Raw genomic sequence first — 117,403 nt, 5'->3', positions numbered from 1 at the left:
TGGGAAAAAAAATGCTGAGTGAGAAAGAACGAGCAAAAATACATTAATTTTCCCATGTTATTCAGGAATTACATTTTTAATTCATTCCGTAACCCTTTTATTAGGGAAGAAGACCAGAAATCTCTCACTCTTTCTTGCTCAGAGCCTGTTCCTCAGCCGGCTCCCAGAACAGGGACCAGGGGTCTCACACCGCTGAGTTCCCCTGCAGAGCAGGAGTTTGGAATGAGCTGTCTTTGGCCTTTGGGCTGCCTTTGGCCTTTTCACAGCCCTGGCACGCCAAGAGCCGGTGCTTGCCCCCTCCCAGGGGGTTCCCAGCCAGCCCCATCCCTGGGCATGGCAAGAAAACTGCAAACTCTGTCTCAATAGATGTGCCACTGCCCCAGCCCAGCTCATGGAATGCTCTCTGCTTCCGAAAATTAACTTCTGGATGGCCAAAACGGGGTGCAAGTGACCCCCTCCAAGGCTGGTGCCAAGGTGCTTACGCCAGGAGGGGCCGGGGATATTCCCAGGGGTACTCCGTGGGAATATCTCAGATATTCCCCAGACTCCCAACTCTCAGGGTGCTGTTTTAACTATGAAACATTCCTCCAGGAGGGGGAAGCTAAAAAGCCTCTGTTGGAATTCTGAGCCCACACACTGGACATACTAAATCCAGCTCTCCCATTGTGTATCTCCCTCATTCCCTCTCCCTTCAGAGAAGAGTCTCCCAGAAGCTTCACCAAAGCTTTTTTTCATGTCATTCTCTGCCTGAAACAAGAATTTTCTCCACCATGGGTGACAAAGCCTGGTGTCTCTCTTTTCCTGGCTGTTACTTAAGGTATAAGATCCATATCCCCAACACAAGCCACGCTGGGACTTCTAATTGGGTTTTCCTCCCACTGTAACTCCCTCTACCATCTGCTCCTCGCTTTCTCTCCGATGATGCATCCCTCAGTCACTGAGCAGTGCCGTGGCAAGCCAAGCCAGCCCTGGAGCCTCTGCCAGAGCAGCACCTTCCCTCCCCTGTGCCCCAGCCCGGCCTGGGAGGTGGGATTGGGGCATCCCCTGGGACAGGGAGGGGACGGTGTGCTGGGGGCTCACTGCAGTCCACCCCCCATTCCTGCCTGGGGTTTGCCTCCGGGTTTGCCACAGGGTTTCTTTGAAAAGGAGGCAGAAACCCCAGTGCCTCTGAAGTCCAGAGCAAACCTGGTTTTAAGCATAAAATGGCTGCAGAGCTATTTAACCTCTGACACAACCAATTTTTCTGCTCAGCCGAAAGAGCCTGGCCCCAGCACTAACGAAGGGCTCTGGAGCCTCTCTGCTGAGATAATTGGTAGCCCCAGGCTTCAATAGGATCCAGGAACTGCTCTGCTGCTTTGTCTGAGGAGACAGTAATCTCCTGGAAACACGGCTACTTCTTCTGGCCTCTTTCCAGACCTCCAGTCATGTTGGAGTTGAGCTACAGCAAATGAAAACACATTAGAATTTTTAAATGGTACACGAGTGATTCTTGCTCATTGGGAAACCTGGAGCTAATGTTGCCTGCAGCTATTACTAGTGTTTTCAGAAATAATTCATTAGCTGCAAAAAATCTCCTCTTATTTCTTGGGAAATGAAACAAAAAAAATTAGCTGTTTTACTCTCCTTGTGGGTTCCTTCCTTTTCACCTCCTTCAGCACTCTGCAGGCTGCAAAGTTGATTCAGGAGGTCTTGGGGGCCGTGGAGACACAGGTGAGCTCTCGGCCAGGTCCCTTAGGGTGGTCCTTTCCCCACTTGTCACACTTCACTCGTGGTGTTCTGGGCAGCTGCCTGGCCCTCCTGGCCGAGGAGCAGCAGGAGGCGTCAGCGGTGGCCTCTGGCTGCCAGGGCAGCATCACCAGAGCTCAGGGTGGGACACAAAAGGACTGGTGGGACCAGCCAGTGTCTCCCAGCAGAGACCACGGCTGGCACTAAGCCAGGGGGCCCAGGGAGAGGAGCTGCTTTCCCCCCCAGTGACTCTCACACCTCCACTTTTCTTGGGGAAAGGAAGACCCAGAAAGGTTTGGTGTTTTTTTTCTCTGCATTTCGGTCCTTTTTCTTTTGGCCCCAGAGGAAAAGCAAGACATGCAACTGAATGAGAGCGCAAGAGAGGAGAGTTTTGCAGATTTTCCTCTCAAAGAAAATACCACCAGGGTTGGAAGTCAAGCTTCATGTGCCAAATATTTTGGCCAACCTCATAATGTCTGAGAAACACAGAATGAAATTTCTTGTAATTTCTGCAAGGCTCTGAAGAATTGAAGGTGTTTCTGGAAGCTGAAGAGCACCAAAAGCTCTGAAGTAACTGCACCTCCCCTGTCTGCTCCGTGCAGCCCTGGATGAACATCCCTGCTCTGCACAGAGGGGACCTGGCTGCCCAGGGCAGCCCTGGGGAGAGGGAAGAGTCCCCAGAGGGTGGGATTCTGTGTAACTCTGTGATTCCTGCCCAGCTGGCTCCCTCAAACACACCCCAGCTTTGCTGACACGTTTAAGGAACGTTTTTCCTTATAGCTTCTAGAAAATCAGTCTGGAAAGCTGTGCAAAGGTTCAGAGTTGTCCAGCTGCAGCCCTGACACAACCACAAACCGTGTGTTAAACAGTTCCCATCACAAACCCCAGAGTGGGGCCCGGGTGTGCAAGCCCAGATGTGCAAGCTCCTCCCCACACCCTGTCCTTGGGGGAGCCTCTCCAGGCAGCAGCAGGATCCAGGGTTTGCCTTTACCTGGCTATGAATCACTGTTGTCTGATGGGAGATGATCTTCCCAGTACTTCCCTGACTAAATCGTGCTGTTTTGACACACCAGTTTAAGATCTGTCACTTTAATTATAAGAATGAGTGGTGATGCAGAAAACCAGCAGCAGCAGCAACAACAACAGCAAAAAAAATTTACAAATCCCCAACTGCTGAAAGCAGAGCTCTAATGAGCTCAGTGGAGGGGCTGGAGGAGCTGCTCACCGCACGGAGACACGGGGCAGGATCAGCACCCAGAGCATCCTCCGGAGGGGCCCCGAGCCCTTCACAGCAATGCTGAAACAGAGAGGAGCTGCAGCCCTGGGGGTTTGTGAGGGGCTGAACACAGCAGGCTCCAGCCTTGCCACCCCTCTGCTTGTGAGGCACCAAAGTGCTGAGCCTGAAACCAATTTATTGACATTTTCACATAGGGCCAGGTAGCAATAATTAACATTTGCTGCTAAAACGGGATGAGAGTTCTTTTCAAAAAAAAAGAAAAAAAAAAGGGGGGGTGGGGGGGAGAGAGAGAGTCAGTGATCTTAATATTTAAAGACTCAAAATACTCAAGAATAAAAGACAAAAAGCGTTTGGAAAGGTAGAGGTAACAGAATAGTGTCCATTATGGAGAAGTGTTGCTAACTCCTACCATTCCAGCAGAACATGCTCAACTGTCAAAAGGAATAGTCTGTCCTTAGAGCAAGACAGCTATTTCAGAAAATTACATTTTTGTTGTTCTTTTTCTTTACCTTTGGCTCCCTTTCTGGGCATATTTTGTCTCTTGTTTCTACATGCTCAGGGGCTCTTTCCCTATGGAAGGAAGCAGATCCTCATACCTTCAGGTGAATGCAATCCCACATTCTCAGGGAGCTGACGGGCCCATGAGGATACCCTGTAAAAAGTGGTCTTTTAACAGCTTCTGTTCCAAGGGCTTAATCCCAGGCTGGACATTACAGGGTTGGGGTGAGAAAAAGCACAATTCCCTCATGGCCTCTCTCTCTCCATCCCAGGTCAATGAAAGATTCTCTACAAAGGAAAATCCCATGGGCTCTTCAGCAGGTCGTTAAAAGATCTGGATTTTTTTTTGCTTGACTTTTCATCATTAAAAATTGAGATTCTCAGCTGGAGAGCAGGAGGGAGCGTAGGAACATCAGCTGAGCCTGATTTTGCTTTTGCATAAATGGGCCTCAGTGGCTCTTTGGCTCTGTTTGCTGTTCCCCCGTGTGGAGCCTGGCAGGAGGAGCTGCCCGTGCTGCGTTAGGGGAGCCCAGCAGGAAGATTTCTGGAGGGTGGGACAGCCCCTGGCTCTGCCTGTGTGCTGCGGGAGATGTTCTCCTGCTGATAACCAGCGGTGAAAGGTTCTCAGGTTGTCATGGGAACGGTTCATCCTCGGGGAACAGCCTCTCTCTCCTCCATGCCAGGCTGCCTGCCTGTTTACAGCACAGAGACATTCATCAGGAGGATTTTGCCTTGGATTTCCAACAGTTCCGCTTTTCCCAAAAGCCAGGTAGTAGAAATTATGGAGATCATAATGATGGATGGCGATAAATCTCCTAAAGGGGAGCAGGCAGGACCCAGTACGTGTCAACGAAGAGCTAATTTTCATTTGTAGGGAGAGTGATCTGACAACTTCATTACCTTCTGCTCGAAAGGCTCACTCCTGCTCTCTCACACACACACTGCCCCCAGGAATTTACCCGCAGGATGTGTTTGTACAGCCCCACAAGGTGTGGAGGTGAAGCCAGCACACTGCACAGCCCTTTTCAGGATGTGCTGATGCAGAGATATTTGCAATGTCTTGTGTCATCGAGTGACAGCCTGCGCAGAAACACAGCCGCTGTGAGGGTCCCCTGGGGACGAAACCTTTCATACTCCTGCATCTCCAGGCTCCAGAGACAGAAGGAAAGGCCTGGCAGTCCCACCACGCCACCAGCAGCAGCTCTTGACAAGACCTCGTGTTATCAGCTCTCAGCGATGAGGCAGCAGCAAAGGAAACCCTTGTGGAGGACTTTGGTTTTTTAAAAACTACTACAAAAAACCTGCATCCTTTATAGCTTCAGTCCTCAATTCTGAAAGAACGTGGTAAAAGCAGGGTTTCCCATGATCAACAGTTTGGGTAGCTTTGAAAATGAAAAACTTTCCCAACAGCTGCTTCCATTCTGCTCCTGAAATAACCAGCTGCCCCTTCAGGAGCTGGTGGCTCCATAAGGACAGAGAAAAGCTTCCAGTGACAAAATGCTACTCTCAATACAGACCACCACGAAATGAAAGTGGTCTTCAGCCTGACAGAGATCCTCCCTGCAGAAACCAAAATTACGTGCTCCAGTGATTTATTCCCAACCCGTCTCTGGGGATCTCACCCCTCCACTCACAGACCAGCAACTGCTCCTGAGCAGGCCACGAGTTAGTGACAAGTTCTGTTACACAGGGAAGTACAAACCCCTTTGGTTTTTTCCTTAAAGATTAATCAGAGAGACAGACATTGGGAGAATATCTCCCGTCTCCTTTATTGTCATTTATGGAAAAGTATGAATATAAATGAGCAGAATATGAGGAAAATGTTGCAAGTATTTCCCAGTCAAAACCACAAGGCTATAGTCAGCTCTCCTGGCACAGCTGAGTCAGAGATGTCCCTTGAAGCTGAAGTCCAAGGGCCAGTTTGTCCCTATTCTCACAGATCTGAGCCACAAAAAGAAAGCACTTGGATTAATTTGTTCTGAATTGTTGATTCTTCATTGAGGCTTTAAAAAAAGAATAATTAAACCTGGCTTCTTATGGCTTTTTTCGTTTGATTTGTTATCTGGTAAATTCTCATTCCTTTCAGGAAAGGAGGAATTGCAAGAAGTCATCAAGGTCAGAGAAGATTCTCTCAGGGAAAAGGGAGATGGGCACTTCCCAGCCAGGCTGATGTCCATGGAAATCGAGGAGCACACACAGAGTTCCAGGTGCCCCAGGAAGGGCGGTGACAGGGAGGAGTCCTTGCTTTGCCTGGGGCTCCTGCAGCTTGCTGGGGCTGCCAGGAGAGGTCAGATGAAGAGGAAGCTGTGATCAGAAGGGCAGGAACAAGAGTCCAGCTGGCGAATTCTCCTCCAGGTCCCCCTGCATCGATGGTTCCCCACCGCCTCCCAGTGCAGCAGCTGGTTCCTGAAACAGTCATTGCAGGGAGAAGGTGAGAGAAAGGGAGCTGCGCCTCCACTGCAGGGCAGTCACCACAGCTACAACAGGGCTTCAGCCACCCACTCAGTCCCATCTAGTCTGGAAACATCCATTTTTACCCCTCGGGCCCCATTCTGCCTCTCTAGCACCGTACAGCAGCGGCAGCCACAGCGGGGCCCACCGGCTGTGCTGGTGTGAGGTGAAACCCGACAGTGACAGAACACTGTTCCGTAGCACTGTGCCCCTTCCCAGAGGTTACCACTCGGCGGTTCAAGGGAACTCCTCACACCAGCACCTCCCAGCCCTGAGCTCTGCAGAAGCACAGCTGCCGCAGGCGGGCCAGCTCTTGTCCTGTGCAGAGAGCTGCCCACAGAGAGCCCAAAGACGCCCGGCGTCCCCAGAGAGCCGCATGCAGTGCACGGTGGCCCCGCAACAAGCGGCTCAGGGGGAGAACACCGAATGTGACACGAAGAGAAGACTGAAGCTCTCACGGGTGGCTGCCGGAGCCGTCGCCGCGGCAGTGCCGGCCCGCGGGCAGCAGGGCCGGGGGCTGGCACTCCACACACACCATGTGGCCCCCCCGGAGGCGCCGCGTCCAGCGGGCGTGCTGGGAGTGCTGGCTGTGCAGGCAGCCCGGCGTCAGGGCCACCAGCTGGAACTGCACACAGAACCTGCAACACAGCGACAACACGCGGGTCAGCCCAGAACCAGGGCAGGCTGCCACAGCCACGCTCACCTGCAAAACCACAGGTCACTAATCAGGAAAAACCAAACCAAACCCAAAATCCCCCCATCCAAGGTCATTGAGAGCAGAACGTGCGGTGTATCTGCCTTTGGACAAGGTTGAATAGGGAATAAAACGACTCTGCTGATGCCTTCAGCTACCACATAAAAAATACCAGGTATGACTGGCACCTGTTTTTACCAACAGGGACACGGACTGGTCAAGCATCTGACTAATCTAATTCTGAGTCTGGTATCCACTTGCTGGCCACACTTCCTCTATCGTCCCCTCCCAGTTACTGAGAATGGATTTTGCCGAGCAGGTTGTGACAGGAGCTAAGATCTGGTCTGTAAAGGTTTTCCTTGGGACGATCTCCCTCCTGCAACAAGGGAGACTCTGCGGGCGGAGTGTGGCTGAGCCCCTGAGCTGAGCCTCCAACTTACCCGGCCCTTTCACTGCCATCAGCTGCAGCTCTTTTCTTCCTGGCTGTTCCAAACCCTCCCGTGGTTATTAAAGCTGGGACTGTGTGTGGCAAAGAGAAAGGGGACAGAGTGTCAGTGGCAGTGCTGCTCTAAGGCGCGTTAGGTCTGCAAAACACAAAAGATGGGCTTTTAATGTCATAGGGCTTTATCTCTGGCAGGACACAAAACCAATTCTAGTATTTGTATCTTCATATTATCAACCGCCGTCAACCATTCCACTGGGAAGAGAATCTGTGTAGCTGCCAGATTTTTGCCTGAGCAGAGTAAGCCTACTTACAGGAACACCCCAGGACAGAGGGAGGCAATATGCACTTAATGCCAGCTCTCAACAGGTTTGAAGAAGTCACTTGCAGCTGACATCCAGGCTGGATGGATTTTGACCCCAAAAGATCAGCCAAAATGACAAGCAATTCTTCTAAAATAATGAGGACAGGCGTTCCATGAAAACCTGATTTGAACAAACTAAACCCAGGCTTTTTCTCCAGAAACTATCTGGAGCCTCCTTGCCTGCCCTCTGCTCCAGCACAGAGAAGGCACGTCTCAGCGTGAAGAGATATCACTCCTTTGCCACCCTTTGCAAATAAGTCATAAAATAAAAAAAATACATATATGTAAATGAAAAAAGAAAAGTGTTCGATACCCACTTGCAGAAGTTTAAAACAGCCAAAAATCTGCCAGTCTCACCAAAATTTCCAGAGATTTGCACTTGTGTAAGTGAGAGCACAGACCCATAACATCTCGCTCTCGAGGCACAGTGGATCACAGGGAATGAGGCAGCCCTCCCAGCACTGTCCTGGGAAGGATGTGTCCAAGCTCCCGTGTGAAGAGCTCAGCTCTCACTCAGCCCAGGCAGGCCCACGGCAAACACTCCAGTGTCTAAAGGCAATTCTTCAAAGCAAGGCACAAACAGCTCTGCTGACCCAGACCGGAGCCCTCCCCACGGCCACCCAGACACATTCCACGCACTCACTCAGGGCCTGCTGGCACTCCGCTCCCTGCCGAGTCCAGTACTCCACGCAGCCGGCCCTCTGCTGCAGGGCAGGGCACGGCTGCCCGCCGTTCCTGGGCTCCTGCAGGACGCGCCTGCTCCGCACTCGGTAGGTTCTCTTACACGGCTCTGCACAGCCGCTCCAGGCGCTCCACGGAGACACCACGCAGGGGATCACTGCAGCGGGAGCACCAAACGGGGCCGTGCGAGGTTCCAGCAACGACGCCAGAGAAACGCCTGCTCCAGCAATGGCACCTTCTGACACAGCCCCGCACAGCCTTCCTCACTCCAGAGCTGCCCCTTCCTCATTTCAGAGCTGCCCCCTCCTCATTTCAGAGCTGTCCCTTCCTCATTTCAGAGCTGCCCCTTCCTCATTTCAGAGCTGTCCCTTCCTCACTTCAGAGCTGCCCCTTCCTCACTTCAGAGCTGCCCCCTCCTCATTTCAGAGCTGCCCCCTCCTCATTTCAGAGCTGCCCCCTCCTCATTTCAGAGCTGCCCCTTCCTCATTTCAGAGCTGCCCCCTCCTCATTTCAGAGCTGCCCCTTCCTCATTTCAGAGCTGCCCCCTCCTCATTTCAGAGCTGCCCCTTCCTCATTTCAGAGCTGCCCGGGGCAGTTCCCAGCAGTTCTCCCCCAGGCTCTCCGCTGCGGCCGGCGGTGCCCGAGGGCGAGCAGGGCAGCGCGGCGGGGCCGGGAGCGGTGCGGCCGCGGTGGCTCACCTGGGCAGGTGTGGGCGTAGTCGTGGCAGCAGTCGAGGGCGCGGGCGCAGGCCTGGTCGCACCAGCAGGGCCCGCTGGAGCCGTCGGGCCGGCGGCCGGCGCTCAGGCAGGCGGGGCGGCGGCCGGGGCAGCAGAGCCCGCGGGCCGCGCAGCCCGGGCCGTGGCGGGCCACGACGGGCGGCAGCAGCAGCGGCAGCAGCAGCGCCGGGAGCCAGCGGGCACCGCCGGCCATGGCCCCGGGGCGCCGCCACCCGCGCTGCCGGGCGGAGCAGCCGGCCCGGCCCCGGACCGGGCAGGGGGCAGGGGGCAGGGGGCAGGGGGGCAGGGGGGCAGGGGGGCAGGGGGCAGGGGGGCAGGGGGCAGGGGGGCAGGGGGGCAGGGGGCAGGGGGGCAGGGGGCAGGGGGCAGGGGGCAGGGGGGCAGGGGGGCAGGGGGCAGGGGGGCAGGGGGGCAGGGGGCAGGGGGCAGGGGGGCAGGGGGCAGGGGGGCAGGGGGGCAGGGGGCAGGGGGGCAGGGGGGCAGGGGGGCAGGGGGGCAGGGGGCAGGGGGGCAGGGGGCAGGGGGGCAGGGGGGCAGGGGGGCAGGGGGGCAGGGGGCAGGGGGCAGGGGGGCAGGGGGCAGGGGGGCAGGGGGGCAGGGGGGCAGGGGGCAGGGGGGCAGGGGGGCAGGGGGGCAGGGGGGCAGGGGGGCAGGGGGCAGGGGGGCAGGGGGCAGGGGGCAGGGGGGCAGGGGGCAGGGGGGCAGGGGGGCAGGGGGGGCAGGGGGCAGGGGGGCAGGGGGGCAGGGGGCAGGGGGGCAGGGGGCAGGGGGGCAGGGGGCAGGGGGCGGCCGCGCCGGGCCGGGCCGGGCCGAGCCGAGCCCTGCGGGGGCCGCTGCCCCGGGACCGCGGTGCCCCCGGCCCGGGCAGAGCCCGCCCTGCTGGGGCTGTACCTGCTGTACTGGGCTGTGCCTGCTGTTCCGGGGCTGTTCCGGGGCTGTACTGGAGCTATGCCCGCTGTGCCGGGCTGTACCCGCTGTACTGGGCTGTACTCGGGCTGTACTGGGGCCGTGCCCGCTGTATTCGGGCTGTGCCTGCTGTACCGGGGCTGTACTGGAGCTGTGCCTGCTGTTCCGGGCTGTACTGGTGCTGTACTGGTGCTGTACTGGTGCTGTACTGGGGCCATACTGGAGCCGTACTGGGGCCGTATCGGGGCCGTACTGGGGCTGTACCGGGGCCGTACTGGGGCCGCACCGAGCTGTACTGGAGCCGTACCGGGGCCGTACCGGGGCCGTACTGGGGCCGCACCGAGCTGTACTGGAGCCGTACCGGGGCCGTACCGGGGCCGTACTGGGGCCACACCGAGCTGTACTGGAGCCGTACCGGGGCCGTACCGGGGCTGTACTGGGGCCGCACGGGCCCGAGCCGCCGCCCGGTGCCGGCCGGTGCTGCCCACCCCGGTGCTCTCATCTCCTGCCGCACTACCCGCGGCGCCTCGCCCTGGCCGCGCACCCCACGGGCCCTTTCTGCGGACTCATCACACCAAAATCTCTTCAGCCCCGACTGCTGGCATTTACCCACCAGATTAGAGAAAGGTTATCATCAAAAACAGATGATAAAGGAGACCTCTTTTTTCGCCGGATTTGACTCCAGCATACCTGAGGAGCCATTAACATTGGAAAGCTCTTCATTGCCAGTACAGCAGCTCCTAAGGCGAATGGTCCAGCTGGCTATGCTACCTCTCTACAGAATTACCCTGAATTTTCTTCTTAATTCGAAATGCAAGGAGCTTAGAGAGATTACAGCCACTCCTGTGAATTATTTAGCTATTCAGTACAAAGCAATGGGCTTTACTGTAACTTTTTAATCAAAGAGGCTTGCCCTAAAATATTGATCACAACAGATGTTATACCTTGCTGAGCATTGAACTGGGATTTATAAAACCCACCCACTGATGATGTTTCTTTTCCAAGAGATTATGCTATTGCACTAAGACTGGGTATGGACAGAGCGTTCCTATTTCAGGGGAACTGCAGCAAAGATGTTTCTAGAAAAACGGAAAATAACATTAGAAGGCAGGTTAACACCTTCACCATGTACGGTTTTGGAGGATGGGCACAGAGGACACCTGGCACTGCATCAGTGCCAGGGCATAACATGGTAAAATGTTCCAAAAATGTAAGAAATAGAAAGAACTTTAGCTGCTTTGTGTATCACTAGGTGTCTGCAGCAAAGAACAGGCACCTCATTTTCTTGGCAGTGGTCAGATATGGTCACCTTGGAAATGGCACGTGTGGCAAATCCTTCAGTGAGCAAGAGGCGTAAAGGCCGGGAGAGGAAAGAGCACTAGGAATCAGAAGCTATGGGGTCCAGGAAGCTGGAATTTAAAGATACCGTGTGGATTCCTGCCTCTGCCAACGCCTCACTTACTGTGTGACCTCAGGTAAGCCGTTTAACCAATACATGCCTCGTTCTTCGATCTAGAGCAGGAAGGACATTCAAAAGGAGATTGCATCACTCAGCTAATTAGTTCACACAAACCAGAGGCGGGCGCGGCTCTTGTGCAATTCCCCGAGGGGCAGGAACAGAGCACATTTCCCAGGTCCAGCACTCATTGCTGCCCTGCTCCACATCCCCCTGCCCACAGCTCAGGTAGGAGGAACGCCTTCACTTTATTCTGAGATACAGATTGAATGAAAATTAGCATCAGAAAGCTCTGGGTCTGCATGAAGACTGCAATTTTGACTGACCCTGTGTGGTTAGAAAATTGGATCTGGGTCCAGGCATCTCAGAAGGGTTTGTATTCAATCCCTCCAGCAAGCTCCTGGGAGCAAACTTTGTTTCTTATCTTACATTCCCAGAGTGAAGGCAGTTCTCCCTTGTTCTGGTTTGACATAGCCCTGGGGATTTTTTAGGGTTTTGTTTTTTTTTTTTCCCCTGGCACACTCTAACAAGCTGCACAACCCAGTGCAGCTCTCTGGGATTTCTGGTAGGATCACCCTTTGTTCTGCTGCCTGCAGAACTCAGGCAGTGTGGGGATCTCCAGCAATTCCTGACAAGTCAGATGACTTGTGCTCTGGGTGATAAAGGAAGGCCTTTGGCTGAATGACCAGAGCTGCCTACAGACCTCACAGAGATTGTTCAGTAGCTGGAGCAGGATTTTATCCTAACACATCACAGGGAAACAAGTTAAGAGCTTTCTTTGGTTGTTTTCCCAAAACTGGATGACATCTTTCCCATCTGAACTATGAAAGAGGTCACATCTAGACCACATTGACAGAAAACCACAGGCACTGACCTGGGTAACATCCCCACCACTGCAAGGGATCTGCCAGGGAGAGTGGGAAAGTCTGTAGTGTAGCAGTTACAGCTGCAGAACACCGGTTTAAACAGTGGATGCTGTAGGAGACAGAAATGCTCTGCTTCAAAACAAAGTCTCCTTACCGCCTGGAGCAGTCTCAGGGCTCCAAAGTCTGGATGTTTCTTGGGTAGTCACAAACTCAAGTTGTGCTTCACTGGATGTCCATGGTAACATCCAGCCTGTCAACACAGCTGATGTGTCAGAAAATTTTATCACTGAACAGGAAGGAAAGGAGAGGAAATAACACAGCAAGTAGAAGCAGCAATGAGCAATGGACTGTGCTTTGCTGTAAGCTAATGCAGCAGCTAACACATGGGTCTAAAAAGAATATAATAATCACCATGCAGTCAAAATACGCCTGGGTCTTTGGGAATACAAATGTTAAAACTCTCCCTCGGTATGAAAATTTGTATTAAAAGCAACATCAGACAGAGAAATAATCTGTGCCATTTTTCTCTCAAATGCTCATGGCACCAAAAAACACAGACCTGTTTGAGAGAAGTAAATATTTGCTTAAACATACCAGCCCTGTGAGTGACTCCAGGCTTCAGTTTAGGACGTTCACAAGTACCATCAGCAAGGTTTGTTTCTGCTGTAAGTGATGGAACTGAGAACTCTGCCCGTCACTGCAGGGCCCCCAAAGCTCGGTCCCGAGCACAGACACGCTGTGGCAATGCTGCAGGGAGCTCCCCGTGCACTGCAACAGCGCACCTCTGACCTCCATCCCCATATTCAAATCCCCCAGCAGACACACCCGGGAGCTGACCAGGGCCAGCAAAACTCAGGCTGCTTGAAATTCAGACTTGAATCTCCTCATCCCACCTCTTACCAAAGCGCTGCAGTAAGAGATTTCTAACGGGGTTGTCGGCCCCCCATGGCCACTAGAGCCCAAGCAGCGTGTGCAGCCGAGCCCCGGGGGTTCTGTCACGGCTGCTCTGGGGACACCGCACGGGTCTGGGGGCTCTGGGGACGCTGCAGCCGGTTCAGGGGGCCCGGGGGACACCGCGGGGACTCTGCGGGCACAGCGCCCCCTGCGGGCTGCGGGTGCGCCGCTCCCCGAACCGGCCCCGGGGCCCCGAACGGCCCCAGGTACCCACACCTGCCCCCAGGTACCCCGGACCCGGCCCCAGGTACCCACACCTGCCCCCAGGTACCCACACCTGCCCCCAGGTACCCCGGACCCGGCCCCAGGTACCCACACCTGCCCCCAGGTACCCCGGACCCGGCCCCAGGTACCCAAACCTGCCCCCAGGTACCCACACCTGCCCCCAGGTATCCCGGACCCGGCCCCAGGTACCCAAACCTGCCCCCAGGTACCCACACCTGCCCCCAGGTACCCACACCTGCCCCCAGGTACCCAAACCTGCCCCCAGGTACCCACACCTGCCCCCAGGTACCCCGGACCCGGCCCCAGGTACCCAAACCTGCCCCCAGGTACCCACACCTGCCCGGGGACCCCGGACCCGGCCCCAGGTACCCAAACCTGCCCCCAGGTACCCACACCTGCCCCCAGGTACCCCGGACCCGGCCCCAGGTACCCAAACCTGCCCCCAGGTACCCCGGACCCGGCCCCAGGTCCCCACACCATCCCTCCGGCATTCAGGGGTTGCCTGGCATTAGAAACCTACCAACCAGGGTACTCAGTAACCTACCAACAGTTTCAAATTTCATCCTGATGATGAAACCTGACCTGAACTGTTCTTGCAGAGGTAATAAAACATGCCAAGAACATGTTTCAGCTGCACCTGTGCCTCCAGCTCCCACTGGACAAGCACTCTCCTCCCTACAGAACGTTTACTGGTAGGTCTGCTCGTTACCTTAATGAAAGTAATTGTATTAGCAGCAGCTCTGGTCCCTCACCAATAGTTTCAAGAGATCATGCTGCTTACATTAATGAGAAAAATCTCTACTCAATTTAATTGAAGACTGCTTTGAATGTTGAATAGTAGCAGATTCTCCATCCTTGCTGTTTCCTACTACGCATCTGTGCCAAAGGCCAAATCAGCTCAGACACCCCAAGTCCCATCCCAGAACCAGTGTAATGGATTTATTCTGCTGAGGAGCCCTTGCCCAGAGGCTGAGCACAGCAGCAGCCACAGGGCTCAGCCAAGCACTCCTCTCCAGGCAATGTGGAGCTGTTGCCATGAGATCATTCCTCTGCTCCTGGCTTGAGGCAGCTCCAGCATCACCCACAGCAGCACTGGTGCTGCGCTCTCCAACTGCCCAAACGACTGGGAGATCCAGAAGTGACATGTTTAACGTGGGACAAAAGAATGTCAGTCACCAAACTCACCCACCGTTGGTCAGATTTTATTAAAAGCAGGCTTACAACAGTACAGAAACAGCGTGCCGCAGCATCCCAGACAGCCCCTGGCACTCCACAGGCTGCCAGGGACACAGCACTGAAGGTTTCTGGATGGCAGGGAGAGCCAAGCCCTGATTCCACTCCTCACACCAGGAGTTCCATCCTCCCACACCTGACAGCTGCTCCCAGGAGAGGCTTCCTTGCCTTCCACGGCAGAACAACATGAGCTGCCGGGCAGGGAATGCAGCCCCTGCAGACAAAAGCACCCAACAACTGCATTGAACACGCAGCAAGTTCCAGAACCCATGCCAGTTACGTGCCTTGTGCCCAGGGGACAAAAAAATCTAACACCCTCCCTTTAGGCTGGCAGGACACAACTTCATCACTCCTGACAGCTGTGAGAGGTCAGAGCTGCTGCAGGGTGATGGGAATGCTGTGCCTTGGATGAGACTGCCAGGCAGCAGCACCATCCATCTTCTTGGACAGAACACTGCAACTCCAGCAGGGCCCAGGACAACTTCTTAGGAATGTCAACCTGCCAAGAGAACAGCCAGCATTCTGTCAAACAGCAAATACACAGCTTTCATATGCACCCCAGCCCCCATAAACACCATCAGACAAGGGCTGCTCTGCAAAGAGCAGAAGTTTTCTCCCTGCCAGGCACTCTGAACAGGATGAACCCAAACTGCACCGTGGGAGCTTTTAGAGCAGGACCTGTCATCAGCCTGGAGGAACTAAAGAGCAGAGTGCCAGAGAAACATTGAGCTCAACCAGCTCCACCACCTGAACTGAGCACTTGTGTCCTTTGGCACACAGAGAGGGCACAGTCACAGCAACATGAGGCTGCAGCTGGAGCCAGTGGCAAGAGCTTTTTACCTGTTTAAGTTCTGTTAAGCACGTTTTCTAACTTACCATTCTCCCCAGCAAAGGGGCACACACGGTGGAGCAAACCAGGCACTGTCATTATCACACACCTCACTATCAGCTGCAGCCAAAACTTCAGGTGTCCCCAAGGCTCAATCCCCCACTTCTGCCTTCACAGTGCCCTGGGGATGATAAAGCCAAAGGGAAACATCAGCACCAGACCCTGCCAGGGTGTGGGACACAGCAGCACTTCCCTGCCGGTGCATCAGACACGATCTGGCTTGAATAGCAAGAAATCAACACTGTCGCTCTGATGGGGAAAAAATTCAGTCATCACTTACACCAGCAAGTCCCAGGGAGCTGTGGCATTTCTTCCCCTCCCTTCTCCTTTTTAAATTTAATTAAACATGTGATTCACACTTACTTTAAGGACTTACCACTATTTGCTAGAGGTTCAGGCATGGTGGAGCAAACCAGACAACTGCCCACATCACTCATTTCTTCGTTGTCAGCTACAGTCTCAACTTCAGGTCTACCCAAGACTCAACCTCCCCCGTCTGCCTTCACAGTGCCCTAGGGATAAAGCCAAAGGGAAATATCAGCATCAGGCCCCTGATTCCAATATTTTGGGCATTTTTTAACACCAGGGTGTGGGACACAGCAGCACTTCCCTGCTGGTGCATCAGACACGATCTGGCTTGATTAGCAAGAAATCAACACTGTCGCTCTGATGGGGAAAAAATTCAGTCATCACTTACACCAGCAAGTCCCCGGGAGCTGTGGCTGCACACCCACGGCAGCTGAGCCACACACCCACGTCCCCTGGCAGAACTATGGGCAAGGAGGGAGTTCATGTAAACCCTCCCCCCTAAACGTGGCTGGTTGGCTCTACAGGTACACAGGACAGGGAAATATTCCCCCAAAAAATGGAGAACACCGATGGATGGGGGTTCCAGAGCAGAGCTCAAGACAGCCAAGTCACTTATCAGAAGAAGAGGCACCAGGGAGAGATGAACAGGCTAGTATTGCCTTTTGCAGCCGCACGGTGTCCACGCGAGGCTCCCGCTGCCGGCGGCAGGCGCCGTGCTGCCCGAGGCCACGAGCACCGGGGCAGGACAGAACCCCGGAGAGCCCCGGGGCCGCCCGTGCCGGGCCCTGCAGCCCCTGCCCTGCCCGAGGCCACGAGCACCGGGCCCGGGGTGCCGGGGCAGGACAGAACCCCGGAGAGCCCCGGGGCCGCCCGTGCCGGGCCCTGCAGCCCCTGCCCTGCCCGAGGCCACGAGCACCGGGCCCGGGGTGCCGGGGCAGGACAGAACCCCGGGGCTCACCGCCCGTGCCGGGCCCTGCCCGAGGGACCCACACCTGGGACCCCTCCAGGGGCACCACCCTGCCAATGCGCGGCCCAAGTAATTCAGTAACTCCTTTGAAACAGCAAAAATATAAATACGTGCGCTTTGAGCTCGGTACGGAACGTTTAACTTGCAGACTTACCGCCGGGCTCTGGCAGAGGCTCGGGCCCGCCGGGGAAGCGCCCTCACGGCCGGCCTGGCTCCGGGGCTCCGCCGCGCCCTGCGGGGAAACAAAGGACACTGAGCACCGGCAGCAGCAGCGGACGGCCAGCACCGGCCCGCGGCCGCTCCGCTGGCGCATCAGACACGACCTGGCTTGAACAGCGGTAATCAACACTGTCGCTCTGACGGGGAAAGAGTCATCACCGCTACCAGCGAACGCCCGGACGCGCCCGGGGAGCTCCGTGAGACCTTGCCGGGAAGAGCGGCCGGAGCCCGGGAGGCGGCCTTGGGGACAGGCCCCGGGCCCAGCGGGAGCGCGGCGGTCACACGGAGCGGCGGATGGCTCAGCGGGCAGAGACGTCTGCGGCCGCCCGCAGAGCCCCGGCCGCCGCCGCGGGAAGGGCAGGGGGGAATCCCGGACCCTGCCGGACCGTCCCGCACCGCCCCGGACCGCCCCGGACCCTCCCAGCCCCGCTAGCACGGCACCCACCTCGCCGATCCGGGGAAAGAGGCCGAGCACCCCGCGCGGGGTAATTTATGGGCTCCGCAGGCCCCGCCCCGGGCCCGCCCCCGGCCCGCCCCCGGCCCGCGCTGAGGGGCCGCCGTGGCCGCCATGCCGGGTGTGGCCGGGGCCTGCGGGGCCGCCCCCGCTCTGTCCGAGCCGGGCCGGGCCGGGCTCACGGGGAGGAGCCGGGCCGGGTTCACGGGGTGGGGCCGGGCTCACGGGGAGGAGCCGAGCTCACCGAAAGGGCCGGGCTCACGGAGAGGGGCCGCGCCGGGTTCACGGGGAGGGGCCGGGCCGGGTTCACGGGGAGGGGCCGGGCTCACGGAAAGGGCCGGGCTCACGGAGAGGGGCTGAGCCGAGCCGCGCCGCCCTCCCGCCGCTGTGGCGCGCTCGGAGCCGGGGAAGGTGGCGGGAAGGAGCCGCCGCCATTTCGCGCTGCCGGCGCCGCGGGGCCCGGCCCGGCTGCGCTGCGGGCGGGGAAGGGCGGCCGGCGGCGAGCAGCGGAGCCCGGGGGATCGGTACGTTCGGTGTCCTTTACCGGGCTGGGCGAGCGTGGCTTCGGACACTTAGTTTTCTTTTACAAAATAAAATACAGCAGTTAAGAGATGCTCAGTGACTTGTTGCCGCTGCAGCGCCACATCCATGGCGGCCGTGCTCCGCCGTGAGCCCGGAGCAGCCGCAGCCCGGTTCGGTGTGCAGGGTTCGGTGTGCAGGGTTCGGTGTGCCCGGCCCGGTGTGCAAAGTCCGGTGTGCCCGGTTCCGTGTGCCCGATTCCGTGTGCCCGGTCCCGTGTGCCCGCTCAGCCCGGCTCGGCTCAGGGCTGTGTCTCGGGGGCACCCTGCCCTGTCTGCCCTACACAGCGCCGTGCTTGGCTTTCAGGTGCTTTAGACACCTAAACTTTCAGGTAAATTATGTGGCGTTCAATCGTTTGCCACTGAGGAACGCGAGGGACGGGCGCAAAGGGCGTGTGTGCAATGAAAACAGCCCAGGCGGTGACCCCGCACTGCCGTGAGTGGAGATTTTCACGGCTGGAAAGGCCCCTTGCGGCCGGGTGAGTGCCGTCCTGCGGAGCCCTGGCACACGCCGTCCCTGAACGCCCTTCCCCGGCCCCGCACCGTCCGCAGCCGTGCCCGCCCGGCGAAGGCGGGACCTTGTGTCTCTGCAAGAACAGCAGCCGAGGAGATGCGGCTGAAATGGAGCCGCGCAGGGAGAGGAACGAAGCCAGGAGCCTTCACAGCAGCTGGCACTAAACACGGGAGAGGAACGGCTGTGTCCTGCGGGAAGAAGCTCTGGTCCAGACTGGCTCAGAATCATGTCGTGGCTCCGCGCTTTGTTTTTTTTCTGTTTGTAAAATACAGACTGCTTAATTCAGCTCCTGTTAAAATGCTTTTTCCAAATTAAGTGTGTTTGTAGGCAACTAATTTTTGAAAGCAGCTTATCAAACAGGACTTGTGGAATAAATCTCAGTGCTGTTAATCCAAGTTCCAGAACACCAAAAGATGAAAAGACAATCAAAGGAAGGACATTTTAAGAGGATTACAGGGAAAACTAATCTTGTTACACTGCAAACCCCTGTCACATGCACAACACAAAAGGAACTGTAAACGTGATTCGTGTTGCCTGGCTTGGCAAGGAAGGGAACGTGGGGAGGTCTGGGATAGTCAACAGCTGCAGCAGAACTTGGTATTAAATTTATTTGATTTTATGTTTGGGTTTTATTCTCCTTGGCCAAACCAGGTGGAAAATGTCTTTAGCTAAGTGAGTTCTTCACTCAGTCAGGCTCGTTGTACTCAGAAGTTCCTCCAGAGGCAGCGAAAGTCTCCAGCCCCCGTTCTCCTCCTCGTGTCCGGGCAGTGCAGCCTCGGGGAGCTCTGGTGCCCCAGAGCCCATGCCGGGACATCAGGGGACACTCCCGTGCCCCGCCAGCGCCCAGGGTTAAAGGGCTCGAAGTCACAGTTGTTTCTCTTTTGAGTAGCACAGCCCCGAAGGATGTATTTGTATCGTCTGTCAGCCCGCACAGGGACTCTGACAGCATCTCCCTGAGCCAGCACGGAATCATTCTTTCCTCTGGGCAGGGGAGATGGGAAAAGATGAAACGTTCCTCAATTGCTAAACAAGGCCGCGTTAGAGCACACATTTCATGTGCCATTCTCTTAACTGCTACATTGGTATGGTCAGGGTTCTTTTAAAATCAGAACTGACTACGAAGAAATCCAAACTTTAGCTGGGATACAACCTCTGCTTTCCCAACATAATAACCTAGAAAATCAGCACCAGATACCTACAATATTCGTGATATCTCTAACACAGATTGTGATTTTCCAGCAAATAGACTTTATTTAAAAAAAAGAAAAGCATCAAGAAAGTCATGAAAATATCTCCCTGAACTGTTGGGTCAGCAGCTTCACTGTGATAGTCAAAATAAAACAGTCAGCACACTGATGGGAGTTGGGAAAAAGCTTCATGAGCTTCTGCCAAATCACACACAGTTCTTTTAGAACAGGAAAAATCCCAAACACAAAATTCACAGGAGGGATTACTGCCGTGGCTTCCAGGCTGCTTCCCATTCCCATTTGACTCTCCTACAGAGCCTTTTACAAGACCTACAACACACCCTTTACCTATCTTGCAGGTCAACGCTCCCAAAAAATCGGCACAAATTCTTTGAGATCTTAATCCTGAAACCAAGACTGATGGATCACAAAGTCCTGTTTCTTCCCTGTGGAGTCAGGCCTTGAGGCACAGAAAGCAGGAGAGGTGAGCCCAGCCCTCCCCGGGGGCAGAACGGCTGCAGGGTGGAAGGGCTGGGGCAACAACGGGGGCAGCTCCGAGCAGAAACAAGAGCAGTCTCCCAGCTGTGTCTCCTGCCTTCGCTGCATCAGGCACAGAGGAGACAACAGCAAAAGCAAAGGACGGAAGTTCTCAGGCAAAGCCCCATTTTATCCGGAGCTGATGTCAGCTTACCCGGAACCCAGAGTGTCCCAGCAGGAGGCTGTGGTTGCAGCAGGTCTGCGAGAGGGGACACTTCTCTTGCACCGGGTGTTTAACAGCAAAGTGCCCTGACCCAGGCTCCTGTAAAACACAGCATGAGCCACAAGTGACTGCTGCAGAACAGGCCCAAGAGCAGGCTCTAGTCCCACCCGGGGAGAAAGCTCTGCAGCAGATGAAGGCAGGGAGAACCTGGGCCCACTGCTGCCTGTGTGCTCCTTGCTTTCCAATAGGAATTGTTTAGTCAGGAGTTTCTGAGTTGGAAAAACTTGCAATCAAAGCCTCAGCCTAGCAAGTTCCTTTTAATTTTTAAATGTACAGCATTTCAGTTCTACAAATGTAAAAAAAAAAAAAAATTAAAACCATAAAACCTTTACAATGTTTGGGGGTTTTTAGCTTATAATGATCACACCCAACGTGATTCAATGCAATGTGGTCTGCAGTTCCTGTGGCCCGATTGCTTTGGATGATGCAAAATAAGATGTCCAAGACATTCAGCTCTGGGACAGCACCTGCAGGAACTGCTCTCCGTGGCAGGAGTTCCCGCGGGTGCTGCACACAGGTGCAGAACTGCTCCTGCAGGTCACAGGTAAGGAAACACTGACCACGGCTCACACGGGACGAGACACCCACACCAGCCTGCGGGGCCACTGCTGGGGCCAGCGCTGCTGCGGGAGCCGAGCCCCGATCCGGGAACTGAGCCCTGATCCAGGAGCCGAGCCCTGATCCAGGGGCCGAGCCCTGATCCAGGAGCCGAGCCACGATCCAGGGGCCGAGCCCTGATCCAGGGGCCGAGCCCTGATCCAGGAGCCGAGCCACGATCCAGGGGCCGAGCCCTGATCCAGGGGCCGAGCCCTGATCCAGGAGCCGAGCCACGATCCAGGGGCCGAGCCCTGATCCAGGGGCCGAGCCCTGATCCAGGAGCCGAGCCACGATCCAGGGGCCGAGCCCTGATCCAGGGGCCGAGCCCTGATCCAGGAGCTGAGCCCTGATCCAGGGGCCGAGCCCTGATCCAGAAGCCGAGCCCTGATCCAGGAGCCGAGCCACGATCCAGGGGCCAAGCCCTGATCTGGGAACTGAGCCCTGATCCAGGAGCCGAGCCCTGATCCAGGAGCTGAGCCCTGATCCAGGGGCCGAGCCCCGATCCAGGAGCTGAGCCACGATCCAGGGGCCGAGCCCTGATCTGGGAACTAAGCCCTGATCCAGGGGCCAAGCCCTGCTCCGGGAACTGAGCCCTGCTCCGGGAACTGAGCCCCGATCCAGGAGCCAAGCCCTGATCCGGGAACTGAGCCCCGATCCGGGAACTGAGCCCCGATCCAGGAGCTGAGTCCCGATCCAGGGGCCGAGCCCTGATCCGGGAACTGAGCCCCGATCCGAGAACTGAGCCCTGATCCAGGGGCCGAGCCCCAATCCAGGAACTGAGCCCTGATCCAGGAGCCGAGCCCTGATCCAGGAGCTGAGCCCTGATCCAGGAGCCGAGCCACGATCCAGGGGCCGAGCCCTGATCTGGGAACTGAGCCCCGATCCAGGAGCCGAGCCCCGATCCAGGGGCCTAGCCCTGATCCGGGAACTGAGCCCTGATCCGGGAACTGAGCCCTGATCCAGGGGCTGAGCCCTGATCCGGGAACTGAGCCCCGATCTGGGAACTGAGCCCTGATCCAGGAGCCGAGCCCTGATCCAGGAGCTGAGCCCTGATCCAGGGGCCGAGCCCTGATCCAGGAGCCGAGCCACGATCCAGGGGCCGAGCCCTGATCTGGGAACTGAGCCCTGATCCAGGAGCCGAGCCCTGATCCAGGGGCTGAGCCCTGATCCGGGAACTGAGCCCTGATCCAGGAGCCGAGCCCTGATCCAGGGGCTGAGCCCTGATCCGGGAACTGAGCCCCGATCTGGGAACTGAGCCCTGATCCAGGAGCCGAGCCCAGCTCCGCAGCACTGCCCCGGCACCGCTCAGCCAAGGCACGGCTCTGGGTCAAGTTAAAACCAAACAAGAGTTCAAGTCTCTGCTCCGACGAAGTCCCATGCACTGGCTGTGCCAGGTTCCTCGTTCAAGTGAACCTTTAAGTTCCACTTTGACGTCCAGTCTGAGCTGCCATGAACACAGCCGCACTAACACCGTGGCACAAATAACGAACTGTACCCACGTTACTTTGCATTCGCTCGCCCTGGCAGGCCTGCACAGCACAGAACATAGAACACTCTCTATGCACTCGAGAACCACTGCAAGTCACTCCACAGCTTAACACACTGCCCGCACTAGAGCACAAGCGTTACGGATCTATGAAAAACAGCAGCCCCTGTGGTGGTGTGCAGGAATAAACTAACCCAAAAAAAAAAATTTAGTATTACCATTTATTGGTGACAAACACTACGTTTTACTTACATTCCATGGGGAGAAAAAATTCCAGCGTAAACAATGAACGGAAGCAGTACTGAACTCGCGCAGCTATCGTGCTGTACCTGGACCAATGCAAACCTCAGCGCGCACCCACCGTGCGCAGGAACACAACATCAAAAGCAACACAGTTATATATAAACATAGGTAATTTTTTTCAGCCCTACATGGAGATGTAATTAAACAGTATAAAGCACTCAAGGAAAATCAATCTGCGGTTTTATATGCACTACATTGAGATCATATCCTGTACTGTAGTGAGCTGTGAGCCACCGGCACGCAGTCCCTAAAACACAGCTCGGAGATCACTGAAAGCCACGTTGCATTCGAGTTCCCCTACCCCACACTCAAGAAAACTAGAAATTAACCAAAAAATGATCAAACCGAGTTTAAAATTCCTAAAGTGTTTAAATTCATTCAACCATTGGATAATTAGGGTTGCTTTGCGAAAATATGGGGCTTTTTTAAAACGGTGGGACACAGCCTGTTTCCAGTGAAACGCTGCTATTCCAATAAAACCAAAATAACCACATACATGGATATGATCTTCCCAAGTTAGTTCACAGGTAACATGTCAGTCTCAGAAGACAAAGTTTCTAAACTGTGCTATGGTTCTAGATACAATTAAGAAACTTTTAAATGAAAAATTTATAGTGTCCTTTCAATCAAAACAACATAATGAAACTAAAAATGTATCACTGTTTGAAGAAAAAGCAACAGTTATGATTTAGACACTACAGTAGGTTGTAGAGACTGTAGCACTCCAACAGTTAGGTTACATTAAGAGGAAGCATTTGATTTTCTCTGGTGCTTTCAGGTTTGGGTTCAGTCAAGAGCCTGTTTCAGGCAGTGCTGTCCAGTGTTTGTCCCAAAGGGTTTGCGCTCGCCGGTTTGAGGAGAGGGTCACTTTCCATTTCTTGTTTCACACATCTGAAGTCAGAAAACACCTGTTACTTAGGAGACAAAACACTATTTCCACCAATACGATGCTTTAAATTGGATACAAATAATTAGATGTGCATTTAACGATCTGTTACCATGTAACTGCCCCAATTTTTAATCAATCAGCATTTTGTTAATTTGCCCCACCACTGTCGATTTGAAACCTTATTATCTCAATGAGAGGGTCAGCTTCCTCTCCTTCCAAACCCAGCCAGGGGAATAATTTGGGCCCTCTCCATGTTTCTGCTGAAAATGAGCTTTGACCCCTGCACACCCCTTTCCCTGTGGCACACCAGGTTGCAAGAGAGAGGAGCTGGCAGCCCAAGCCCACTGCAGAGCCCCATCCTTACAGAGAAATGGGAAGGGGCAGCTGAGCTCAGGGAGGCCAGAGCTGGCACGCTGGGCTGGGGTCACACCACAGCCACCACACCTCACCCACTCATCCTGCTCACTGCTTCGCCTTCAACACATGAAAGCCACAGCTGCATCATCCAACCCTCCCCCTGGTGCTGCTGGAGGGCAAAGAGCCCCTGGCATTTCAACCCTTCTCCCAAATCAACCCCCTCTCATGTTATTTGTCTAAAAACTCTCATAATTCGCATCAGTGCGAGGGAAGTTGGTGGGAACCACTCACACAGACATTGGTCCATTTCCTGTCCTTGGCATCTCTGTGGTTTGTTGGTCCAACTCAGACAGCAACTTTAAAATATTCAGTGCAGCCTGGAGAGAAGAGAGAGCACTCAGCAATGCAGCCCCTGGCCAGTTCAGTAACTCAGTGAAAACACTCACTTAACCCAAACAAACGTTCTTATTTTGGCAATATTTTTAAAGAATTTTTTAAGTTCCACAGTTATGGGGGAAAATGCAAAGGTGTAGAATTTCATCTTGCTCCATTAAACAGCTGGATGGCGCTGTGACTGGGGACTCCCACTGCGCCTGTTCCAGCACTGGGGAAAACTAACACACCAGGACTAGCAACAGCAAGGAAAGAGACACTAAATCAGCAACAGCTCAAACTGTGCAGAGCTTAAGACACAGGACAGAAAAATGCACAGACCCAGGGTCCTTTTCCAAAAAGGAAAACAAGTGACACAGGAATCAAAAATACATCACAGGTGGAGCCCAGATGACTGCAGCAGGGTCAGTGTGACACGGCTCAGGCCAAGCTCAGTCCCCTCCCTTGAGAACTGGCTTTTCTCTCCACTTCATTCAGACCAACTTCAGGTGCAGCTTTCCTGCAGATCCCTGATCCTGGCACGTGCCTCAGCTGAACCCTGAACTGAGGAGGGGCTCACAGGGACCCCAGTCAGTGTTCAAGCTCCAAACCAGCTGCTCTTTCCCCTTCTCCCCCCTGCCCTGACCCCTGTGCTCGGTGTGACAGGAGCTCTGCACAGCAGAATGTAGAGATGGGCACGAAAATGTCCAAAGAACAACGAAATCTGCATCCAGTTGTGTCCATTAGGAAAGTACTGCAATAGCTTTTAGTACAAAAATCAGGTTTTCTGAAGTGTTTTCACATATTGCAAATGATTCCTTCAGGCTGCTGCACTCAGCTAACCTCTTGAGCCAAAAAGGAGAAGAATAATTCCCCTGAAGGGGAGCAGGCAGGGAACATCCTACCAGCTCCACCTAAAGTCTTTTACAGCTGAAGTCCCCTGCAGGTTTCACTATAGCAGGCTCATTCTTTCAAAAAGAAATATTTCAGCCACTGGTAATAAAAAGCCTTTATTAAAAAGGGAGCTGAACAGATTTAGAGTGTCTCTTACTATCCAGTGCTGAACTGCATTTCCTCCATGGGGGATTCCACCCCCACAGCAAGAGTGGGGACGTGAGCCCCAGTGTCACAGCTCCCAGTGAAACACCAGCCCATTCTGGCAGAATAAGGAAATGAGCTGAGATTTCAGAGTGGGGACAGGAGCCCCAGTGTCACAGCTCCCAGTGAAACACCAGCCCATTCTGGCAGAATAAGGAAATGAGCTGAGATTTCAGAGTGGGGACGTGAGCCCCAGTGTCACAGATCCCAGTGAAACACCAGCCCATTCTGGCACAATAAGGAAATGAGCTGAGATTTCAGAGTGGGGACAGGAGCCCCAGTGTCACAGCTCCCAGTGAAACACCAGCCCATTCTGGCAGAACAAGGAAATCAGCTGAGAGGCTGTTAGGTTTGCACGTTCCTTTCTGTGCACGTTCTGTCACGGGCTCGTGCAAATACTGTCAAGATGAAGCAAATGTGCTTTTTGTCAACCAAAACTGTGACTGTATGCTCAGCATATTTAGCGTTATTTAGATTAGATTCTGATAGTATTAATCATTATTTCTGCAACCAGTGAAATATTAGACAAAAATTAGCCAGGGAACTGTAGAACATCTAATTGCTCCCAGCAGTGACACAAAACCTCGGTCTCCCCTCACAAAGCCCCCGGAGCAGCATTTCAGCAATGTCCCTCATACCATGTCGTGGCAAGACTCCACATCCTTTCCAATCCCATGGCTGATCAGCGGTGGCTGAGAGGAACAGTTTATAAGAGATACAAACTCGTTCTTGTTATTTTTTGGAAAGTCTTTATATTCAACCTGAAGAAAAGAGAAGGATTTGTTTCTTCTCAGTTAACCAAGTACAGCAAGTGTATCACAACTGCTACAGATTATTTGCCCATATATGAAGCTGAGCCCTTCTTCTCATCATTCTCTCAGTCACCAGAGCCACTCTGAAGTTCAACCTCACTTACAATGCTGTTTAGTACTCACGAGAGCTTGGCAAGGCTCCTGAATGCAAGAGGCTGCCTAATAATGATTGTTACTGGAACCTTCATTCTGATCACTGCTGCCTGCTTTTCAAATTTCTATACTGTGATTTTTGATCCACTGGGCTCATCTGTCACATGAATGTAAGAACTTAATGCAATTCTCATTAGAGGGAGCAAACGTAAGAAAATGCAGAGCCTACAGTAAATGTTAATGTATGACAGATGAGTGAAAAAACCTGATTTCCCATCAGCCAAGTTCAAGTCCACACTGTCTTCCTACATCAGGACAATTTTCAGAAAATGCTTCTTTAATTTTGTTTTTCCAAGGCCTCAGAGCAGCACTGAATTGGGGCTGAGAATCGTACAGAAATGCGCGTTTAAAAATTAAATTTACAAAGGTGTAACATTTGGTAGGTGTCACGGGTGAAGTGAAACTGTTACAGGAGTTTCAGCGGGCTCGGGACTCACGTCTCGCCAGCAGGACTACAAAGCTTTTGAACGAACCAAAGGTCAGAGCAGCTTTGAAGACGCCTTGCCAAGCTGCACACTCACCTGGATTCCTTGCACGTTGGAAAGGTAGTCCAGCTGCTCGGAGGGCCTGGTGAGGGGCCCGTGGGGGACGTGTCCTGAGGAGTTGCTGCTCTTCAGGATGGTCTCAGCCGTGGGAGAGGTGCCCCCGTAGAGCAGCTCGCGGGCGATCATCGCCGTCACCGTGGCCTTGGCGGGGTTGGGGGCTGCCCGGCTGAACTCTTTGGTGTGGTGTCCTTGGTTGGCCCCCACAGCCTGTGCAACCTCGGGGACCATGGGGAGGATTCCAGCAGGGAGCTGCTGATGGCTGAGATAAGGCATCCTAAACTCATCTTCTTTATTACCTGGGAGGAGAGAGGTGCACACTGAAGAGCTGCTGTTTGAGAGTCCTCCTGCAGGCACACACAGGCACAAAAAGTCACTTTGGAAAATAGCAATTCGTTTCAAATTACTTCTGAAATACTAACAAACTCGGTAAGCTCAACCAGCCTTTGGAGGGTCAGAGCTCCAGCATCACTGAGACAGAGTTTTCTGACTCAATTACTGACTCAGTGCAACACCTGCTTCTGCCAAAGGGAGCACCTTTACCTCCAGGAGGGGCTGCTCCAGGTCAGTCAAGCTGCAATTGTATTCTAGATCTATCTTTGGCTTTCAGAATTTTTTATTCCATCATTTAAAGCGTAGGAGAGCCAATAAGGAAACCACAGAATGGCCAGAGCCACCAGTGAATGATGTAAAGAGAGTGACAGTCCACAAAGTTTAAAATGGACATTGTGAGAACAAGCAGGTAGGAAAGGTAAGATGGAAGGTTAGCACCAAGAGGCAAGGCTATTTACAGCAAACATCCAGCCACAGTCAGTTGACAGCAGTTTGCTGACACTGGGGTGTAAATTAGATTAAAGAGGGATAAGAACGGCTTTTTAAGGGGAACTCACACAGAGCTACAGGTGAAACTTGCACAGGTGTGCTCGAGAGAGGAGGGGAAGACAGTGCCACCAAAATAAACCAAGGAGTCATTTTTATGGCAGAACAGATTAATGAATTTCTGCAGGGTTGAACTGTTCCAAGTCTAAGGATGAAAACCACAATTTGCAGATGGAAGAAAGCAGGGACAGCAAAATCTGAATAGGAAGTCAGGAAGTTTACCTAAGATCTTACGGATGCAGTACTAATGTCCAAGTCAATTCCAACTTACTGCAACTCAAACAGCAGAGTTACATTAAACGCAGCAAGTACCTGGAACGTGCTCCCTGGAGAGCAATCTGTGATGGACAAACTTTCGGGATGACACTCCAGAGAGCAATGTCCGTGCAAGGTCTGGGGCCTTCTGGATCCAGCCTGCCACGCTGGGAGTGAGCACCACAACCATTCGGTGCCTGAGACAAGGGCAGGCACAGCTCCTGCCCTCAGCACCAGACAGCAGGCACAGACTGAGCTGGCTCTGGACAAGGCCATCCCTTCCCTCTCCACCTCTGCCTGAGCTTGAGCACTGAGTACTGACACCTTCCTCATCCTCATGCCAGGAACAGGGGCCTCGGGGGCAACGGGCTCTCTGGGGTTTGAACCAAACCTTTCCAAGGGCTCCATCTGCACAGCCCTGCTCACCCCGGAGCGCTGCGTGGCACTGCTGAGGGGATGGGAACAGAGCTGGCACCCCAGCAGGGCCCTGCTGCTTTCACCAGGGTACTCACTAGCTGAAGTCTCTTCAGAGCCCGGCTCAAAGAAGGTTACTTTTCTTCCATCACCTGGTTTCTTCACTGGGGTCTTAAAAATAAAAGGGAAAGAACTCAGACACACAATATCCCTTTAGAAATTTTTCTCCCTAAAATTTTAAAGTTTTCAAGATGCGGGTGATCCGACCACCCAAAATTTTACTGAACAAGTTACTATTCATAAAGATCAATATTTACACTGCTATCAAGAAAAGAGAAGTTCAGTGATTCTTATTCATTGAAGGCCTAAAACTACCACACCCCAGAGAAGTGGTCTCGGGAACACAGCTACTCACAAGTAGGGCCCAGAATAAAGGCAGGTGAACTGCCTCTAGCCCCTGGGACTGCTGAGGGAGCACACCAGACACACACGAGCACGTGCATGAAGAGGAGAAAACCAACCCTGGATTGGCTGGGTTTGTGAACTCCCTGAGTCACAGAACACAGGGCTCCTTCCCTAAGGGACCCAGAGACACCCCACGGACTCTGCACTGCAGCTGTGACAAGGCTGTGCAGAACCATTGCTGACAGAGAACTGTAGCCCACAGGTCTGCCAGGACCAGCACATCCATTATCACAGGTTCTGGGACGTTTCGTAAAGCAGGAATACATTCATTTATCCTTCTGATGAGACTCTGATTTACTTGAACACTCAAACACTTCATGGATCCAGAACACGGGATATTTAGTATTTTTTCAGAGAGTACTTCCCTCAACACGATTGTTTCCTGGCTAGGGCAGAGGGAATGAACTTCCTACCCTGTCACTGCCTTGCAAAGCTGCTTCTGTCCAGCTTAGCCTTTGCTGCAGCATTAACCAGCTGCTGCTTCAAGACTCACCTTCTCTTCTGTCTTTAATGCTGGTTTTGGAGGCTGAGGTTGAGGGACTTTGAAACCTAAAATTTCCAACATATTTTCAGCTGCATTGCGTTTAGCAACTTTTTTGTTCGTGCCCATTCCTTCAGCTGTGTGTACGCCAACTTTCACCTGGACAGAAGAGGAAGAAAATTTAATTCTTAAGCAGTAGTATGGAGATTCCCTTATTAATCATCTGTGTCTCCAGCACGCCCTGACACACAAAACAGCTCAAGTGATTATTGTTCTAAGCAAGTTGTCATTTATCATCAATAATCATTGGCCTTCAACCACAAAAAAGCCAAGCAGAAGTCACACAAAGTTTTGTATTTCATCACCTCAGCTGGAGTACCCAGGGTTGTTGTGTATTGTGTATTAACACTAACCCAGGGTAGTGTTCATAAATCCTACATTACAAAATATAAGCAGGTATCTCCTAGCAGAATATTAATACTCCTGATAACTAAAACATTAGGCAGTTACAACAGACTACTGGTGCTGCGTGCAGTTTTTTTTTTTTTAAATGACTAAGATCATTTTTCTTGAACCTTTATCCTCTGTGAATGGGGCCCATTAGGTATTTTGTTAAGTCATGTCATGGAAGTCTCTTAACTCTGTATATCACAATGACAACCTGATTGCCATAAGGAAAAAAAAAAAGAGATGCCAGACAAACCCGCAGGTGTGTGCAATGGTCACAGCCCCAGGTGTGCAATGCCCACAGCCCCAGCCCCAGGTGTGTGCAATGGTCACAGCCCCAGGTGTGCAATGCCCACAGCCCCAGCCCCAGGTGTGTGCAATGGTCACAGCCCCAGGTGTGCAATGCCCACAGCCCCAGCCCCAGGTGTGCGCAATGGTCACAGCCCCAGGTGTGCAATGCTCATCCCCCAGGTGTACAATGCCCCCAGCCCCAGTCCCAGGTGTGCAATGCTCACCCCCCAGGTGTGCAATGTCCCCAGCCCCAGGTGTGCAATGCTCACCCCCCAGGTGTGCAATGTCCCCAGCCCCAGGTGTGCAATGGTCACCCCCCAGGTGTGCAGTGCTCAGCCCCCAGGTGTGCACTCCCACCCACCTGCATGACGAACTCCCTGCGCCGGGGCAGCCCACGCTCTGTGATCAGCATGTACTCGGGTTCCTTCTCCTTCTTGGCCTGCTGTATCTGGGCAAGTCTGCTAATGGGATTCATTCCTTGACCATATTCTGGACTTGTTTGCAGCTACGCAGAACAGTGTTTAGGAAATAAGCCAAACTTCGTGAGTATTTGGTTGAATAGACAAAATGCAGCATGCCACTGAATTAATTAATCTCTACATTTTAAAAACACTGAAATAAAAGCTGCTTAATCAAACACTGTCAGAGCCAAAGAGAAATAATGAATTTATTTGGCTCCACTGCCACACTTGACCACATGTAACCTACCCTGCTAATAGCTTTACAAATTCTAATCCTGCTATATTAGGAGGGACAAGCTCGCAGGAGAATTTGTACAAGTAAAATCAAGCAAAACCCAAAGCTGTAAAGTCTGAGGCTTGAAAGTCAGAGCTTGATCTTTATGTGCTGCTCTTTCCTTTCTAAGGCTTCTCTTTCCTCCTGAATTTACTGATAACTGCAGCAGAAGTGGTGTCAGACCCCACTGGCGTGGGGACAAAGTTCCAGCTCATTTGTGGCACCACAGGGCTGCTAAAGGCTGAGCAGCTGAAGGGTGTGTGTAGCTGACTCAGAAAGGTCTCTCTGATGATTATTTGCACAGTCAAATTTCCAACCCTTTCCCCCTTACCTTCACTATTGATTTTGTTTTCTTTTTGATTCGTGGCTTCATTTTCTCAACCGTAGGAAGGGGAGGCAATTTTTTCAGTTCTTCTAGGACTGCTATTGCAGCGTTTTTCTTTGAGATCTTCTTGCTCTTTCCTTCACCTTCACCCATGAATTCTCCAACTGATACCTTGGTTACAAAACTCTTCATATGGGGGGGACCACTTTCCTTGGTCACCTGTTTCAGAGGGAAAAACTGAGTGAAAGCGTGATAAACACTTATTAAAAATGGCAGGGCACATTGTTTATAGCAAACTTCTCTCAAGAACTAAGGACAAAGAGATCTGAGACTCTCATACAATCCAAAAAGCAAATCATACTCACTCTAATGACATATTCCCACCCAACTAAGCATACACTTTTAAAAGATCAGATGCAGTAAACAATATTTACACGAGTCATTAACCCATCTTATTGAATTTACTGATTTACTGTTTCAGTATAAAAATAGGACTCTTCTATTTCACCAGCGTGTACTTCCCCACAGCTAACAGCATATCATTAAATACACCATGGTACAGTAATAAAACATTACAGAGAAAGCAGCTCTTTGGGATCCAGCACTTCAGTCCAGAAATTCTGATTTCTGAACTCTGAAGTTCTGAAGAATTCTGGAGACATCTAAGAGATAGCTGCCTGCTACAGATTTAGGCTTTTAACTCCATTCACAACACATCATACTCCAAAATATCCACATAGTCAAAAAGTAAGAGTTAATTAAGAGCTTCCACCCACAACTGGCTTGTGTGACAGTGTATTTTTACCAGTGATGCTCAGGCTAATCTGCAATAATTGAAAGTTTCATGTAAAATTTCACAGAACAGATTCAGAAGCAATTTAGTTACACACAATTGCATTTTCTTACAATAATAATTCAGATAGTTGGCTTAAATGTTACTCTGCCAGCTCAGGAAAGCAGCACGATAAATTAGTATTTTAGTGAAGAAGAGATGCTCCTGTGGAAGCTCCTGATTTGAGATAACTGAAATGACCAAGGAGGGGTAAAGAGGCAGCAAGCAGCCAGGCCAAAGGGAAAGGAAAGTCAGAGGCACATGAGGTCACCTCATGGCAAGAAAAGAAACCTACTGGTGAGATTCTGCACTCGTGGGTAGTCCAGATCAGTGCTTAATTAAGCAAATACTTCCATATGTGTCTTTCAGAGTGAGCTCTACTCTTTTGCCTCGACTCTGCACTTCCCTGGTCTAGCCATTAATGCAGGGTTGTGTTTTGGCTCTTCACTGTAATAAGTTTGGTGGTTTTTTTTCAAAAAGCTCAGGGAAAAAAGATTGCACAGACAACCAGAGCGTAGATGTTCACTCCATGTGATCATTTTAGGGCATGAATTTGTGAACAGGTGGATTTTTCTTTTTTCTTCCCTTTACCATATAAACTCCCAGACTATCAGGGTGACCATCAAAGGTGAAAGAGTATTCACAACTAACAAGACATGTTAAAAGTCAGTTGTTTGGGTTATCTAGGAGAGACTCAACTCAACGTGTACCCTTAATAGTCTAACGAAAACAAATCTAGAGCTTGTAAAGTAAACATACCTCAAAATTCACAGGCAAGTTCCTTTTAAGTGCAATCTCAAAAACTTGGCTTATTTCAGATTTATTGAGATTTTCATCATCTGGTTCTTTTCCGTTAACCTAAAAGAAGCATACTCTATTTAAAATAAAGATCCTATTAAATTGAATTTTATCCATTCAACCACTTTACTGAACTCTCCAAATTCTAAGTACTCTAACCTTTACTGCCATGTTACATGAATGTGGAGAAATGCAGCCCACATCCTACAGAACTGAACCTTAAGCAGCTCATTAAGGTGTGTGTGTAAAAAGCTTTCCAACCTTCATATTTTCATGTGCTCATTACAAGAAAGAACAAATGGAATAAGGGCCAATAGGCTTAAAAGTGTGTTTACAGAAAACAAAATCGAAGTGCGGCATGCACTGATTTCCAAATGGAAGTACCTTTATGAAATACAACTTTCATATACTGATTGGACATTTGCACCAAAAGCACTAAGACAGGATCAGGTAAGAGAAAGGGCAGGAAAAATAAAGATTCTGAGAGTGGGACCAATGTGAATGAGGGATGGCTGACGAGCCCCTGGCACAGGCCTGGCTCTCCACACACTCCCCCGTAAGTGCTTCACCTGCAGCTTCGTTTCCTCTTGTCAGGAACATCCCATGAGGAGCTTGCCCTAAACCAAAGGCTGACCATCTCTGAGAACTCAAACCTGCTGGGACAACAGTGCCAGGGAAGCTTTCCTGCAGGCACATCAGTGTATCTCCAGGTCGAACTCCGACTGGAATCCCAAACTGCTGCCATCAGCGTGAGCTAAGGCATGTCAACAGCAGCAGAGAAATTTTAGGACTAGGCAGTGATATTGGAAGGATTATGATAAAGATGAACAACAGCAATATCACTGATCGTATCATGCCACAATACTAGTCATGCAACCAGGTAATAGAAATGATTTCAGTATCTTACTGGAGCAGCAGCAGGGGAGCTGAGCTAGAGAGTTTTCACAGACTAACACTTGTTGGATGGCAGGGAGCATCCCCCGTGTCTGCTGCTAACAGGTCAGTGTAAAACAGGAAGAATTTTTTTCCTCCCAGCAGTTAAGCCAGGCTGGAACCCCGAGGAGGTGCTGCCCAGAGCTGCACTGGGGAACCACAGCCTGAGCCCGGCCCTCCACACTGAGGGCACAAAGAGCACCTCATGCTCACCAAGGGAGCTGGCAACAAACACAGGAGCAAATTCGGAGGCGAAATTACAATTCTTGCCTAAGAACAATGCCAGGAAGCCCAGCTGTCCATGTTTCCTAAGCTTGAAGTCAATGCTTTATCACCTCCCTCTGAGTATCCCACGTAACCCTGTCCTGCTCCTTCACCAGCCACACTGCAGGTCCCTGGGAGCTCTCCCACCACAGCCAAGCTCCAACACTCAGCCCAGCTCCTCAGGCAGGGCTTGGTCCAGCCGAGAGCCAGCATTATTACACCTTTTTGCCAGTATTATTACATGGCTTTTGCCAGTATTATTACACCTTTTTTCCTGCCACTTGCCCCGAGATCTGCAGCCCGAAAAGGTGTGGGAAATGGTCACTCCTTCCCTTAAAGACTTATCATTTTACTCAATGATTTCTTTTTTGAATCGCAGGATCATTTACATTGGAAAAGATCTCTAAGATCATTGATCACACACACACAAACGGGATACACCAAAACAACTACATTTAAAAGGAAAATTACTGGCAGCATCAAATGGCTGTTAGGAGTATCAGGATTATGTCTGCTGCCGAGATCTTCACTTGCCTCTTGCACAGAGGCATTTCAACAGCATCTCTCCTGAGCTGGCACTCCCGTACCCTCCCAGGCCCTTGCCCCACTGGATGCAGGAATGAGCAGGGTTCACTCAGCACCACAACCTCCCTCGCTCCACCTTCACCTTGGCTACGGTGAAACGCTGCGACAGAAACAATTCCCTCCGACATTCCTAAAACTACAACAGTTCAAAGTCAAAAATACCAATGAATTTAAGTACCAAACTTTAAATGAAACCTTGATTACCCAAGCACTTGTTGTAAACCAGCACTCCCCGTTCCCACTCTCCTCCCCCTAAGCTGCATCTCCTACTCTTCCTTCTACAGACAAGTCAAATATAAATTGAAAAATGAAATGACAAATGCAGTTTTCTCAGGGCTAAGACACCATTCAGATCCTGGTTTATTAATAAAATAATTCTCACAGTCTCTTGCATCATTACTTCCTCGACCTCTGGCTTTACACCCCTCACAGAGAATGAGACGTCCTACAACCGCAGTTTGTCCTGAAGACCTCACATTACCCAACTCCAAAACACAACTGTCGACATTTTCAGAAAGCGGCCTGTACTGCAGCATCTCTAAAACAGTGAACAGAGGATAATCCAGTGACATGTGAGCCCCGCAGAGCTGGCCCCGCAGAGCAGGGCCCCCGGGAGCAGCTCACCTGTCAGCAGGGTGGTGCAAAGAGGGGATGCTCTGCACCACTGGCACAGAACCGTATTCCAGGATTTGGGGCTCCCAGCACTGAAGGGGAACGTCCTCCTCTGCTTTGGCCTCTCCTGCATGAAGAGCGGCCGGCCCCTGGCCACGCTCGGGCAGTCACCAGTTCAGGTTTCAGTGCAGGGCTCAGCCCCAGCCCCAGCATCACTCTTTTCCCAACAGCACCTGTAATCCCCGGCAGCCTCTATCTTCCAGCCTGCATTCCTCCAGGAGAGCCTTCCCTTACCTGGAGCACCTTCATCAGCGCCTCCCAGGCCTGTTCCCTGAACTCAGACCCCGAGCTTCTGCCCCAGTGCCTGGGCAATGCCCACTCCCACACACACCAAGGCTGAACTCAGCGTCCCTTGGCTTCCCGTCTCCTCAGGCCTCCTGCTCTGCCCCTCCCGGGAGTCCCCAGACACCTTTCTCTCAGTCTGGGCCCCCTTGTTACCTTCTTGTCCAATTCCTCATCCTCCTTCTTTCCCAGCACAGGGCCAGAGTGCACACCCAGCAGGTTTCCCCACCGCCCAGGCCCAAGTCCCAGCCCTGTCCTTGCCCCAGGCAGACAACACACAGCAGGGGCTGCAGGCTCCCCCCAGCCCGGCACAAAACAGCCCCTGTGCCCACTGCCAGACCTCCTGCCCACAGCCACCCCACGAAAAAGCACGACAAACAGCAACAGTACTGCAACCGAAAGTGCTGGGCAGCCAGAAATATACGAAGGGATAAAATCTGACTTCTTATATTCCTGTCAAAACGTGTGCAGAATCAACTGCCTCCGTGCATTTCCTGCCCTTCTAGAACCTCCATGGTTCTTTCCAAAATCATGTAGGAGTTTGTCCCAGGAAGGAAATCTGTGCCTGAGTTTCATGTTGCCCATTCAAGCACTTCTTCAGAGGTGTGTGTGTGTGATCTGTACCTGGCAAGATATTAATTCCTATCTATGCTTCCAGTGCTCATCCCTGACAGAGATCTACAGCATTGCTGTGGGAAAATATGACAGTAAGAAATTAACATAACTTCATCTGGGAAAACTCCAGTTCCACAGAAATTTATGCTTTTAAATCCAAGTGTATCTATTGGCACAAGTAAGTCACCACTGCTACACAGAAATAAATTTCCCAACTGTCCTCTTCCTCAAGGTAAAAATCTACAGGAATATCCCAGTTTATCCTGGAAATTTATGCTTACAACAGTGGATTAATTCCCACCTCTGGTTTCTCAGGCAAGGGCTCATTCTGCAGAACTTTCAGAGCTTTAGCAGCTGCATCATGCTTAGCAGCTTGTCTTGTTCTTCCCTTCCCATGAAACTGCTGCCCTCCAATCGAAAGCTCCACTTGATAAAGTAAAGGCCCAACAGGAAATGGGTAAAAGTACCTGCAAAGAGAGAGGAAAATAAGCAAACGATTTGGCCCACAAAGCAAACAGACACCTAAGTCAGGTGTAGGCCAATCTCCTGGCTATCAGTACCCACACCAGCACTAGTTTTAAAAAGCCAAATTTTGATTTAGAGCCTAAAAGAATTTCGTGAGCTACCTTTGAAACAAATAGTGACATTCCTCGCTTTACACTAGGAACACATTTCTGACCAAGTGTTACACAAGGACAACATAACCATGATTCTATGGACTTGGCAGGCCAGGAAGTTTGGAGTTTTAAATTCCTATGCCTATACAAAATTCCTTAAATTGCAACTTTCATTTAAATAGTTTCAGAAGAAGCATCAAACTGTTTCTTCACTTCTGCTTTTACAGAAAGGAAATGCAAGAAACATTTCCCTAAGATTTAGTTATTTGCTTAATGAAGCTGGCCATACCTGAACGCTCTCAAAAACACTCCAGCTTTCTGTCCAGCTCCCTTCGCCCCACCCCAAAGAAATCAAGAGCTGGGAGGAAGGCAAGTTCCAGATATTGGCATACTACAGGAATTGGAGATATTGGTGCCTGTAATACGCCAGTATCTGTAATTGGCATGTTACAGATATCGGCACCTGTAACGTTACAGGCAAGACACAGACATGGCACAGATATTATTAACAGACAGAGCACAGACAGAGCACAGACAGAGCACAGACAGAGCACAGACAGAGCACAGGTACTGGTGAGTCCACTTGTCCCCAGCCCTGCTCGCAGCCGCGTGTCTCTGGCGGGGGCTCAGGGGCAGCCCAGACGTACCGTGGGGGGTAGGTGCCCCCTCGCATGGTGTAGTTGTAGGTGGATCTCATCCCCGTGTAGGGGTCGATGGGTTTGTACATGGGCTTCTTCCCCAGCTTCATGCAAAGGGCATTCAGCTCCACCGTGGGGGTCACACTGTCTGCAGAGAAAGGAACACAGAGCCTTGTCCAGCTGTCACGAGCAACTGAGGCAATTTCAACTCTCACTGCTGGCTCCCAGCAAGCAAAAATGAGCCCGGCTTTTGCCACATGCAGCATCTTAAACGACTGAGTTCCAAACAGAACTGCTAACGAACAAAAGAGAGGAGAAGTCTACATGATGCACATTAGAGCAGCCTAGTACAGTTGTGACAAATCCTGTTACAAAAAAAGTGAATTTGCTGGGAGATCTTTCTGGATTTGTTTGGGGGGGGTTATCATTTTGCTTTTCATTTCCGAAGCTGCTCATTTACCTACATTTAAAGAGTATCTAACAAAGTGCAGACAAAGAATTTTCTGCAGGAAAGAAATTTCTCCAAATATACTTTTAAGCTGCCAGACATGCTACCTCCCTTCTGTGTCTCTTGCTTACTGAGAATGACCAGACGTTTCTCTGTCCTCAGTGACCTAAGAAGGGTTTCTGTGACTCTTCACTCTCAAATTGCAACTGGCCTTGTCAAAAGGCAGCAAATTGCTACTGAGGGCTAAAACACTTCTCTCAGTGTTGTGGGCATGAAGAACTGACTCCCAGTCCATCCTCACTGCAGAAAGAACAGCCAGTAAGAGTCATTTTTTCTCCCACAGGTCTCACTGGCTCAGAAATCAGCCGTACTCCAGTACAGGAGCTCTGGCGTAATTGCCAAAAGAAAATGACCCATGGAACAGATGCACGGACAAAATAAGGACTTGCTAGCTGACAACTGCCATTGTTCAACAGGCAGAATCACAGTTTTTATTCATCCTATGCAACTTCAATACATACCAAAAGCAGAAGGTGCATTCTGTCTGTGCATTATTACTTTAAACCAGCTTGTTGTGGCATATACCTGGATTCTTGCCTTCACTACGAGATGGGCGAGCCGTAGGCTTAGGGAACTTTGTCCCTTCCAAAGCTTTGGCAGCTGCTGCATGTTGAGCTTTTTTAATACTTGTTCCTTCAGCTTCCCAGTGCTGGTCCCCGAGAGTCAGCTGCACTGTAAACACCTCAAAACCACAAACAGGCGTTTTGTAAGAAGCTGCTACAGAATTGATGTAGTTTATTAGTCCCTCTCACACTCAACAATGAGTCTTTCAGTGATGCACAAGCTGAGAATATGGTCACCCAAGCTCTCCTCAACTCCCATGTCATCTCCAGATTTCCATCACTTTGGACACCAACAGGATTTTCCCATTTACTGAACTAAGAATTTCACAGCAATTGCAGCTGGCTGGTAGCCTGCCAGAGATCTGACAGGCTAAAAACTCAGAGCAGCGTGGGGAGAGGGGGGAGCCCCAGGAGAGCTGCTGTGCCCGTGGCACTGAACAGCAGACTGGGAACTCACCCTTCTCTGTGACACAACTCCCCTCCTGCTTCAACCCTCTGAAAGGGTCATTAGAGGTATTTTTAGCAGTTTGGAGAAAGTCAGGTTCACACTGTACCACAAAAGCTTCCACATGCCCACAGGTGAATGAAACACAATTGAAGAGATGGTTCTGAATGTCACTCCAAGAGTTTTTGTAAATGTCAACCCCTTCACACCTTGAAGCTGCTGTGACATTTCGGGAACACAACTTTTTATTTCCTAGGTACCAGCTTCACGCTTCCCTGCCACTGGTGCTACGGGGGGCTCCCCTTTCCTCCCCACAACTCTGGATTGTCTTGCACCAAAACCACACACACCCCTTCCCACTCCTGCAGGGGAAGCAGCAGCAGCAGCAGCAGCAAGGAACTGGTATGAACATTTACCTTGGAATGAGCTGGACCTTGCTCACTCAGAAGCTTATACTCAGGCTGAATCTTGTTGAAACGGGCTAATTCATTCACAAGACACATGGGGGTTTTCTCTTTGGGGTTTGCCATGTTTGAGGGAGCTGAAAGGTCACATGAGATCAGATAAACGAACTGATAACTGTGAACTCTACCACAAATTTTAATTGAAAAAAAAAAATCTCAGTGGCTTAGCATCTGGTTGTCTGCAATGCCGGAACAGAGAGCTTTGCTCACTGGCCAAACTGAAAACAATCTACTGAACTTTGGGATTTCCAAGCAATGGTCATGCCTACAAAGCACCGTTACATTTAAGGTTCTGATGCAAGCCAGAAGACTCCTGCATACAGCTCACTTCTTATCTAGAACCTGTCGATGACAAATCTCCCAATTATTCCTCATTATCACCTGCACTGAACAATTTCAAAAATTCACGTTATTTCATTTCCCTCCTCCTGTTTCCCCCTATTAGCTATATTTTATTACCCTCTACTTGTTCTATCCCATTTTTAGCATAATATATTCAAATAATAAATTAGTATAATCTATTTCATTAATAAATTAATTAAAATAATTAATACAGTTAATTAAACTGGTCATAAAAGAACTAAAGATACCAGAACTAAAACAAACTACTCCAGACAACACTTTTTCATATTTAAAACAAACTACCGGTAGAAAAGATTGATAGTAATGTTTCAAAAATTTAACATCATACAATTAAAAATATTCTTTACTATTACAAACACATCAATTAATTTGCTGGAACTTTATGTCAAAGTATGCTTCTACCTGTCTCCAACAGATTTCATTCCACAGTTGGCTAAATATTACTTTTAAACTACGTGTAGGTGCAAGACATCAGGAATATATCATGGCAAGCTATAAGGATTAAAAATATAAACAGTTCCTGACCCTCTGTCTTACCTGCAGCTGCATTGGTGGATGTAACTGAAGCAGAGGGCAAAGCAGAGTTCTGGATGGGTCTGCCTGCATTTTCAGAGGGCAAAGAACTGGTGGTGGAAGGAATACTCAAAGGCTGTGAGAGAGATGGGTTTTTATTCAGTATTTGGCTCCCTGCAAGGGCAGCAGAAGGATTCTGAATCTGAACTTGAGACATGTTCACTTCCAACCAGAGCAGATTACTGGAGGCAAACAGCTTTGAACGCAGGCAAACTCCAATTTTGGAAACCAAATTGCTGACCTAAAATGCAAAGATGAAAAATAGATTATACGAAATATTTAGCATTCTCCAACAACCTACTGAAATTATTCCTCCATCAGCAAAAAGGGAAACAGTGTTCAACCAAGCCCCCATTGTTCCCCTTTAGGCCAGGGAGCCCCCCACACAGCCAGTCTGCGGAGCACAGCTCCGTGCCCCAGCGTGTTTGACGCTTCTTTCAGGCACAGAACTTTAGTTCTGCTTGTTCTTTACTGTCCACCTCTTTCCTCCACAACTGAATCCACTTAGGAAGCAAATCCTGCTACTTACACCCAGAGCCACTGGTTATGCACTGAGCAAAGAGCAACTTCCACGGGCAAATGACATTTCATGCGTTCCACCATTTGAGGTTCAATTTGTTCACTTGGAGGCCATGAAATAAATGCAGTCTTCACCAAAAAACCCCAACCATTTAGAGAATCCATCCTTTATTATTACCACAGAGTTTTCCCCCAGGATCACCAAGGCACTCATGAGGGGAAAAAGCTGGAGGCCAGCAGGAAATGCTGAAGTAGCTCTGGCTGGGAAGAGCAAAGGTGTAAGAGTCCACAAACTCGATCAGCTACAAGCATTCTGAGGGTTACTTCCATTTAAAAGTCAGGACATGTCTCAGGCACAGCTCAAGCATCAGTTTGGAGTCACTTGGCTCTGCAGCCCCACAAACAGGTGCAGGAAGTGTCCTGGGCACCTGTGGCCATTTCACAGCCCTGGGGCAGGGCTGGGACGGATCCTCCCTCTGCTGACAAACCAGGATTGCATTTCTCTTACACATGGAGGCAAAATTATCTCCATGTTCAGCCAGGGGAACCTAAATAGACACCAACAGGTCAGCTGTCCATATCCACTTACAAGCCACTTGTCTATTTATTTATTAAAAATACATTTTACAGCCAAGCAAACCCGTTTCACACACAAAGGCGCTCACACACGCACACCTGTCACCTGCAGACCTGATTAGGGCAGCAAACAAAGGTTTCTTCTTTCCTAACTCGTAGGCGAAAAGGAGAAATCACTGCCCCAGCCACCACAGGGGCTGTTAGCAGCAACACAGCCCCACCAGTGCCCTGTGAGCTCCAAATTCTGGACCTGGGAATGCATCTCCAAATGTGAGAGCAGCAGCAATGAGTCACAGGGAAGTTTTTAGCCAGTTACTGACAAAACAAGCCCGAGAGGAGAACCTAAATTAATACATTCATGGACAGAAAGATTCCATTATTTATTAAATAAGAGGTAAGAACCTACTGCGAAACAACAGACACACCACCAAATTTACCATCTGGAGTATTTTCACTTTGGAAAAAAAATCAAAAACACGTCAGACTTATCATACCACCACCCGGATAACTTTGTTTTTACGAGAGGGCAAAACCAGTCCAGGTCTCTTTAGTCCAGAGGACACGTATGCAGATTATACTCAAAACAAATCCCGTATTTGACTTCTAAATTTGCAGCAGTTACACGCTGGGTGCACTGTAACCGTGAGAGTGCCACCACAATGTCTGCAGGACCCCTGAGAAACTGTGAGACAAAGAGGGAAACATTGAGAGGAAGCCTCCAGGGTAATACCCTTACAACCACCAAGTTCCATTCCCAAGAGCATCGCTAGAATCACCGCAGATTTTCAGAGACAACACAGCAACAGTGACTGCCTGGCAAGGACTAGAGCAAAGTGCTGCAGCTGAAGAAAGGCAGAGGAGAGCCCAGCTGGCCCCAGCAGAGCTCCTGTGCCCCCAACAGCTCTGGGGACCCCAGGGCACGTCCCACCGCTGCAGACAAGTGGCTCCAGAGAACACTGACCAAACAAACCGGGGTGCGTGTCTGCACACACAGCCCCCGTGCAGTGACACTCCCTGGGGCGCGCTTCGCCCCCAGAAATTCTGAACACACTGAAATGCAAAGCTCAGGAGTCACTGAGCTAACCAAAGAAATAAAAAAGACACGAGCGTGGCCACTCCACTCAGCCAAAAAGGAATTAAGATCGTCATTTATGAAAGAATGTAAAAGTTTTAGATAGAAGTTTTCCTGGGGGTTTTTTGCGTTATACTCCACACAGGAGTTGCAGACAGAAGCCAGAAGACCAAACAAAAATCAAATACTTCCTGTGGATAGTCACGTTTTACCACAGCTTGTCATTTTTGGAATGCAACGCAAATAGAAAGGTAAGAAACTTCAAGGTTTTAAGTAAGTTTCCAGTACCTTTGGGAGATCCAGAGAGTGAAGATTTGTATTTAGTTCTAAATAGGATATTTATGATGGAGAATGCCTAAAAGAAAAAACAGAGAGTTAGCATTTTGCCTCCTAAAGACACAAAAAAATCTTGTGTAGAGAATGTGTCACCCTGCACTGAGTCTGCCCCACCTGTGTGACCACGAGGACTTGTATGAGCCCTCCACTAGCACTGACAAACTGCTCAACACAGCTGCTTCTCCGAGCAGAATTCCAGCCCAATCCAAGGATTTCCCTGCTCCTTCCCCAGCCCCAAGGGATGTTTCTCCCCCAAGCAGCAGAATCTCACAACAGTGCTCACTGCAGAGCTGCAGGAGTCTCTTGCCAATTCTCCTTCCTCCGGAGAGCCCCAGAGACCAGCTCCCAAAATCAGACCCAACCTTCCTTCACAAGCCACGAGCTGAGAAACTCTGGTGGCTCTTGTCTCAAAAACCGATACAAATTCTACCTTTCGGCTGCACTTCCAATCTAGTGATTTCACTTACAAATAGGCTAAAACCATTTCGGAATAAAACCATCTCAGGGCTGCGTATGAAACCTGTCACTGCACGGACTGCTCTAAATGGAAATCAAAACCTATTTTATTCTGCTTACAAATATAGCGCAAAGTGTTTAATCCTGCTTTTCCATGCCTAAGCCAACTGCGTGCAGATGCCAGCAACATCACTCCCGGCCACAAAACGGGGGAGAGCTCAGCCTTGGTGAGGGTGAGCGGAGGACAGAGCATCTCCTTCAGACAGGCACTTCCAGCCCGCAGGCTGAGCCCCAGGACTGCGGTGGCAGCTCTCCTGTGGCACAGAGGAGGACGCAGGGCCCCGGCCAGGCTCCACACCTGCTGCTCACCAGCAGGAGCATTACAGCCAGCTCAACTTCTCTTCCCGAGGGTTTTCTGGAGGCTGAACTAAGCACCCGAGACACAAGGAAACGGATCACATCTGCAGGCAGGGTCAAGGCCAAGCTGCGCAAAGACAAGAGAACTTTCTGCCCCCGCCGGTCCCGGCTGCCCGGCCAAGAACGAGCCCCCTGCGCCGGGCAGGAGCAGCGGCAGGGGCTGGGCAGGCACCGCAGGCACACAGCGCCGATGGCAGCGGCAGCGAGCAGCCGCAGCAGCCCCGGCGCCCAGCACAGGCTGCTGCTGCCAGCCTGCGAAGGAAAAGGGCTGCCCGTGCCGGGCTGCAGCCACAGCAACCTGGGCACGGGCTCCACGGCCCTGCCCTGCCCTGCCCGAGCCCCCAGCTGCAGCCCTGCACTGACCCCGAGCCCTCAGCTGCAGCCCTGCACTGACCCCGAGCCCCCAGCTGCAGCCCTGCCCTGCCCTGCCCGAGCCCCCAGCTGCAGCCCTGCACTGACCCCGAGCCCTCAGCTGCAGCCCTGCACTGACCCGAGCCCCCAGCTGCAGCCCTGCACTGACCCCGAGCCCCCAGCTGCAGCCCTGCCCTGACCCCGAGCCCTCAGCTGCAGCCCTGCACTGACCCGAGCCCCCAGCTGCAGCCCTGCACTGACCCCGAGCCCTCAGCTGCAGCCCTGCACTGACCCGAGCCCTCAGCTGCAGCCCTGCACTGACCCCGAGCCCTCAGCTGCAGCCCTGCACTGACCCGAGCCCCCAGCTGCAGCCCTGCACTGACCCGAGCCCCCAGCTGCAGCCCTGCACTGACCCCGAGCCCTCAGCTGCAGCCCTGCACTGACCCGAGCCCTCAGCTGCAGCCCTGCCCTGCCCGAGCCCCCAGCTGCAGCCCTGCACTGACCCGAGCCCTCAGCTGCAGCCCTGCACTGACCCGAGCCCCCAGCTGCAGCCCTGCACTGACCCGAGCCCTCAGCTGCAGCCCTGCACTGACCCCGAGCCCCCAGCTGCAGCCCTGCACACATCTGCACTCCCTGCAAAGCAGCAAGAGCCCAGGACACTCGGCCTCAGAGAAACAGAACCTAGGGGAAAACGGATCTGAGCTTGTGTGCTCTGGAGAGGGGAGGGATGGCTGGGGCCTGAGAAGCAGCAGCTCAGGTACTTGAAAGGATGCTTGAGTGGAAAAGAACAATCTGTTCTCTATGGTCAAGGTGACAGGACGAGAGGCGAAGGGCTCAAAACGCATCAGGAAGACCATCCCTGACAGCCAGACTGCAGTGGCCGCTCGGAGACGGAGGGTTCCCTGGCTGCGGACAGGCTGCAGGTCCTTGCAGACGCGCAGGAGGATGAGGATGAGGAGGGCACCGCGGAGGGAGGATGGAGCCCTTCCCTCCGCGCTCTGGGGCTGCCCTCCCAGCACTGCCCACGCTCCTGGGCACCTGGAGCAGCACTTTCCACCTGTCCAGCCAAGGGCCACCAGCGGCTGGCGGTGTGACAGCAGCTCTGGTCACCTGTCCAGCCAAGGGCCACCAGCGGCTGGCGGTGTGACACCAGCTCTGGTCACCTCTCCAGCCAAGGGCCACCAGGGGCTGGCGGTGTGACACCAGCTCTGGTCACCTCTCCAGCCAAGGGCCACCAGCGGCTGGCGGTGTGACAGCAGCTCTGGTCACCTCTCTGCCCGAGGGCCACCAGCGGCTGGCGGTGTGACAGCAGCTCTGGTCACCTCTCTGCCCGAGGGCCACCAGCGGCTGGCGGTGTGACAGCAGCTCTGGTCACCTCTCTGCCCGAGGGCCACCAGGGGCTGGCGGTGTGACAGCAGCTCTGGTCACCTCTCCAGCCAAGGGCCACCAGCGGCTGGCGGTGTGACAACAGCTCTGGTCACCTCTCCAGCCAAGGGCCACCAGGGGCTGGCGGTGTGACAGCAGCTCTGGTCACCTCTCCAGCCAAGGGCCACCAGGGGCTGGCGGTGTGACAGCAGCTCTGGTCACCTCTCCAGCCAAGGGCCACCAGGGGCTGGCGGTGTGACAGCAGCTCTGGTCACCTCTCCAGCCGAGGGCCACCAGCGGCTGGCGGTGTGACAGCAGCTCTGGTCACCTCTCCAGCCAAGGGCCACCAGCGGCTGGCGGTGTGACAACAGCTCTGGTCACCTGTCCAGCCAAGGGCCACCAGCGGCTGGCGGTGTGACAGCAGCTCTGGTCACCTCTCCAGCCAAGGGCCACCAGCGGCTGGCGGTGTGACAGCAGCTCTGGTCACCTCTCCAGCCAAGGGCCACCAGCGGCTGGCGGTGTGACAACAGCTCTGGTCACCTGTCCAGCCAAGGGCCACCAGCGGCTGGCGGTGTGACAGCAGCTCTGGTCACCTCTCCAGCCAAGGGCCACCAGCGGCTGGCGGTGTGACAGCAGCTCTGGTCACCTCTCCAGCCAAGGGCCACCAGGGGCTGGCGGTGTGACAACAGCTCTGGTCACCTCTCCAGCCAAGGGCCACCAGCGGCTGGCGGTGTGACAACAGCTCTGGTCACCTCTCCAGCCAAGGGCCACCAGGGGCTGGCGGTGTGACAGCAGCTCTGGTCACCTCTCCAGCCAAGGGCCACCAGGGGCTGGCGGTGTGACAACAGCTCTGGTCACCTCTCCAGCCAAGGGCCACCAGGGGCTGGCCGTGTGACAACAGCTCTGGTCACCTCTCCTCCCGAGGGCCACCAGCGGCTGGCGGTGTGACAACAGCTCTGGTCACCTCTCCAGCCAAGGGCCACCAGCGGCTGGCGGTGTGACAGCAGCTCTGGTCACCTCTCCAGCCGAGGGCCACCAGCGGCTGGCGGTGTGACAGCAGCTCTGGTCACCTCTCTGCCCGAGGGCCACCAGCGGCTGGCGGTGTGACAGCAGCTCTGGTCACCTCTCCAGCCGAGGGCCACCAGCGGCTGGCGGTGTGACAGCAGCTCTGGTCACCTCTCCAGCCAAGGGCCACCAGCGGCTGGCGGTGTGACAGCAGCTCGCAGCACAGCCCCTGGCCCGGGCTGGCCCGGGCGGGCTCTGCGCTCTGCCAAGCCCGGCCAGCACCGCAGACCGAGCCCTGCCGGGGCAGCCCCAGTGAAAGCACCGCCAGCACGGCGCACAGGGAGCTGTCCTGCTCCTCGGGGCCAGGTCGTGCCCTGCTGTGCCCCGTCCCCACCCCGGGCATGCCGCCAGCACAGCACCCGCCAGGGGAGCAGGACACGGGCCACACACCACCAGGGTCATTTTACAGGGGCTCCTGACAGCCCCAAACAACCGCCACGGGACAACACCCCAGAAGGAGGGTCGGGTCAGCACTGACCCTCCCCGGCCCCACGGGCTCTGGGGCATCAGCCGCCCCGGCAGCCGGAGCAGGGCACGGTGCCCCTTCCCCACCAACACCAGACTGCTCGCAGGCAGGCGAGTTCACTTCCCCTCAGCTCCCGACACCAGCCCCAGGCCCATCCGTGCCAAGGCCAGGGCACCAGGGCGGTCAGCTCCCACAGCCCCGAGCCCAGCCCTGCCCGAGCCCACGGGGCTGGGACAGGGACACGGCTCACGCCGCCAGGGAACGGCACAGGAACGCACCGGTGTTCACTCCTCAACACAACAGTGATCGCGACGACTCCCTCTCTCCGCCCGTTCTTAAAGAGTTTTAAATAACTCCAGTGTGGTGGCTGAGTCTCTTGTCCCACACTCAACTATTCGGAGGCACAAAAAATAAATATCGGCAAACTCCAGGGGATTTGCTGAGATGCTCAGTTACCTAAAATGCCTTTGAAAAACCCCCATGAGGGGTAGTTTGTAACGGACAGCAGAAAATCCTCAAGCTGCTGCAACAGTGTTTAAGAGCATCTATTCACAACTGCAAAGTCTAACCAAATGCCCACTATCCATCGAGAAACAAGGACTAAACTTTACAGGCTTAAGGCTATTTGCACAACATGTAAAACACTGGCTGAACAATGTTTTCTTCTTGGATAAATCTCCTGCAACACTTTCACAAGACAGGGTCCACCCCTAAAGTGACACTGTAGAAAAAGATGCTGCTCCTTTTGGTAAGGACACAAACTAAATACTGAACTAAACGCTAAGCAAAGCGGTCTGGGAGCCAAGATATGGCTCATTAATAAGAGAAGCTAAAATTTGAAAGTAAAAGCTGAAGGAAAAGAGGGAACTACCAACCACACGTACGAACCAGACAGCTCCAAACAGTGCAAAGTGATAAACTAGGAAATGATTTAATGGATAAACACCTGACTGTGTCCTTCCAGCCCAGTGCTGTGACAGAACAGTTCATGGATCTGGGCTTTTCCCTGCAGTAACCGGGTCACAGAGCCCAGAGAGCCCAGACACTGCCGAGAGCCCAGAGCCCTGCACTGCCCTGGGGCACCTCTGGTGAAATTGCCAACCCAGCAGAGGTCCTGCCAAAGGAACCGGGAAAAGCCTCTTGGAACGTTCACCTGTCTCCAAAACAAAGCTGCTGCTCCTCAGGAAGGTCTGAAAGGCACAAAGCAATTCCTGCTTTTGCTCTCACTTCGTACAGTCACACCACTTCAAATTTATTTCAACCTATGAATAATTCTGTCACACATTCTGACTGACTTGTACTGACAGTGAAAACATGACCCATGATGTCATGAAAAACTCTGAACAGAGTGGCGGCTTAAAATAACAATATAAAAAGGAATTGCTTCTGGCATGCATCCTTTCAGAAGAGTTTTGAAATAAGTTAGTGATCCAACTTCAGAAAACAGAAAATACAGTAAAAAATTCAGCCCCTGGGCTCCTTCTATTGTCATCAAGATGTGACAGACTTTCAGTGAACCTCTGCAAAAGTCAGAACAAAGACATTTGTTGCATGTATGAGATAATCAACAGCCAAACCAGAAATCACTTCATTACACTGCAGCCAGAGCTGTATCACCGGAACTCAAGTTCTCATGTCCAGTAGTACTGAAACAACCAACCCCAGAGCACGGCCTCCAGTCTGAGCAAGGGAACACCTGCACATTCCAGTTGGCAGAAACGACATTTTACAAATACACCATTCCAAAAGCAGACGACAGACTTCATTCGGGTATTTTATTTCACTGATATATGTGTGTGTATATATTCACCTAGCCTTCACTGACATTCCAAAGGATGTTCCTCCCGGGTCTGCCCCAAACCCGCCAGAAGAGCAACGACAAAACCACCCGGCAGGTGAAATAATGATAAAAACGCCCCTGGCATCGCCAGGGACAGCAGCCCCGGCCAGACAGCCCGGAGCTGCGGGGACAGACAGAGCCGGGGACAGCTCCACACGGAACTTGTTGCTTTCCACGCGGAAAACTCGTGTTGTGCTCAGGAGCCGGGACAGGCGGTGCCGGAGCCGGCGGGAACGAGGGGGAGCCGGGGCTGCCGTGCCGGGAGGGGCCGGGGCTGTCCCGGGGCTGTCCCCACGGCCCGGCCGGCCCGCAGGGGCTGCTGCTCGGCTCGGGCGCTCCGCGGGCACGGCCCGACCCGGCCCCGCCGCCCCCGGAGCCGGCGCGGGGATGGCGGGCAGGGGGAACGCGCCCCCCGCCCGCGGCCCCGCAGCGCCGCTGTCACGGCCCGGCCCGAGCCCTCCCCGCGCCGGGGGCGCCGGAGCCGGCCCGGCGCGGTCCGCTCCCCGCTCCCCGCTCCCCGCTCCCCGCCGGGCGCTCTCCCGGCCCCGCCGCCGCCGCAGCGGGCGGGGCCCGGCCGTGCGCGGGGTGAGCCCCGGGCCGGGAACGGGCGCCGGGCGAGCCCCGGACGGGCGGGGGGCTCCGGGCCGCCCCCTCCCCACGGCCCCGGCCCCGGCCCCGGCCCGGCGCGGGCCCGCCAGGCCCCGCCACCCCTCGCCCGCGGCCCCGCCGGCCCGGGCCGCCCGCGCCCCCTCACCTGCGCTGGGCTCGGCTCCGGGCCGGGGCGGGCGGGGGGCGCTCAGTCCATGGGCCGGGCGGGACCGGCGGGGCGGCACAGGGCAAACACCAAAGAGAATGAGCGGGGCGGCGCGGCCCGCCGGAACTGACGGCACCGCGCCGGGGGCGGGGCCTGCGCGCAGCCAATCGGCCGCGGGCGAGCCCCCGGCCGCACCGCCCCCCGCCGGGGCCCTGACCAATGGACGCGCGGCCCTGCCGGGAGCGCCGCCTCCTCCGCCGCGACTACGAGTTCCGGTGTGCTCCGCGCGAGGCGCAGAGCGGAAAACCACAGCTCCCGGCGTGCCCCGCGCGGGGCCGGGGCCGGGCGGGGCAGCTGCGGCCGCCGTCGCTTCCGGCCCCGCCCCTCCCGCCCCGGCCCCGCCCGTTCCCCGGCCCCGCCCCGGCCCCGCCCGTTCCCCCGGTGCCCGCGCGGCCTTTCCCCGCCCGGAGAGCGGCCACGCCAAACACAGAATACAGCTTTTCTCCCCGCTTCTCTGCGTCCCGGGAGAAGAACCGTGAGACGAGCGGGCACAGCCGTGCCGGGGGCGGTCACCAGCGGGGCCGGCGCAGGGCCGGGGCGGGATTTTCCTTTTTAACAGAGGAAAGTCCCACATCTCAAAACACGGGTGGGAAGGAAAAGTGGGTCCAGCTGTAGGAAGACCCACAGGGAGTCCCGGTAACGTCGGACCTGCAGGAGCCTTGGGACAGACACGGCCCGGCACAAGGCCGCAGCCCTGGCGTGCGCAGCTGCACACAGCTGGCAGGAACACCCACAGCTGGCAGGAACGAGCCCACAGCTGGCAGGAACCCACCCACAGATGTAAGTGTAAAACATCATTTTTTAAAACAACCATATTCTTCTAAAACAGTAAGTGCACAGTGACAGGCATTTTAAACAAGTATTTCTTATTTATTCACAATTTAGATAAAGTTTAAGGAAAGACAAAAGAAATACAAAGGACAACATTAAAATGAAAAGGAATTTTAGTGACTGAAGTGAGTTTCTACAGCCAGTGCTCTCCACACGTTTCCAGGTATGATCCAAACGCTGCAGATGCAGATTTAAAATCGATCCATAACAAACTGCTATCACTATTCCCTCTGAAATTAAACTGGGAATGGAAGTTAGCCACCTTTATCTATGAGTACACAAACCACCAAACTCCTCAGGTTCAGCCGAAAGCCACACTTGTAACAAGATGGAATCTGCAACACAATTTCAAGCAGCTTTTCCGTTTTGTCTGAGCTCTGCCATAAAAAAGTCAGTGTCAACCTCCTGCGTAACAAACCAGCCTTTGATCCTGCCGGTGGAGTGTCTGCGGTTCAGAGCAGACTGACACTGGCAGCCTGGAGGTATCCTTGGAGATACTGCAATGCCTCTGCGTTCAGGCTGGTGCTCAGCATGGACAGAACCTGCAAGCACAGACAGAGAGGTGTCAGTGGGTGAGGCAGGAACCCCCCGCTGCAGTTACCCCAGGGAAAACAGCTCGTCTCTCAGGCAATCTTCACTTCCCAAAGCTATGGGCCAAAAGGGTTAATGTACACTCACCTTGCCTAACTCTGTGTGAGCTGCCTGAATTCCCCAAGCACGTGCAACCCCCTGACCTTCGGACACGTATTTGTTATACACCGTCAAGTGTGTAAATATTCCTCTTAAAAATGGCACATTTGAGCTTATTGCACAATTAAGTGCTGTGAAAATAAGGCCTTTCTAAGGCTCCTGAGGAAAAACCTTACGGAAGCTCTATCCCAATAAAGAACAGAACACAGCACCACCCTGCGTTCTGCTTATGACCCAGCTCATTTCGCTGATCATCAAGTATTAGCCAAGAGACCCGTTCTCACAAAGGCATTTCTCTCTGCAGAGTGCAGCATCAGCAAGTGTACGAGTCACCTACCCTGCCTGGGCAGGCTGTGGACAGTTTGTGGAGAGACTGTGCCAGGTGGATCCTGGGATTGTTCACCATTTGACCCACAGGATCGTGTTCTTTCTTCCCAGCAAAGGCCAGCTGGGAGAAGGCAGTCTGATAGCCTGGAGTATCCTCTATGTCAATGAAGTGCTCCTCATCAGGGATCGTGTCATCCTCAGGCAGCTCAAAGAGGCCAATGAGGGCCTGCAGCAAAGGAATCCTGGGAGCAAACAGGGGAGGGCAAAATTGGAGGGCTTAAAATACGTTAGGACAGGGTGTATGGCACAAGGAAGCTCAAATTGTTTGGAACCCCTTATGATTTAGCCTTTGCAGGTACTGGCTTGGCTACTGAAATTCTAAGTGCCCAAGGTACACTGGACCAGAAAGCTGTGGGTCTGAATATTTTACAGGCACAGTGTGGGCACTCCTACCAACAGCATGAGCGATGTATGCATTTTCAGGTGAAACTTCATGAAACATACCTAAAAAGAGCAATGGTTTTCCAGAGCACAACGTTGCTCTAAGTACATTAAAAAAAAAAATTCTACTTTGGGGATCTAGTCTGGGATCCAGTGATTGTCATCAAATTCAAACTACCTGCCATGCCAGGCTGCTGGACTGGTTGACAATCCAACTTCCCTGGTAGCTTCCCCCAAAATTCCCCTCTCAAGCTAAGATATTACAGTTTCTCTGTCAGGTCATGAATATGCTCAGGTCTCCTGGCTAGACTGAAGCCAAAACTGTGCCTAGCTTTTCAGAAAGAGTACACTGCTGGAGGACAGCAGTGTATTTCCCTAAATGCAGTTCCAGCTAGCCAAATCCAGGCCAACTCCATCGAAACCATCTCCGACCAGAGCTGCCATCCCCTTTGAAAATACAGTTTCGTTTGTTGAGAAACAGAAGCAGTAGGAGAGGCCTACAGCAGCAGTGTGAGCCTGAGGAGATCACAACGGAGTCTGAGCTCACACCTTCAGTAACTCACACAGCCTCGCCAGCACAACCTGACCGAGTGTGGTACCTACCACAGCTTGGTGTACTCTGTGTCCATCATGGGAGGACATTCTGTTAATATTTTTGTAATGCCAACAGCACAGATTTTCTTTTCAACTTGTCCAGACACTTTCTGGATTTCAGGAATTATAATTTTCTCCAACACCATTCCAAACATCCTGTGGTGGCATTGAGAGAAAACATGTTAGAAAGCCTTATCAGCCTTGTGGTGACAAAAACCAGAAACAGTATGAATCACTAGGAAATAGAGACGACCAGATCATTTGTTAATGATGCCTGTTCCAATAGACATTTGCACGTACAAACTTTTCACAAAGGGTAACAACTAAAACCAGCAATCTTTCCTTTTTATAATCTTCTCACTGTCAGTGAGGAACTGTGGTCAGAAATTCAGAAAAGTAAGACTTTCTAGATAAATCAATGAACCACATTAAGAGAAACATTTGGTGAGTCAGATTAGTGATAAATGTAGTCTGACAGTCTAGCTAGAGACAACTCTGTCTTACTTCAAAAGATAAAAATAACAGCAGTATTAAATATAACCCAAACAAACAAAACATACTCACTTTGGCTGTATGCTGTCAAATATTTCTTGCAGAGCTAATGCCCCGTATCTTACACAATACAAGTTAATGAAGACAAGGAAACCTGTAACAAGTAGAAAGTCAAAGTAAGACTCAACATGAAAACAAACGAATAGCTTTAGAGTCAGCAGCAAAATACATTCCAGCAAGTTTTTCCAGAGGACAGAAATGGCAGTCTTTATACACGTTCAGTTTAAGTGAAGTACATGAACTTGCTGCCTTGAAATTTGCCTAAAACCTCATCTTTTCACATCCCACAACACAAAAACAAGGTGGTACAACAAGACAAGAGTCATTCCTTTTCCCCTTATAGCAGTTGTAAAAAGGCATTAGAAAAGCCATTTGCATTTTTTTTAGATCAAGAACCAAAGAAACTCTTTCAAAAACTCTACTTTTAGCAGAAAACTTCACACAGTGCAGACTCTGAGGTATGAGCCCCTTTGCAGAGGTGCAGTGTATTAAAAGCACCACTTCAACTTTTTTTGTGGAAGTCCATTATAAGCAACTCTATAATTCTTGTTCCTATCAGGTGACATTAACCAGATTGTACGGGGTTAAGTAATGGACACTGCAGAGTTTGAGCAGTGACTGTCACCACCATCCCTCCATCCACGTATCCAGGGGACACAACAGGACACTTGTCCTGTGCAGCTGCACCTCTGAACTGCTGCAGTCACCAGAGCTTTCCACAGAGCAAGGAACTTACTTTTGATAAATTTTGTTGTTTTGGAATTCTGAAGTCTTTGGAATAGCAGAATGAAGATCTGTTTCCTGTACTGGTCAACAGATTCACTGGAAATTTAAAGGGATAGTTATTCAACTCACACTAGGATTTTACTGATGCCACTTCACAGAAAACACGTATAGAATTCTTCAAATCTGTTTGACTGAAAAATGTGATGTTTTCAGTTGTTAAAAATGAACATTTGGCATGTTCGTACACTTCATAATGAAAGTCTACAGAAGTTAGCTTTCAGTGTAATTTCAGCCCGTACTCACGGAGGCATGTGCTCGATGATACTGTTTAGAAGGTAGAACCCTTGATGATCATTAGCTTTGGAGGCAATCAACTTCTGGAACACACCTAACAATCCAGGCTGCAAGAAAAGCAGATATAAAACCCTAGACAACAATTCTTCACCTGTGACTTACCAGAAAATTGACCATGACCATTTAAGGCATAAAGCCAAGGCAAAAGCCTTCACAACCTAAGCCAGGATTTAGTTTCTGTGGTTCAGGCCATGGAAGACACATTTTGGCTTCTCACTCACTCTTCTCAAGACTGTTCTGAACAGAACCTGAGAGTTCTTACTATCCACGTGTTTAACATGAGGCAAACAAGACAGGAAAACTGTGGAAACTTATCTGCCTGCAAGAACTAAGAGCAGGAATTTTCCATCTCAGCCGGCCACAGCACGACAGCCTGGAATTCATCCTATCCGCGTATCGGAAAAGCAGCGGAAAAGCCACATTCCGAGTATTAGTTTGCGCGGCAGCGCCCAGCGGAGCACCAGTGCGGCTGGTTTGGTGGAGCCGTCCCAGGCCGTAAGCCCAGGGGCTGCCCGGGCTGACCCTGGCCCAGACTCACGATCTTGTCGGCGGCGGCGCTGGCGATGGTGCTGGCGCCGCGCTCCAGGTACGCCTGCAGGAGCCTGACCAGAGGGGGAATGTTCCCTGTCCTCTCCCACAGAACTGGCTGCAGCAGGTGGGGGAACAGCGCCATGTACGACGTCGGGATTTCGTTCTTATGCATTTCGAGAAGTAGGGACATCACTTGAAACACATAGGGAATGAACTCTGGAAGAGAAACGATACAACCTGGTCACTGTCAGGTCCCAGAAACCGCCTGTCAATGGACTGAACCCACAGTTCTATGGTATTGCCACAAAGATTTCAGTAAACCGCTGAAGAAACATATCTTCCCAAACGGAATTATTCCAAAAATTAGCAAGCACTGCACTTATACACTTTCTATTTCCTCCACCCGTTGATGTCTCAGAACATAAAAAACAAACTAGCAGAAACAAGGCAATAGGATTAAGAATAGTATTAAGAGGCTTTGGAGTAGTGGCTGCTAGGTGTTTTCAGAAATGCTATTTGAAATAACTGGATGTTGTTGGCATACCCTATGGAGCAATCCAAACCCTTTCAGACGGCGAAAATGCTGTTTCTCCCCTTGAATTTCCCATGCCATAGGGTAAATCCTAGCAGCCAGCCCCAGTGAGAGAGCACAGGCAGTGAGTGACTGTCCTCACCCTGCACATCGTTCTGCAGGATCTCTGTGAACACCAGGAACAAAGCCTCCTCAAAGCTCCCCACGGCCTCTGGGTTGGCCTTGCACGTTATCCTGATGGACAGGCAGATGGACTCAAACATGTAATGGTTGAAGTGGGGTTTGCTGGGATTCTGGAAACAAGTTACAAACAGGTGAATCAATCCAAACCTGCAGACAAGTCACTTATTTTGCTACATGTGTTTTTTTTTCAACTGAAGAATAAAGCAGCGATTCAGACTAAGGATACTTGTAACTTATGTATTGATATGCTTTCAAAGTTAATTCCACAGATAGAAGCAAACATAAAAACCTCTAAAGCATAAAGGGGAGGAGTTTTCTTGTAGCAAGTGTTTTTCAGAAGCTCTATACAAACGAGCAAACAGTTAAAATATCACAGAACAAAAACCAGAAAAAGGTTATTTTTCAATCTTCTAAGTGTCCAGTCAATTCTCTATTGAATACTCCTTATAAGCTGCAGTTGAGTTTCAACTGTACAGAGAAGTAGTTTTCTGGACAGTTGATGAAGGTATTCTAAATCATTCCCTGTTGTCAATGGTTAAGACTTTGGCAAGTCTAAATAAAAAACTAAGAGAATTTTACCCACCAAAAGCAGAAGGTAATTTATTTAATTCAATCCCACATTTGAATGCCAATTATTATTAGCTTCAGAAGTTTCATGGGCAAAGAAAACAGGAGTTGTGATAAAACCAGATTATGGTACTGGTGGCCTTTGCACAAGCAAGCACTGTACTACAACAAACTAGCAGCACAGCAAGAGTTCAAATGCTGCTTCTAAATTCCAGACGAAAGCAGGGAGAATGATCTGGGAATATGTTCTAAAAGGAAGGCAGCACCTCACTAGAGTGCTGTTTCCAATTAGCTGTGTCAGAAAATATTGAACTGCTTAGACTATTCTAACTGAACACCACCACCAAGGTACACCTAGGTCCTCTGCAAGACTGCTCTAAAAGGTGGAAAGTAAAAGGTTAAAGGTGATCCTTCTCTCTGTTTCTTTACCTTACTGACAGCCAGCAGTTTCTGTGTGAGCTGTGTGATGACAGAAGGGATGTATGGGATTATGGACTCCTGTAGCAGAGAAAAACTCCTCATGATGGCTGCAAATAAATGGAAAATTTTAGCTTCTGAAGACAAAATACACTTCTGCCGCTCAACATATGCCTAAATCCTTCATCTTTTACTGTTAAAATAGGATCCCAAGGAATTAGGTACAGAATGAAAGAGCACCTGCTGCAAGAACATTCAGTCTACAATCGTGACAAAGCACAAAACAAAGCTTTCCCATTCTGCAGATGAACACAGGAGATTAAACAACTTCACCAAGGCCATCACGTGTCCTGGGCAAGCCTCAGACCTCGGCACCATCCTAGCCGCGATCGGATCTCTCCTCTCACTAGCCACGGGCACATCTCCTCCCCAGGACCAGGCAGCTGGCCTGACTGCAGGACTGCCACGTGAGAAATTACTGCCCACAGCACCATTATGTCTGCTGTCTCTCTTTGGTACCTTCAGTTTAGTCAAGGATGACTTGATACCGCCTGACAAGTAACTGCAGGCTCTTCAACACATCTGCATAAAATGGGTTTGGCAGGTAAAAATATCAGGAACCTGCAACTGTAAGCCTTTACCTCAGGTTAACCAAGTCATTCTTATATTGCAGGACTCATCAGGCATTTACCTTTCATAATGTACTCGTTTTCAGATGAGCCAGGAAGCGTCAGAGCTTTGAAGAGGTTTGTTAGCAGCACTTCTACAAAGGGTGCCATTTCTGCAGCTGTAATGCTGTGAAGTGAAACACAGCTCTTTAATGATGAAACAGAGTCACAAACTTCAAGCCTTACACAATCCAGAATATATCGCACAAAGGATTCCCTACAGGTATTTCTCACCCCTAACACACAAAGTCTGCGTAGCAATGGATTTATTTCTGCTTGAACACTTACAGGGTAGCATTATTTGTCCCTCTCATGGTAAACAGTCTCTCAAGAGCATGGGCTGCATAGGTATGGACCACAATGCTTTCTGCTTGGAGATGATTGATTAGGAGAGGAATAGACACCAGCAGTTGTTCTTTTGGTACCTACAAAAGTGTAACAACAAATCAGAAGTACATTCAAAAACACAGATGGTTCAACCCTAGAGCACAAGCAAGCTCATCAGTGGCAGGCAGAGCTTGGCACAGGGAAGGATTTTGGGAGGCTCCTCCTGCTGCCACTTCACATCTTGACAACCAGGAGGCAGCTGCTCCTGTCACTGCTCCTGTTCTTCCCCTGAACACCAGTGGTACAATGGATTAGCACTAAGTGCAGATAATCCTAATGGGTATTTCCCTTTACATTTTACTTTGGCTTAACAGGTAATGAAAAATATCAAGGCTTAAAAACCCCAAATCACAGATATTTCATAGGAATTGAATAAAGGTGATGTATTTTCTCACCCCATCTCACGAATCAGAAAAGGTAAAGGACAAAACTGCTGTACTCAGTAACAACTACTGCAATGACACAAGCCATCAGGGGTATTTGGACTAACACTGACTTGGAAATGTCTGAGTGTGTCACAGAATTAAGCAGCTAAGATATTCAGTGTTCCCACAGCATATGGACAGCATACAGACTACATGTTAATTGGATATTTATAACAATATAATTTACTTTCTAAGCTAAAGATTCAGCATGAAGTGTTGTATATGACTATCAAACACCTGTTGAGTTAGCATATGGCCAAGTGCAATAAATTAGGCTTGGCAAGTATAAAGTAACAACCTACAATATGTTTTCCCATAAGAGTGAAATAAAAACTTACTTGGTTCCTAAAAATCATGATATACTTGATACCATCTGCTTTTAGCACAGGGAATTCATTCACTGAAATAGAAAAATATGCAAACTTCGTTGATCCTTCTCATACAACTGTGATGACTGAACATGTACTATGTATACAGGTGACACCTGACACTAAGTAATAATTTTCCCCTGTGGAAGATAATACAGAAAATGTTTTTCTGCATTTCTTGGTTCCTGCACTTTGGTATGGGCACTGCTGGAATATCAGTTTTAGGTACAAATCACATCCCAGTACCATCACAAGTACAGTCCAGCTCAGATGACATTTCAGATTCTGGTTTCATTTTTAGCAGCTTTCAACTACACATTTCGAGACAACCCACTGTGCTTCAGATACAGTAAGATAATTGTTGAAGTACAAAATAAACGATGTGGTTTAAATCTAGACATTCACAGCCTCATCAAAAAGGGCTGTACAGGTCACAGCCTGGCCTCAGTATTTTAACTTCTCAGGGTTTTGTAGAGCATAGAAGCTGACCATAAGGTCTCAAATACAGAAATAAAATTACTTTGATTCAACAAGTGTAAGCACGAAGCTGATAGCAACCGCGTGCATCCATGCCCTGACCTTGCAGAGAGCAGGTGGTAAGGTGCCAATCCACCTTGCTGTAACAGCTCCTGCCCTGCTGGCCAAACAAAAATGAATTACTCTGTGCCAGGTGTGAACAGCCTGTCTCAGAGATCGTGCTGGTAAAGGAGTGCTTGAGACTTCGCAAGCAATGGTTGCTGTCAAGGTTATGATATATCACAAAAATACCATTTTAAAGTTAGTATTAACTTACCAGTAGCAGACTTTAAGTCAGGTTGAATGTGATTCACAAAGAATTCTGTCAGATTAACGAGTTCATTGGCCTGTGTTATTCCATGCTGGAAGAAGCAAAAAAACAATTCTTATTTTTATATGCTGACATATAAACTGCTTGTTTTTTTACTCATTTTAAAAAAAAATACTATAAGTTTTTTCTTACAAAAAACACAACCTCTTTTTAAACCAGGACTCTTGGATGGAGATTTTTCAATGAAGTGTTCTAAATTAGTCCATATTTGCCATTAAATAGCACAGAAAAAGACACAAACTTTGCAGTTTCCCAAATGCCACCAGGCTGGTTCCCATTACACATCACTAACAACTGCTGGGCAGCACATACACCTGGCCTCAGGAAAAGACTGAGAACCTTCAGCAAAATTGCATAAAATGATGTACACGTTTTACTCTGTTTGCCTCAAGTGTAAAGACACTGAGTTTTGAACTGTAACAGCGGCTGAAGTATCCAGAAGTATCATTTGATGCAGTGCTTGTTTGCAGGTACAGGTTAGCCCAGCTGTGCCTTTTCAAGGTCTCCAGCCTGTTAGTTGCTTTCTCCCCAGCCATCATCAGCATTCACGTGTCATTCACAAACCAAACATTCGAGCAGCAGGAAACGCTGGGAAATACCATGACAAGAACTCCAAGAGTCATTTGAATTCCTTTGAGTCTGCTGAACTTCTGATCATCTTTGTAAAGCTCTATTTGCCCTCCATGGCTCCCAGACCAGCTCAGGAGCACTCAGAGGCTGCAGAGCTGAGGCAGTTTGGTTTTGTCTGGCCAGTCAGGCCTCCCCACACTGTGCCCCTCGACCTGCAGGTCACACACCACCAGCTGTGACAGGACTATACAAGGGGCAGCTTTTCCCTTCATCAGCAGGAACCACTGCACGCACAGTTACTCCCTTCCCAAAGGAGCTTAAACAAACAGCAGCAGCATCTGCACTGTAACATCTGAACACGAAGAATACAATGGACAAGTACCTTCTGTGTTTGAGCTTTGGATGCCAAAGACGTTACAAGGTAAATGGCTGCATCTTTGTGCTTCCAGTTAACAGATGGATTCTTTGCATATTCTTGCAGCATAGAATTAACATATCCAGAAAAAATCCCTGTCACAGGTCCTTCAAAAAATTTGCACAAGCCTCTGACCAGATCACAAGCTGCTCTGCGCCTGGTGTCAATATCTGCACGAGAACCAAAGTTTTTTAGGATATGAGAAAGCAGACAGCTTTTCATATTAACAAACATAAACATAAACCAATAACAGCTTCTCAAGTCACAGCCACACCCCGTACGAATTACTGCAACCCTGCACACTGCTGTGTAAGAACAGGTGCAAGCCCTTTATTTCCCGTCACAGCTGGGCTGCCTGTACACCAGGGAGAAGGGCCAGCTGCCCTGAGCAGAGGCAGCAGCCAGGCAGGGCTGGCACCGGCCTCCTGCACCAAACGTACAGGCTCTGGCCGCGGGGAGCTCGTTTTCCCCCCAGAGGCGCACGGGGGCCGCGTTTGGTACCCATGACTGAAGCTGCTGGGAATACCCAGGTGTGGCTGCTGCTGAAGGGCACTGTCACAGGGTCAGGCCTTCCTTCCTCTTCCTCCTGCCTGGCCTTCCCAGCCTGGGGCAGGCAAGGAGCTGCGAGGGAACAACCTGGGCATCTCCAAACTGACCAGCAGGACCTTCCACGCCGTGTGACGTGCTCAGAAATAAAAACTGGGGAAGTAGCCATTGCTCAGGGACAGGCTGGGCAAGTGTCTGCCTGTGGGCAGTGGCGAGTCAGTAACTTCTCTCCCCCCTCCTTACTCTTCTCTCACCTAAACTGTCTTTATCCATGAGTCTTCTACTTTCACCCCTCCCACTCTCTCCCCCAGCAGACTGCAGCAGGCTGGAGCACAAGGCCCGCCACACCTGACAGGACGTGTTTGTAAAAAACTTCACAAATACCTAAAATGCAGCCAATCCTGGATAAGAATGATGTTTTCTTGAAAAAAGTTCAAAATTGTTTCCTCCAATTGTGTCCTCCACTGCAAGCGCAGAGTAATTTCTTCAAGCTACTAGGAAATGCCATCACTCCAGAAGTGTCAGTGAAGTGCTGTGGGCAGACTGTCCCACAGGGCCAGGTCTGGCTGCTCTGAACACAGGCCACGTCCCAGCCTGGCTGCTGGCCAGCTGGCCTGAGCACAGCCTGCAGGCAACCCCAGGCACAAGTTCACTTGAAACATCAGGAGTCTCTCCCTGTTATTTAAAACTCCACACACAGGAACTAAATACACAACTGGCTACTACTCCGGATTGACTTACAGGCTGTGTTTGCTGAAATGAGAATGTGGGCAGTGCAGAAGACATACCAATCCAATTAAGGCAAAGGCCCAATACAAACATTGCTCAAACCAGCAAGGCACTGTGAGGAGCATATCGTGACAGCAGCCTTGATCACGGACTGGATAAAACCCAGCTGGGGGTGCTGTGTGGAAACCTTCTCAATTTCAAAATGAAGTTATAAAAGCTTCAGTAAATTGCTTCAGCTCTTTAGAGCTGTATTTAAAGACCAAGTATTCTTAGTATAAATCTGTGGATTACCAGATCCTTCCAAATCCCTTCTTATATACTCTTCAGAATTATCTTCAAATGCTTCTTCATCAGCCGCTGAAAATACAAAATACATGGAAGGTGAAGTACTGAAGTCTCTGGTTTTTATGGTAAAAGGGTGTATCATTATCAACTTGCTATTTTTTCCCAAGGACCTTTCTATAACATTAATATTAATTAGCAGACTAGTCTTGTTTAGCTCCTGTCCCACAAATTGGTCTTTCATACCCATGGGCCGATGTATTGATTCAAAGAAAAACCTCTAACACATACTCAACAGCAGGTGTATTTGAGGAGGCTTTCAGAGTCATAGACTTAAGAGAGAGAAGCGTCACTGCAGTGCATTGTCACTGCATTTAAAATATAGGATCAATATGAGCCATCCAAACCTGGAGAACTAAACACTACAATTCAGTAGGTGTGATATCCCTGCCTATTTCGGCTCCTTGAATTATTCAGATACTCACTTCAATTGTAGAAATTTATTGGTGGCACATGACCTAGACTTCCTCCACTGGGATTTCAACATGAAAAGTTAGGTATATTCATACAATTCTACAAAGCCCAGGGGACAGCAATCTGCTGCAGAAACTTGGGTTTGAATCTAGCACTAAGGTACACAAGAGGGAATCCTCAATTCTTAGCTCTGCAAAGCAACACGTCACGATAATTAGTTAGATTTCTGAAGTTTTTTCAAAATTTAAGGCTCAGAAAGTTACCTCTGAATTCCATGTTGGGAACAATAACTTTTTCACAGATGCTTGTCAGCGTATTCTGGTCTTCAAACAGATGCTTGTAATGTGGTCTCTCACAAACTGAGGCCAGAAACTGGATTGCATTACTGACCAGCTACAGCACCACAAACAGAACACAAAACTTCAGCATGACTCATCCATTTCTAATTTATTATCAAACTTGACAAGATGGGATTTTAGCAACTCACCAAGTCATACTTCACTTCCTGGCCTGTGGTGACTAACAGATTCCAGATTGCTGTTACAAAACGAGGCAGGTAGGGCTGGAATTCTTCATCGTATTTTTGAGCATATAAAGCAGCATTATCACAAATCTGTGATTTCAAGAGCTCCAGTAATCCAGCTTCCTCTTCATCCTCACATAAGAGAAAACTAAGAACTTAAACATCCAAACTTCAACACTCCTTAAACATTACAAGTATCAATGCATTTAAGTGAAATATCTACACACCCTTTTACCATGTCCTAAACAGGTGAAAGAAATCCCCCCATGTCCCTAGAACTGCTGTATTTTGCTGATCTGTACCCAAACTGCTCTTCAAGTTAGATACCATACCTGCATTTCAGATCAAGGTACTGTGCACTTGAAAGCAGACACAATAGTTCACACAAAATTAATTTACAAATGTAATACAAAAATGACAACACAGGGCATTGAAAACATGCTTAGAAGGCACCAAATCATGATTCCTTAATTGGAGTAGTTGTAGCTCCCTCCCCTTCCCCAGATGAGCAGAGATGTTTGTGGAACCACAGTGTGAACTGGGAGATTGAGCTGGAAATAAAAACAGCAACCAAACGGCACCCCAGTTCTGTCTGCCCCTCTTCCCTCCACCTTTCAGCTTTCCTGCCTGTCCCAGTTCAGCTGCACCCCTGCTTGTGCTGGGAGCAGCCCACAGACACAAGACAAAAGAGCAGCAAAGCTTCTTTTAGCTGCAGGGTAAATAGAGCTCAACGTACACTTAATAAGCCTCTCCATATGTTGTCAAGAAATTTATTGTTCTTTTGGCTCCATCAAGTGGCAAACTATTGTGCTGTATCTGGAAGACATCAGCACTTAAAATGCAGAAAACGTGCACAAAAATAACTGGAGCTTTGCTGCCCTGCTATCAGCTTTCACCAGAGAAATTACTGATTCTTTAAGCAGACCGGGACAGCAAATGCTGAAGTACTTAAGAGATGTCCTGCCCTCTGTGTTCAGTTGTTTCAAGTCCTTTAAGACACCCTGTTTTCTAGAACATGGTGCAAGAACCAGCTGCAAGGTGCAGAAAACCTGAGCCCTGTGATGCCAATGGCCAGGTTACTTCAGCAGCTGTTCTTGAAAGAATCAACTCAGCGGTGAGTATGGGTAGTTTGATTTCTGTGCACAGCTGGGTATACCTGTAACTGTCACACAACTTGAAGAACTGAACCTCAAATTCCTTAGACAGCAAAGAACCTTCTCTCAAATTCCATTTTCTTACAGTCATTCTACTCCTTTGTTTGCCCCCAAGAAACCACTGCATTGTTCAGAATTAGACCTATGTTGTCAGCCCACCCTCTCCCCTACAGATGCAAACCAGGGGGTTTATGCAGTACTTACATCAGTCTGCAAGAGTTTATTATCTAAAGTTAAAAGGCTATGAAAGTTTGTCATCCACGTTTCCATGTTATCTTCAAAAAACTCAGGAAGATCCTGTGAAGGGAAAGCACAAATCTTCATTTTAATTTCTGACTGTACTGCTCAAATAACGTACCTACACTGGAAGTAGTGCATTCACCTTATCATCTACTGACGGACAATAACCTGTGGAAAACAATCTTCAAATTGAAACAGTGCCCCTTCCTCTTCCCAAACAATTGTTCTGGCAGAGCCCAAATGAACTAGCTGCTTAGACTCTAAACAGCTCACACTGTTATAATCAATGAGCCTTATCACCTCTCACTCTCAGAACAAGAGAGCACAAGCCTTTTTAACTCCAGCTTGTTCTTTTGCCCTCTGTGGAAGAACAGCCCAAGGAACCCAGGCACAATCACACTCCACAGACTCACATCCACGTTGAGACACTAAATAAACGTCACCTCAGCAAGGGAGCTTTTTACCATTTTCCACAGAGCACACTTAGTCATGTCCAGGATGTAGATCTGATTGCAAACCCAGACAAGTCCCACTGCTCCAGAATTACTGTGCTCCAGTGCCACAGAGCTACAGGTAAGGGACGCAGTTCCTGCCAGTACAGACACGTTCATAAAGGGGAACACAAACTCCGGCACTGGACTCCTGCCTTTCCCAGCTCCTACTCAGAGGCCCCATACAACACCCCCCGGGGCAATGCCAGCTCAGACTCTCCTGAACTGGTTCACATAGGGCCAAGGCAATGGCTTAAATGACCCTTCCTTACTGTGCTTTTCTCCAGCAGATGCACCAGTGATTTCTCCCTTTGCCACAAAGCATGGCCTTACAGGCTGCCTCAAATGAATTCTATAGTAACAGCTTCTTCAGAACAAAGAAAACTATCCCAAGAAGAAGGAGATTCACCTGAAAATTTAAACTGTAGAACAGCTTCGCAATTAGAATGAGGGAAGAAAAGAGAACCTTCAGGGCACTGGCATCATTTGCATGTGTGCTGCAAAGTTCAATAGTTGCCTAGAAGAAGATAAAAGATCATCAAGTATAAAACCCACACCAACAAAAAATATTGAAAAGTGTCACAGAATGCTTTTTTTTTTTTAAACAGAAAATACAGTTACTTTTCATCCTCTTATCAATCTTGTTAGGTCCCACTTCATTACTTTAATCTGAAGCCCTTAAACAGTTTCAAACAACAGTTCCTGAGTTTTAATTTTACAGGTATCCACAGCAAGCAATTCAGAACACTAAACTTGTTTTAGAAATGACTCAACAAGAAATACCTTAAAGAGATTTGTCAAGGGTAAAGCAAAGGCATCAAGAACGAGTTTGATCTCTGTCCATAATTCATTTGACTTAAATTCATGGCGGTACCTGACAAGAGAGAAACACATGAACAACAGAATACTCTTCACACTTACTACCAAATTAATTCACTCAGAATTTTGTCTTGTGCTGAACCTTGAAACAAATACTGTCAAGTAAACAAGAATTAAACAACATGGATCAAATCCATGCGGGGGGTACGATTTGATAACTATTTAAAAGGTGTATGCAGAAGTCACAATGACAGGCTTTGTGAATGTCCAAAATGAAGCCTAGCATAAAACACACCAGCTGAGGAGCGCTCTGACAGCCCCCACACAGCCCTGGCCCCAGTACCGTTTGAACAAGGAGTGGGCGGTGCGCAGGACGCCGTTGATGACGTGGAAATCCCCGCTCTGGAAGCGATTCACCATCTCTGTCAGCAGGTCTGGCCACTTCTGGGGGAAGTCTTCCCGCCCAATGATACTGATGGCATCACTCAGCTGCAGAGGGAACAGAACCATCACGGGGGAACAGCACACGGCACTCGTGCCACACGCCGCACGCACCCCAGAAAACCTGGGGTATTCTTGTCCGAGGCAAAAATCACTGGGTTAAATATCTACGGCTTTCCACACAAACATCTCACCTGAAGTTCACACAGTCTCACTTTCTAGAACTGCTGCTTAACTGCCCAATGTTAGAACTTAGCTACAAGATTTTACAGTAATTATCTCTAAAAATGTTGAAGTAGGTAGAAATACCTGTAACAATATCCTCGAAGTTATTTGGATCAGGATGAGCTCACTGGTAAGAGAACTGAGCTCTGCCAATAACCATAGCCGCTAGACACACTTAGAATATTCCCAAAGTTTCATGGATACCACCAGGAATGACATATTACCTGCTTCTGGATTTGTTCTGGGCTGCTAAGCATCAAGGGCACTATGTTGGCTTTAATGGCTATTCTGTCCGATTCACAGATTTTGTTTGGTTCATCCTCAACCTGAAATGAAAACAATAAGTTATGGGTATAACAGCATTCTCTAGGTAATGAGAGATGATCAGCATCTCAGAAACCAACTGTTTTTACTGATTTATGTAAGCATTACAATGCTGAAGAACCTAAGAAGCAGACCTGCTAGTGACACTGCCTTCAATGAATCTGGAACAGCGGTATCTGAAAAAAGCTGAAAGAAATAATCTCCTTCTGTAAAATTTTGAAGAAGTTCTTTTCTCCTTCCCTAAGAGTAACTTTTCAGACCAGCAACTGAGCAGCTGAGGGAGGGTGCACATGGCAATAAAATCCCCACATTTAACCAAGTCTCTCCCACCACACCAGCACCTCTGCCAACCCCAGAAAATGATTTTGTGTGAGCTGTCTCAAGCCATCCCTTCCAGAGACTGTACATGAAGGTGCAGGTCACACAGTCAAAACCTTAACAGTGACTCGAAGAATTATCTAAGCAGTTCAAAACACCAATCAGCTCCAAGCCCAGTCAGTCTGCAGTGCCATGCAGTACAAAAGTGCAAAGCTTCTACTAAAATAAAATAATGAGGGGGCTTGTCCCAACCAGTGGCAGCAGTGACAGTCACATTACCTGTGATGACAGCACTGAAGTTCAGAGACCTAGAAATCACCCAGCAATTAAAAGAGAAAAGCACCTCCAGAGAGACACTCAGTGCTGAGTACCTTAAACCTGCTGGTACCACTTCCCTCCTCATACCCCTTTTGCCATCTTTGCACACACTTCAATCAAAGCTAGCAATTTCAGAAGCTCAAGGTATGGTTATCCACGCCACCAGTCACTACTGGGGCTCCCCAGGGCCCAGCACTGATTAGAACACATTTACTGATGATCTGGACCAAGGGTCCCTCAGGAGGTTCACAGATGAAACTGAGCTGGGTGGGACGTGGATCTGCCCGTTGTACCTCAAAAGGATGAGCAGTTCTCAGCACAATTCCTCGCTAGGATACCTACAATTCTCCAGTTCCTCTTAATGTAATTCTTGAACGTTACAGAAGCACAGACTTTGATGACATTTTCCTGTGATTTCTCCAGCAGTGTCAGGAGTAAGAGTGGATAGTTCTGGCTTCCCTCCACAGACTCCAGGAACTTCTCCGCTGGAAGAGAACACACTGGGGGTCAGCCAAAGCTGAGCTGCTCTCTCTAGTGGAGTCCTGCCATTTCCCAGGTGCCTGTTTGAAACACCCAACACTAACACTTCCCAGAGCTCCACAGGAACGTGTCTGACAAAAGCTCTCACAGCTCCTCAGTGTCAACAACAGCTCTCAGACAGACCCCCAGCAGGGTGGGGAAATACTCCCTCCTCACCCCTGGGAAAGCCATAACCCAAGAGAAGTAAACCCTGGCTTGTTGTGAGTAGCACTACAGTACTATTACTGAACAACAGTGCAAAGAGCAAGAATACAGAAAAACAAAATCACGAAAAGCAGATACAATTACTTATATCCATCCTTCATTAGTTTTTCTGAGGCGTTTCATTTTAAAAGGATATGGAGAGCTTCTGTAATGAGGTCATTGCACAAATATCCACTGAAGTTTGTTACGGAGACAGAAGAGCCAAAAAGAAACAGAACTTTTTTGTTCTCCATCATGAGAATCACTTACCAGGACGCCTTATAGCAGGATCTGGGTCTAGTGTTTTCTTTAGATATTCAGTTAAAGTTTGTAAATTGGCATCACTGAGCTCCATTTTGGCAGAACCTAAAACCCACAAATAGTTTTGTTACAACCAGAGATGAGAAAATCTATCCTAAAGCCACCCATGTAACAGCAGATCCCACAGAAGCAGCATCAGCTCTTTCTGACAATGCCTCACAAGCACCAACCGGGGCGCACCAGGCACTGCAAACATCCCACCTCCCAAGCCACAGGTAACGGCCAGTGCCTGCTCTGTGGAGCCCAGACTCCAGAAAAGGCTCACACACCCAGCCCCAGCCAAAGGAGGATCTCCTGCCCCTTCAGGACAACAGGGATTTGCTTCTGCTTTGTTCTGCTGCCAGCCCCAGAAACTGCTCCTGACTGAAACAGCTGAACAGTCCTGCCCTACATAATTGTAAATAAAACAATTCAAAGTGTGTTGAAGAGCCAAGGTTTTTTCAAAAAACCAAATACTCCTTATTAAAGAAACATCTCAGAAGAAAATACTTTTTTAAAAGACAAACGACTGTGCAAAGCCAGACAGTTTGTCCTCCCTGCCAAATTAGTTCAGACTAGGGTGGGAGATAATCTAAATGCAGTATCTTTGACAGAATGACTCTGTGCAGTAAGTCCATATTGCTCCTCTCTACTAATCCTGCCACACATATTCTTATCTGTACCAGTTACATATTCACTTCACCGCTTGCACTGGAATAATTAAAATTACAACAATGCTATGACAATAAGATGTGCTTTAATGGAGACGTTCCTCTGGACATCATCATCGATCCTGCCATCCTTGCCACCACCAGCAGCACAGTTCATTCCCTACAAAGGTTATGAGGAAGCAAAAGTTTCCATTTTTCCTCTGGAGATCCTGTTTAGTAAAACTGACTGACAATTACCTGTCCTGCTTTGGAGTTGTTCCATGCTGCTCACCAGTACAATAAACAGAGTTTTGTATAAGCATGCTTGCACAGACAGCGAGCTTCAATGACACAATTTTTATGCCAGCTATGGCATCTATATCATTTTAAAAGACAGCAGCGGTATCCTCTTGAATTGAATGCATGTTAATAAGAAAATCAGATCCTAACACACTTCGCAAGAAGTAAAAATCTACCTGAAGAGTCCTGCCTCCCATGTATCCCTTTGCTTTTGGGGTTTACTCGTCTGTAGTCCTGTTCACCAACTCACGTCCACCAACATATTTTGACCTGTTACCTACATACGCTTATTTCCTTCTCTTCCTCTAGCTCTTCATGTTTGCTTTCCAGCACAAAAACCACTGGTGGTATTTTAGCTGGAGTGACATGACGCTTTGTGTTGTGTTGCGGCATGTGCCTGCAGAAAAGGCCTCAGTAAACCCGTGAAGTGTGTTTAGTACATCCCTGACTTCAGTCACCGCAGACCGCTCACGGAGAGAAACCCAGCCGGGGCTGGAGCCGGGAACAGCTCCACACCAGCGCATCCCTCCGCCAGCGCCGACCGAACCCCCCCGGCCGGGGAGCGCCCAGGACACCGCTCCGCCGGGAGCGATGCTGACAGCGCCCCGAGGGTCCGGGGCAGCTCCGCTTCCCCAGAGCGCGGCCCTGCACCCCGGCCGCTCCCGCGGCTCCCCGGGCCGTGCCGTGCCGGGCAGCCCGCGGCTCCCCGGGCCGTGCCGTGCCGGGCAGCCCGCGGCTCTCCGCCGGGGACCGGCCCCGCACCCTCGCACGGCCCGCCAGGCCGTTCACCCGCGGCAGGGTCGGGTCCCGGCGGCGGCCCACGCCTGCTCGGGCCGTGCTCGTCCTGCGCCGGGCCTGCGGGGCCGGGCCGGGCCGGGCCGGGCCGTGAGGGGGCGGCGGGGCCGGGGCCCGGGCCGGGGCCGGGCGGGATCCCCAGCGGCCCCAGACCCCTCAGAGTAACTCGGCCCCCCCGCCGACAGCCTGGATTGGCAGCGGCCGCGGCCAATGAGGAGCGCGGGCCGTGCGGGCCCGGCGGCCCCGGACCAATGGCGGCCCGCGGGGGGCGGGCGGAAGGGCCCAGCGCGGTGCGCTGCGCCTGTGGCCGCGCCGCGGGCCCAGCGCCCGGCGCAGCGCGGACTTCCCGCGCGGGCGGACGCGGGGACACGGGGCCGCCCCGGGCCCATCGTCGTGCGGGGCAGCGCGGCCCGGCCTCACCTGGCGGCTCCCCCCCGGCGGCAGCAGCGGCGGCGGCGGCGGCGGCGGCTCCGAACGCTCCGGCTGCGCTTCACATTCAAACCGCCGGGCGAGGGCGCGGCGGCGGCTCCGTGACCGCATCGCGCGGGGCGGTGACATCGCGCTCCCGCCCGGCCAATCAGCGGCCCCGCCTGCCCCGGGCGCGCCGCCGGCAGCCAATCCGCGCCGCGCTCCCTGGGCGGCGGCCAATGGCCGGGCCCTTCCCACAGCGCCCCGCGGCGCCTCTCGGAGCGCGGCGGCCTCGGCCCGCCCCGGAACCCGCGGGGCGGCGGGGCCCGGCCGGAGCCCCGGAACGAGCGGGGGCGGCGGGGCCCGGCCGGAGCCCCGGAACGAGCGGGGGCGGCGGGGCCCGGCCGGAGCCCCGCAACGAGCGGGGGCGGCGGGGCCCGGCCGGAGCCCCGGAACGAGCGGGGGCGGCGGGGCCCGGCCGGAGCCCCGGAACGAGCGGGGGCGGCGGGGCCCGGCCGGAGCCCCGGAACGAGCGGGGGCGGCGGGGCCCGGCCGGAGCCCCGGAACGAGCGGGGGCGGCGGGGCCCGGCCGGAGCCCCGCAACGAGCGGGGGCGGCGGGGCCCGGCCGGAGCCCCGGAACGAGCGGGGGCGGCGGGGCCCGGCCGGAGCCCCGCAACGAGCGGGGGCGGCGGGGCCCGGCCGGAGCCCCGGAACGAGCGGGGGCGGCGGGGCCCGGCCGGAGCCCCGGAACGAGCGGGGGCGGCGGGGCCCGGCCGGAGCCCCTGCATTGTCACGGGAACGGCCCCGGCCCCGGGCGGAGCAGGACGAGCACGGAGCCTGCCCGCGGTATAAAACACCGAGCGGATCCCCCCAGCCCCGCAGAGGAGCCCGAGTGGCGCCGAAGCCTCGGAGCCGCTTAAGGAACCTCCTGAGCAAAAAAAGCAACACTTCGTAAAACTTTTATTGATTTATCACTTGATTAAAGCATGGAATAGTATAACTATTATACATCGTATTTTCATGTAGAAAACTTTACACAGTTTTTTTCATATTATATAATTTTGGTATTATCTCAGAACTCTATACATCCATTGGCAAGGAATGGTCTTTAAATTATTGATAGTAAATGCACTTAATACAGAGATATTAAAACTCAGGCATTTTAAATATGTGAAAACATACATTTTAAACAAAGGTGCTGAACAAACTGAAGTTACAGGTTAAAGGGAGATGCACTTTTGACAAAGTCACTATTTTTAATCATTCTCTTGAATAGTAAGACTGAGCTAAAATCTGGGAGGTGTGGGTTGTAGTAGCAGATACGGGTTTCGATTGTTCTGTTTACAGTTCAGAATGCGAGGTACCAGACACGGGGAACAAACTGCCGTACAAACAACCTTTTCCTGGACGGTGAGACACAAGAGAAGCAAGACGAAGGGAGTTTTCAGCCAGCGCAGAAGGGGGGGTTCGGGTTCTCCTGGCTGGATCCCTCCCTCCCCCGGGAGGCTGCCGCGGCCCGGAGAAGGCGCCGCCGCAGGCGGCAGCGCTCAGCGGTCGGTGCTTGCGCCTGCCAGGGTCAGCCGCAGCTCCCCGCGGGCACGGGCTCCGGAGGTGACTCTGGCCCTGCACAGCCCGGGGGGGCTCAGCCGCTCTGTCACGGCCTGAGCAAAAGCCCCGCGTGCCGAGGAACACCCTGAACACACCCGGTTACTGCTGTCGTGGGACGGGGCCGGCGGGGACAGGACAGGGCTGCCCTCCGCAGACCCTGGGGTTGGGTATCACATACCCAACTACAGCAGTTTGCAGCTGGTATAAACACAGCAAAAGCTTTTCTGAAGGAAAAGAACAGTCTGAGACCAAAGGCTGGAGGGAAGCATGGCCTAAACAGCCTGATCCTATGTGCAGAGAGAGTACAAACGCTGCCCCTTACAGTAAAGAAAGCCCATGAAGCAAGTGAAGTCATTGAAGACCTCAGAACTGAGACTTGTCTCAAGACACGACTGTAGGGCTTTCAAACCTGTGACACACAGACAACATGCAGCTGGCCACGTGTGTCTGATGGGACATGAGGGAACACATTCCATGAGGCAGTGACACATGCCAAATCTGAAAAATAATGGTTCAAATGTTTTCCTTAGCACTACCTACGACCAGAAGAAAAGGAATAGCGTATTATTACAGATTGAAATAGAATTAAAATAAATACTCCATTTCCTGCAGTGCCCGATGCAGTGACATTCCCAGGGAATGAGCAGCTGCCTGAGATGCAACACGAAAGGATATTTCAGATGCACCAAGGTAAATACCAGCATTGCTTATTTCTCAGTCTTCTCCTATTGTCACAGCCATTCACTCCCTTCACCTAAACAGCAGGGTATAGATTTAACCTAATGGGCATTTAAAAGTCAAAGAGCCACAACTACCACTTACTTTTCTTTGGTTAAAAATAAAAAGTAAAAATAAATTGTGAAAGCTTTGTTACTACTACTGACTGTAAAACCTTTCCCAAACAATGCTTACGCAGGACAAACAGATGTATTGAGGAGCACCATGAAAACCCTTTGGAAAAAGATCACAAAAAGCAAATCAAACAAATAAACAAAAAACAACAACCAAAAAAAAGACCCAAAGAGAGCACATTCCCAGCAGCTCAGAGCAGCATCTCCCAAGACAACCTCACCTGAGGCCATCCTGCCAGGAAACTCAACTCAAAACCCAAAATAATGTTATACACTTCGTTCCATTCAAGTAGGTAGGTTGTTGTTGCTGTTTCTTGGTTTGTTTTTTTTCTTTAAATACTGTTAATATTTTAAGTTTGTTACTCTTTAACTCAAGCCTAATAAGCTAAAGGAGTGGATGGTATTGTTGCTCCTGATGTAAAATCTTCCATAAAGCTAAGACTCAGAAGATGCAGTACTGATATTAAAAAAAAAAATTAAGTCATTTGCTAAACAGGAGGAAACCCATCTCCAAACATGCTCCAGGCTGTCCACTTCGGCAGCCCAGTGCCCTGCCTGGTCCTGGACACAAAGGAAAAGCCAGAGGGATCTCGGGTGGTCACTGGCCACCGCAGCAGTTTATTGTGAACACGTGCCAACATCACAAGCCTACACAAACACAGTCACTGGTTCCAAGGGGCAGAACTTCCCCGGAGAGATCCGGCTGATTTCTCAGCTCTAGCTGGCATGAGAGGCTGAGCAGTGGATAAAAGACTAGAGGAGACATAGTGGATCATACAAATGACTAGCGTGAAACAAAGAGACTGCACACCTACTGCATTGACTCTGTAAGCAATAATTCAAACGGAACTGCCGACACTTGTGTAGGATGGACAGAACAGGAAAATTCCCCTCGTTCCCAAACGCCGCTGCGGTAAGGATAACCTGCTCCTGCGGCAGCACCAGGGTCCCGTTTCCCATCGCTCCAGCTGTGGGTGCAGCGGGCTCAGGCAGAGCTGGCGGGCAGGCAGGGGCAGCCCAGCCGTGGGCCCTGCCCCTCGGGGCTGCAGATGTTGAAGACCAGCCCGATGCGCAGGAAGAAGCGGCGCAGCACGGCGCGCAGCTCGGGGATCAGGTCGAACTGCATCATCTCACACAGGAACGGGTAATAGGTGCAGGCGTGGGCCCTGAACTGCCCAAACACACAAACACAGCGTCACCCCCCACGGCTGCAGCCAAACACAGGGTGCTGACGCATTCACACAACACCAGGGCTCACCCAAGCCCTCCCCGTGGCCCCGCAGCTCCGCGGTGTTCGTGGCAGCAGCACGCACAGGGCCTGCTTTGGGGTCACTCCCTAAACAGAGCCAGGGTGTTGGGACTTGCCAGCCTAGAGGTAGTAGCAGAGTCTATTTGTAGCAACATGAATATTTGCATTCCCTTTCCCTCAAAAAGAAAATTATTCTTGCCATCCCTGTCAAGGAAACTGGAATTCCAATTTCACAGGGGGGAACATCACCCGTACCATTGCTGTGCAGCTGTAACACAGCACCAGCCCCTCCCTTACTGCACACTCGTTGTGCTTTGACATGAAAGCTGTTCAGTAATCCCATCCACGTTCCCACACAACTGGGAATTGCATGGATGCAGCCCCATTCCCACAATGCAGAACGGCTGCAGACAGTGGAGCTGCCGCTGCTGTGTGCCAAGGAGAGCACATCCAGACCTCCAGTCCAGATGGAAATAAAGACTGCACTCAGGCTGAAGCAAGAATGAAAAACACCCCCAAATGCAGACAGGACTTCCAGCCCCTTCTTACCTTATCATCACTGATTTTTAGTGTTTTTGTCAGAAGCAACAGCAGGAGATTGGTCCAGGCTTCTCGGTGGCTTTCTGAGTTGACAGTAATGAAATAGGCCAGGGCTTCCGTGCACACACTGCAGAGATGGCACAGTTCACACAAACCGTAAGGGAAACCCTTATGAAGTTTCTGATCACATGCTCTGTTTGTCCTCTCTGTACTTTGTTTTCAAGCAAGATGTACTTCCATGGGAAAGTTTTCAATCGCATGCAACTTGAACTACACAGGTTTGCTTTTTCTGATACAGGAATTGCTCCAGATAACTGAACTAAAATACTTTTCATGTTGGTGACAGAGAAGGAAAAGGAAAATTAATCTGCCCAATAAACATTTTGTAACTGAAGCGCTGTCACTTTCAACCTGCAAACATTATTTCCTGACCCTGACGTTGGCAACAGCACCAAATTTGGACTGGTTTAATGAAGATCTGCTCAGTTCAGCATCACACATTAAGGAAGAATTATTATTGCATTAATAAATTTTTGGTCCGTGCTGCAGATTGCCAACACAAGGTACAAACTGTACCACGTACTACGGCTATTTTTAGGACACTCCTTTAATTAAAGAAGGACTAAGCAGATTAACATGTCCACACATGCTGGTAGATCAGAATCCACTGTGTAAGTACAAGGGCAAACTGGGAAATCTTCACATTTGATAAGAGACTAGTACTCGCAAGTTTTATGTACCCACTCACCCAAATACCTTTCTATATTAATTTAGAACGATTTTCCACATGTGTTTAAATTCCAGCTGTACAGCAGCTTATACTGCACTCTTTTTCAATCAATGCATCCTACTCTGCCCCTACTGCCTTGTGCTCAGATGGGAGAACTCTTCGGGCACCACCACTTGCATAAAGAAAAGCCTGTGTCAGGCAGAAGGTGCTCCATCTATTCCAGGCACATTGCTCCCTCCCTGCTCAGTGAGCTCTGAGTGCAGAGTGTCCCCAGCGGGGCTGTGCTGTCCTACCTGGGCAGGCAGTGTCCCCAGCCCCCGTCCCTGTCCCCAGCCCCTCTCCCCTGTCCCCAGCCCCTGTCCCAGCCCCACCTGAGCAGGCACTGCCACACGGCACCCCAGCCCCCTGTCCCTGTCCCCAGCCCCTTGTGCTGTCCCCAGCCCGTCTCCAGCCCCATCTCTGTCCCCAGCCCTGTCCCAGCCCACCTGAGCAGGCGCTGCTGTACGGCAGCCCAGGCCCCAGTCCCTGTCCCTGTCCCCAGCCCTTGTCCCTGTCCCCTGTCCCCAGTCCCTGTCCCCGTCCCCAGCTGTGTGTCCCCGTCCCCAGCTGTGTGTCCCTGTCCCCAGCCCTGTCCCCAGCTGTGTGTCCCTGTCCCCAGCCCTGTCCCCAGCCCTGTCCCCCTGTCTCCAGCCCTGTCCCAGCCCACCTGAGCAGGCGCTGCTGTACGGCAGCCCAGGCCCCAGTCCCTGTCCCTGTCCCCAGCCCTGTCCCCAGCCCTGTCCCCCTGTCCCCAGCCCCCTGTCCCTGTCCCCAGCCCTGTCCCCAGCCCTGTCCCAGCCCACCTGAGCAGGCGCTGCTGTACGGCAGCCCAGGCCTCGCGCCGGCTCTCGTCCACGTACATGCGGAACAGGATCCTCAGGCAGCACGCCAGGCTGCTGGTCTCTTGTTTCAGGAGATTGGGCTTTGATTTACCCTTGAACCCTAGAAATCAGTCCCACACAGCACAAGAGGGAACGTCCAAAGCTGGTGTTACTAGCCAAAAAATAAATGCTATCAACAATATCTGACCACTAATGATTTCTTGTCCAGACAGTATTTCCTCCTCCTGGATTTTGACCGAGTTCTGATTTATTTACAAAGATACTTAACTACAGCAGTACCTAGCTGCGTAGCTCTGCTTTAATTGAAAAAAACCCCAGATAATTTAGCAAACAGAATTATTCAAGTCATCAGGAAGGAGACAAGCAATAAAAGCATGTGACTGTCCAATAAACTCTAGGGGTGACTGCAATAGCACACTGTTGTGTCACGATACTTAAAGCTAGAAGTGTAGTTCAGCATGTTTATCAAATAAAAATAAAAGCCTCACCTGCTCTCCATAACACAGTTCGCTGCTCGTAATTTGAATTAAAGGCTTTTGAAAATGAGTGAGATTCTTGCAGACAATCCAGTAACTTAAAAAGGTGATGTGAAGACATGTATTTATACATTCCTTGGTCTTCTGTGTCAATGTGGATGTCTGCATCCAGTGTGTCTCGCTGAAGAACAGGGGGAGAGGGACAGAGAGAGAGCACATGCCATAAACTCCAGTTCCTAATTCCATTTGTAGGTGCGGTGCAGTGTTAGTGCAGTCCAGCACAGCAGAGTGGTCCTGTCAGAGACCAGAGCTGCACTCTTCTCACTAGGGCACTCAGGAAGAGAGAAGTTATGATCTATCCTAGTTACTGGTAAGAAAATAAGACTCAAGAGCAAGGGAAGGACTCCCCTATGGAGACATTGCAGTCACAGCAATACAGTACAGAACATTTCCTCTTCTCTAGAAGCTGACTGGGTAGTCAAAGAACATCAAAATGAACAACAAAAACAGTGTGGGTTTAGATGTTGCCTAGTGTAGAAATTCCCCATCCTCGGCTCATGTCAAATTTAATTAAATGGGTCAATATTTTTAGCTAATTGCACTAGGATTTTAACTACACCCTCCCCAAAACACAACCTGAATGCACTAGCCAGAACTTCCAGCTCAGGGCTTTGTTACCAGCCAAGCCAGAGCTACTGTGCACTTCTGCCCAGAGTCAGAACTTTCGGGGACAGGGACGTGTCTGAGGTCAGCAACGGGCAAAATCTTGACCATTGACCTTGCTGAAGTTCAACTTCTGCAACACCTCCTGTGCAAACATCCAGACTGAGCAGAGCCTCAGCTGTGGCTAGGTGACACTCAGTCTAACGAGCAGAAAAGAATGCCTGCCCCCAAACAAACAAGAACCGGTTTTGATGAGTATGTATTCACGACAAAAACAACTATAATCTATTATAATGATAATAAAAATTGAAGTAATGTAATACTACAACATGCAGGCTGCCAGGCAGCACTCGAGGCAGACAAAAAAAATCACAGCTTAAGAGTGGTTTACACACATCCAGGGTAATGCTGAGAGTCAGAAAAAGACTCTGTTTAGTGACCACATCAGAGCATTCCACAGTTTGTACCTTACTCTCACAACAAGGTTACAGGTAAGTCTGAGGGTACCTGAGCTGCAGCCATGTGCTCAGCATCTTCCTTCTTGCTTGTGGCTGGATAGAACACTATGTTATCAATGGTCTGTATCAACTCCAGCTGTACCACACACTTGATCAGGAGGCCAGCAAATAGTTTTTGGTCTAATGAAATGGAGCAACACAAGTTTCAGAAGCAATTCATGACGGTTCACTTACTAAAGGCTAGCAAAATATGACATTCCCCTTAACAATTTGATATTTAGTAATGCTGTGAATTATCTTCTCACTGCAAAGAGAGAAGAAGAAAATCTCACTGCAAGGCATAAACACAAATTGAAAAGACTTATCCCAAGTTTAACTGCCCCAAAACTTTCTGCAGAGAACTACAGAAGTGAACTAGGACCGGTCGAAAAGGTGCACTGAAAAAGCTTGTATGTTTTCCTTACTTGCATAAGGACCACCTTTCCAGCTCTCATCTGTTGGGTTTGAGTACTGGCTTTGTCCTCTTTCAGAGGCATTTTTATCCATGCTGCTTAAAGACTGGTGATCTAGGTCCAAATCCTACAAGAGAGTGCAGAGCCATTCCAGCAAGCTGAAGCGCTAACTCCCCACCAGCTATCACCTTCCAGATGACCCCTGTAATCCCAGCTTCAAAGGCTTCCTGCATCCATTCTTTACATCCTGTTTTACAGTGACACCAAATGCAATCTACTGTCGATTCCTTGACAAGTGTATTGACTACAACAGAGTATTTCACAAGCTGACCTAACACAAAACCCTTCAAGTCAGTTTATCACCCCGAGCTGGCTCTCACCAAGTGTTTTTCAGATGAATCCTCCTCCATTCCTACAGGCTTCCATGTCAGCAAGCTCCAGAGTTAAAGAAACAAAACAAGGACAAAAAATAATAAACGGACAAAACATCAAACAAAACAGAACAAAACAAAAAAGGTAAATATTGTTGCTTTGGAATTGGGTATCAATATAAGAATTAAACTTATGGACTTACACATGAGGAATAGTTGTTTTGAAGATTTCCAGCATACAATTGCACGTCTGGCCCCAGACTTCAGGGCTGAATTTCTGTCCGTTGAGTATGACCAGGTTTTCCAGGCAGTTTGTACCTGATCGTGCCAACTGCTCATTATCTGTCAAAGAAATCTTCCATGTTTATCAACTTCCACAATATCAATGAAAAATTAACCCTTCCCTATTACTGCTCCATTAAAATTTTTACCAATACTGCGAAATGCACAATCTCTTGGCTCAAAGCCTACCTATACAATATGTTACAACAATATGAACCTCAAGAACCTACTGAATAGAAAAAAAAGTCTCAAAACAGCCTTCACGAGATGGAAATCCAACCAGGGAAGACAAAGGACAGAGCAGAAGAAGAAGGGAAGCACACAGTGAGAAAAAGGAAGGAAAAGCAGCAATTGGCAAATGATGATTTCCTGCAAGATCATGCCCTGACATGTAACATGCAGGATTCCAGGTGTACGACTTGGAGCCACAAAGAAAAGATGCTCTTTCCAAAGGTGTGTTCAGAAGTACTCGTTGGCTGGGAGAAGGGTGAAGGGGCGCCAGAACGCAGGCACACATCTGGTTGTGTCAACAAAGGACGCAATGTGTCCCCGCAGTCACGCCAGGAAGGGCTCTCGGCAGACGGCTCACAAGAGTGACACCATTCTCCAAAGGTTCTGCTGTGTCACAGAAGCACCATGAGCCCACCACGAACACAGAAACAAAAAAAAAGAAGTTGCCTGACTCAATAAAAAGATTAGGGCTCGGATATTCAAGGTACTGCATCAACCTACTGCAACACGTATTGTCCTAATGGGAACTTTTATTCTTCCAAAATTCAGCTCACCCCTTCTTAAGTAACGAACATCTGAAACCACATTTGATGAAAAGATCCAGGTAAATGAGGTACCTTGTTTTACACACCAGTGCAGCTGTGCCAGTATGTCAGGAAGAAGGATCTCGTGCAAAGCCTCATAGAACTGTGTGAACACGTCACAGATGGCGTACAGGGCGTGGTTGCATGTCGTGGTCATCCACTCTGATTTCTGGGACAGAAAATGGAAGTCTTTGGTTTCGTGGGGATCCTCCCATGAGGACAACACCTGGATTACATGTGGCTGCTCAACAAGAGGCACAGCTCTGAGGAGGGCTCAGAGCTAAAGCCTCACGACTGCAGATGTCTTGTCAGAAGTGTTTGGTTGGCCACAAGAACACTGCTCAGGAAACTGTGCGTGTTCACAACAGGAGAACATTCTCCTTGGAAATAATCAGGCAGGCACACAGGCCACTGGGCACTGTGGCAAGTTGCATCCAGGGCACGGAATTCGGCAGAACGTGCTTAGTTAAGTCTGGGGCAGTACGGGGGGGCAACAACTGATGTCAATAGAAACTGCTGCCTCAGATGTGCGAGTTCCTAAAAACACAACTCTAGGGAATGCTTGCTTTTGGGGTTCTCTTGGTTTTACCTCCGTTTGTTGTTCAGGGAGTTTCATATTATCAAAAATTCGAAACACAATTCTAAACAGGTCCTGCCACCAGTGCTTTTCAAAGGTATGCCCGTAACTCTTCATGATTTCAAACATCACTGTTAAGCCTCTGTAAACAAACCCAAACAAGTAGGTGTTAAAATGTGTTCCTGTGATACCTTCCCTAAATGAATTAAAAGGAAAAAGAGAAAAGCTTTATTACCTTGTACGAACATCTAACTTGCAACGATTGATGATACAAGAAAGTTCAAACAAAATAGGAAACCATCCTCTGACCCACACTCTGTCCCCAGGAGCCACATTCATGTCATCACTTGTGTATTCCCTTAATACCTTGAAGATCAGCAGGGAAAAAAAGATTTAAAGAAAACAAATTATCTTAAAAATGTTTATTAGTGACAAATGTTATGACAATTATTAATGTTACTTAACTAGCCCGAGTTTACTGCTTACATAACACCAAAATTTCTCCTAAATCCAAATAAGCTTTGAATACAAACACTTGCAATTTCAGTTTGAGTATGGAAGCCCCTTCTTAGTAGATGAATCTCCATTTAACAGTAGAAGAGAGCATGCAAATGCAGCAGGGAAAAAATTCCAGCATACCTGTGGTCTCTCAGAGACGTACTTTGCACAGTAGCGAATAAGCCTGATGGCTTCCATGCTGGTGTCTGGGAAGGCAACGTTACAGGCAAACTCAGAGAGGCATTTTACTGCGTCCTGAAACGAGTCAATTGCTGCTGGAAAATGCTGCTGAAAAATATTTGCTGCGAAGAACAAAAAAATACGCTTTTTAAAATTTACCGGCATTAAAATCCACAGATAAACTGCATCAATCTAGGCACATCACCCATGGGATGCTGCTACGGAACAGGCAAACACAAAAGGACCAGATGTCCTGCATTAAAGATGGTTCTTTACCCTCTCTTGCACTCTCCCCTGTCCCACCCCACCACCTGCACTCCACAGTTCTACAGCAGAGCATCTCTATCTAGTTTGTCCTGCCCATGGCACTCAGGAGACTTAAAGGGTACGACCCGGGTGCAGAGTTAAACAGTCTGGCTGCAAGGTTGTGTGTCTATTTGCCTGGAAACACAAAAGCCTTGTCCAGGTGAGCCTTTTGAAGCAGACTCACAGCAGGCAGGCTGATCTGGGGGCATGCAGCTGTCCAGCATCACTTACTAACTATGTGCGCCGTGGTCTGAAAGGCCAGCTCCACGATATTCCCATCGTGGTCTGACGCTGCTTGATGGAAGACTGCAAAGATGTTTTTCCAGCCTGAACGGATGTTGCCAGCCTGAGAGTTCACCATCTGAGCAACGCAGCGGATCACCATGTCGCGAATAGTCGGAGACCTCAGGAGAAAAAGCGGATAAAGGACAGCAAGACTACTTTGCACTGGCACAAAGTAACTGCCCCACTTCCCTGCGCGTGACCGTCCGACCCACACCAAGTGACATCCCTAACTGGGACTAAAGCAAGCTAAAGCAGAAATTGCAGCGCCTCACACCTGTTTTTCTTCATAATATGCTCAAAAGGCCTCAGGAAGTCTTTCTGGAAGCGGAAGTTGGCTAACTCTCCCTTCTCAAGGAATTTCATTGACAGCTGCCTTAACGAGTCTACAGCAAAGATGGCAACATCTTCGTTAGGGTTACAGCCAACCTAGAAGGAGAGCATATTGTCAGACACTCACGGGTTAATGTGCATCGAAGGGAATTGTTTTCAGAATCAGAGTTGAAGGCACTGACACGGAAGGGAGAAGCCGACTAAAGAAGTCCCACTGTTCATGCAGGCTGTGTAAGTGGGTTTGGAGGAGCACCTTATTGAAGTGGTCCCCGATGACGTGCCAGATCCTGGACCACTGCAGGCGGATGCGGTTCATGTTGTAGTAGGAGATCTCCACGATCTTCTGCAGGCTGAACATGCGCGGGTGGTGCGGGGACGCCAGCTCGTCCATGGACACGGCGCACAGCCAGCGCACAAAGTCCACTGCAGGGGAGGAGGCGGCTCTGAGCCCCGCTGGGAGCCGGGAGCTGGGAGCCGGGGGCCCCGGGACCCCCCGCACCTACCTATGGCGTTCCCGTCCAGCCTGGTGGAGCCCGTGAAGATCCTGCAACACAGCAAGGAGTTGCAGCTTCAGCTGCGCGTCCGCAGGGGTCGGCTACAGCCCAGGGCCGCAGCAGGAGGCCAGCACAGCTGGAGGTGCTCCACAGTCCTCCGCGCAGGGACTCTGCGCCCCGTGTGCTCCTGCTCCCTGGCAGCAGTTCATGCACCTTCCCCCAGCTCTTTCCTGCACCAAGTCACAGCCTGCTGTGGGCCTGCCCCACTGCAGGAACAGGCACAAGTTTACCCAGGCCCAGCTATGCTGAACACTCATTTGGGTGAAGGCACGTTAAATTTCATGGGGACAATAAACAGACAGTAGGAAAGCTTTGCTGAGGACTTTACTGGCTACCAGCCACTTTTGATCTTTATACCCTCTGAAAATAAGGTTGGCTGCGGCTGTCAAAACTGACAGCAGAAAGATTATGGATGCCCTGCTGTCCCTTCTTCCCCTTCAGCTGTTCAGTCCTGAGAGGAGCTCAGACCACTGACGGTGGTCCATACAGAACACTGATAAAGCAGAGGACATTCCCAGGTGCTCTGGACTCTGATGTGGTAACAGACACACTTATGGTTAGAATAAACACTGCAAGTCTGAATATATGATTGTGCAGACTTGCACAATTGCATCCGTAGTCACCAAGAACTCCCATTCCAAGGGCAGGTGACAACGATGAAGGGCAGAGTGCAGGGGTGATGCTGTCAGTACCTGTCCACTGCCACCACCACGCTCTGGGAGCTGGTCTCCCCCACGGACTCCTGGATGCTCGCCATGTGCCGTCTGTCAGCCCCGCTCCCAACCAGGGTCCCTGCAACAAATCCATCAAAAACAGGATTTGCCACCAGGAAAAAATGACTTTATATTAACTCCAACACCAAACAGGCAGACAAAGAGAAGTGACTACTGCTTCTAGTCACCATGTAATTTATGTGGAGCAGATGGTGCCTTTGCCAGATCAGCGTCGGATTTTTACACAGCTAAACATCATATTGATTAGGTTAAGGCGATATGATATTGTTAATAAGATTGGAACAGATAAAATACTCCTTTAAAATATGAACTCTAAGTCAGCTACAAATAGTTAATGCTGCACACTTGTTTGTGCATCTTAGTGAAGTTCAGGATTAATGACCTTACCTAATCCCAGGCTCATAAACTCCTCTCCTGCAGAGGCATAGCCCTTAACGCTGCCTTCCCTCTCACGCCCAGAGCCAGACAAATACCGCGTTTTCACACCAGTTCCTATCAGCTGTGCCAGCTCCAGCTGGCTAATACACTTCAAGATCTAAAACCAAAAGAAATTAAACACTGTGTTTATGCACACCACCACCTTGTTATTCTCAATATAAATTTGCATTTAATGTTTATGACCTTCCCAGGTTCTCCAGCCATTCAAACAGCTTTGGCCACGATAACAGCTTTGATGGAGCTAAAATATTACTAACAAAACTGAAAATGAGGTTGAGTGGTTCATTCAGTATCATCAGCCACCATGAGCCATTCCAATACAAGTACAAAACAAACAGTGCTCCAAAATCTAACCTGGATCTCTAACTACTAAACTATACCTTTTTATTACTTGTTACAGCATCAACTTTCAAGACTATAATCAAGTTGGAGCTGATCTCCTAGAGCCTGCGTTGTCCTGGAGAGATGGAAAGACTGGAAGACTGCAGCTACCAGCACCGGAGTGCCAATGTCCCACCCCAAACAGCTCAAATGGCAACGCTGTGCTTGCCATGGCACAAAACTGACTCTCCTCCTCCTTCCTGCCCCACGGCCACATCCCCCGGCTGCCACAAGCACCCAGCGCAGCGTGCTGTGAGCCAGGCCTGAGCATCTGTCAGCTCTAGAACATTTTGGCTCCTATCATTTAGCCCAGACTGGAGCCAGAGAACTCTGGCAGAAATAATAATAATGATGCAGCAGAAATGCTCCCTTCAGCAACAGCACAGATTTAGAGCCGAGAAAATTGCTCCTGGAAAAGAGGCTTTAAGAAAATGCAAATAAACCTGATAGCTCATCTTTACCAATCATCCACCAGAGTATTCTAGTCCTAATTTTTCATGTGCTCAAGGGGTAAATGTCGCCGAACACTGCACAGACAAGTCTGGACCAGTGAGCTGGGATATTCTTGTTTCCATGAATAAGAATACAATAGTTGATATGCAGAATTTTCTGAAGTCAAATGAGACTTCTTACATCATTTAAATTCCATATCAAATGCAGCCACAAAAATTACAGTATTGTCACACAGTTTCCACAGGGACTTCAAAAGAATGCTGTGCATTATTTATATTAATAGTAAAAAGAAACAAAATCTTAACGATATAATGCACTTCCTTCACATTTTTAAGAGGGTTCTGGGAGCTGACAGTAGAAGAAACAATATGACACCACGTTGAGTATTTAAACTAATAAAGATTTACCTCGTGCCATGAATTGCCAAGATAGTTGCCATCTGTGTGAGCAACTGTAATGAGTGTCTTGATGGTATCAATGTTCTTCTGTTTCATTTCTGTAATGCTGGAACTGGCAGTCAACAAGGAAAAACGAGCAAGGGCCTGCACATAGGCATCTCGTTCAAGCTACAGGGCAGAGAAACAAGCATCAAAACCCCCAAAGAACCAGAGAAAGCAACTCGCCTACGAATTTTTCTTCTATGGACAGCTGGCACACTTAGAGCACTTTCCAGCTAAAGGAGAGGAGGATGCCAGCTAGCAAACGCTCTTAATAGAAGATTCAGCAAGAAAAAGAAGAGCTGAAGAAGTTTGGCACCAACCTGCATTCCAAAGATGCAGGCTATCCTAATGGCACAGCGTATTCCCTCCAAGCACAGGGATGCAACTTCTGTGTCATCACAGTTCTGCAAGCCAACGCTGTAGGCTGCCAGCAGAGGAGTCCAGACAAGCTAACCACAGGAAGAAACCAAATTCAGAGGTCTCTCACAACCTTAGCCCAAAGCACTGGGTTACTGAGGCCAAACATATCCAAATCAGCAAACTCTTCGGAGTAATTTTCCACTTTTCTCCCCACGCTTGCCACTGTTGATAACAGATAACAGCGAGAAGCCGACACTCACTTTGAACATGGGCCTGACGTGGTCCAGGTGGGTGGCGCTGGTGAAAGGAGCCTTCGCGTGGCTCACTGCCTCCATGAGGGCCTTGGCCGTCTTTGCCATTTGCTCCATCTCCAGGTTGTACAACAACCTCCGCTGCTTCTCGCTGGCCACACCTGCGGGGAGCACCACACACAGGCACTGCTCGGCTTTTCCCACAGGAGCACACGCCATCCCTCCACACTCCGCGTCACACAACGGCAAACAAAGGAATTGCGGATGAAATCTAAAGGTAGGAATCCTACAAAATCTGACAAGTCAGGAGGCTGCCCCAGGCTGCAAGCTAGGAAGTCCAGCACTAAAAACCACACCGAAACTTCAGACTTCATTCTGTACAAAACAACTAACTCAGCTCTACGCCAGATAACCCAGGCCACTACCTAACTGTTCCCAGTCAGAGGTGCACACTCTAGCAAGTCATTCTGCCTCTAAAAGTGGATGGAAAATCCTGCACCTCCTGAGGCTCACATCCCCAGAACAAAGCAAGCCCCCATCAACATGATAAATAAATTAATAACTTAGTGTTTCTTTATCCTTATGCCACAGGGTGCAACTTCAGTTTTTAAGCAAATTAATTTTGTTCCTGTTTTGATTGAGAAAACCTGCAAACAGCATGAAAACACTGGAAAAGCCACTATGCTGAAGATTCAGAATTCACTAATTTGAATTAAATTAGCACCAGCCATCCTGAGTAAAAGCAGGGTACAGCTGGGGATGCTGGTTTCTACTGCATGCTACACACAGAAACCCTCCCTTGGTGTGGATGAGGAGAGGTGATCACAGATTATGACAAACTCTAATCTCCCTGGTTTGCAAACACCATCACAGGCACTGAACTACGGAGGGAGACACCAAACCAGCCCAAATCAAGCCCTCACTCACTGTCCAGCACCTAAAAACAGGCTCATTGCCAAGCTCCCCCTCGAGCTACCCCTCACACCGGTGTTTAAGAACCCCAAGGGCTCTGGTTCCTAGCAGCGCTCTGCAGAGGTGCCAGAGGCACCCACAGGCTGCTCCCCCCCGGCAGGCAGTGAGAGCTGAAACGGAGCCAGTTTCCCTCCATGCAGCTCCAAATGCAATTTCCACAGGGACTCTGCACACCACGGTGCCACCCCCAAGCTCCTGCCACAGCTCAGGAGCCCCGTGGTCTTCCCAGGTTCCAGTTCCTTCTTACTTGGTTTGCTACACTTGGTTGCGATTGCGTATTCTTTCGTCTCTTTCATTGCAATTTTCTTTCCTTCTATTTCTTCATAGATTGTGGATAAATACTCTTCCGGCAGGTCTTTGCTGTCATTGATTCCTCGATTCATTTTAATGTACTGCTCCTTTGTCATTTTATTTTTTACCTGTAAGAGGGAGTAAGTTGGATATCAGATTTTCAATGCAAGTCCCAGGGAAATCTGAATTTCTGTAAGCTTGGATTTTTTTAACTTTTACCTGTGGACTGTGCAAGTCTGTAGTCAGCATTATAATGGAGTATGCCAAAACATAGGCAGTGTCTGCACTAGCAAATAGTGTTTGCCTGAGGGAGGGAAAAACAAAACAGGCTCATAGACGCCCAGTTCCTCAGCCCATTAGCTCCCTTCATAGGCACAAAAAATACCCAGAAGTGCTGTGGATTCAACCAAAGAGCCAACAAAGGCTGAAGCTAGCATTAGAAATGCATCAAACCTCAAGCAGTGTAAAACACAGATAAAAAGGGGGGAAAGCACATCATCTTTGCAATACTGAAAACCAGAGGTGGCTGAGATTTTCAAGCACACTCCCTACTGATTACCCAAAGAACAATAATGTACAATCTTAAAAAGGTTAGAGGACAGCTTATTTTTCACTCAGAGTTTCATAAAGATTGGTACAAAGCCAACCCACTGACACACCAACTGGACTAAGGAAAGCCAACTAACTAAGCCTGACTAAACTTCAGCGCTTTTTGCATTAGGAACAATAGCAACTTTGCCTATTTGGTATCAAATATATACATACACACATTTTGTTCCACATCTAACAGGCAAGCAAAAGCATTGTAACATCCTCTTAGCTGTTTACATCATGAATTTTTAATTCTAGCCACTTCTTAATATTGTTCTTTATGCTTGACTGATGTACATTTCTCTAAAATTGTCTCTGTATTAGCTGCTGCATTTTAACACACTTAGGGCTTTCCTTTTCCAGTGATTCCTTCTAGCAAGCACTTGGGGTTTGAGGAAACGCCAGCATCAGCATCCTTCCTACCCAGTACCAGCAGCAAGATCTCGTCCTCACGCAGGCCTGCACGAGCCCCTGGCCCCAAGGGCCACACAACGGGGAACATCCAGGCAGGGAGTGACACAGGGGGTTGAATTACCGTTGGTTGCACTCGATGTATCTGGCAGCAAACTTCTCCATCAACCTGTCGATCTTCTGGGCCTCGCCCGGCAGCCGGAAACCTTCCAGAAATATGCGCAGAGCAGAGACAAAGTCCTTGCCACAGAAATCCAGCTGATCCACGTAGGCGTACATCACCTCCTTGTTAAACCTGCTGCTTTCCCCAAGGAATTCCCCCACCTGAGTCTAAAAGAACACAAGAGGCAGTTATTGCTGTGCAGTCCGAGTGCCAGCTCTGCAAGACCTGCACGGCTCAGCTCTCAAGGCTGACGCCGCACTGGGCACAGAGCGGGCGGCGGAGGGGTGCAGAGGGACGGGGCTACCAGATATTCCCCTCGGCCTGCATCTGCCTGCTTTCCTCCCCGCCACAGGCAAGGCCCGCATTGGCGCGGAGGCAGGGAGAGCCGCACGGTGCCCAGCCGCACACGCGGCTCCGCCGCTGCAGCCCGCGATCGTGCTTCGCCGGCAAGCGACCCCGCCGAGCCTCCCTGCAGCCCCGGGGACAGACGAAACGCGCGGCCCGCCGACACGGCGCGCCCCAGCACCTCGCTGAGAGGCCTGGGGCAGCGAGCAAACGGCAGGCAGCCTCGGCGGCAGGGCCGCCCATGAGGAGCCCTGCACCTTCGCTTCTCCGAGGTGTGAACTCGGAGCCGGGGCGCAGCGGCACCGGGCTGGAGGTATGGGGCAGGTGATCCCGTGTGATCTTACGGAGCACAGGCGTTCCTCCTGGTGCAAGAACTGGGCCAGCTCCTCTGCTGTACTGCCAAGCATCCCCTGCTCCTGCAGATACTGTATCCCTCTCTTTGGCTTTTTATTAAACCTGTTCGGGCAAAAAACATGGGAAAATTGACATACAATTAAAATATACCACGGCCTATAAAATTTGAGCTTTACAGAGTCCTCATAAATCAAAGATTCTGTGCTCTAGGTCCATGCCTTTTCTTTCCAGTTAGGAAAAACGTTAAAGAATGTGTAATAAATCTATTACCTACATCACACCATAGGCTCCATCTCATAAGTACATTGAGTTGCTGATAACCTTAGAAATTATTGCTGGAAAACTCCAAAACTCACCTTTTTGAACGTTAAAAATTAGAGGCTTTACATGAAATGTTAAAAATGTTGCTGTTCAAGGCCTTTTTCTAGCATTTACAGACATGAACACCTTCAAATTAATGAAAAAGAAGTAAAGCATAGCTGCACGGGGATTTAATTCTACAAACTCTATTTCAATAAAGGACAACAAATCATGTAAGAGCTGCAAGACAGCTGCGTCCCTCAAATCAATTTCTCTCTAGATGCACACACTCTCGTGGAGCTGAGCCAGCAAAAAGGAAAGCTGTGAAAACTCCACCCAGGATTTTATGGAATTCCCTTTAACTATAACAGCTCCAGCACTGGTTTTTGACAACAGCAGGTGAGAGTCTCCAGCATTAATGTAAATTTGTAAGTGTCCCTCCAGGTGTGACTGTGAGACCATGACAACACATTTCATTACTAGTGAACTTGAGTTCTCCTGTCATACTGGGCTTACAGCTCTATCCCATGTTCAATTATTTCCTTTTGTTGCTTGATGACTTCAAATTGCTCTGGGTCATCTGGGACAGCAGTCTGGGTACCAACACTTCCAACTCCTGCGGACAGAGTGGAGTCCAGGGAACTGACACTGCTCCGTCTCCCTCCAGGGTCCAGGCATTTGCCTTCAGCCATTTCCTGCTCAGATGGTTTATATGAACCTATTCACAAACAAGGTGACACTTCATTTATCCTGGTTCAGTCAAGAGCTTTGAAGCAGCAATCTACGAGTCAATACTCCTGTTTTACTATGTGTACTTCTTGGCAGTCTGCACTACACTACATGAAGATGCTCTACTGATGCAATTCTAAAATAATCCAACAAAAGGCAGAAAAGCAGCAACATCTCTGGAGAAATTCCAGCACTTCAACTTGGTAACCCCAAGACTGCTCACGTGTCTTGTTCCACACGAGCTTTTACAGTAGACAAGGACGTGGCTAAAGCTCATCAACAGAACACAGTTATTCAGACCAGACACTTGCAGAATCAGTTACTGCAACAGCACCAACAACTGTTTGTAAAATACCTCCCTCGTGTAAACAAACTGTTAGGTACAAACCTGGCATCCACACTTCTGAATAGCTTCTAAACACTGGACAAACACAAGAATGAACTGATTAAATAAGTCAGCCTCTCCATACAGAAACAATCTTACCCAAGCCAGTCTGATGATTGGGGTTCACATAAAGGTCTTTGCTCCATTCTACCATGCATTTTAAAATAGAAACCAAACATTCAAGTCCTTTTTTCCTCAGGCTTAGTTCCTAAAACACAAAGAAGAAGAAGACTAAAATAGAAAAAGAAAAACCAAACCAACAAACCCTGCTGTAAACAGTCTCCACAACAGTCTCCCTCTAAGGACTGGAAAAGTATAATCTTAAAAATAAAATGCTTGTGGTGGAGATATGGCACAAAGCCTGTGCAAAGCAAACCCACAGACAGTACCACTGGTTCATGAGCTCCAGAAAGGAAGTCATGTAACTGAGGCAGAGGAAGGCCTGTTTGGTTCTCTCTCCCTTGGCAGCGCAGCTAAAGAGACCAGAACCAGCCTGGTCTCACAGTGCAAAGGCACAGGCAGTCAAGTCACCAAGAAATTAATGGCACCGCTTCAGCGTCCAATTAAACCATCAAACTGATAAAGTTGTCAGTAGGTTACAGACAGCATGAACCTCTGGAAGTATCAGTAACAATGCAAAGAGAGCACAGTTTATGAAACAATAGCACCTTGTCCTCAAAGCTGTCTTCCTTACCTGTAAAGGTGTCATTCCCAACTCGTGCCCACTTCGTCCCTGGGCAATTTTGGACAAATCGTTTACAAGACGTTCAAATATGTTAGCAGCATTTAAATCACAATCATAGTTTACATAAATATCCACTACACACTGGGCATCTGGAAAACAAAAGGAAATGGAAGCATTAGGATTCGGTGCAAAAGAATTTCTAAAAGGAATCAACCGGTTGGAGCAGGCAGTGCAGATGAATCCAGACATCCAACCCAGGCACTCTAGGATCAAATTCAAATTTTCACACTTAAACATTATATGAGGCATTTTTTCTCAAAATAAATTTCATCTGCTGCCAGAAGAAGTGATTCTGTTACACAGTGGAAATACCTGCACAAATTCTAGTTAAAGTCTGAATCACCATCCATTTGTGTTCGAAGGAACTTGACGAAGTCTCTAGAATATTCAGGAAGATCTCTTTGAAGAACACCTGCAAAATACATAAGGTTAAGGACTTGATGATGTGAAACTTATTAGAACCACATCAAATGTACAGATTCATTTCTGTTCAGTAATTTCTCTTGAAGAGAAACATTTCATGCACAGCAGAATTTGGATACAGTAGTAATGTATTAGTTTAGTAAGCAAACCAAACTAAGACATTTAAATGCAAGTTCCAGCTGTCTTTTTACCATTACAGTATTTTGAGAACTAGAGCATAGGCAATTAATAGATTGAAAGTCTCTCACCTCAATCTGCATTTTTAAATGGGTCTTAAAATTTGAAAGCAGCGTGAGGAAGATGGCAAGAGAGAGCTCAAACACATCAGGAACAGAAGAGACTCCATTTTTAGATAATGCTACACAAAGATATTGCTTGATTGCATTGATGAACATTTCATGCGTCCTGAAAACCAGACCAGCATTCTGCAGCACTGAGAGAAGCAGCTGGAGAGACACAACCTTGGAACGCAATTCATGGGATCTAAAAAAAAATCCAACATTCAATGTATTTCTATATTTTCTTAGTATGTACTTGCAGCCGACATTAGCACTCCAGATTTCTTCCACATCAGGAAGAAATTACTGCTACTTTGATTCATTGAAATGCAGGGGGCAAGAGGGGTGGAAATCGGCCAGGTGAATTTTGAACTTCTACCATCCAAATTTGAGCTTTTTTTCAGTAATATTAACATCTCAGACTAGCGCAATAAATGCAGCTCAGAGCTTCTCAAGCACTTTCCCACAGTCCCATCAAAAGCTTCCCAAACGCTATAGTCAAGGCCACTCCAACTGGTAAGGTTAATAAGCCTATTATGCAAAACCCAACAATCTCAAGCACTGAATTTTTCATAATTTGAAGCTATTTTTAATCCAAGCTACCTAAACCAAGGGCCCGACAAGTGGATTTTGAACACCTGCATAACTATACAGCAGCTAGTTAACCATGTCCAAAAGCTACCAGGAGAGGAGAGAACAATAAATCCAGTCTCATTACTTGGGATCTGGCGGTCCTTCCCCCAGAGGCTTCATGGAGAGCTTGCACAGAGACCTGAACACAAGGAAGGCATCCTTCTGTAGAACATGGGAAAACCTGGCCGCACCTTGATGTCCAGACACATCTGTCTCCTTGGGAGTAAGAAACACAACACACACCCTCAGTGAGACACAGCAAGGGAGCAGTTAGGAGACTCCACAGCTCCTCTGAGAATCAGCTACAGTTTCAACTAAACCTGAACAGGATTACAAGGGATCGGGATCTTTTCACACATGCGGACTGACCCTTTATCTCGGCCCCCACTCTGTACTAAAATACACCCAATACCATCAATTTCAGGACAGGTATGTTCAATACATGCTTAAACTGCAGCTGCTGCTTCCTTTTTGAACCTCAGCAGGTCACACACATTAGAGTTTCTGTCCCTTTCTTCCACCAAATCCCCCTCTATTAGTTGTCACAATAAAACCATTTCCCCTTTTGTAGATGTATGTTGGCAACCAGTGCAGTCATTTACCAGATTATCAGTGGAGGAAACAGACTGCCCATCATCTGGAATCCCGTTTGTCTGTACATTTTCATTGCCAGAGCCAGAAAGAAGAGTATCTGCAGTCTCTAACGCAGGCGGAGCCTTGGCAGGTTCCGTTACCTGCTTTTCTTCAGCCACTAAAGGGGAAAAAGGAAAAACAATTAAATCACGCAGGAAGAGTTTTCTATCCCATGACTTTGTGAAGCTCTGAGCAGCACAGAAGCAGCGCTGGTAAAGGACAAAGTTCCTCAGCTACCAGCAAAAGAGTATTGTGATACAATCAAAACCTGCTCTGGCTTGACAAGATACTGAGTTCCTGTCAAGACACTTAGTAACAAAAATTTTACTTCCATGCTTCTAGAATCAATACCTATGCAACTATTTTACTTTAGAAGACTTCACTACCTTTCACAGCTGACTCCACCACATCTTCCAAAATGCCTTGAACCATCTCCTTTCCTCCACCAACTGTTTCCTCTAATGAAACACAGAGAGAATTTTTAATTTAGGAGTTTTGTTTAGGAAGAGGATTAAAAGGAAAAACATGACAGAGGCAAAAGTATAAAAAATTTATCAGTTTTCTTCAGCAGCTCTCACTGAAAGTCATTTCTGAGAAGTCATTCAAGAACACCCATCGATGCTATTTATGTCGTTTGAATTAAGGCACTGATATTTTCAATGCAGTTACTTTGTCATTTTTATTTATCAAATGTTACAAACATTCCTAATTTGGATGCAGTATGTGCTGAGTACATGGTCTTCAAAATATGCACCGTTTTTACCACAGAACTTCAATTACCTGAGGGCGGTTCTGTTGCTTCCTACACACCATGACAATTCCCTTCCTTCCCTTACCCTTTATCAACCCATTCAAGTCAAATTCCATTATAATTCTCTGTAGATAAAGCACTCGTGATTTTACTGGAATTCTCCAGTCCAATTCCATTATAGTTCTCTACAGATAAAGCACTCATGGTTTTACTGGAATTCTCCAGTCCAATTCCATTATAATTCTCTATAGGTAAAGCACTCGTGGTTTTACTGGAATTCTCCAGTCCAATTCCGTTATAACTCTCTATAGGTAAAGCACTCGTGGTTTAACTGGAATTCCAGGGAGAACAGGAACCTTTCCGCAGCAGTCACAGCACAGACACAAGCGGAGGACGGCAGCACACTCTGAGTCTAAGGAGAGCCACGGGAGCCCCACCGGTGCCCCTCAAAGCGGCCTCCAGAGCGCCTTTCACCAGGCGGCGGTGAGCCAAACACGGACCCCGCGGGTGCTCACCTGGCGCTGCCAGCGCGGGGCCCCGCGGCAGCTGCTCCCCGCGGCTGACATCTCCAGGGCCGGGTTCTCCGTGGCCGGGCTGTTCCCTGTGGCTGACATCTCCAGGGCCGGGTTCTCCGTGGCCGGGCTGCTCCCCGCGGCTGACATCTCCAGGGCCGGGTTCTCCGTGGCCGGGCTGTTCCCTGTGGCTGACATCTCCAGGGCCGGGTTCTCCGTGGCCGGGCTGCTCCCCGCGGCTGACATCTCCAGGGCCGGGTTCTCCGTGGCCGGGCTGTTCCCTGTGGCTGACATCTCCAGGGCCGGGTTCTCCGCGGCCGGGCTGCTCCCTGCGGCTGACATCTCCCGTGCCGGGCTCCCCGGTGCCGGGCTCTCCGGCGCCGGGCTCTCCGCGATCAGGCTCCCCGCGGCCGGGTTCTGTGCCGGTGCCGGGCTCGCCGTTGGCCAGCCCGGTGCCCGCGGCGCCGGCTCTCCCGCCCCAGGAGCCGTGATGCCGCTGTCCCGGCCGTGGGGAGCGCGGCCCGGCCACCGCGGGGGACTGCGCCTTCTGCGCCCGCTCTGCTTCCCGCGACTCCTGCAGCTGGAAAAACGCACAGGGAAAGGTTCGTCCGAGGAAATGCACCCAGGGAAATCCTGCCTGCGATGACTGACGATCCTTAGTGAATTCACGTCTTAGCAGGAAAGAGGGATACTACAATCACGTGGCCAATAGGATTAAAAAGATACACTTCACGTTTATTTGGAAACCATCATTTCCTAATCCAATGCCATTTGGCAGAAGCTACGGTGTGAAACCTTGCTACCAGCAGTGCACGTCACCTTTTATTTCCAAATCAGTCAGTATGCCTCACTGCAGGATCTGACAGGTTTTCTAACGTGACAAATCAACAGATATGCAACTACAATGACAGATGCAATAGAAACAACAATAATAAAAAAGTTTTCAGTCATTTGCAAGCCTAAACATTCGAGATGAGAAAAAGCAATAGCTACTTACAGCTTGGTTTTCCATCCGTGTAAAAATGACATTTAACATCTGTGTCAGGGTAGCTTTGGCAGTTGTCTGGTTAATAAGATTTTTACTGGCCAGATAAATGTTGTAGCAGGTTCTAACAGTTTGAAGAATTGTTCCTTCATGGATTTCTATATATGGAGATGTTACTGCAGTGAGAAGAGCCTGGAAAAGTCCACAATACAGTAAAAATGAAATGGTAAAAAGTAAAAAAATGTAAAAGTAAAAAGTAAAAGTAAAAAAAAAAAAAAAAAGCAATGGCCTTCATGCTCTTCCTCATGCATGTCTTCCAGAATACTCACTGGGTTTGCTACAAAACACAGATATCTTTTTTTAAGACTTTACAAGCTACAACATTTCAACTCAAAGAAGTCGGAAAGGACGTCCACATGTCTGTTCTCTCCTGAGCTGTTCTTAGAGGGTCTAACCAAAACTAATTTCCCACCAAGGGAGATACAGTAACTTCCGTTTCGGGCTGGAGTATTTCACAGCTCATTTGCACACAGGAGCCAAGTGGCCAACACTAACATCAGGCTGGATTACTGGGAGGTGCACCAGCCCCCAGCCTCAGCTGCAGTAGGTTCCAGAGCCACAACACACACCACTGACAGACACTACCATGCCTTGCTGACAACGTGCACTGGCAGCAGTCTGCAAAAATGGCCAGGGGAGGGAGCAGAGAGGCTTGAGCAGCTTCCCATGGGATCGCATCCCAGTGCCAGGGCCTGCTGTCAGGGCTGAAAGCAATTCCTCGGCCTGATGGAGGGCACCGTGAGCCTCTCAGAGGAGCACCAAGCTGGCTTATCTCAGAAAGGACAAACATCCATAAAATATTCCCTTACATTCTGCCTTCCCAACAGGAAGTACATTTCCCTCAGCAGTTCTGCCCTGGTGACAGCCTCCCCGAATGCAGTGACACAGGGGACAATGTAAGAACTGGAGCAATGGGCCCTCAGTAATATTTCACCTTTTTTGTTTTTTTCCCCAGTTACAGAATGAAAGAGAGAGAAAGCAAATGAATGATGCACCAAAATAAGTCGAATAAAACACCTTAATTATCTGCAGCTGCACTCCTTCATCTGTCTGAGGGCCCTGGAAGCAGTTGCAGATGGTCTCCACGATGCGGTCGATGAGGCGCTTCCCAGGAGCTCCGCTGTCCGGGGCGTTGCCAGTGATGTGCCCATATGCAATGAGTTTCTAGCCAGAGAGAATGCAGATTAGCTGACCATACACTGGGAAGGAAAACACAGCCTGGCACAGCGAAAAGAGGCAGGTTGAGATGGCATGTCTCACTTTAACCCAAAAATTTAACGCCATCGACAGTCTGGCCAAATGCCTGTTCGCATAAAACAGATTTCAGTATGACACAGAAGCAATTTTCCCCAGGCCATTTCTCCATACCATAACCAGAGACAATATTTTCAACACCAGTCTTTTCCAGAGTGTGTCCTGCTGTGTCACAGCAGCACCACCAGGAGCCCCACGGTAACACTCCCGGCAGGGCAGCGCAGACAAAGCACCTCCCGCGGCTGCTGTAAGGACCCCCAGCCCGGCAAAGGGGCTACAGCAGGGCAGCCACACTCCTCCTGTGCCCAGGGCCGAGTGCCCAGCTGGCTGTGCCCACTGCCCGGTGCCCCCAGTGCCCGGTGCCCCCGGTGCCCAGTGCCCCCAGTGCCCCCAGTGTTCCCAGTGTCCAGGGCCCCCAGTGCCCAGGGCCCAGTGCCCAGCTGGCTGTGCCCACTGCCCGGTGCCCCCAGTGCCCGGTGCCCCCGGTGCCCAGTGCCCCCAGTGCCCCCAGTGTCCAGGGCCCCCAGTGCCCAGCTGGCTGTGCCCACTGCCCGGTGCCCCCAGTGCCCGGTGCCCCCAGTGCCCAGCTGGCTGTGCCCACTGCCCGGTGCCCCCAGTGCCCGGTGCCCCCAGTGCCCAGCTGGCTGTGCCCACTGCCCGGTGCCCCCAGTGCCCAGTGCCCCCAGTGCCCAGTGCCCCCAGTGCCCAGTGCCCCCAGTGTCCGGTGCCCCCAGTGCCCCCAGTGCCCCCAGTGTCCAGGGCCCCCAGTGCCCAGCTGGCTGTGCCCAGTGCCCAGTGCCCCCAGTGCCCAGGGCCCCCAGGGCCCAGGGCCCAGTGCCCAGCTGGCTGTGCCCACTGCCTGGTGCCCCCAGTGCCCGGTGCCCCCGGTGCCCCCAGTGCCCAGCCCAGTGTGCCCAGTGCCCCCAGTGCTCAGTGCCCAGCCCAGTGTGCCCAGTGCTCCCAGTGCCCCAGTGCCCAGTGCCCCCAGTGCCCAGTGCCCCCAGTGCTCAGTGCCCAGCCCAGTGTGCCCAGTGCTCCCAGGCCCAGTGCCCCCAGTGCTCAGTGCCCAGCCCAGTGTGCCCAGTGCTCCCAGTGCCCCAGTGCCCAGTGCCCCCAGTGCCCAGTGCCCCCAGTGCTCAGTGCCCAGCCCAGTGTGCCCAGTGCTCCCAGGCCCAGTGCCCCCAGTGCCCAGGGCCCACCGTGCTCAGTGCCCAGCCCAGTGTGCCCAGTGCTCCCAGTGCCCAGGGCCCAGTGCCCCCAGTGCTCAGTGCCCAGCCCAGTGTGCCCAGTGCTCCCAGTGCCCAGTGCCCCAGTGCCCAGTGCCCCCAGTGCTCAGTGCCCAGCCCAGTGTGCCCAGTGCTCCCAGTGCCCAGTGCCCAGTGCCCCCAGTGCTCAGTGCCCAGCCCAGTGTGCCCAGTGCTCCCAGTGCCCAGGGCCCCAGTGCCCAGCGCCCACCGTGCTCAGTGCCCAGCCCAGTGCCACCCCAGGCACAGCCACTGCTCAGGGCAGGAGCTGCCCACCAGAGCTGGGCACTGCAGCTTTCCCCAGCTCCCTCTGGCCAAGCCCAGCCACAGCACACACCTGTAAACAGTCCAGGGAAGTGCTGACGATGCGTGGGGACTTTGACTGGCAGGCCAGCTCAAAGGGAAGGAAATATTTATCTGCTTCAATGAAGTTTGCTTTAGGTGGAGCAGCAGTGCCTTCTCTAGGTCAGATAAGAAGAGTTATTAATTTTTCTAAACACGTACATCACAGCAAAACACACTTTCTCCTTTTTGTAAATTTAAAGCTAAATAATGCACAGCAGCATACAAACGTACTGCAGCTTTCTTGCATAAACTTTCTCACAGAAAGATCAATTTTCTTTTAAAATCACACAAAACCCACTTTACATTTATTTATATTCTATCTGATTTTCTTTGTATCTTCTTTAGCTTAGCTCTTCCCTCACTGTACTCCAACACTGTCCCACTATCCGAAATACTGGGAAACTCCTACACAACTGATATATCTATCCATGTTATTCAAAATGGATTAAGCAGTGCCCATAAGCAGAACACTAAGCAAACAGAAACACATTTGGAGACCCACTTGCTCATTTTCCATCACAGCACAGTGCTGGAAAACTTTTAAAAGATTTTATTTAAGTAACATTTAAATTGGTGTTCTTGATCTAGGCAATAAAGAGCACATGCTGCAAACAGAGGGCATGTACTGCTCCCCATGATTTCCTATCAGGCCATTGAGTCCAATAAAAGGAAGCACAGAAACGGCACCTTTGAGAAATTCTGCAATTTTTTCCTGGTGAAATTCACAGGCAGTTATGGCTTGAGCCCCCACAGCCACAAAGATTGTGTAAGTGAAGCACACAGGCCAGGCCACACGTTCCTGGCAGAAAGGTGGGCAACTGGGTATTCGCAAACTCACTGCTGTAATGATATACACTCTCACACTCCCACAGAATTACTCCATTTGTTCTTCTCACACAATGTTCAGAGTAATTAATAACCTACCTTTGCTTCTCCAGCTCACTTTTTATTTCATCTGGAAGAGAGAAGAAAATTCAAGCCTTAGTTATCAGTACCACAGTACTAAAGCAAAGTTGTTCAAATCCAGTTTTGCACTTCTGTATCTGCTATCCCATTCCTGTAACACCTCAGCTTCAAAGACCACGGTTTCACCAGTTATTGAAAGGTGTATCTCTCCAATTTCACGTTTTAAAAGCTGCTTTTCCCAAACATTCCCAACAAAAGGTATCTTTAGAGCACTCAGGCGTAGCATGCGACTTTTATTCAGGTGTAAGTCCACACCACAGAGCACTCAGGTGTGCAGAGGCCTTTAAGCCCCTGCATAAACCAGGAGTCCAATGCATCCAACCTTCCCACTGCCTGCAGCGCCAGCCGGCCTGCTTGTCCTGGGCCTCACAACAGCACGGAGCTGGACACGCTCCCGGGAGACAGCAAATCTCAGACGCACTCTGTCCTTCTGCCAGCAGATTTTTTTTTTTTAAATTACACTTTTAAAGAGCTTTTCATACAACTAAATATTGGGGGAAAGAAAGTTCCTTTCTCATTTCTCCTGTGTACAGCAGCAGATCCCAAAGATCCCATAAGGCTTTTGGGGGATTTCTGTGGCATCACCGCGATGCACAATGCAGACCAGCATAAGCAGCCACAGCGAACACCGGCAGCTCCACATCCAAACCAGCACCCACAGCAAGGCTGCACAGCTGCACCAGCTGTGACACCAGCGGAGCCCTCCATCCCACCCTACAGCCCATGCCGCAAACTGCCCTGACTCTGCAAACTACCCCGCTTACAAATCCTGTTCCAACTGCAGCTATGGGAAAACGATCGTCCACTCAGCACTTGCTCTCCACGACTCTGGAGAGGCACCACTGTTCGTGATCAATGATTTCAGTGCTGTCTGCGACCCTCAGGAGCTCCCTCTGTCCCAGGAGAATCAACTCACGACTCACGCCAAGGAACAAGGACTGCAGCAAACAAGATTACAGCGTTTGAACAGGCCTGCTTCTCAGGGAATGGCACGGGAACTAATCCTCACGGCGTGTGCTGGTCTTGCAAAATAATTTTACCCACACTGCACAGAGAAAATGGAAGCCGGAAATCGTGAAAACCTGTGTAACTGTAAGCTGTGAGTGACAAGCCCCATGCAGGACTGCAGCTCTCTCTGCCATGTGCCCATCAGCGAGCAGCAGCCTGGGATCCCTCAGTTCCCGGGCACGCAGTCGAGCTGCGGCACTGAGGCAGCGCAATCCCGCCCAGAGCCAGCGCCGGGCAGCGGGGAACGGGAGAGCCCAGGGTGCTCCAGCTCTCCAACCGGCAGGGCCAGCAGCCTAGGAGCAGCTGTCCCCTGCCCGCCCTGCCGAAGGCAGGCCCGGCGCCCAGCGCCCAGCGCCGGGGGCTCCAGGTGAGCGGGACCTTGGCAGCGCTGCGGCAGCACCAGCCCAGCACCACCACCACCACCACCAGCCCCGGGGCCTTAGGCTGCCGCCGCAGGGCCGGCAGCACAGCCGGGGCCGTCGGTACGGAGTGACCAAGGCTTCCTGCGCCGAACGGACGTCGTCAATCTAGCGCCACTTCTTCAACCACGGTGCTTTTCCTTCCAGGACCCCGCTGGCCTACCAACAGGGCGACTGGTCAGAAACTCGGTTCAGCACCGTTTCAGTTCAGGCCTTTTGATTTAATTACTTTCCCATCTTCAACAGCATATCACGATCAAAGAGCTACTGAGGACAACGTGTGTGACCCGCCAGTGCATTGTCCCTGTTCTGATCCGCCTCGTCCTCAGCACATTCCCACAGCATGCAGGAACTGCCTGCTCGAAACACACAGTCTGCTGGGCAGCTTTACACTTCGGAACGCTTGGTCCTGCCTCCAGGTCTCGGCGGAGAAAGGCGTATCTTACCTACAGCCGGAATCCCAAGTACAGCAGGGTGCCAGGGCCAGCAAAAACACAGTTAATGCTGTATTTCAGAAAGAAAATTGTCTAATGCGAAACCTCCACCACGTTTCTCTTTCTTTCAAGGAGATCATTTGCCCCCCACACTGATTGCTTTGCAGAGTAAAAAGATGCTAAATTGACCCTTCACAAAGGTTACAGCCTTAGGGAGACATGAGCATGCCCACCTTTACTGACACTTGTCCAAGACCTTGCACTGGAAGAATATTGCAAGAATAAACACCCCATGTTGGAGCAACAACAGTTAAACTCTCAGAAGTAGAGTTAAACTACATAAACAACAACAGAAAACTCTAACCAAGGCCTGACCGAGTTCCCCACAATTTTATTATGACACAAGCTTTTCTAAAGCCATATAAAAACATCTTCACCGCAACAGTATTATACTAGACAATGCTGGCAGAAAAGAATAAATGAAAGGACAAGAGGAAGCTACAGGCACACTTGTGCTGCTGATTGCATCACAAGTTTGAAAACCTCCACGCGTGAGGCACGCGTTGGTGGTCTGACCATCAGCAGAGGGTGAAACAGGAGTTGCCTAACCGAAGTCTGCTGCCAGCAGCAGCTTGGCAGGGCGCAGGCAGACCCCGGCAGGTGCCAGAAACCACCTGCCACGGGAGCTGTGTCTGTGCAGCCGCAGGAGAGAACGACTGGAGCTGCCCGGCTGTCTGTCAGGGCCAGGTGCAGGGAGGCCGCACCGTGTGTCACCACCAACAGCCCAGGTGTGCCCTGGAGCTGCCCGGCTGTCTGTCAGGGCCAGGTGCAGGGAGGCCGCACCGTGTGTCCTCACCAACAGCCCGGGCAGCTCCAGTGCACACCTGGGCTGCTGGTGAGGACACACGGTGCCCAGCAGGGCAGCAGGAACGGTTTCTGGGAGTCGCCCAGGGGCACAGTCAGCGTTAGTCTAACAGGGACTGCTGTGGGACACCCTGTCAGCATCTCACCGCCAATCTTCAGGACAATTTCAGCAGATTTACTAAGCATCACGGGTACCCGGAGCTTCCTGTAAATGCTCATTAACAACTGTTTTTATACAGCACAATGCTCTGTTGAAAACAAATTTTCTTGAAAACACAGTTTGCTAAAGCATAGCGAAAGAGCTTCTCTGTCTAAACCCCCCACCTCTCCCAGTCTCTCCTGGGGTTTTCTGGCACTACGGCTACAGGGGAGAACCGTTACACCTCCTGATGAGGCAAGAGACTGACTGGAGGAATCCATTCAAGCCCTGCTTACTCAACATTAACGCTGTCTGTTTCAAAGGACAGGGTGGAAAGAGGCAAAAAAACCCAAAACCTCAAGAAAACACCACTGCCAAATGCTTCTGTTCCTTTTCCTCCGCACTTCTTGTGTTTCTGCCCCACTAGCACTTATGTTGCTCCTGATTTCTACAAGGTCATGCGTATTTTGCAGCCCAAAACTGATCAGCATTAGCCCAGTGCAAGGACTGAACAGGAAAAGAAGGGTAAGAAGAGTTTAAATTTAGAACAATTTAAGCAGATGAAAATTAGAATTTAAAAGTATCTATATTTTCTACACAAGAGAAACAGCAATATTCAGCAGTAATTTACTTAAATTCTCAGGAGTTACATGTACAAATCAATACAGAACTCATGTAAGAAAACAAGAGCATCGTTCCCACAGTTAGAAACCTCTTTCTCTCTCACTATTCTCTCTCACTATTTTCTCTCACTTGGAGAAAAGTGCGGCAGGCAACAGTTGACACAACGACTGCATTTCTTTCCAACTGAATTGTTTTTCTTCAGTGTTGACTGGACTTTTTATTACTATTCACAACACTGAGGCTTCCTTCATCCACGACAGTTTGTGTGGGTTACAAAGTTTGGCCTGAGCTCTTCAGACTGCCAGGAACGTTCTTCCCACACTTCCTCACATATCTACTACTGCACAGAGCTTGAAAATTAAGCTGACACTTTTGGAACTATCATAGTCTTAGTAAACACACAAAAAAAAAAAAAAGGTTTACTCAAAATAGAGTAAAGTTGGGGGGAAAAAACCACATGTAAATAAAAGAAGCCCCATTCCTGCTGGCAATCCAAAATGATCAGATAATATCCCGCAGATGTAACAGAGATCCTCCCACACAGTCACCCAGGCCCCTGAGAGCTGGCCAACACAAGGTTATCTCCTGTGCTGACCCCGGCTTCAGCCCAGGAAAGGCCGCGGCCTGTTTGGCACAGCAAGTTCCGGGAAGAAAAGCCCACCAGCACAAGCGTTAGGGGCCCCAACACGGCGCACCCCAGAACGGGCAGGCGTGCCAAGGCAGAGCCGGGGCAGGCGTGCCAAGGCAGAGCCGGGGCAGAGCCGGGGGCCCAAACCCGCACTGCAGGGCCGCAGACACACAGACCGTCCCCAGGCACCGAGCAGGAAGTGCCCTTGCTAACCTCCCCACGTCTTTACACAGCAGCTGAACCGGTTCTCAGCCCTGTACACGGGTTCAGGGACTCGGGGAAGGGATCAGGAAAAGGAATTCACCAGGAAAGGCAGTCTCCAGCTGCTGGGGCTCTCTGCTGTGTTACTGTCTTGCTCACAACGCCGGCTTTAAAGAACACTTAAAACACCTTCTATCCGTCTGCGGATACACTGCCAGCACAGGTAGCTCCTACAGATCTCCTGGCAGTAAAGACTGCAGGGAGGAGGACAAAAATGACAGCATTTCTTTAAGCTCACTCTCACTCTGCCTGGGACAGAACCAGCACCTGCCCAGGCTCCTTACCTGCCCAACCTGTCTTTTCCTCTGCCTTGGATACACTGAATGCTCCCAGTTCAAAGGAAAATATTGATGGGAAGCAACCCAAACTGCGAGAGAGATGTCACTTTGGCGGATTCGGAAAGGGCCGCAGACAACTCCAGCTGCAGAGCTCTGCTATTTCCTCGGCTGATCTTTTCCCCCCTCGGTGACCACCGCACGTTGTCAGAACTCCCAACACAGAGACCTCGACCAAAGCTTCTACCGGCAGGTCCCAGGCCCAGTGCACCAACTTCACAACAAGCGCTTTCAGCTCCGGAAACACCACAGACACTACACGCACTTGGCCACGGCGCCCACAGCCCTCAGCCAGCCCGAACCCGACCTGCAGATTAGAGGTCGCACGGAACACACCGGGAAGCTCCGGGACTCCGTGAATTGAGGGCCTTAAAACCTCTTGTTTCCTGCTCTAAAAGCTACAATTAATCTCCTCAAACCCGAAGTGATAAGAGCAAGTCCCTGCGGCTTCACCCCGAGACCAGAACTCAGTAAAACAGGCATCTGGGGGCTTTCCGCTCCGATCCGCACGCCCTGCCCTGGCGAGAGGGCTCCCCCTGCGCCCCGGGGTCCCGAGAGGATCCCGCACCCCGCCGGGCCGCGAGGCCGAGGGGCGTGCGCCGGGCCGGGCCGGGCCGGGCCGGGCCGACTCACCCAGCGCCACCTGGCAGGCTGTCCGCAGCTGCCCGTGCGGGGGCCGCTTCGCCTCCTTCTCGGCCAGGATCTTCTCCAGCGCCCGCGACACGAACATGCTCTTGGTGCGGGCGTCCTGCTCGCGGGCCGGCGGCTGCATGGCGGGGCCGGGAGCGGGGCCGGGGCCGGGCGGGCACCCGGGGCCCGCGGAACCACCGGAACGGCCGCGCCTCCCTCAGCGCCCGCGCCGCCACGGCGCCGCCATGTTGGCACCGTCACGTGATCCACCGGGGCAGGGGGCGGGCTGAGGGCGGGGCAAGGGGTGGGGCGGGGGCGGGGAAGAGGGAGGAGCAGAGGGCGGGGCTGAGGGCGGAGCAGAGGGAGGAGCAGAGGGTGGAGCTGAGGGCGGGGCTGAGGGCGGAGCAGCGGGTGGGGCTGAGGGCGGAGCAGAGGGTGGAGCTGAGGGCGGGTCTGAGGGCGGGTCTGAGGGCGGAGCAGCGGGTGGGGCTGAGGGCGGGGTGGATGCTGAGGGCGGGGTCGATGCTGAGGGCGGGGTCGATGCTGAGGGCGGGCCGGGGCTGAGGGCGGGGTCGATGCTGAGGGCGGGCCGGGGCTGAGGGCGGGGTCGATGCTGAGGGCGGGCCGGGGCTGAGGGCGGGGTCGATGCTGAGGGCGGGCCGGGGCTGAGGGCGGGGTCGATGCTGAGGGCGGGCCGGGGCTGAGGGCGGGGTCGATGCTGAGGGCGGGCCGGGGCTGAGGGCCGGCCGGCGCTGAGGGAGTGCGGCCGTCGGTTCCTGACTGGAATATTCGGTTTTATAACGCTCGTAAGTATCTCGCCTTTCGCATTATTCCTGTTAACTCTCACGCCGTTCTGTAACGAGGCATGGAGAGTGAGCGCATGTGAAAAAGCCTAAGTTGTACATTAATGAGGACTCAGTAAAATTTAAATTTCCAGTCACAGAAATTAACCCTCCGTTGATAACCGTATACCAAATCCTATCTTGTCCTTTCACCCTTTGGCCAGGCGGTAAAGCACCTCACAGCCAAATGCAGTTCCGGGCTCCAAAGGCAGCACGCTCTGTGGCAATAATCCCAATTTACTCCCACACCCTCCTCGCTCTGTTAACCACCACTGCACGCGGCGTCTCTTCCGTGGGGTTCCACAAGAGTCTCCTTCAAATTCAGATGGCCACATCTAATGGAGAGTACAGGAGCACATTTGGCTCTCTAGATTGCAGTTTTGCTTCCTTTTTTTCAAACAGCAGGACTCCTGACTCTTTAAAATGTCATTAATGAACCTTTAGTGTCGATTTGTCAAGAACCGCAATTTTTGTCCCCCAAACCCCTAACAAAGGCTCCAAACACCTGTGCAAAGCATTAGTTTAGTATTGATTCCCAGGGAAAATTGACCAGTGCTTGTACTTTTAGACACCTATTTTCTAAATATATTTTCCCAAGCAGAAATGTGGCTGCAAACCCAGCCCCAGGGTACGAGTGTGACACGTGATTCTCCTTTCACTTACGCTGCTGCACATCAAGGGTAATTGTGCTGTTATCACTGAAATTACAGCGATGCAGAAGTGACATAACTAAAGGACAAATAAGGCCCTAAATCTTTTTTTGAGAGTTGCTGACTTAGTTATTGACACAAAAGGAGGCTGTAATTACTGTCAGCAGCATTGCAGAACTAATTAAGCAGCAGAGCTCTTCACATATTGTCAGCCAAATTATCAGTTCTGATTTTAGGGTTTTATTGTGGGGCAGGATTAGTTCTCAGGAGAGAAGCAAATGGATACAGCTTTTTTTCTAGCTTTTAGAAAGTAGATTGAACAGATGGTTTGACGGAGATTTAGAAAAAAAAATTCTATTAGGCAAACCCTCTGTTTTTGGAACGACCGAGTGGCGTCTGAATTCCTCGGTGTAGACTGAGGTTCTGGTTTGGATTCCAAAGAGCCCAGAGGCAGCACCAGGCCTGGGTTACAGTGGGCTCTGTCTGCCTGCGGCACAGGGAGAACACAGAGCTGGTGGAGGGCACGCTCTCCTGGGTGAACTTCGGTTACAGCCAAGGCTCCTCCACCTGAGCTCCAGGTGCACCTGGGCTCTCCAGCACGCGGCACGATGCCTCGGTGTGTCCCCGGCCACAGGACGCCCCAGCCACCGGAGACCAACAGTTGTGATGTCTGGTTCAGCCCTCCGGGCTCTCCCTGCACTGACGTCACTGTGTGCCTAAGGCAGTGAGAGGATAACGGGGCTGAGATCACTCACGTTTTCAAATACTCTTTTCCTCAAAATGCGTTAAGATCACAGCAGCTAGTTTCCTGAGGGAAGAACGTGGATTATTTAGCTAACTCAGAGCAACGTGGCCCAGCCCAATGCTACCACCGAGCACACACGGTGCTGCGGGGCGTGGCTGCGTGTGTGTGTCGCTGGCTGCAGGCAAACAAAGACTGAAAGCCTTTCCAGTGGCGAGAAGGCAGACCGAGGGGGAAGGAATACGTGTATCTGCACGCCTGTGTTTGCCAGTGGAATCAGTGCCAATTACCAGAATTACTATTAAACTGCTATAAATAGCTCCTTGTGGCCAATACGTCTGTAAGCGCGAGACATAAATCCTGAGCGAACAATGCCTAGCAGGTGGACGGAGTTCACGGTTTGTACAAGCCACTTCCTTGGCAAGAAGCATCTCTGGATTCGTGCCCAGAGGCCAGGTGCTCCGTGCTGACTGACAGGACTAACCTGGCAGCGCTTCCCCACTGGTGTATTGCTACACAGTTTGCTTTAGGAAGGAAACCGCACTCTAAAAATAGATCCACAATGAACAGGAAAATTCTTGGAAAGCCAGCACCGGTCTGTACAGTAGCTTAGTTCCCAGTCGAGCACCAGCAGAGAACTCCTTTTCCCTTCTTCTGCCCATTTTTAATCATTTCCTTCAGGACTGATTCTATTTATCCTGCCTGGCTTCCAGCCACTTTTCCTGCTGTCCACAAATGTACTGACTAGTGGATTTCCCAGGGGGGTCCTCATTTGATTCACTGTCTCAGCTCTCTATTTTTTTCCAGTTCAGCACTGCACGCCCTAAAATCAATAATTCCACATAGTGAAGCGTTCTCCTACTGCTAGCAGTATAACTGAGGCAACTGTTAAGTAATTATACAAGTTTTCATGTGGCATTAGCAAGACATTTCACCACCATGTTTATAGACAATGCTCTCCCTTTCGTTCCCACTATTTCCTTCACATCCCAGACTCGGACCTTCTGTGTCTTTGGCCCATCTTACTGCCGGCAGCCTGGCACAGAGCCTGCACTCCTGCCCAGAGCAGCTCTGTAACGTGAAGAGGACAGACAGTGCGCCCAAACAGCGGCGTGCAATGTCAGGAGATGAAAAATCACTTGGCAGGAGAGGCACCGGGGCAGTTTGTCCCCTGAGCTGGGCCAGGTCACACAGGAGCTGCTGCAGCCAGCCCTGCACCGCTGCCATCCCTGCACCGCTGCCAGCCCTGCACCTCTGCCAGCCCTGCACCTCTGCCATCCCTGCACTGCTGCCATCCCTGCACCGCTGCCATCCCTGCACCGCTGCCAGCCCTGCACCTCTGCCAGCCCTGCACCTCTGCCATCCCTGCACTGCTGCCATCCCTGCACCGCTGCCATCCCTGCACCGCTGCCAGCCCTGCACCTCTGCCAGCCCTGCACCTCTGCCATCCCTGCACCGCTGCCATCCCTGCACTGTTGCCAGCCCTGCACCGCTGCCAGCCCTGCACCTCTGCCAGCCCTGCACCGCTGCCATCCCTGCACTGTTGCCATCCCTGCACCGCTGCCATCCCTGCACTGTTGCCAGCTCTGCACTGCAGCCAACCCCTGCCCGGCTCTCACACCTGACTGCAGCTCTTCTGCTCGCTGCTGGGATTTACCTTTTAGCCCAGTATTTTACCTTGGAGTAAGCTACAAATGATAAAAGCAGTATTTTGACCATGTGAGATTTTTACAATTTTAAGTAAATACAAATTAAATTCTTCTTTCCTTATGAAGCCATCAGGGCAGATCAGATTCGCAATTCTCTCTCACAAGAGAACATGAACTTTCCTATCAAATAGCTGAAATACATACTTTGGCTGTACCCCAAATCTGCAGTTTTCATATTTATCATGTTTCAAAGGACTGGCAGCCTGTCCAAAGAGAGCAGGCACTTATCCCACAGAATAATTTTGTTAAAATCCCACCTTTCAATCAAAACCAAGTTAGAGGTTTTTTGGTTTTTTTTTCACTTGTCCCAGCAGAAGGAGCCAATGCTGAGCTCAGCTGTGGTACCAGACTCACATGAAGGCATTGCAATAAATCACATGTGCTGGACAGAAGCAGACACGGGCCCTTCAGCCTCTATTCCTTGCCATGATAACAAATAGTATGTAACCATGAGAGGATGTGTTAGGACTGTAGCAGTGTTCAGACAGCCAGGGATGCAGCAGAACCTGAAGATCAGACCTTAAATCAGTCTTCACACATTCAAATGTGATTGCCTTCATGGCCCGCGTTACTGAACAACCACTGCTCTCACTGACAGCAGTGTGTGTTTCTCATGAGCAGCAGCCCTAAACACAGTCATTTTAAGAGTTTAACATACTCAGGCTTGAAAATTTCAATCTGTTTTCCTTTTACAGTGTTTAGAACCATATTTAGGCCAGGAAAGCCTGCAATTATCTAAATACAGAGAAACATTAGAAACAACATGTTTTGAAAACAACAAAAAGTGTATTTATTTTTAAAGGATAGCAGTCAGAGTGAGGGAACAGTTGGGAAAAATATTTTTGCCAACTCCTGCTTCTGCCTGCAGAGCGAGAAGTGTAATTGTCTGGAAAGATGCAAATGCAGTCGAGGAGTTCCCACACCCTGAGGTGCTGGAGAGGTGGAGGACCCGGGGCTGGATAATCACTCACTTCCAAATTTCCTGTCTGAGAGGTGATAATGAGACTTGACTTGCCACACCAGCAAGTGCCAGTTAGCGTTGTGTGTACCTGAATGGCACAGAAGTGGCTGTTCCACGTTGTGTCTGTGCACAGTGCAGCCTGGTCTGCACAGCACTCTGCTCTTCGCCAAGGTACGGCAATAATGAGGCAGATTTTATTGACAGGATCCTCAAAGTCAGTAAAAACAAAGGGGACACAACACCGAGCTACTGAAGATCCTGGTGTTCAGTTGTGGTGGGTTTCTATCCAGATAACTTCAGTCAGAAGATATGAGTAGCTCTGTGAGGAATTAAAATGATAAATGACCTTCTCTCTGACCTTTGATCTGTTCTTTATGTCTCATCACTTCTTGTAAGAAACCCAGAGTGTCGTCAAGAAATGTCCATCGCTTTACCACGCAGCGCAGACCCTATTCATGTATGTGCAGAATTCTTGATGTCGTTCACAAAGCCACTTCCTTGGCTCCTTGGTTCAGATTTAAGGAGGCTTGTTTCCTTTCCTTTCCTCTCAGCAGGAAAGCCTTCCTCTCTCTGCTCATTACTGAGCTCATTTTTTCTTGAGCTGCGCTTCGGTATTCTTTAGAGGAATCTTCATTGAGACAAAGGAGCTTTGTTTTGGCTTTGCTTATTGTATCTTCCTCCTATTGAACTAGAATTAACGTGCATAACCCAGCTGGTCCAGCGAGCTATCCAGTCACTCTTACTTTATTTAAGCTTCACTTTCTTTGACCTTACAGTATTTCCCAAATGCTTTACGAGACTAAATGTTCCTGGGTCAGAAGAAACATATTGACAAAACTGAAGAGTGTGTGTAGGAATCGGGGCCATGGAGCATACCCTCTCTCCCTCCAGACTGGTTCAGTTTGTAAAGTGCAAAATTGTTTTTCTGTGCTGTTGTCAATGGAAACTTTCCCACAATCTCCTTGAACATCTCTGTCTTATCTTTATATTATATCTTTTGACTTTCTTTCCAAAACCACTGTTTTAGTGCTCTAGTTTCCCCTTGTCTCTGTACTTCATCACTTAAGTCCCAGCCACCATTTTAAGGAAAGCTACAAAAAGCAAAGGTACAAAACCTGAGTTGCAATATGTTGAACTGACACAGAGAGAGAACCTGTTAACTGTCCTGCTCTGGTGTTCTAAGGCAGCACATTCAGTTTGAAACTGAAATGGTTCTGTAATTTGTTCGGCCAGTGGAATGGAAAAATAGTGTCCATGTAATCACCCCGATGAAATGTGCAGACTCAAACTTACCAACCCACGCCCTGCACCCTGCAGTGAGTGGGCGTTAGTGACCTCGGCTGCCCTGGTGGTGTGAGCACTCACAGAGCGTGCTGCGCTGCCTGGTGGGCACCAAACAGAAACCCAGCCCGCATGTCACACACACAGCTCTGCTCCCGGCCTCGGGAGGAGCACAGCACACGGGGTTTGGTGCTGGGAATCCAGAAACCCAGCACACATTTCACACACACACACAGCTCTGCTCCCGGCCTCGGGAGGAGCACAGCACACGGGGTTTGGTGCTGGGAATCCAGAAACCCAGCACACATTTCACACACACACACAGCTCTGCTCCCGGCCTTGGGAGGAGCACAGCACACGGGGTTTGGTGCTGGGAATCCAGAAACCCAGCACACATTTCACACACACACACAGCTCTGCTCCCGGCCTTGGGAGGAGCACAGCACACGGGGTTTGGTGCTGGGAATCCAGAAACCCAGCACACATTTCACACACACACACAGCTCTGCTCCCGGCCTTGGGAGGAGCACAGCACACGGGGTTTGGTGCTGGAGTGGTGACAACACAGGTCTAGTGCAAGCCGTGTCCAGAGCATCAGCCACTCCAAGAGAAGCCTTGGCACACCTCTGAAGAGCTGTTCTCTCTCCTTGTGCTTGGGAGAGAGCAAGCATAAAAGACATTTTGCCACCTTCCCAGGCACTGACAGAGCTCTGGGCTGCTGCCAGAAGTCTCCAAGGACTCCCCGAAAGGTCTGAATTGCGGAGGTCTGTTTGAGCACTTGGGACTATGAATTAAGGAAACATCACGGAGGTCAGCAGTGGATGTAAAGCTGTAAACCTGACTGCACAATCCAGCTCAAAGCATGTTGAGAATGGGGAAGAACATTCTGCTTTACCCTGCACACTCTATGCTCACCTCACACTAGGGTGTTCCTATGAGCTATAAAAGCCAAACATCAGAGCAGGGACAGATACCCATGACTTTGGCAAGTTTTTGTTTAAACAAAGCATGCTCTATCAAATTATTTTTTCTTTTTCCCCTGAAAAGCAACCTCAGCATAGCACTGAGCCCACAGTTCTATCTTCCATGGCAAAGCACGAGCCTCCTCCTAACTCTGTTACCGGTGTCTTCCTGTTAAGACTTGTACCGCATTTACACTGTAATTCAAATGAAAGCGTTCTGTGATTTCACGAGTCACACTGTCAGTTTAATGGCATTCTTATTGTGCTTACTTGTAATGTTTCTGCACAAGATCCACCAGAGAAAAAGAAAAAACCTGTAGTGAAAATATCAATAATACAAACAGTCTGATTCCCCTTCCCTGGTGGGACTGCTGTAGTTGATTAGTATTCTGTTAGAGCTGGTGATGATTTCCCGGAACGTCTTTCTCCTCCTGCACTGGGACATCAAAGCACGGTCCTTATACAAGTGGTCATAATTCCGAAGAGTGCATCAAGTGCTGATGCAGGCAGGTGTGCAAGGCTGTAGTTTCACAAATGGCTTTAAACAGATCTGCAGGGGAGTTACTGCCAACAGAGGAATCCCATCCTTCTCCCAGCCCTGCCCTGACCACGAGACTGAACCCCTCCTCTGATGCCAGCAGTAGCCCTTGGGGAGTGCACACTGAGCCTGTCAGGGAGCAAATCTGACTAAAAAAGGACCTTTTGTTTGTTTGCCTTCCAGTTAATTTGAGCTGGATCAGCTGATCAGTTCCTGATCCTGTTCACCACAGTATCACAAAGGAAGTGGCGAAAACACGCAGCAATGTCGAAAGGGAAAAAAGGGTAACTCACACTTCAGTTTACTCAAGTTCAACAATAACAACACAGTCCAAGCTACACAGAGGACTAAATGTTTCCCAGTTACATGAATTAGGCATTATAGACACACAATATGTGCACTACATTAACCATGGAGAGAGTTTTGTACCAGAGACAAGATGCCCCGGGAGCCTATAAATGGCAAAATTCTGTATGATGACCAAGCTCTCTATTTTGTGCTGATGTGATACCAAACTGGCTCAGCCCATCCTTGGAAAAGATCTTTAGTTTATCCAATGCAGACCTCCATCACTCTATTTAGCGGAGAGAATTCATGTATCATCTCACAAATGCGTGCCAGTTTACTCCTATACTCCAGTATTAAAAACAAATCTGACCAGGATTGCAGGTGCAGACGATAAGGGCCAGAAGTCAGATCTCTGCACAGCTGCCCTGGGAGCACTGGTGTCACAGACACAGGAGATGCAGCAGCAGCAGCAGGTCCTGTGCTGTTGCTCCTTTGCTCCCGCAGCACAGGGAAGCCCCCAGCCCGGCCAGCCCCTCAGAGCTCTGCTCTGGGGCGAGCACAATTCCCCAGAGCCCTCGCTCAGTTACAGCTGAGAGGCCCAGGACACACACCGAGCTACCGCCAGCCCCTTGCCCCAGCACCTTCTACACCTTCAACACCTCTGAGCTGAAAAGCACCGAGAAAAGCAGGGAACAGGACTGCAGGAAAGGAAAGGAGAGCAGCTGGATGGATGCCATGTGTTCTACGTGGATTTATCTGCCATCAAACAGTTTTTTCTCTGATCTTCAACTCTCTGTTCCGCACGGAAGATTCTTTCCAGCTTCAGTTGTGAGAACACCGCGAGTTTTGAGCCAGCTCCAGAATTCCACCTCGTCGTTACAAATTCTGTACGTTGCTGGTGCTGACACAGAGGTAGGTGGCTTCTCCTGTCCGATGTACTGGCAGAGGAAATAAGCAATTTATAACAAAAACAAACATTATTGCTCATGTTACTTTTAGTGTACTTACAGAAACAAAATACAGATAGTGAACCCATGCCTGATTGTGTTAGCTCAGGGCAAATACTTACTTGTCTACAATCTGCAAAGCTTCCAGCAGCCTCTTTTAGTACTTCCCCAAAAGAAAACATTCTGTAAGAATGTTAATTTGTCAGAAAAGAAAATGTAAGGAGTTGCAAACTTTTAAATGGTCTCGTATGGGAAAAAAAATCACTTGGAACAACCCAAGTTAAATTGACTATTTAATAAAAATCTGACAAACTTCCAGTTTGCAAAAAAACAAAAGAATTTGCAAACTTAAAAAAATCATCCTACTTCAAGCATATTGAAGCTTGATGCACCTTCTTTTCTTCAGATGAATATACCTGAGCCTGCTGTCAGGCGATGCTTCTCCATTGTTGGCTTCAGAGGGTAAAGATCAGCTCATGTAGCATTATGTCAGGAATAATAGAAACACTTTCTGCACCTGACTTAAAAACAAAACTGCTTAAAAATACCCTGAATTGAGAAGGACCATTTGATTAATTAAACCAAAAATCTTCTCCCAGTTCAAGAGCTCAGTGAGAACCCTTAATTACATAATCAAAAATTATGTCAGGAAAGAACATAATGAAAATCTAATTATGCACTTTTTAGTACGTGATTAGTTTTAAGTAGGTGGGTATAATTGAGGAAGAGCAAAAGAGGGGAAATATGATAAAAGAAGTGAATCAGACAGTGGAAAGAAAAGAGGTATCAGAGGAGTGAGTAATAGCAAATCGCCTTCTCCCAGAGTGTCTTCCAAAACTGAATGTTTTGACTTGACTACAGAATGTATGAAATAACACATGCTTCTTCCCCAGTTATACGTGTTTAGGATTTGACACAAATCTGAAGCCTATGGAAAGGAAATAAGCTGCATTTCCAGTTAATTAGCGAGTTCAATACCAGGAATCCTTTTTAAAGTTTTGTCCATCTCCCCTGACCTCATGGGAGGGCTGCAACTCTCCATTCTCTTGTGTTGCCCCTCTGCCAAGCGAGACATTGATGTAACGTTTTGCAAAAGCTTCTGTGCAGGTGCCATGACACAGTTTATAGTATCTCCCTCTTTCTTCTCAAACCTTTTTTTGCCATGCGGTGGTGTTAACCTCCAGTTTTCTCTAGGTTACTAGAGTTCTCAAATCAGCAGGGAGGCCAAGGAGAAGCACAAGCCTCGGGCACTGCTCACAGATTGGTAAAGCCCCTCAGGTAAAATCTGCATTGCTGACTGGAAACTCCTCTGACATCACGGGAGCCCCTTTGGCCTGGGTCTGTTTTACACACATTCTCAGTGTTCTTGGGTGGCCAGTTCAGATGTTTGCACCTCAGCTCCCTGTTTTCAAATGGACGTAATTCTTACGTCCTTCTACCACACACCCAGTGTCTAATTAAATGCTTTCAGAGCTTAACTAAATGTGTGTATGATACTATCGTCTAATCACAGAGAATTCCATCCAACCCTTCCTAGCAATTCTTTTCCTTTGTTCACCATATTCACTCTAAGCCTCTGTTTGTTCCAAGTCACTTTGCTGTCAAGTTACCTGAGCATCTTTATCTTAAACCTATTTTTAGGCTGATGTTAAAAAGAGAAATGCAAATGCTTCACTGGCAGTCTAGGTTCCTGAAGAGTGGGAAGCTAAGAAATTATTTCTGCAAAGCTCACTGCAAACTGCCTCCATATATCTTGTTTGAAGATTAATCATTTGTAGAAATCAAAGGGATTATTTCTTAGCTAGAATAAATCAGCAGTGGCTTTAGCAAAATCAGTTATCTGCAATGAATTATATAGAGGCAGGTGAAAAGTGATTCATGTCCTCTGCACAGAGGCCAGAACCTGATTTTACCCAGGCACATGGAAATCTCTATTAACTACATCATTTTGACTGAAGTTTCCAGAATTGCTCTGTATATCTACAGATGCAATGTTGGAATTTCAATTATTCATTCAAAAGTAAGGATTATGTGTGTGTCTGCAATCATTTGGACTTGGCCAAAATGCATTTTTCTACAGCCAAAAGAAAACACTTTCTAAAAAAGAGTGAAAAACCTGACTTTCATTTTAATGGAAGCCTTTTTCCTTATCATTTTAATCTTTCCAGTCGCAAGTAACATCCTTTTTAACTCCTCAGACAGTAATGCTTTCAACAGTGCGGCTAAAGCCAGAGGAGTGTTTCGAAGCCCCGTAGCTGGTACACCGCGGTGACAAAAAGGCACTCGCCCTCCACGGGGGCATCGCTCCGCTGTTCCCACTCAGGCCGTGGAGGGCTGCTGTCTCAGCGCCTGCTGCGGAAATGAAATTATCATAGGATTTTTGAGGAACACACAGCAGGCAGACATAGCGAACAACTTTAACAACTTGCTCACTCAGCCACAGGGTGGGGGCGTAGCTTTAGTGATGGTGATTTCTCCTTACGCGGTGGATTGTCATTTAATTAGGCTCTTTTGAAAGAAGGTCTTGCCTCCTGCCTCTGGCCCGAAACAGAAGGAAAACCATTTGATGACTTTAAAAAAGAGATCAGCTGCACACAAAATGAGTAAGTAAATGAAAATGCTGTAGTGACTTTCAGAAGAAAACGAAAGGTTAAATGTAAATAACTTGAAAGAAAACCAGTGAATTTAGGGTCTAGTCTCACCTTCTGGAGGTTCTGCTTCCCTGTCCATGTCCCGGAGCGCTCCTGAGCCCGCTGAGACCCGCACAGAGCCGGGTCCCCTCGGTGCTCGTCCCTCGGACCCCGACACCCAGGGGGACGACACCTTTCCCAGGCGTTCCCGTTTGAACAATCGCGTTTCACTGGCTCGGAGCGGGGGGAACGTTTGTCACTGATGAGGATGCAGCAAGTGCTGCCGCAGGGTACCGCGAGAGCCGTGACAACCTTGGCCCAAGTGTCAATGTTTTGTTTCCCCGCGTTCCTCATTAGGAGGGGAAAGACAGTTTCCACTCCTGGGGCTGAAAGCATTCCAGATGTTTTCTTTGCACTGCAGACCTGCAGCCTGCTCCAACTGTGTCTTGACCCAAAAGCTGTTTTTTCATCCCATGAAACGCGATATCCATGAAGCCTTGAGATGACAATTGGGTATGTTACACTACCAACACTTACCCCTGGATAGAAAACTTTAAAACCAGAATAATGATCAGTCAGTCCTGAAGAAAAAAAAAGCCCATGTTGAGATAAGAAAAGTTCAAGAGGTATTTTGGTTTAGCCTGGGGAAGATGACAATTATTACATTATTTGTTACATGTAGTTTTGCTACGTTTACTTTTTAAGGTAGTACATCCAATAAGTGTCTCTATTATTATGCCTCTTAGGAGTCCACATTACTGACATTTTAAATTTTTCCTCTTGAACCTTTTTTCTTAATATTAAAAAAAAAAAAAAAAAAAAAGTATTTGTAGTTTGACAAAAGCCTGGCAGTGTTCCTATGGGGGAATGAAGATATTTGGGAGAATCTCCGTATGAACCAAGTTAGCTTTCTGGGAATGGGCGAGTAGTGCTGAATTGCCACCCTCAGCCTGGTTTTGTGTTCGGTTTGCCCTGTTCATCCTCGCCCCTACGCTTTGCACAGGCAATCGCAACCAGCTTAAAGCCTCTGCCTTGTGGATTGACAGCGATGAAACACGTTTGTTGTGTTTATTCTTTGTGGGCACGGGAGGCTGTGACACGTTATTTCTGCACGTTCGCGTCCGTGGCTCCGTGCGCATTGCTGTGTGACGGGGAGCTGTCAGTGTGGGCAGCCCGCAGCGGCGGGCAGGGCAGGGCCGGGCCTGCGGGGCCGGGGGGCTGCGGGGCTGGGGGCTGCGGGCTGCGGGGCTGGGGGCTGCGGGGCTGCGGGGCTGCGGGGCTGGGGGCTGCGGGCTGCGGGCTGCGGGGCTGGGGGCTGCGGGGCTGCGGGGCTGCGGGGCTGGGGGCTGCGGGGCTGCGGGGCTGGGGGCTGCGGGGCTGGGGGCTGCGGGCTGCGGGGCTGCGGGGCTGGGGGCTGCGGGGCTGCGGGGCTGCGGGGCTGCGGGCTGCGGGGCTGCGGGGCTGGGGGCTGCGGACTGCGGGCTGCGGGGCCGGGGGGCTGCGGGCTGCGGGGCTGGGGGCTGCGGGGCTGCGGGGCTGCGGGACTGCGGGCTGCGGGGCTGGGGGCTGGGGGCTGCGGGGCTGCGGGGCTGGGGGCTGCGGCCTGCGGGGCCGGGGGGCTGCGGGGCTGCGGGGCTGCGGGGCTGCAGGGCTGGGGGCTGCGGGCTGCGGGCTGCGGGGCTGGGGGCTGCGGGGCTGGGGGCTGCGGACTGCGGGCTGCGGGCTGCGGGGCTGGGGGCTGCGGGGCTGGGGGCTGCGGGGCTGCGGGGCTGGGGGCTGCGGCCTGCGGGGCCGGGGGGCTGCGGGGCTGCGGGGC

General features: G+C 50.5%; 5 protein-coding genes, 1 long non-coding RNA gene and 3 other non-coding genes across 17 annotated transcripts; all 9 read right to left on the bottom strand.

The window, feature by feature from the left end:
* Positions 1 to 5,215: 5,215 nt before the first annotated feature.
* LOC136298338 (somatomedin-B and thrombospondin type-1 domain-containing protein-like) lies at positions 5,216 to 9,022 on the bottom strand. Its single transcript, XM_066198989.1, has 5 exons — positions 8,791 to 9,022; positions 8,055 to 8,249; positions 7,046 to 7,124; positions 6,370 to 6,549; positions 5,216 to 5,866 (listed from the first exon to the last, which is right to left on the bottom strand). Exons 1-5 carry the CDS (start codon positions 9,020 to 9,022, stop codon positions 5,749 to 5,751), a joined length of 804 nt encoding a protein of 267 aa, XP_066055086.1. The 3' UTR covers positions 5,216 to 5,748.
* Positions 9,023 to 14,422: 5,400 nt separating this feature from the next.
* On the bottom strand, positions 14,423 to 17,319 carry LOC136298429 (uncharacterized). 2 transcript variants are annotated; one of them, XR_010723308.1, is made up of 5 exons: positions 17,299 to 17,319; positions 16,789 to 16,866; positions 15,735 to 15,870; positions 15,346 to 15,479; positions 14,423 to 14,968 (listed from the first exon to the last, which is right to left on the bottom strand). It is a non-coding gene; the product is annotated as an uncharacterized lncRNA (long non-coding RNA). The 2 variants fall into 2 exon arrangements; XR_010723307.1 differs by lacking the exon at positions 17,299 to 17,319 and having other exon boundaries at positions 16,789 to 16,919.
* LOC136298541 (small nucleolar SNORD12/SNORD106) lies at positions 15,554 to 15,644 on the bottom strand. Its single transcript, XR_010723330.1, has one exon. It is a non-coding gene; the product is annotated as a small nucleolar SNORD12/SNORD106 (small nucleolar RNA).
* LOC136298542 (small nucleolar SNORD12/SNORD106) lies at positions 15,971 to 16,061 on the bottom strand. The gene has a single exon (XR_010723331.1). It is a non-coding gene; the product is annotated as a small nucleolar SNORD12/SNORD106 (small nucleolar RNA).
* On the bottom strand, positions 16,938 to 17,022 carry LOC136298543 (small nucleolar SNORD12/SNORD106). The gene has a single exon (XR_010723332.1). It is a non-coding gene; the product is annotated as a small nucleolar SNORD12/SNORD106 (small nucleolar RNA).
* A 5,317-nt stretch (positions 17,320 to 22,636) lies between the features above and the next one.
* Positions 22,637 to 49,732, bottom strand: STAU1 (staufen double-stranded RNA binding protein 1). 8 transcript variants are annotated; one of them, XM_066198834.1, is made up of 16 exons: positions 49,617 to 49,732; positions 42,855 to 42,921; positions 40,364 to 40,640; positions 39,416 to 39,540; positions 38,517 to 38,673; positions 37,493 to 37,631; positions 36,530 to 36,695; positions 32,839 to 32,937; positions 31,254 to 31,484; positions 30,549 to 30,692; positions 29,462 to 29,608; positions 28,602 to 28,674; positions 26,935 to 27,302; positions 26,087 to 26,209; positions 24,270 to 24,355; positions 22,637 to 23,609 (listed from the first exon to the last, which is right to left on the bottom strand). In XM_066198834.1, the coding sequence occupies exons 3-16, from the start codon at positions 40,554 to 40,556 to the stop codon at positions 23,597 to 23,599; spliced, it is 2,064 nt and encodes a 687-aa protein (XP_066054931.1). In that variant the 5' UTR covers positions 40,557 to 40,640; positions 42,855 to 42,921; positions 49,617 to 49,732; the 3' UTR covers positions 22,637 to 23,596. The 8 variants fall into 8 exon arrangements, with proteins under 8 accessions (XP_066054931.1, XP_066054926.1, XP_066054929.1 ...); XM_066198829.1 differs by having other exon boundaries at positions 22,637 to 23,623; positions 49,617 to 49,730; XM_066198832.1 differs by having other exon boundaries at positions 22,637 to 23,623; positions 26,935 to 27,254; positions 49,617 to 49,729.
* A 793-nt stretch (positions 49,733 to 50,525) lies between these two features.
* CSE1L (chromosome segregation 1 like) lies at positions 50,526 to 70,274 on the bottom strand. Its single transcript, XM_066198626.1, has 25 exons — positions 70,174 to 70,274; positions 67,979 to 68,074; positions 67,328 to 67,470; positions 66,250 to 66,351; positions 65,703 to 65,848; positions 65,324 to 65,414; positions 64,950 to 65,057; positions 64,014 to 64,106; positions 62,620 to 62,787; positions 62,396 to 62,525; positions 61,668 to 61,733; positions 60,069 to 60,271; positions 59,063 to 59,147; positions 58,240 to 58,301; positions 57,378 to 57,514; positions 57,113 to 57,216; positions 56,434 to 56,531; positions 55,397 to 55,547; positions 54,730 to 54,938; positions 54,141 to 54,238; positions 53,848 to 53,933; positions 53,124 to 53,205; positions 52,569 to 52,715; positions 51,535 to 51,766; positions 50,526 to 51,049 (listed from the first exon to the last, which is right to left on the bottom strand). Exons 2-25 carry the CDS (start codon positions 68,061 to 68,063, stop codon positions 50,960 to 50,962), a joined length of 2,916 nt encoding a protein of 971 aa, XP_066054723.1. The 5' UTR covers positions 68,064 to 68,074; positions 70,174 to 70,274; the 3' UTR covers positions 50,526 to 50,959.
* Positions 70,275 to 71,105: 831 nt separating this feature from the next.
* ARFGEF2 (ADP ribosylation factor guanine nucleotide exchange factor 2) lies at positions 71,106 to 104,293 on the bottom strand. Its single transcript, XM_066199323.1, has 39 exons — positions 104,041 to 104,293; positions 98,654 to 98,684; positions 97,722 to 97,845; positions 95,904 to 96,050; positions 94,839 to 95,018; positions 93,845 to 94,421; positions 92,965 to 93,036; positions 92,548 to 92,696; positions 92,031 to 92,161; positions 91,283 to 91,517; positions 90,924 to 91,023; positions 90,561 to 90,700; positions 89,966 to 90,074; positions 89,269 to 89,470; positions 88,443 to 88,554; positions 87,715 to 87,920; positions 86,808 to 86,892; positions 86,545 to 86,716; positions 85,335 to 85,486; positions 85,035 to 85,163; positions 84,682 to 84,840; positions 83,390 to 83,537; positions 82,961 to 83,060; positions 82,218 to 82,258; positions 81,968 to 82,137; positions 81,659 to 81,810; positions 81,331 to 81,503; positions 80,755 to 80,915; positions 80,351 to 80,481; positions 80,128 to 80,257; positions 79,572 to 79,707; positions 78,645 to 78,783; positions 78,451 to 78,505; positions 78,083 to 78,197; positions 77,668 to 77,798; positions 76,510 to 76,678; positions 75,983 to 76,121; positions 74,420 to 74,537; positions 71,106 to 73,792 (listed from the first exon to the last, which is right to left on the bottom strand). Exons 1-39 carry the CDS (start codon positions 104,177 to 104,179, stop codon positions 73,607 to 73,609), a joined length of 5,745 nt encoding a protein of 1,914 aa, XP_066055420.1. The 5' UTR covers positions 104,180 to 104,293; the 3' UTR covers positions 71,106 to 73,606.
* Position 104,294: 1 nt separating this feature from the next.
* Positions 104,295 to 105,554, bottom strand: LOC136298477 (uncharacterized). Its single transcript, XM_066199220.1, has 2 exons — positions 105,543 to 105,554; positions 104,295 to 104,789 (listed from the first exon to the last, which is right to left on the bottom strand). The coding sequence occupies exons 1-2, from the start codon at positions 105,552 to 105,554 to the stop codon at positions 104,295 to 104,297; spliced, it is 507 nt and encodes a 168-aa protein (XP_066055317.1).
* Positions 105,555 to 117,403: the final 11,849 nt, after the last annotated feature.

The sequence above is a fragment of the Chamaea fasciata genome, unplaced genomic scaffold, assembly GCF_029207755.1.
Source record: "Chamaea fasciata isolate MVZ Bird 193981 ecotype frontalis unplaced genomic scaffold, bChaFas1.0.hap1 SCAF_17, whole genome shotgun sequence".
Lineage (NCBI taxonomy): Eukaryota > Metazoa > Chordata > Aves > Passeriformes > Sylviidae > Chamaea > Chamaea fasciata.
The sequence above is the reverse complement of the archived record's forward strand: the minus strand, read 5'-3'. Positions and strand labels throughout refer to the sequence as shown.

Bases quoted from the DNA above. Each gene is read 5' to 3' on its own strand.
- LOC136298338 (XM_066198989.1), bottom strand. From the start codon at position 9,022: ATGGCCGGCGGTGCCCGCTGGCTCCCGGCGCTGCTGCTGCCGCTGCTG. The intron at 8,250-8,790 runs GTGAGCCACCGC...CTCCCGCTGCAG, and splicing joins CTACGCCCACACCTGCCCAG to TGATCCCCTGCGTGGTGTCT. The intron at 7,125-8,054 runs GTGAGTGCGTGG...TGCCACACACAG, and splicing joins GGAGTGCCAGCAGGCCCTGA to TCCCAGCTTTAATAACCACG.
- STAU1 (XM_066198829.1), bottom strand. From the start codon at position 40,556: ATGTCTCAAGTTCAGATTCAGAATCCTTCTGCTGCCCTTGCAGGGAGC. The intron at 32,938-36,529 runs GTGGGAATTAAT...TGCTTCTTTTAG, and splicing joins CCTTGCCTGAGAAACCAGAG to GTTAACGGAAAAGAACCAGA. The intron at 29,609-30,548 runs GTGGGTGGGAGT...TCTTCTGTCCAG, and splicing joins GCAGGGAGTTCGTCATGCAG to GTGAAAGTTGGCGTACACAC.
- CSE1L (XM_066198626.1), bottom strand. From the start codon at position 68,063: ATGGAGCTCAGTGATGCCAATTTACAAACTTTAACTGAATATCTAAAG. The intron at 65,849-66,249 runs GTAATATGTCAT...TTCCCTCTGCAG, and splicing joins CAGAACAAATCCAGAAGCAG to CTGAGTGATGCCATCAGTAT. The intron at 52,716-53,123 runs GTGAGTATGTTT...ATGCCACCACAG, and splicing joins TTTGACAGCATACAGCCAAA to GATGTTTGGAATGGTGTTGG.
- ARFGEF2 (XM_066199323.1), bottom strand. From the start codon at position 104,179: ATGCAGCCGCCGGCCCGCGAGCAGGACGCCCGCACCAAGAGCATGTTC. The intron at 97,846-98,653 runs GTAGGTTATTAA...TATCTGACCTAG, and splicing joins AGTGAGCTGGAGAAGCAAAG to AGAAGGCACTGCTGCTCCAC. The intron at 82,259-82,960 runs GTACTGACAGCA...GCTGTGTTGCAG, and splicing joins GTGGTGGTGGCAGTGGACAG to GATCTTCACGGGCTCCACCA.